The sequence below is a fragment of the Toxorhynchites rutilus genome, chromosome 1, assembly GCF_029784135.1.
Source record: "Toxorhynchites rutilus septentrionalis strain SRP chromosome 1, ASM2978413v1, whole genome shotgun sequence".
NCBI lineage: Eukaryota > Metazoa > Arthropoda > Insecta > Diptera > Culicidae > Toxorhynchites > Toxorhynchites rutilus.
In genome coordinates, this window is record NC_073744.1 from 12,556,651 (window position 1) to 12,676,868 (window position 120,218).

A 120,218-nucleotide genomic window follows, 5' to 3' on the forward strand; every position below is an offset into this window, starting at 1 on the left:
AGACCTGTTTTCTCATTTGGCACTCTTGATGTAAGACGTAGTCCTACGTCAGTGTTTTGCAAGTGGTGAAAAAATCCTAAATGAAAATTTTGTCTGAAAATGATTTTGTATTATAATGATAAGTTTTAGTGGGGATGACGAAACATTTAGAGAAAATTGGTTGAGTAAGCAAAAAATTTTCGGTCGATTTCAATATCAAACATAATTCGAGTTATGCACACTGATAGACATTAATAGTAGTTTCACTGACTTTCTCTGGTAAAATTTTGTTTAAAACACACATAAAATATAACAAAGCCAGAGTCACAAGAGCGTTTGTTTCTTTGATTTGATGTTTCTTTGAAAAAAGTTCCAAGAAAAACAGTCTCTGCTGGCAATCTCAAAGATCAAATTTCATATAAGCCTGATCTGAGAATCATCATCGTCTTCTGGTTCGAGTCTGAAATAATCTCTATGAATAATGTGAGATTGCATTGAATTATGAATTATGAATTAAAAACATATTTATTAATGGTAATTTGGTATTATATGCCGTCTGCAAAATAATTAATTTAAAAAACCGAAAGCTTACGAAAATGTCCACATTTGTCCACGGTGAGGGGGAGGGGATTTAGATAATGTCCATGTGGACACGTTAAATAAATATTTTAAGAAATCACTTATTGATTCGACAATACGTGAATTCTATTCTGCATCTCCAAGAGAAGCCATATTTATCAATAAAAGGGTTGAGCTGTCTGATAGTGGAACATCCATATTTTTTTCGTCGAACTTCTTTCCTAAATGTGTGTTCTGAGAGTATGGTACATGAACTGATAGCGATCGATTTATTTTCATTTGTTTTAGAGAATCACGAATGAAGATGAGACACGAAGACGCTACCAAAGTAAAAATTCCTTAGTTTTTTAAAACTCCCAAGTTTTTCGAAAATGGAACACAAACAACAAATTCTATCATGGGTGCACAGACCGTATATCTGGAGAAGTTTCCCTAGCAACGAAGACAATCTTCGTTGAAATGTAATATTTTCTGGCATACACTTTTATTGTGTTGTCCGGGAAGTGATGATAATCAAATCGAGACGCTGATCCTTAGTTACGAAAAACGCAGCAATATATGGGTTCTACACTATTTGACCGAGAAACATTTAATGGATCGTGTTTCCATCAGCGACTTGCTTTATAAACTCTACGAAAATTCGCAGTTTTCAAGCAAATCGTGATATGCGATGAAAAGTTTAATCATTTACAATAATGTTGATGGAAGAAAAATCTTAGGGCAAGCGAAATGAAACACCCAAAACGGATCGTCACTTGGAGAAAGTTGTTCTTTGTGTCTGGTGGGATTGGGAATTCTGTATTATGAATTCAGAAAGAACCGACAGCACGTGGATATGATAGCCCCGAATCTGGAGAAAATGTACAAACGAACCGAACCTGGATTCTACTAGTCCTGAAAACATTGACAGACTACAAGTTGTATACGGCAAATTGATGCACTTTGTGAAAAATCTCGCAACAAACCGCACCTTTGAGGTAAAAGTTGGGTGTACTAGTTAGCATCAAGCATCAAGATTTAGGCAGCTACCAATGCTATTTACAAATGATCTTTCGAACCAGGTTTCCGGCTTTAGGAGCAAAAGAGTGGTCACATGTTGTTCAAAATTACAACGGGGATGCGTTCGGGAGCCTAAATAACATGCCGGGGGTTCGGGTTCGATTCCCGTTCTGATCGGGCGAATTATTCGTGAGAGAAATATCCTGCGGCTTGCACTGTGGTCACGCGTATCCTAGAACTTGCCACTCAGGATGCATTCAAAACGTGTTTTTGGCAGAGAAATCTCAACTAAGTAATAATAAAAATGGTGCAAGTAAATTGTCGAAATTCTTCGAATATACTAAACTATTTAGGGTTGAAGCATAAAAATAATTTCCAGGTGGTGGAGGAGACTGGGAAGAATAAAGTGCGTTACACATACAGCGTCACTGTCTCCGTCCCGTCAACTATTCTCTTGGACTTATTTTGCCGACGTCAAAGTTGCCGGTGATTGTGTATGTGAATGCTACCATACGATTTCCATAGGAGAATATTTGACATTTCATTCCTACGTTAACTTCACGGTGACGGGACGTTGTATGTGTAGCGCACTTAATTCAGCATCTGCAGGAGTAAAAGACGGAATTGAATGATATGGTCTAAGCTCCCGTACGCAGTACGTAGTAGTGGTAGTATTCAAATTCAGAGTGTAAAGGAAAATATACCATACTAGTGGTCATTGATTCAATGAATATATTTCTTTTGAACTTGTAGTTATAGGAACCAAGCAAAAATTTTCAAACAAATCTGCTATTTCAACAACATTTGAAGAACAGGTATTCACAGGGACGAATGACCATCGGACTAAAGTCCCTTAAAACCAAAAACTGAACTGAACTGAAGAACAGGCAATTATGAACAGAAAAAATTGTATGTTGGTGCAATAAACATATTGTGCATCATTTTCATGATTTCAATCGTCCGCAGAAATAATGAAATGGTAAACTTATCAATACACTGAAATACCATTTTATCCAAAAACCATTATTCTGATCCATGTTATTTTAAAATTATATTTTATGTAACTTTTAAAATTATGACACCAAATCATAATCTTTTTTATTATAAATGTCTGTTCATTTTGATTACAAGAAATAAATAATCGCTCGATTAATCGAATACTGAAAGACAGTTATTCAAATGAATCGAATATTCAAAAATGGCTCCACGATTGATCGATAATCGAATAAAGGAAAATTTAGACATCTCTAGGTATGTGAACAGCCCCGTACACGACCTTACGGATGGATAATTTAATGGTTTCTTTGTTGATAAAACATTGTTCGGTACTTTAAGGTAATATCATATTAACAGGCACGTAGCGTAACCGACACGGCACGTTTCATGCAAGACAAATATTATTGCGTGTGTTTTTATATATCGGAACGGCTCCGGGCATACACAGTACATTTCAGACAAATGCATGAAGGAATTCTCGCAAAGAAAATGTTGCCGGTGCCGGGCACGAACTACACAGGCGAGTAGCACCATACATACAAAACGAACGTCGAAGTTCGTGGTATGGGTGCATTCGTCGCTCATCGGTACGACATCGGTTCAATCACCAGTAGCTACGCTTGGCTCAATTTCGGCAACGCGAATTTACTCTTTTACATCATGTATTTGTCTGCCCGTATTGGTAGTGATTCCCGACTTTTGAAATTAATCGTTCATCAGCTAATCGAATACTTTTTAGCAGTTTGTTATTCGATACGATCAAGGTGAAGGTGGAAGCTAGCCACAAATGGCTGCCACAATGGCGCTCATTTCTTTCATCTCCCTCCCTCTCCCCTCGCCCGAAAATCAATAATTTTGCGAAACAGTGTGAAGAAAATTTTTGTTTTCGCACACTTTCCATCAAGTAATATCAACCAAACTCTAATCGATTACTCACAAGATATTAAATTATCATCTGCTGTCGCACTGTATAGTGAAAAACGTCGGAAAACTCGAGCAAGTGCTCTGAAAGTTAAATTTTTGTTTTTCAATCTTTGGCAATGGTTTTGTTTGTATTGGTGAAAGCATCATTATTTTTTCGACACGGATGCCAGACAACATAATCGAAACAGCTATAAAAACCACTCAATAAAATGTTATTCCTGAGTCATAGCGTTTCATGTCATGAAAATCAATAGAATAAAATTGTGTTATATTGTGATATTAATACAATTATTATTTTTACGTTTAATGGGTCTACAATGTAAGTTTTAGCAACTTTAATATTGGGTAAGAAAATTGTATTGCAGAGTTCGGAATACTGCCACGGCTGCCTATGCTTTCAAAAACAGTAAACGGAAAAGTATTACATTCAATCAAAATGCCTCGGCAAACGAAAAGAAGGGTTAAGGCTCTCCAACGTTAATATGTGAAAACAATACGATCAACGAAGGAAAATATTAAGGAATTATCAACATCGAGTTACTATGCGGAAGAACTTGTTAATACCAAAAGAGCCCCAATTCGCATGTGTTATAAATTTGCTCATGTTACTCTCACGTATAATCAGAATTTTACTTCATATGCAAATGCACCTTCTATATATATTTATATTTGCAATTTTTCATCGGAACATATCGTTCATACAATTTACTTTAGTATTGATTTTTTTTTTCAAATGTATTCAAAGACTCGTGTCAATGAAGCGCCACACAGTCTGATAAGTGAATTGATCTATTTACGTGCGCTTTGCTCTTCTCTCACAAACACTATTACCCCATTTTTACTCGTGGGTTTACCTATACTACCACAATGGCTAGCTTCCACCTTCACCCTAATCGCTCCAAATATTCGATTAGTCGATTAATCGTCATACTGAGAGGAATAATTAGCTAGACTAATATTTCTCATTTGTTAAAAAGCCATCAGTAATCAAAAAAGTGTTCATTCCGCCTGAAATTGAATTATTATCGTTTACGCTCCCCTGAACTTGTAAACGAAGCTCAATTCGCGTTGACAGCATTGAGTTTCGTTTATGAGTTTAAGGGAGCGTCAAAGATAATGATTGAACTTCAGGATTAAACTGTAGCGGCCTAATGTTTTTTTTTTGTCTGGGTTTGAATCGATTAATCAACGTAAATTATTCGTTCGCTTCGATTATTAATTGCGCAGTATTCGTTCGATTAATAATCGATTTCTGTAGGAAGTATTCGATTAATCGATTAATCGAACGATTATCGGGGATCACTACTTGTCGGTACGTGCCGTTTCCGCTACGCGCTCTTCTTCTTTCTGAATGGCGTTAACGTTCCCTGTGGAACTATTGCCGTCTCAACATATGTATTAACTAGCGTCTTTTAGTAGTACTTAGTTGAGATTTCTTAAGCCAAATAACACGCCTTGAATGTATTCCGAGGGGCAAGCTCTAGAATACGCGTGACCAAAGTGCAAGTCGAAGGAAATTTCTCTGACGAAAAAACACCCGGCCAGAATGGGAATCGAACCCCAACACCCTGCATGATAATGTGAGACGCTAACCACTCGGCCACTGGTGCACGCTACGTGCTGGATAATATAAAACGCTCTTTAGCGTCACCGTAGCAGAAATTCAATAGATTGCAATAGCCTCTATTCCTTATCATTGTTAGATAAAGACCTCGTCACCATTATTTTTACCATAGAATAGATTTTATTACGAAAAAATAAATTCATAATGAAAATTGCACTCCGGAGGCGTTCATACATGAAGACCGCAACCCTCAAATACGCATTTTCGTGGCACTAAAAAATAATGAAACATTGCGAACGATAAGGGAACGGTAATACAAAAGATAGCTGAGTCCGCGCGCGAACAATAAAATTAGTATTTATTGAATTTCGGCTCCGGTGACGCGGAAAATCGGGGTACAACTGTATATGAAACAATAAAAGAAATCGATTCAGTAATATACAATGAGAAAAAAATCAGAGACAGTCGAGTTCAAAGACAAATCTTGCAGTTTTTTTTATTCTAATCGGAGCTGTTAGCTGTTAGCGCAGTAAATGCACATTAATAGCCATTGGGAGTCATTGTAGAACTTCTCAATGTATTATTCAAAAATGAATGACCTTTGCTTGTATTAAAATCTGATGAATAAAATGCTACAAAATATTTCATTCGAAACAGTCTTCCAACGGTCAAATTATAAATCCTTCCAACCAATCAGAAAGAGACAAACATATTCGTTTTTCCGTTACACGCTTTAAAGCTCTCCCGATGGGGCGAAAAATCGATCTCGGCCAAGCCAAGCGCTGCTAGCGCGTCTGGCGAAAAGCGCACAGTTGCTCATTCAAACAGTGACCGTGCCAGAGTGAAGACGCATTTCGCGCAGCGAGCAAAGTCTTGCCAAATTAAGCTCTGCAGCATAAAACAACTTTTCCAGTGAAGAACTGAACTAAAATAAGTGTAAAAGTGATTGAAAAGGTATGTACCACTGGTTAAACGCGGAAAAAAATGGATTCTGGGCGAAGTAAACAAGTTGGAAGCACTAGGGCTACGCCACCCGGACTCGAAAATTGGCCGCCATATTTTTCACCACATCAACTCGCTCCCCAGTGTGTTCGGTGCGGCTGCAATCGCGCAGCAGAGAGAGAGTAAAAATCGATGTCGAGCGCTGTGGTGAAGATAAAATGGCGACCAGTTTCTCGATGATGGATGGTTGTGGCTTTTTTGAGTGCTCGATTTGCTGAATTCAGGCGAAATAGTGAGGTGGGTTTTGTTCGAAAATGGCCACTGTTATTGTTCGAATATATGTTAATGAACAATTAGCTCGGTAAACAAAGTATTTTGTAACTTTTGAACTTCTAGAACTTACGAATAACGGTTCGAGTTGGAGTTTGCGTAATACGGATTTTGTTGCGTTGTGATATACGTGTAAAAAAGTGTTATTTCTCACGGACCCAAATTTTTATCGGATTTTCTGAAAGGTGCTTGATTTGTTTGTGACTAGTTATGACATAATTTTTAACAAGTCGTATATACTGACATTCAATGAAACAGATGCCTACCTCAGTACGCTTGGTGTATTAGTTTTTTTTTCTACAGCTTCAAGCGATGCTAACGGTCATTTCGTTATTCTCTTTTTCGCATCTTCGCTTCACAGCCAGAGCAAACGCCACAAGATGGCGGACGACGAACAGTTCTCGCTGTGTTGGAACAATTTTAACACAAACCTTTCGGCTGGATTCCATGAATCTCTGATACAAGGCGATCTTGTAGACGTCACCCTGGCCGCCGAGGGCCAACTAGTTAAGGCACACAGACTCATCCTATCAGTATGCTCACCTTACTTCCGGAAGATGTTCACCCAGATGCCAGCAAACCAGCACGCATTCAGTAAGTATATGTTTGCCACACCACTCCCGATTGTGAAAAATCGATTTTGCGCTTGCGCTGCTATGCTTATCCTTATTTGATTTTTTTTCTCCGGAACAGTTTTCCTGAAGGATGTCAGTCATTCGGCACTGAAGGATCTCATTCAGTTCATGTACTGTGGGGAGGTGAACGTGAAACAGGATGCTCTACCTGCGTTCATTAGCACGGCGGAAGCGTTACAAATCAAAGGATTGACTGAAACGGTATGTATCAGTAGCGTTTTGTTCTATTATAAAAAAACTGAGTTGGTCTGTTTTTTTTAAACTTATTCAAAGTTGAAAGGGGCAGTATAGACAACTAATTGAAATTGTAAAATAATGTATTTTGAAGCACAGATTTTAAATTTTGAATAGTATAAATTTCAAACGTTAAAAAGACCAATCTCTTCCGCATTATACCACAACACGAGACACGAGTACAATGTTTATTTTACTGTTCCAGGGAGAAAGCGCACCAGCGCAACAATCGCCCGCCAAAGACACCTCCCACCATTTGCCCTCGAGCGGGGTGACGACCATTCCATCGAGTGCGTCCTCTCCGCGGGCGAAACCTGTGCAACGGAGTCGAATCCAATCGTACAAGATCGATTCGGATAACGAGAGTGAACACGAGAAAGTAGTACAAATTCAAGCCACCTCCACATCAACTAACGCCAGCAGTAGCAGTACTGGCCCGAGTGCGACCATCGTTGCCACTCAAGTCAGCACAGCCCCGCAGCAGGTGCAAATTATTCAGCAGCAGCAGCAAGCCCAGAAACGGACCTTACAGCAGCGAGCCTCCATCACTCCGCAAACGACCCAGATTATGAAACGAGCCAAGTTATCCGATCCGCTAGAGGCGCCAGAACCGGCACAAATCCAAACAGTGCAAATTGTAAAGCAAATCACTCAGACCCCGCAGCCAACTATCTCCTCCGAACCGGAATACGTAGAAATGCCAATCGAAACCATAAACCCGAAAGCGGAACCGGACTACGTGGACGATCCATCGGAGGTAGAGGCGATAGAAACGGAACATGAACACGAGCACGAACACGAGCAAGCACTGACGGAACACGAAGCAGCTGAACATGAACAGGATGCGGACGATAATTACGTTGAGGACGAAACGTACGGAGAAATGGCAAAGTACGACGAATCATACTTCACGGAAGGCGAAGAGGTCAAGGCTGGTGCTTCAGGATTTGGCAGTGAATCATACACGGACTGTGGCACGGCAGCAGATCAGGCGGCACAAGGTAGGTGTAGAAACCGCTGTTAGCAGCTTGGCAGGAATCAGTGGCGTCTTGCGGTGGTTGTTGTCGTACTAGAGCTTGAGTGGTTTTTTGTTGTCATACGAAATCTGATCTTTGCTTCCCCTGAAGAATTACAATCATTTTATTTATCTAGTGAAGGGCCCTTATTTTCACACAACACTCAACTAACCACACCTACACAGCTTAGGAAAGGGGATAAAGAAGGGGAATTAACCTTTTATGATTTATCTACATCAGATTTTGGAAGGAGACGTGATAAGTGATTAATAATTGTGTAAACATCTTATATATTGAAGTAGTGTTTGTTCACAGTAGTGGTGCAATATTGACAAACATTTAAAGAACAACAGAGTTACAAGTGATTTAGACAGCTAGTTTCGCTAGTATGGTGATGTGTTTTTTTCCAACCAATGGAGATGGGGATTCCAAACGAAAAAAGGTACGTTACCATCACGACAAAAAAACCCCTTAGTAAATATCAGATGGATCAGGATAAGCTTCGCGTTCTAAGACTCATTCATTTTGCTAAAACTGGTTTCCGGTAGGGACAGGCCATGTACAGACAACCACTGCCAATACTCTCTCCTCCAGTCGCCCGGAAGGTTTCGATGTGCGTAACTGATAATTGCTGTCGCGACTCGGGACCTGTACCGGGTGGCAATTTACAAATTTTTAGTCTATAAGCGATCACATGTCCCTCTAGATGAATATTTTCTGTCTATATCAAATACGAAGTACAGTCCTCTAAGAGTCTGGTTGCAGGGTTTGAAGAAACCCACACTTAGATGGCTGAACGGGTGTGTCAACTCGGTTCCATTCTCGCGCTATGCGGTTTCCTGCATATTCGATACATTCGGAACGCGTCTAGTCGTATGTCACAGTGGATAAATTGTTCTTCGCGAGAGCAATTCATCAAACTTAATTTATATTGAAGCATCGAACAAACTGTTTTTTGATCGATGTGAGTGTTCAATTTGTTTTGCATATTCCTAAAATTCATGGGTAAGTATAGTACCATTACCAATGCTAACCAATTTTAGAAGGCCCATCATGAAATGCGTAACACGAAGATCATACAACGAGGAATGAATGAATTAATGAATGGAGAAGAATTAGCCCCTAGTTCCTGGTATATTATCTTCAAACGATCTTAACCAGGATCGCAACTTTATCCTTTAGCAGGTGGGTATGAACATTCCTTATTATTTAGCTCGTAAGGTTCTCCAACAAATCCTTTTCCCGCATTGGTTGAGTTTAAAAGAAAGTTCACTTCCGATCAGTCCACCTTGGTCTTCATGTTTGCGAGATGGAATTTGTATTTTCATTTGTTTTTGAAAGTACACATTTTCATACAATCGCACAAGAGTGTAGCATTTGCCAGAAGCGATCGAAAAAGGAAATTACAGCGTCATTGCGCAGTATTTTCTTCTTCGATTTACTCTGCAATAATGTTTTACATTCGAAACAAAAAGGGTTTCAGGTCTTCAGTGATGTCTAAAAAGATAATGAAAAACACGTAAGTACCCAATGTTTATTAGCATTCAATATGACAGGAAAATGAAGTACTAGGTTCCCTCTAAAAACGATTCTGTATATAGTCTAAAACTATACAAATTGATCTGAAAATATTCTGGCTTATTCAATGTTTGGGTTTTTAAGCGTACATATTTCCAATTCTATCGGAAACTAGTACAGCATTGTTCGTGTCTCACTTCTGCTGAGTTTCATATTTATGTTGTCGTTAGAACGATACATTTGGTAAACACTGCATCTCATGTCTATTTTAGGGCTTTTGAAAACACGATGGAAATTTTTCATGAGATGCTAAAACCCTGACAGATCATCCAGATGCAGGCCTAGAATCGAACTTCAGTTGGTTGAACTTTTTTTTGAATTATTTGGGATAATAAACGAATATTTTTTTTCGGATGTTTATTTTCTAAGGAAATAATTCCACCTTTTTTAAAGATTTCAATATGTAGCTAATTTGTTATTTTAAACCGGTGGAATTACAGTACAAATATGACACCTATTATTAATACAGAAATGAGTTGCAGCCCTGTCTGGAAAGTTGAAAAATAATTCTAGTGATTTTCTTTCGGGTGTTAAAACATCTTCAAATATACCTCAAACAATCAAAATACCCGAACACTTGACTTTCGGTTTTATTCCCGTTTCCACTTCACGGTGAAAATAAAATGAACGGCTGGTCAAAGATAATAATGGGGGTTTTCAGGCAGAATGAACTCCTTTCAAATAGAAAATATGAATGAAAATTAACTTCTCCGTATCAAATTAGTGTTCAATGTGAATGCAAAACTTTGTTTTCTTCATGTGGTGAAATAATCCCCCTTATTCCACGCGGCGAGTGACGTGAGATAGCAAAGTTTCTCGCTTCGTTGTGGAAGCTACCTTACTTTTCAACTTCTTTTCGATACCCGAGTCGATAAGATATGAGGACACGACTTCAAATCTCACCTAGTGACCAACTATAGTCACGCCTTTGGCCTACGGGAATGCAGTGGCTTGAGCCATCTCAACTCATTCGTCGCTTGGTATAAAGGAGAATCTTCTACAAAAATTATATCTGAAGATAATTTTTTATTATAGTGATAAGTTTTAGTGGAAAACTAATTTAGTATCCAGATGTCGACACAGTACCATTGTCATCGCGAATACACCTCATTTCGTTTTCAACGTGAAGTGGAAACGGGAATAAAGCCGAGAGTTAAGTGTTCGGGTATTTCGTTTATTGTTTGAGGTATATCTGAAGATGTGTTTTCCATTTTATGAGTGCACGAATAATGATTATTACGCTATTGACAGCTGGATGCGTAGATGTTGTCTTAGAATCGGTACCTTGCTGGTGGTATGTGGAGTGGGGTAATGGTGGTTGTGAAGTAACGGTCGAAGAACGAATTCCAATCAATATTTCGAAACTTAAGAACAATTCCTAAAGCGTTGCATAACCATTTTTTTTGTTAAAAATAAGTTATATAAGGTATTTCTTCGTGCTGATAATAAATTCAGCCAAATCGGTCGAGTAGATCGTAAGATACCACTACAGGCAAACCTGTTTTTGTGCGATTACTTCTTCTGTGATTTCACATTTATGTGACTGTTTAGGTGCGATTTTGTTATTTGTGTAATTAGTTTGCGTGATTCAAGACCCGATGTCATAATAAAATCGCACAAACGAGGAATCACGCCAAAAGGGACCGCACAAAAACAGGTTTACCTGTAGTTCCGAGAAAAACGCGTTTTAAAGTTACGTATAGCAATGCTACTTCCCTTGAGGTGATCCCACAGTTTTTGTTGTAACTTTTCAACGAGATAAAATTTCGAAAATTCAACATTTGAGGGCATAAGCTTCCCAAAAATGCAAAAAAAAAACAATTTTTCGACCTTCCAGATCAGGGTCCATCCTTAACCCTTTAACGGGCCATGAGAGTTAGACATGTTTACATTAGGATTGGGCGATCTTTAGAAAAAGATCAATCTTGACGAATCGATTTTCTAAACGGCGTAGGGATCGATTCAAAGGCTTTCGTTTTGATTCTTCAGTATAAAAGGCACAAAAAAAACTTGAAAACCCAAAAAATTTGTATTTTTCAGGGTATTCATCTTGTACCGTCATGAAATTTCTTAATTAAATTAATTGAGAATTTTTATTTGAAATTAAACAACTGATGTTTATACAAAAATCCACTGACAATAATCTCATAAAATTTAACCCTTCCATACGGTTGGAATTTAGTCGAAATCTTGGCAGAAGTTCCTGCTCAAGAAAAGAACGTTTCAGCTGGACCTGATGTCGCCATCCAATTTCGTCACAATTTCTACTGTTAGTCTAGTGAATGTGACGATGTAAATATAACATGTGACCACACGTTCTGTAATGAACAAACTTACAAACCTGCTTATCCTAAATTTACGGCCACTAATTAGAAAACCTTAAAAGGGATCTGTTTATGAAATTTGTAAGGTGGTTTATGAGATTAAAACAAATGTACAAAAAAAATTCTACGATCAATAAGATCGGAAAGATTGAAAAGAAGAAATCGTTTTTATCTATTTTTTTGGAGTGCAAAGAATCGATCCAAAAAGATCGGAGAGGAAAAGATTAATCTACTAAATATCGATCCAAGATCGTCAATTCCTGGTTTACATGCTAAAACACAAAAAAACTTTTTTTTTCATACGCGAAACAATTAAAAACATTGAAAAAATTGGTGACAATATAGCTGCCACTGCCCGCCTGGCGGTAAACATTTGAATGGTAAACATGATTTTTCTATATTTGAATTTTTGATGTTAGTTTCAACAAAAACATGATCAGACTCGACAGGTCCTAAGCAGTTCATATGTATTGAAAGCTTCAACAAATTGACAGTATTGCAATGATTTCTCGGGAAACTTGCGCTTGCTGCTCTAAATTGGGAGTTGTTAACCCGAAAGTAACTCCAAAATGAACAGTTTTTGATTTTTTCGCGCTCAAAAAAATTCAGGCATGTTGCTAGATATCAGAACTAGTTACCACATAAGGCTAGAAGTGATAATTTATGTAAATAAACACCCCTATTCTGTATTTCGAACGATTCGAAATATTTCGAACGACTTCATAAAATTCCATTCTGTATTTCGTACGAGTTGTTTTTGCATTTCATTCGATCTGTTTCTCTTCGAACAAAACGTTAGAAATAGGGAATGCGAAATCATAACTCGAACGTAATGGCAATCCGTCGGAATACAGAATAGGGCTGAAAATCGTTGGTGGCAATATAGTTGTTACTATCCGTAAAAGAATTAACGGGCCCTGAGAACCAGGCATGTAATCAACGCAAACTACAATACAACTACATGTTCACATGCTAAAATAGACGAAACATTTTTTTTCAATACGCAAAACAGTTTAAAACATTGAAAAAAATGGTGGCAATATAGTTGCCACTGCCGGTCTAGCGTAAAATGTTGGTGGCAATATACAGTCAACTCTCCCTAACTCGATGTTCTGTAACGCGATATTTTCCCTAACCCGATGGATTTCATGGAACCTTTGATTTATTTTACAAAGCATTCTTCTCTTCATAACTCGATGGTTCCTAGTATATCGAGTTAGGGAGGGGTTGACAACTAATAAAACTCATCAGACTCAGCAGGTCCTAAACAGTTCAATATGTATTGAAAACTTCAACACTAACGATTTAATTTTTTCTCTTTAACAATGAATTATCACTTCTTGCCATATGTGGTAACTAGTTCTGATATCTAACAACGTGCCTGATTTTTTGAAATTTGGTTTTGTTGAGAGTACGCAGAGCATTCTGTATTTCTGGTACAATTGGTGATGAAGTGCTCCGCTAATTTACTCCAAACTTAGAAAAAAAACTATGGATGGGTTATACCTATGATACAATTGCAAGGTTAACGTAGCACTGCCGATGGTTTAATAATCATTTGTGTTTCTTCAATTAGCAATAATCGCACCTCGGATGTTCCTCATTGGGTACGATATCTGCGCAGAGCTATCTTTTGTGTGTATTGTTTAAATTATTGATTAAACTAGTAAATGAATGAAACAATTTACGAATTAAATTACAATCCCAATTTCGCTCAATTCATGCATTATGGTAGTAGTTATCGCAGCAAATAGTTATCAACATTTTACCTAATCATCAAATGGATGGTATACGTAGAAGTTCAGGGAGCTAGCGACATGAAGATATCTTCCAATGCAGTCTTGAATAACTGAGCCAAAGCATTGCATTTATACCCGCTTTTGTAGATCGTGTTAGCAAAACGAATTCCGTAGTGTAAAAATGCATGGAAGTATAAAAGTACTGCCGACACATTCCGGATTGTAGAAATGAAAGCGAGTACAAAAGTACCCGCAACTTGCATCTATATTGCAATGCCAATTTCCCCAGGCTCCATGGTTTTGAAATCTGTCTTAGGGAAACATTCCGATTTGAAGAAACGCAAACGAGTACAAAAGTACAAGCAGCTTGCATCTATTTTTCAATACCGATTTCACCAGGTTTGCAAAAACGCAAACGAGTACAAACGCACTCGCTGCTTGCATCAATTTTTGAAATGCCAATTTCCATAGACTCCATGGTACAGAAATCTGTGTTGGGAAAACATTCTGATTTGCAGAAACGCAAGCGTTTACAAAAGTACCCGCTGCTTGAATCTATTTTACAATACCGATTTCACCAGGCTCCATGGTTTTGACATCTGTGTTAGGGAAACTTTTTTATTTGCAATGGATTTGTGAATTTCTTCTTCTTTTGAATTATAGAGACTTTAAACTCAGAGTTCATTCGTCTCTGCAGTGGATTTCCGAGCGGCACTCGCTTATATACCGATTGGGGTGATTTTAATAGCCTGTTTTGAAAGCAAACGAGTTTTTGAATCAAAAAGTTAAAAGTATATAACGCGTAGACATTTCATCTTTCGAATGAAGTGCTTATCATACCATTTCGTTCAGCTGTTTTAGGAGCTATTAACGCTCAAAATCTCGTTCTCCGGCATAACGCTTTCGTTTTCAAAACTTACACCCCAGTATAGAAATAAAAGACGTAGTCCTACGTCAAAAAAGGCTAAACGTATCAAAATGAAACGTTCACAGATGTTAGGGAATACACTAGGCTAAAAATTTGCCTGTAAACATTAGAACATACTGCGATATTTGCAGAATTGCAACAGATTTTGTAAAGCACTATAAAAATCCTGATTTGGAACTATTTTGAAATCGATGCAAAAAAATTAAATAATTTTTTTCGTCAATGTAACAAATTATCCTTGTGCAGAATTTATTGAAGTTTTCAAAACTGCCTTTCGATTTGCGGTGCGATGGTTGTTTATTGAATAATTCGTCATCATCAAAGACGAAGGAGTAAGTTTCATGCAAACTGAAATATTCATGTATGGAAAAGTCCTACGGTGGTTCTAGAAACCAAATGAAAGCTGATGGATGATCTTAATTGGATCTTCTGTTGAGTTGGTCAGCAAAAAATTTTGTTAGCCCACAAAATCTTCGAAAAATAAAATAATCGATTTCTTATTGCTTCCCGACACTGTTGCTGAACCGCTTAAGAAACAACACGCTCGATAGTTGCAGCGCGGTCGTTATTTTTCTTTCCTTCAGAGAGCATTGCGTGACTTATGCGCCACCCTTTATGTACGTAAAATATTCTAATACCTGAAAGTTGTAGTTATAAAATGATGCATACCAGCATGTCAAAATTCGCATAAAATTTCCGACTTTAGCTTGTTTTTCCCTTCACATTGAAGACACATTTATGCGAATTTTTGCGAACGTTTTTCGCCAACCAATCAGAACGAAGCGTGGGATCACTTGCGAAAGAGCGAAGAAAGACAGAACTATTGAAGTTTTTGCTGTGAAAAAAACGAATTCGTGTTGCTTTAACAGTTGCTTCTGCCCACATCAAAAAGTTAGAACAAGGCAATCAAGATGAGTGCAACAAGATACAAAAAAATTCGCTCAGCTTCACATCAATGGTAAGATTTAAGCAATTATCAAGCCTGCTGCAGGATAATAAATAATTTTCCGAATTTGTATTTATACTCTAATTATTTTCCAATATTGAATTATATCGAGTTCGAGATATACTTGAACTCACATTTGGTCGGGGTTCTGCCAAAACGAACCAAGCGCCATTTTTTTCAAAATTGAGTTACACCACTGGATGCAGAAAATAATTATCAACTGCAAAATGACCATGTTATTCGGATAATTGACAACATCTCCAAAACCAAAAATTCTGTGTAGCAGACTGTGAAAAAACGAAATTGCATTCTACCAAAGCGAACCATGTACCCACAATATGGCATCGGACGATAGTGATCGTTTTCTCCAAGAAGGCAGATCCGAATCTTTAACAGATTTTTCTGTTTCGCACAGCTCCTGGAATCAGAAGTCGTTTTGGATCTGGTAGGTAAGACAGCGTTTTTCAAAATTGCGTTCAACCAAGAACCAAGTGTAATCCATTCTTAAATCATTTTATTTTCATTTATTACGATAATATTTTGTCAAAAACAGCAAAAATGAGGCTATATATACCATTCATGAAATTAGTTCAGAGCCGTTACAAAATACTAATGTGTTGTATAATGATATTATGTTAATATATAGCATTTACTTTGTTCGCTCTGGCTGCAAAGAGAACGAAGTTTTGCGTGTCTAGCAGTAACGAAATTCAGTTCTTTTTTGACGTGGGACTACGTCTAACCGGAATATACGGGGGGTAAAATGAAAACCTAAACACAGAACATGCAGGAAAAATGCAAGATTTCGAATGCTTATAACTCGAATATTTCTTACTGGATCGGAGAGATGTTTGCATCAATTGATAAGGAATATTTCTACGCATCTATCGCAATTAATAAAATGTTATTTTTCATTAGATAAACAATTGAATAACTGTGAAATGATGAGCGTTATCTAAACGCCCTAACTGCCTCGTTTCGATTGGCCCGATTTACGGTTTCCCCAACACGACCATCAAAACTGAGCAGCCTTGTGGAAATCGACATTGCAAATATGTGTCCTAACAGAGATTTCAAAACTAATGTGCCTTGGGAAATTGGCATTGCAAATTCATGCAGGTCGGGATATTTTTGTTCTAATGAAGTTGAAGTTGTTGATTCATGCAAGTCGGGGGTACTTCTGTACCCGCATTTTTGTTTTGCATAGCGGGTACGAACACAACGTTTTTGCTCGGTTATTCAAGATTGCATTGAAGGATATGATATGTTCTGCTCACAGAATTTCTACGCACATCATTTGATGATTAGGCAAAATGTCGATAACGATTTGCTGCGATAACACCTATTGATCAAACAATATGCGTTTAAGGTACATGTCCGAAACAGAGTGCCTGAAGTTCATCAAATCAAGCGAATTCGCAGTTCGAGAAGTACATACACTTGAGAGACGCAAACTTCAGGGGTAAAAGTAAAATAAATAATCGTTTGATAATTCTTCCGTTCACATATTTTGTCCTAGGCATCACACCAAATGTAAAAGAACTGTCATTAAATTTACTTGAAACGTAGAACATAATCTATCACAATGCATGAATCGACCTTACATAGCCTTTGTTCAATCGTTTTACTCACATGCAATTGAATTGGGAAATTGTTTCATTCAATCAAAAATTTAATCAATACAAACAAATGATTGCTAAGCTAAGATAGTCCCACGTCAACCTTGCGGTTATATCATAGATATAACCCACCCTTTTTCATTTTCATGAGGCGTCGGTGACACTAGCTGCAGTAAAGTGGTCGTACGAATTGTATGCAATAGTGAAAGTAAACAATCACATTTAGTTGCATTGGTGTGGTTACATTGCTTCCCACTTACTTCGTTCGAATTCGTCAGCTTCTATCGAAAAACATAGTTTCTCTTCGTCAGTTATCGTACAATCAAATTTTCGTGCGTTCTCCGAGCCAATGTCACCTTAGCCTAAAGGTTCTGAATCAGAAATTGACGAAGATGTGTGCTTACAGCATGAAAGGGAGTATTATGTTTGACATCCTGTTTGTAACACGTGAGCGATAAAATGATACCTTTGATCAGACACAGTCAATTAGTGGGAACCCAAACTTCAAATTGAAATATTTCAAAATAATGTTTTAGGCGATGTCGTCTTTAAACGACACTCGTACACACAGGTTGTTACGCGGATGTCGCCTATAGACGACGCTCGTAGCGAAAGGGTTAAATAATATTGAACCTGCAAAAAAAAGGATTTAATTTTCTTAATTATTGATTGTAGTCGTTTTTTTATTGTTTCCATTTTTATATCAATTTTCATAGTTGGTCCGAAAATTTTTTTTTTCCTTTCATCCAAAAATGACTGCAAAAATTCATAACATGTTAACTACTGAACCGATTTAAATGGTCGACATATTGACTTATTAAGGACCGCAAAGAAATCTGTAAGACATACGCCTGGGACCGCACGTTTTGGGGCAAACTTGTACGCTACATTTGTTCTGATTCAACGAATGATATAGTTTCCTTCGGTGTGGATGAGACGAAGGCGACCCATCGGTAGGCCTTGTTAGATTCTTGGCCGTTTGTCTGCCATTTAACCATCAAGTGTAGAAAACACGGGTTATTTCGTAATCCATCCGTAACAGACGGAACGCGAAACACGAGAAAACTCGTGAACGGTCTTTAATGTGCTAAATTGAAGCCAATAAGCTAACCTTTGAAAAAATATCACACTTGCAGAACGATTCAATTCTAGACTAGTCACATAGAAATGTTGAACGAAAACTTGAAACATGTTAAATTTGCAAAATAATAACTCAAAAACGAAAAAAAAACACCTCTCTGACTTTCGAATATATTATGTTAAAAACAATGATTTCCAGAAAAAAAGATACAAAATATAGCGCCCTGTATCTTTAACCGAGCAAACTATGAAAAATAACTCCAGCAATAATCACAAAAAAAAATTCGCAAATGTAATACTTTTTCAAAAAAAACCAACAAAAACTTTAATTTGATATGTCGATCATCTGAATCGGTCCAGTAGTTCAAAAGTTATGAATTTTTGTAGTGGAAGAAAAGGGGTAAAATTTGTTTTTTCGAACCATCGGTTGAATTTGAAAAATTATATCTCTGAACAAAAAAAAATTTCAAGATTTTTTTCCGTTTTCCGGAAGATGACAAAAAATCGAGTAACTCGTTTCGAAATGCGCAATGCCACCCCAGTTTTACTTCGAACATTGAATGTGCAAAACGTTCGAAATAGGGAATGCGAAATTATAACTCGAACGAAATAACGGTTTGGAAATCCGTCGGAATACAGAATAGGGCTGATTGAGAAGCTGGGGAGATAATGAGGATTACTTGCCACGGCGTAAGGCAAACCTGATGAACTTGCACTGGACAGCCTCCACTCGTAAAATGCTGTTTTTGTAGTATATGGTGCCCAAACAACAGAAGCATACTCAAGTATTGAGCGGATCAGGACACCGTACATCTTTCTTGTTTTCATGCAGTAAATATTCTAAAAGGTCGCGTGAAACATTTAGCCAAGTGCTTCAGAAGTTTTCGAAGTTATGTATGGGAAATGCTCACGAAATGAATCGAGTATGGTCCTAGGTCCATAACGCAGTCGAGTGCATTCCGCCGGATTTGCATTTCGTTCGAGTTGTAATTTCGCTTTCTCTATTTCGAAGGTTTTGCCTATTTAATTTTCGAAGAGAAACAGATCGAATGAAATGCAAAAACATCTCGAATGGAATGCAGAATGGGATTTTTATTAAACCGTTCGAATCGATCGAAATATAGAATAGAGGTGATAATTTCGCAGTCCCTTTTCGAGCATTTTATCCATTTAATGTTCGAAGAGACACAAATCGAACGAAATGTAGACAACCAGAACGGAATACTGAATTCGCGATGACATGAATAGTGTCCATGTCTGGTGGCGACTTCCAATTAGGGGCCATAATTTGGGTCCCAAACTCGTTAGTGTAATCCCTATCTGATTAGAAGACACGAAGGCAATTTTAAAATGTTAAAATTTGAATGAAAATTTTTACATCATGTTAGGTAATTAGTTGAAAGACTTATTTCTGATTCTTTTTTAACCATTTATCTATACAACTTTGTAATGCGCCCATGTTTGATACGCACGCTCATCAGAATAATGAAACGACACGAAGCTTGAAACTTGACGATACTTTCCATTTATCTGGTACAAAAGGAACAGTGCGAACTGCTCATTGCGATTGTATGGCCGGATTAGGTGAATATGTTCCCATGTAGGCTTTGTGCTTTTTGCCCTGGAATGCTGGTCTCGTGAAGAAGTAGACTATAATGAACATTCGTGTGCAGATATCCTTATTCTGTGGTTAGTTCAGCCAAAAAAGCGATTGGTTATGTTGAAATTAAGGACATGTTCAGCCGGATAGGTCAACAAACCCTCAGTTGTGATTTCCGGAATTCAGGTACCCGGAAATCATAACTGAGGGAGCTCTGCGGAGAAGTGAAATATGTTTATAAGCAAATTGATTGGAAACGGAGAACATCCATCAGTTCGCCAATTCATGGAAAATGCAAGAAAGCATCTGTGCGTGCCTTTGATCTTGATCCGAACAAGTTGATAGTCCTTTTCTGCCAATTTTTCGATATGAATCGAGGGAAAGTCGCAATGAACATTGCGAAATAAGCGCTAGTAAATTGTGTAATATTCGTCACACAAAAACTCTAGGAAATAGCTTGCCTAACTGTTTCACAAGGTTCATGTTAGTTCTGTTAAAAAATCTCGCGTTAGTAGAAATACTGCATCGATATTTAAATCAAGAATAAGAACGCCGATTGATAATAACTCCGCTACTGCTGCAAATAAATTACGTAAACAAGCGATCTGTGCCCAACAGACGCATTGCATGTATGTGTAGCAAAAGTCCTATGACGACCATTACATCATTACCACCAAACGACGTGCAACAAAACCTAAGACAAGACTAGACAATAGGGGGTCGAATTCGGACCAGCTGCTGATTGCTCAATTCTAAAGGGTTACCAATAATATTTGAAAAAAAAATTACTAACACTTCCACGTAAAATACTCATGGTATGTACTCTCACACTAGTTTTCATGATAAAGCATAATAGAAAAATACAATTTGTTGTGAAATACGCAACAATGTAACCAAATTATTAATTATTCATAGAATATATGGTACGAAAACATGTGTTAGGGACGTGAAAAAATAATCTTCAAAAACTTTATCTCTTTTGGAAACTTGACATCTCGAGTGGTACGAACCACTCGAAGAGTAGAAGTAAGACTCTTCGATCAAGTGCGAGCAACAGGGATGCAAACCACTCGAGATGTCAAGTTTCCAAATGAGATAAAGTTTCTGAAACATGTTTTTTCACGTTCCCGTGGCCGTACACTGTTTGCCCGGAGGTCAAATATTTGATATTTTTTGACAGATAAGGTTTGATTTGATATTTGTACAAACACTATTTTGTTTGCCACTCTTCAATTTTCAACAGTAGTAAACAATATCAAATACCGAACATGGAAAAAATCAACTGAAATATTCAAGGTAACCTAACCATGTACCGACAGGTTCGAAGAACAGACTGAAAAAATATTTTAGGCATCCAATAATTGAATATTTGCTTGTCGTGTTTTGTGTAGAATATATTTGATCAGTACACGTCGACCAAATTTTATCTGTCAAAAAGAGTCAAATATTTGGCTTCGGTCAAACAGTGTATGAGCACCCTAACACATGTTTTTGTACCACATATTCTATGAATAATTACGTTTGGTTACATTGTTGCGCACTTCACAACAAATTGTAGCCAGTTGTTACATATTGTTTCGAGCTTCAGCTTGAGCTTGGGTGGATTGTACACTTTGTAGTTCGTAGTTCATGGCTGACATGAACAAGCGAAATTGCAGATTGAATTTAGAACTGTCTTTCGGGATGGTAGTCTGAGAGGAGGTACACTTACTTCACCACAAATCGAAATTGTTATGATCGGTAACACATTTACTAATTTGAAGATTCAATAACTGTTAGGCTTGGTGGAGAAATGCGCTGGGCTTTTATATATTCGAAGTATTGCCGCTTGTTGCTTCATCAAAAAAGTATTTGGATAAGAACGAGACTGCACGAAGAACACCTTATTTTTAATCAGGTGTGAGTGCTATTGTGTTATAATTTATCTAATCTTAATAAGGATTTTTTTCAAATATCCGGTATCCGGTCGGATAGTAAATATTGACCGGATATCCGTTTCATCTCTAATAGAGATCCGTCATTCGCAGGCGGAGTTCCATTTGTCATGTCTCTTAGAACAAAACATAAACCGACAAAACCAATTCTTCACTCTTTGATGTCAAATACAGTAAACATTCACTAACTGGGCGAAAAGAGAAGACCACTTATCGACATTCGCGTTTTAACTGGTCCGGCATGTTAAACGTCAAATAAAATCGAGGGAAACTTCAATGAATTGTTTGATTCGCTTAGTTCCTGTAATTGGATAAATAAAAGGATTCCAATGGAAGTTTCGCATTGAGTGCGACAACAGGTATGACATATGATTTGAGAAAATTATTTTTCTGTAGTTTAATCAATGTTTTTGTCGTGCGAAAATAATGTCAACTTTCATAACATTTAAAATTACATTCGAATGCCCCTCACAGCAAATCTTCCATTAGAATATGGCGTCGATTGTTTACGAAATTGTGCTTTTTAACTGGTCCAAGGACCAGTTAACGTTCGCCCAGTTAAATAGCAGACCAGTTAAACCAGGACCAGTTAGCGAACGATTACTGTAGTTTGTTAGAGTGTTTTGACGATCAAAGCATGTTGCAAGTCAGCGCACTATAATCGTCAAGACGAGAAGTACCATGTCACTTGGTGTAATGGATGTTAACACGTTTACCTGGACGAATTTATTTATATTGAGCTACCTGAATACCATTCTAATATAAAATACTAAAATTTCGAGAAGAGCAAAGAATATAAATAAGTCTAAACGGATTTCCAAATACAGTGAAACCCCGATTATCCACGAGCGGATCAATAACAGGAAAAAGTCAAATTTCGTTATTTGTGTTGGTGTATCAAAATTGCTCTTTTTTGAGGAGGCTGAATTAGATGACTATTAAAATTTAATGCAAACGGAGAAAACATATTTTTTGGAGTTTTTCCATTCAATCACACCCTTTTCTTCAAATAAATACCAATGAAGCCTAAAAAATACACAATAGCAATATTACCGAGAAGCTCAACTTTCGGTCTGTGACGCCGTGCGCGAGTATACGAGTTATGATTTCGCACGCGAGTACAGGAGCGTTAAGCATGCTTAACCCCTTCACGTATAACGTTGAACCACACTCGTTGCGATTAGACTTGCCAGAACGTAAAAAATCGAACCTCACTCGTGGTCTATCGATGTGAAATGGATACATGCTTCAGGCGTGTGATGATGCGGGACTACTACGATCGTAAGTAAGATGCACACACTCAACAGAGTATCGGGACGATTCAATGTGCTCGTGTTTGGGCCCTGTTGTTGGAAATCAAATCATACGGAAAGGGGTTAAAAACTAAAATGAAGCGACAAAAATTAAGACCGGTTTTAAAATTCATGATTAAAAAATTAAGTCTAGTTCCTGCACCACCAGCCGCCGGGAATTCACGGGCAAGCTCAATTCGTCCCGGATCTTTTTCGAAGCTTTGAAGGGATCTTTCTTGGAGACTCGCTTTATGGCAGAGTCATCCTTTCATCGATTTCCTTGGGCGTCCAGTCGTTTCGGATTTTTTGCGGTGGTGGAAGGCATTAAACACGAAGGTTTTGGATCGTCCCAAGTACTCTGCGATTTCGCGTTGGCTGCTGTCTGGACATTTTTCGGATGATCATACGCTGTGTTTCGGTGCAATTATGCGCGCGACCCATTTTTCGTGGACTGAATTCGAGAATTGAAACACCTCACATACTTCTTGTTTACATGATAAAAAAGTGGTTTAAAAAATCGATGCCTGTTTAATACAATATGAAATAACTGAAGAAAATAATATACCCTGTATTATAAATTCCGGCAACAATATATGCTCGGGTTCATCTTAATATAGTAAAGAAACAAACGACCTTATGGAATATCTAAGTATGTAACAAATGCCAATCGAATTAATAAAGCGAATTAAATAGCCGATCGAAAAGTTTTTATTGTTAATCAACTTGGACAATCCTTACTTTGATGCGTAATACTGTCTATTAAAGTCGTTCTTTATTTTTCCACCTCATTCTACTCCGTTCCCGTCCTCCCTTTATTATATTGCCCTTCGTAGATGTTGGTGACACATTGGAAGCGCAGACCACGTCTTGTCTTCACTCGCCGAAACATAGTACAATCCTGGAGTGTTCAACGACGGTGGCCACCCCCGTAAGCAGTCCGAATGCAATCAAATTTATACGGAGTCAAAAAAAGAAACCCCAACTCGTGTATCGGGGGTTCCTTTATAACAGGAAACTGACCCAGCAAAACGGCAATACAACTTGGCGTTGTATCGATGTCTCCAAGCTACGATGTAAGGCGATTTGTGTTACCAAGTTTAACAAATTGATACGCGCCAAACGACCACATATTCACGAAAATCACGAGAGTAGAATTCAGAATAAACCGTTATATGACTATCCTGAAGATTTAGAAGAGTATTTGGAAATTTACTCTCGAGATCCGATATCAGCCTCGCAGAAGATTGATGTGATAGACGATGGAACCGATTACAAGGTTGTTGTGCGGGATACGAACGAAGAAGATGATAACCATACAGAGGATATTGTAGCAAAGTCGCCCCTCCGCGACCAGTATCCTTTCTATGATGCACCAAAATGATGCAAAATCATGCTTTCGAATATAAGTACGAGGCAATAAATGAAAGATGTATGAAAAACGTTGGTCTTTTATTACTAATTATAGTGTTAATTAAGGTAAGAGGAATTGGAAACACCAAGATGATCAATTCGGTTTTCTCTCCGCAGACGATTTTTCGGTTTCCAGGAAACTTTTGTTCAAAGAAGACGAGAGCATTGCATCGCAGACAAACAGAATGTATGCCTTTCTAACCAGCAGGAAGGGTGGCATCCATTTGGTGCACAACAACTTTGTCTATCGATCGAACCTACGGCGAAGTGGTCGGAACAAAGATATCATCTACTGGGAATGTGTTCACAACCGGGCGAAAAAGTGTCGAGGAAGGGTGAAAAGTGTTGGCGATATACTGTACATCTCCAACTCGAACAGTACGTGGAGGATTACTACCTTTGAGAAGTTAAGATGCGAATATAGTTTTTTTTTATATTCATGTTTCAGTTCAACACAATCACGAGCCGGACACGGTAAAGGTAGCAAGTGCTATGGCCTCGGGACATTTGACCTACCGAACCTTTTCCTCCATCGGGACTGTGAACTTCAACGTATCGATGCATGACGTGGTTTTGGTTGAAAATAAAAACGATTTTTAAACAAGTGCATTATTTTCTTCTTACAATTTCATAATCATTAGAACAATTTATACGCATAAATGGTTTGAATTGAATGTCTGAAACACGTGTATTCCGTTTTAGATAATAGCGATAACATCAGTCTACAGTTTGTCCGCAGCCGAAAAGGCAAACAGTTGCTACTGTATGCTGGTCATCAGTACACCCTGAATCGAAGACGTAAGCATTTGGGCTATTGGGAATGTGTTCACAGACGGTCGAAGCAAAAAAGCTGCCCTTCGCGAATAACGACTGAGAATACGCAAATCAAACGAATCAAAGGAGTGCATGATCATGACGCTCCCAAACCGATCGAGTTTCTGGACGAATGCAGCAGCTTTATCAGCGTTAAAAATGAAGCACCGAGTGGAAGCGATTCCGTGTGAGTGAGTGAGCAGTTATATGAATAAATGATTGGATCACATCATGAGAGAGTGTGTTTCTGTGTATCAAAATAAGAATTCTTTTGTAGAAAACAAAAACATTTTTAATGAGTAAAGCTAAATTTGGAGTTTAATCAAAAAAATTTCTAATTTTAGTGTACAATAAAGGACAAGATGAATTTCCTGACAAACTGGAAGCGACTAAATTACTGTTTGTGCGAAGCCGCTGGGGACGTAAATGCCTTATCTACCAGAACTACGTTTTCTTTTCGAACAAGCGAGTCGAGACCACGAATACCACCTACTGGAGGTGCACCTTCTCTAGCAATCGTAAAGGGCCTAATCGTTGTTCGGTGCGGTGTACAACCCGAGATAATCAGGTGATTAGTTTACACGGTTCCCATAATCATCCCGAAGAGGTGACAAAATTTGCGGGCAAATATCTATACGATCAATATAGTGTTTATGATCCGTGAATGGTCGATTGAATGAATAAACAAAACGGAAACCATTGCGAATTTTGTTTTAATATATGTGATATACATGATTTTTTTCATAAAGTATTCTAGTTATAACTATTTTTTTTCTTCATGTTCTCTGCTTCAAGATTCTTATTCGCAGGAGTTGAAGTTCATCAAAAGCCCATGGTCAACTCCATGTCTGGTGATTAATGAGTACCTGTACAATTGCCACAGTACCAGAGGGACCAAAGTTTATTGGCGATGTCATAACTATTCTCGCAAGAAAAAGGAGGAACGTTGTCGAGCTCGTTGTGTGATCGTGAACGGTAGATTGAGTGCCTTGACTGGTTCACAGCACAATCACCCGCCTCATACTGAAAAAATCGCCAAAATTACCCGACGGAACAACATTGAGGAGGAAGTTTTAGATTACGGCGGAGCAGAAACTGCTTCGCCCACGTCTCCGGTCGAATTCTGCAGCTCAACGCTTCTGTCGGCCACTTCAACACTGGTAGATATAGGTTCTCCAGGCATTGGACTCATCAAAATTGATGTCCTGCCTAAGCTGGAAGATTACGAACTCCCAGTGGTTGAGCTGTAAACGTAAATACATATATTATTACCTCTGAACCGCAATAAAAATTTATGTGTCCGTAAAGCAATACAAACATAAGTGTGTTTCATTATTGAAGCGAACATAATTCGTATGTTGATGAATTCGCTGACCTTCTTCATCTAATTTTTTTCAAATTTCAGATTCCAACCAGAGCGTTTACCGAACATTCATTAGAAGTCAACGAGGAGCTCCGCTTCTGACGCTGGATAGTTTTATCTATCGCTGTGAGCGCGTGCGTAAAACTCGCTCCTATTGGTTGTGTATTCGGTACAAAAGCTCAAAGTGCAACGGTCGTGTAATCTGTCAGGGAAATAGTGTTATTAAGCGAACAACGCACTGTCACATGAACGACCAGCGTCGGATAGCTTCCTCGATACTGGAGCAAACGGATTTATCGGCCATTAACTTGGATGAGTGGTATAAGCAAACCATGGTGCACAATAAGCAGGGCTTACTTGTGAAACGAAAATAAAAGCCACAAAAACACACTGATTGTGTCGGTGTAGTATCTTGTACGTTTGATATCCAAAATCCTTTTGTGAATACACTTGAGAAACGCACTCAAACAAACAAAAAAGATTAATCAGTATTTCTATCTTCTGTCTTTTTCTTTTTTTAGCATTTTTCCGAGCGAACATCCCATTGATTGAAGGCCAACGAATTTATTACCGCAATGATCTACGTGATCAGTTGTTCCCGGAGGCGGTTCAGTATATCCGAAGTCGCCGGGGACATCCGCTGCTCATTTTTCGGGGCCATAAATTCCGCCGGAATGGAGGATGCAAGGAGAAGGGCTACTGGCGATGTGCTTCGTTTGCCAAGTGTCCAGGTCGGGTGACCACTGTGGAGGGTATTATTGTCAAGTATCACGTACACAACCACGATCCTCCTTTTACGACGAAACAGTCTGACGGAGGGGATCTTTAAGGTGATGTTTTCAGTTCATGGCGAATTATGTTAAATCATTGAAGAAAAAAAATCAAATAAAAATGATCGATTGATGGAAGCTAAGGATTTCGCTTGAAAAGGTTTTATTCATTTAATTTCACATTCTGGAAACTATGTATAATTTTGATTACATAAAACCAAGGCCATCATGCTGAACAATGGTATGTGGATGAGGGCGAAGGTCATTTCTAGTTGTGATAGTCGTGCACTACACAAATTACACATAATAGCCCATGAGTTAGCAAAAAAAAATGACAGTTCTATCAGTCGAACTCTAACCGTTATGGCGAAAACAGTGAAGCTACTCCGTTCAGAAGTGTGCGCATTCAAAGGAAGGTACCCCGCCGCGTCGAAAATGAACATCGTGCGGCACTTTGTGGACGCCGGATACGCCCGTTCCGGTATCTACAACATCTTGGCACTATTGGATAACAATCAGAGCATCGAAAGAAAGCTCGATTCCGGACGGCCGACGACCATGAGCGACAAGAACCTCCAAAGGATGCTGAAGAGGAAGATAGAGGGAAAAATGGCTACATCGCTGCGTGTGCTTGGTCGGGAGGTCGGTGCAACCGGCCAAACAGAGAAAAAGTACCTGGAGAACATGAACATGTACATGTCAGAAAGCGGAAGTCCCGTTCATTGCAGCGCAGCGACAGTGGCTGAATAAGATATTCAAGTCGATTTTCCCGGCGAATAGCGATGTGGCAGTGGTGTTGGACGCAGAGACCTATCTCATCCTGGATGGCAACGACTGGCAGGGCACTTCGTATATTTCCCCGTGAACGGGGAAATTTATAGTACGAAGTGTCTGCCGGAAGTTGCGTTGTTCATCAAGAAATACCATAAGGGCGAAGACGCGGTGTACTGGCCGGATATGGCGTCGGCCCACTGCTCGAAGCGATTGTTAGAGGAGATGGAGCGGCTGAATATCGAAGTGGTACCCAAGTCGGCGAACCCGCCCAACGTCCCCCAGCTGCGTCCAATCGAGAATTTCTGGGCAAACCTGCAGCGTAAGATCTACTCCAACAATTTTGTCGCAAAAACTGAGAAGGAATAGATAGATAAAACGAAGAAGGAACTCAAAACATGCCTACACGCATATTTTCTTCCCCATGGCAAATATTCCGGTTAACTGCAGGAAGCCCTTCTCGCAAGGGCGCAAAATTTTTTTGCAAGTAAGCTAAAATAGTTACCTTCCATCGGAAATTTATCAAACTCAATTATCTGTCCTAGTTTTTTATCACCATCCGAAAAAAGTAATCTTATTTTAATCCAAACGTTAGTAACATACTGTATTTGTTATCGTTTCAAGTTTCCGAATTGGATTTCATCTTCAGTCAACGTGGTCACCCTTTGTTGGTTGTCGAAAATTTCCTTTACCGGAAGAACAGAAGTAATTATTGGCGCTGCATTCGGTAAGTAATAATTTCATAAAATTAAGAATAGAAATTCTGATTTATCTTTCCGAAAGGTGCACAAAGTTCAAATGTCGCAGCCGATTAATAGTGAGACCTGGCTCGGGTCCGGTACGCATAGAGGATCACTCACATGGTCCCGAGACGGAGAAAATCAGCTGGGGCCGGACGGTACGGGAAAATGTTAAAACGCAAAATCAGCAACAGAAGGATTTGGTTTTTCGGATGCGTCAGCCACCCTGCAAAGTGGACTTTGTCACAAAATCATGAAAGGAATGGAATTAATGAGGGAAAAATAAAGGATTTACACCCGGTATTCGCGCGTAGAGTGTTATTTATTCGAACAAAATGATCGTTTTTTTTTGTTTCCGGTTGTGTTAATTAAAATGTCTCTTCATCTAGTTACAGCTATTCCTTTCTGCCCACCACCACTGGGGGAACACGATCCGGTACCGAAAATGTGGTATTCAGTGCCATTGTGTTACGAAATAAACCGACGAGGAACGATGAATCTTCACTTTCGGGGTTACGTGTACACCCAGAAGAAGCGCTACAATCGAACCATGAACTGGATTTGTAACAAACGCAACACGCAAACGAGCTGCAAAGCGCGTGTGTCGACGGAAGGAAACGATAAGATCCGCTTTGGAGTCATTTGGCACAATCATGGGCCGAGGCTGTAGAAACGTTTCGATGGAATAAAATTCTCCAATAACTATGAAGCGTGTTTGTGACAACCTACTGTTTTATGAAGCGTTGCAATGATACAGATTTTCCTCGCGTTTCTAATTTTTGATTACAGATTACCATTTTGCGGGTGTTTACGCTGGCGTTTGGTACGAAGTTGAACTGGAGTTCGTAGAGAACCGCCGGGGAAGGTTTAGTTTGCGTCACAAAGGATATCTATTCACGACCGAACGCCGCTACAATAACACAACCAACTGGGTGTGCAATAAGAGTAGCAATCCTTTGCTCCGCTGTCCGGCACGGTGCACTACGCAGGGAAACCGAATGATCAAATTTAGCAAACGAAAACATAATCACGATCCGGTTTATGAAAAGAAGGATGAAAATCTTAAGTAAATAAATTGCGTGAAGGAGCAAACAGTCGTTTCACTTAATTGCAACAAAAAAAGACACAAAACAATCATTGCGATCATATAGGTACTGACCAGTTTGTTATTTTACCGTTTCAAATCTTGTAGGTTCCTTACTCTTCAAGTACGGAGAAGGTTACGAGCTGATTAGCAATAGAAAAGGTGGTTTAAATCTCTGCTACGAAGGCTACATGTACCGGAAGAAGGCTGAATTTGCCAACACGGTAAATTGGGTGTGCGCGAACCCAAACTACAATCGATACCTCCGTGATTGGAATGTGTACGGATATAAGGGGATGTGTGGTGCCCGGTGTATAACGAACAGGGGCGGAGGCATCAAGCTGAGCAAGAAATACCACAACCATCCCCCTATGTTACAGCATGAAGACGACCCTGAAAGATCATATACTATCGAGAACTGTGAAGAATATGAGTGATAATGTTGAATAAAAACAGTGTTTGTAGCTATGAACGTGCGACATTTGATCATTGATAAACAAAAATTAAGAAAAAAAAAGTGATGTGTCATCGACTCCTAGATAAACCACTATTCTTTCAATTGTTTCAGATTCATTCGACCAGATTGCCACCGGTGTTTGGGTGAAGAAACCTTTCTCAATCGTTACAAACAAGACGACGGGTGGCAAGAATTTGCTGTTCCTTAATTTCGTTTATCGAAAAGAGGCTAGCTTCAAAACATCTACCAACTGGGTCTGCAGTGAGAACAGGACCACCCGATGTCAAGCTCGATTGGTGCAGCGAACCGAAACCGGGGATGTTAAGCTTGGTAGGCATGGTCACAATCATACCCCATCGATTGCTGGAAATCAAGAGCTGATGTGAAAAAAGAATAAAATTTTATGATTCATTCAATGTGTAAACTGTTTGGGAAAATTGAGAAAATCTAATCCGGAGTATCGTTGCATATACTGATAATCTATCTAATTAACTTTTTTCATTTTTTTCTATTACCAGGCACCGAACTGGACAGCGAGGTTGGCCTGGAAAGCATTGCCATCTTCACTACCACAATGCGGGGCAAGGAGCAACTGCTCTACCTGGGGCAGCCATTCGTGTTCGAAAAGCTCGTGATTACCTCGACGGCTCAATCGAAAAAAATCTGGCGCTGCAACCAGTGGTGGAATCAGAAGTGTAGGGCCCGTGTGTACACAATCGGAAACCTCATAACTCCCCTCAATCGATACCACACCCATTCGGACATCGTGAAACGGAAACGGCGGGTCACGAAAAAGAAAGTTGTTCCAAGCATGAACAATAGCAGTGGTAGTGGTGGGGCTGGCAGTGGCAGCATAATGAACGACGAGGAAGCTTCGAAATATGTGGTGAAATATGTTTCTGCCAGTGTAAATTATAGTGATCAGAAAAAACTAGAACTGACGGATTACTGAACCGAAATAAATTATTTTAAGTGACATGGATGGTTTTGCCTATTTATGATTGTGTTCGTCAGTATATCATCAAGGACTAACATTCTTTTCTCATATTTTTTTTCAGGTTTTCACAAAACAATTGGCCAACGACAGATTAAAACGGAACCGAAAGTGCAGATCCTTTCGTCCATCCAAATGCATCCGCCGAAGCCTGTGCCAATGACGATGACGACGAGGACGAAGCAGCCAAAGGTGAAGGTGAAAAAAGCACCTATTGATAAGGTTCCTCTGCACAGTGGCAGCGAAATCTACATCTCAACCAAAGACCTTATCCGCTTGTACACCCCGAAGCCTGCTTTGTACACCCAACGATTGGCGGAGCTTCTTTTCGGCAGAGATGCTCTTCTGAGGGCATGTGTCACAAGAACCGCAACTACTGGTGACTTGGAACCGCTGGATGAAAAGACGCTGCATTCGCTGATTGGTAAGAAACAAATGACGAATTTTATGCCGACTCGTCTCGGGTGTTGGCAAAACCATCTCAGATTGCAGTGAAACGTGGGTGGGTGACATCGGCCATTCGAGCAACTTTTCATACCCGAAACAAACAAAAAATAGCTTGTTCAAACTGTTCATAGGACAGGTAGACAATCTCAGAAAAAAATTAAAACCCTTTTTTATTTTTTTTTAAATTTGTAGCATGGATGAGGAATTATCGAAGGTAATTCATTCGTAAGTTCCATATCATCTCGAATATCCTTATTTTTGTAAACCTTTATGTAATCTTATGACTATACTTGACCACCACCACACAACCCGCACGCAACACAACGCAACACAACACTACGAAATAACAGTAATGACTACCGGGTTTAAACCTTTCATCTGAACTCGCTGTCATTCAAACACTTTTCTGTGCATCTTCAAGTGCGACAGGGCAAATGCAGTCAGCTATGTATGAAGCGATCACTACTACTGATGCACGAATTTTTTACCTTGCGTAAAAATGACATTTGTGGTTCAATGTTTTCTGCTGAACGAAGCCGATGGAAAACGATAAAAAATACACACACCATCAGGGTTGCCAAATATGATTTTCAAAAATCAGGATTAGTGAAAAAAATCAGAATAGGTCATGTTAGGTTGTCCGGTAAGTTCGTGACGATTTTTGGAAAAACAAAAGCATTTTATCGACAGGAAAATGCACAATTTAGTTCCACTATCATTTGTCATGTTACACGCAACATAAAAAAACTATTCTCCTAGAATATGTTCTCTTTTACATCGAAAACTGTTCACGGTATTTTCTATGTTGTCCATTAAGTCGAAGTTTCCGCCCTTGAGAGAATTTTTGCAGGAACCTGGACCTGAACTTAAATATAAAATAATCTCAAGCTGCAATAGCCGGTTAGTTCAGCTGGAGGGATAGCCCTTCCTAGCCAGATTGCAGAATAATTTGTAGAATTATCACAATTATCGCATATCATTAGACATGGAATTTACCGTTTCCCTGATGGAACACGCCTCCTATCACGTTGACTAATTATGGACTTTGGTTCTAGATCGCTGCGTTTAAGTTGTCCAACTGCGAGCAGTACTTATGGGAATGTATCGACTCGGTAGAAGCTCATAATACATAATTCCTTACCAATCCCACCAGACAGAAGGTATGTCTTTCTTCGAATGAAGAACAACTTCGGGGTTAGTCAATTATTTCGCTTACCCCAAGTTTACACCCACTTTACACTGTTGTAAATGATTAATTTTCACCACTCGTCACGATTTTCTTCAAAACGTTTTGAAGCGAGTCGCAAACGTAGATGCTACCTATTAAAGGTTCTTATGGCCAATTTGCGTGGGACCACACACATCGTAACGACATGCGTATCCAAGTTTTGCCAGATCAACATGAGCAGTGGTTTTAGGTACATGTAGAGAATCTGCTTATTCATTTATCGTCTCCTTAGGAATATTCTTGATGAACATTTCGATTTGGTCATCATCTGAGGTGACACGAACTTTCCAAACAACCTAATATAAATTATTCATCATTCTTACTCCTAAGCGATGTATTTGATGTATTCAGATGCCCTACATATTTGTAAGCGGCTGACATTCCTTTCAATGTTTCCGCTCCTAGTCTTTTCTTCTAATTCTCGTTCTATTAAGATTGAACTGAGGGAAAAGTTGTTCAACCGATGTTGAGGAATGTGGAAATTTTGATAAGCATGGTATAAACTCTCCCAGAAGCGGGAAAGCCAGTGTGTCGCCGGATCTTTTGATCGTGAATATGTTTTAATTACAGAAAAATGTTTATTCAGAATTTCTGTGCATTTTGCATGCATGTTTTGGACTGAATATTTACTCACCAAACGAGGAAAGCATATCAACAGAGGAGGAATTGAAGTTTGTTTTCAAATTTTGATGTTATTTGGTTCGATTATATAGACGTTATTATATTGACTTTTTTTTAATAATCCGTTTATTTTTACAGGCTCAGTTACAAAGGTTTCAAGGAGCCAAACTCTTAACTATATTTTTACTAGAATACATAAGCATGTTTCCTTAATTCTAAGGTTAATAAAATAGGGAACCGATTACTCACGGTCGAATCGAGTTCAGAAGGGTGACATATTTTCCTCAGAAAAAGAATGGGATATATGTAGATTGTAACTATGTTCACACTATATTGACTTTGAATTCAAAAATTTTCTCTTTGGTACTTTTAAACTCTGAAACGAATTCTTTGCGGCTACTCCTACATACACATCATCCCAACTAAGGTAGTGTTGTGCCTCAAACATAATCTCGTTATAATCCCTTCAATTCGTTGAATATTCTGGTTTCATGAAATTATCCAGCCCTGTTTAGAAAATCCGAGAACATTTTGAGTGTAGTGAATATAATTCGGAATTTTCATTCTGGAAAAGCCTATTCAGTTAATTTACAACTAGAAATATGTATGATAAAAAAGTTAGATACAGCTTTGCACCAGAAGAATTTTGATAGAGATCCAAATGTATTTATTATGGATATTTTTTTGATAAAATGAAAAATACAAAAATCAGGAAATTTTATAAGAATCAGGCAAAATTGAGTGTTTGTCAGGATATCAGGGAACGTGACAAAAAAATAATCAGGGGAATCTTGAAAAATCAGGAAAGTTGGCATCTCTGACGCCTTCGACAAAAATCCATATTTTAACCCTTTGCGGTCGTTTGTCTGCTCTCAGCCACCACAGCAAAAAAGTATGCCAATTTTGTACTTTATGCAATAACATGTCAGTTCACACTTTTTCCTAAAAGAATTTTAATGTCTAGATATAGCGAATAACCGCGAGTGCAGAGCGATAAATGATACATGAAAAATTACGTCATCATTCGGTCACCACTTGCGGAGAGCGGCGAATGGAAGAAGAGCTGAAACGAGAGAGTTTTGTTTCTCACTGGAGCGATGTTGCTAGTGAAACTTTGTGGTCTATATGAATATACACTGAATTCTTTTTTTATGCGACTGATTCGTGGGTGCAGGAAAAAATCGTGTACTTTAGAGCAAAGAGAAGCAGAGTTGTTTCGCTCTCTTTTGTGTCATGATTTGTAGCATGCAAAAGCAAAAGAATGCCATTGCGGCAATGAGCATTGCTCTGTGTGTTCAAACAGAAAGATAAAAGGCGGATGACGCCAAACTATTTAGGTGACACTTGCGAACTGCATTTTGGATACTGATACGAAAGATATCATACGAATAATAGCATATATTTTTATAGAAAAACACATTGAAACATATTGTTTAGTAAATACTTAATTGCAGTTTACAAAAAAATTCTTGTTCATCTTTCATTTTGTCACAAGTTTTATTTATTCTGCATACAATCTCACAAAGTTATACATCACTGCTTTTTCAAGTAAAAACAATTCCGACCACAAAGGGCGAATATTATCTAAAACTTTGCCGAATATATTATATTGCTATCTTACTTTAAAAAAAAAGAATTAGAATTAGGTTTCAAAAGAGGCATTAAAAAGTTGTTATTGGAAAAAATCTGTCGAAGTGCTCATCTTCCGATGCATGGATGCATTTTTTTAGAATAGAAAAACCAGTTTTGAGTCATTGTATGGGCTATTCATATATTTTTTTTAATTTAAAAAATGAACTTTAATTTTCATTTTTTTTTATTGAAAATTGAATCAATTTCCTACATTTAATTCTTTTAAATTTTGTATGTCTTATAGTTGGAATTTTTTGGAAAAAAGTAAAAAAGTCTGAGCCTAAGGGCACGGGCGGAAACTTGACGTAGGACTTTGAGGATAGTTGCTTTTGAGTTGAGTTTTTGCAACTGTTCAGAGATCCGTAAGTTCAACTCATTCAATAAACCAATGGCGACCCTTCAACGCTTCAACGTTCAACGTTCTATCTGCTTGCCACATGTTTTCAGTTCAGCTGCACATCATTTGTTCCCAAACAGTTCGCTCGCAATCAGTTTGTATGGCGATCTCTCCACTTTTTCGAAAAGAACGACCGTTCATTCCATCTTTTTGGCGAACTAGTTCCTTCGTATCGTTCGTGAATGGTTTGTGAATCTCTGTCATAGAGTCTAACGCGCGAATTGTTTGCAAACATCTTGTTCGTTTCTCTTCCCCCACAGCGCAAGCAGCGAGTGATATCTGAAAAACATGCATACTTTATTTGCTAAATTGATGACTTGTTTTACTATCCTCACTGTTAACATTATAATAAAAAAAAGCTGAATAAATTTCCTATCTAACGGTTTATAGCATAACATATATCGTAATAACGATTTTGCGTAATATGCATTTGAAATCTCTCAATTTTCGTTGCATTTTTTGTAAGGTAAATCCTAGGGTGGCAGCGAAAATGGTCATGTCCAATTACAAAAACTGACCATGTACATTTTGTTTATTGGCCCAAAAAAATGACCTGTGCAAAATTTCAGCTCAATCGGACATGATTTAGGGGTGCCTCAAAGCGCTTAAAGTTTAGATTTTCTAATCCTCGAAAATCTTCCAAGGAGGGAGGATTTTTAGGAAATTCAGAAAATCGATTTTTTTTCGATGCCAAATGAATTAAAAATGCATAAAACGTCGAGATCTGGTGTTTTCTCGAAAAAAAAATTTTGGCCGCAAGTCGACTTTTTGGGACTTAGCCTGATGGCCAAAAAAATCAAAAACCTTGGAAGATTTAAGTTATGAGTTCATGATCGTTCACTTAGTAGCGGACACGCAACCAATTAGGCTACGAAGACCCCCAAGACAAAAAAAACTTCGACCCTTTTCAAAAAGTAGTCTAATTTTTCTTGGAGATTAGCTCAATGACCAATGTTTTTATATCCGCAATGTTTCACCGCAGTCTGAGATGGTGCTGCCAATGGCCAGACGAGTGTTGGCATGGAATTCGTCGAATATTCGTGTATTTCATATGTTGAGATTGACTAGTTTCTGTTCGTTCACAGTGCACGTGGTAAACGTATTCAAGAAACAAAATATCGAAATATCGGAATCACTTGTGCTAGGGTACATCCGGAATCGTTTGTGTCATCTGCAGAGTTTGAAATAATGCTATCTCAGTTCTTATCAGGTGGAAATACTACTTTGTTTGTGTTGTCCAATGTTTAGTCTGTAAATAAACATATATTTGAAAGAAATTCGTTGACAAATCAGTAAAAATATCATTTGCGAAACTTTCTGTTCTGCATCCAATTAATGCTAAAAAAAACTCAATTTATTTTTCCAGGCGCCACGCAAAACAGCTATCATTTCGAAAGTTCCTCCAGTGGCGCGCGCCAACTGATCTACAACGAGCACGTGTTTCACAAGAACACATCCGCCAGAGGGCACACCTACTGGCGCTGTGCGTACGCGACTCGACTCAAGTGTAGAGCAACCGTTGTGACGGACGCCAATGGGGGCATCCGGGTAAAGAACTCAGCCCACAACCACGTTCCGATGCGTCGACTGCTATACGGAATGGGCGTGAATCGCAAACGGAAGCTCAAAAAAGAGACGATGTTTGAATTTTTTCGGAAGAGTGAATGAGCAAATGGAAACACGAGATAGTTTGTGCAAACATGGTTCCGAATCTGACAAATTTCGTCAAGGTTTTGCTTTTTTTCTTGAATTTTGAAACTGAAACAGCTTCAGAAGTGAAATAAAAATTATGGGCTTACCACATCCAATACAAAAGCGCTCCGTTTTATTGCCTCTTCACTTGAAGAAGTTCTAAAAGTTTATTTTGGCCTTTTGTCCTGTTTTCTAGCCATTTTTATCGCCATCAGTACACAGCAGCAGTTGCTGAAGCTGCGGGACAAGATCTATCGTAAAACCGTCGGCCGGGCTTACAGGAGTTACTTCAGCTGTATTGAGTACAACTGTCCGGGGGAGGTTATGTTCAGTGAGCTGAAAGGTGGTCAGATTAGGATAATGTCCGAACACTTCACGGACTGTACGTCGGATTACTACAAGAACAGACCGCCGCAGTTTATGAATCAGTTGACGGAAAGTGAACTAACGCGATTGGAGGAAACGTTAAAAGCGGAGAACTTCAGTGCATGCTTCAATGAGAAATAAACGCTGGACACGTGATGATCTTGACAATTTAGTAGTGAAATATTATAATTATACTAACCAACTTCCTCAAAATATGGCTGAAAGTTCCGGATCCAAATTCTTGTTTCTAGACGTCTTTTGGTTTCACATTCTTTATTTAAATTGCAGTCCAATGGTTGAAGCATTCTCACTCCCGCCGATTATATCATTTTTAAATAATGAACATTAATCACAATTTTTCAAAACAATTATTTCCATACAGCTACAAATGTGACAAAGATCGGAAGGCAGCAATGTATTTATAACATTCCACAATTGATTATCATATAATGTTATCAACCAATTCTTCCAACAGAACTTTCAAAAGTAATAGAAATAGGAATAGGAATAAGAATAGGAATAGGAATATGAAAAGGAATAGAAATAGAAATAGGAATAGGAATAGCAATATAATTATTAATTATTAGTAATAGCAAGCTATGCCAGTAACACCGGCTGAGTGTATTCTATGGCTTACCTTCCCTACTGACACAATCCTAAATTCCCGAGACATTTATGAGCGGTCGTAGAGTTCTCTCTATCTCTCTTAAGTTAATGTCGAATTAACATTTCTTAACTGTTGGAGAAAACATGCCTTCCTCTAAGAGATATTTCTAATCATCAGCAACGGATGGATGATAGTTTTTAACTTAACAGTTCTGAAGTCGTACCACCTCCGATATTGTGCAACTTGAGGGTTAGTTCCGATATTAACTTTTTTACACATTTGTTTTAGATAACAACACAATCCTTCAGCAGACGGAGAATGACGTTTTCACTGCAGTCGGACTGTCCACAAAAGTCAACGTTGATGCTCCGCACAAATGTGTCCATTAGTCAAATATAACTTTTGTTTTTGTTTTGTTGTTACATGGTTATGTTACCTAATAAAGTGCCTTTTCAATGGAGAAGTCTTGGGGAAAAAATCCTACTTGCCTCAGAAGTTTCAAACATGACTTTTGATTCTAACCTTGCGCTTTATCACTTCAGGTTGCGTGCTGAGTGCTGACAATCCGGAATGTGTAGTGAGCAACAGTGGCACTATCCAGTTACGCTACCAGGGACATCTGTTCAACAAACATATGACCCGTGGGAACAAAGTGTACTGGCGGTGCTCTCAGCATCAGGTGTACAAATGCAGAGCCCGAATCAAAACTAGCGGAACAGAAACGGCGATTTGCAACGATCAACACAACCATGCCGTTGTGGATACCCCACGAACCTATGGTTCGCTGAAACGCTTGAAAGAGAAGTTAGCTCAAACAAAATCACGTTCGCAATAAACTTTCTGATGTGTGACGGACTTGAAGGCTCGGGTGTTGTCTTTACTTTACCGTTATTACGATTGCTTCTTAGTGTGTAACGCGGTGTGAGTATAATGAATGTAATCGGGGGCTTCCCTTTCTCTGGTTGATTTTTTCGCAGATTATGTAAAATATGTGATCGGATTTCGGGGCAGCCGCAAGCTGAAGGTGGGCGATTACAGCTTCACCAAGAACAAGGAGTGTCAGAACAAGACGTACTGGTCTTGTGCTCGGGCTGGAATGCACAAGTGCAAAGCACGCGTTCTAACCTACACGCTGAACAGTGGAGAGCAGAATCTCGAAGTGCGATACCCGACACATAATCATGATCCGTTTTGAACTAGATTTAAGTGACATGTTATTCTGTAAAAGTTTATGGTCATGTTCTTGTAAAGGCGTGCATGTCGTGCAGGTAAGAGTATGTGGTCTGCTTTCTGAATTATCGAGCTTATTGTCGAGTATCGTTACCTGAAACAGAGCATGTATTTATGAATGATAAATTTTCGGTTTCAGCAAAGATGCAGCTAGACATCCTGTTGTGAATGCACTTGATACAGTCACGATTCGTAATAGCTTGCAGGCTACCGCAATATCGATTCTTTAGTACACAAACAGTGAGATTTTATCTTAGCAAAAAAAAATAAACAAATTTTATGAAAAAAGTAGATTTGGCTTTTCGCGTATCAATTTCTGTGACAAACAGTATCAACGTAGCTATTGTTACCGAGACGCATCTTAAACCGAATATTAACCTTCGAGTTCTGAATTATGGTCTATCGAGAAATGATCGTACTGGTTCTGGTGGAGGAGGTGTTGGCTTAGCCATCAGAAATAACATCAGATATCGACTTTTGCCGTGCCTGAAACTCAACATCATCGAAGCTATAGGGGTGGAAATCACAACATCGATTGGGCCTATTATCGTGATTGCGGTCTAGTATCCCAAACAGACGTCAATCAGAGATGGGTCGGCGTTGCTCCTTAAAAATGATATCATCAAGCTAACACGAAGGCAGTCGAATCCTATTGCCCGTAACGAGTTGAGTTCGGATTACTTTCCAATGCTGGTTGAATTGGGAGTGGATGTCGTAGTCAGCAGGCCACAATGTAGGCGGGACCATTATCATGCAGTTCAAATTGGGTGGAATTCCAGTCGACAACAACATCGATCTCGATCAGCCTCTCGAATCTCCCGAAGATACCGAAGCAACAGTCAGCTCTATTGAATCTGCAGTTATTGAGACTCGCCAGAACCTTATCCCAGAAACAATTCAGGTGAGTGACTCTGTTCAAATTGATTCCATTACTAAACATTTGATTAGACTTCGGAACCCCTATCGAAGGCAGTACCAACGTAAACCGATATTCGTACTGTACTGGTATTCGAGAGAGGAAACGACAGTATAATCAATTAACCAAGGTTATCCAGGCCAGAATGATTGATCTCCGTAACAAACAAAAAATGCAAAAGATATTAGTAGACTACCGAACAACTCCAAGACATCTGATAATTCAGAACGATTAATAACCTGCCGAAAAGGCTAATGCAATTGGCAACCATTTCGCTAGTTCACACAATTTTGACCGGAACATTACAGGTCCATTTGAAGCTTCGATGAATGATACTGTAAGGGCTATTGACAATATCCACTCTGCACCTCAAGAGAATGAAATCATCTCGACTGAAGAGGTTATCTCGGTTATACGCTCGTTGAAGAATATGAAGACCCCGGCTTCGATAGTATATTTAACATTGAGTTGAAACATCTCAGTAACAACTTATATGAAAGTATGGCTTCTGTTTTCAACAGATGTCTATCACTTGGCTACTTCCCCTCGAGTTGGAAGTTGTCAAAAGTGATCCCGATACTAAAACCCGGAAAAGATTCTTCTTCAAAAAGCTATCGACCAATTAGCCTCCTCCCAGCATGTTTCGAAGATATTCGAAGAAAAAAATATATTACCGCGCATTCTTGCTTCTGCAGATGAGCACAATATATTTTTGAATGAGCAGTTTGGATTCCGAAAAGGCCACTCTAACATTCACCAGCTTGTAGGGTATACAACAAAACCAGACGAAACAAGTCAGTTTCAGAATCATCTGCCATGGCACTTCTTGATGTTGAAAAAGCATTCGATAATGTTTGGCATAATGGTCTCATTTACAAGCTTAAGAACTTTGGTTTTCCTACGTACTTGATAAAAATTATCATAAATTATCTTTCTGATACAGCGTTCAATGTTTGTATAAACAATATTTCATCAGAGAAATTCATTGTGAATGCAGGTGTTCCTCAAGGATCCATCTTGAGACCAATTCTTTTTAATAATCTACACTTCAGATATTCCCGCACTCCCATCTGATGGGAAACTATCATTATTTACAGATGACACTGCCATCATTTACAAGGGCAGAACTAAGATCTAATCATCAAAGAGGATTAGACGCTTTGTCTGGATATTTCAATAATTGGAACATATGCGTAAATGCAGCAAAAACACAAGAACACTCCAAAGCTTGTTCCTCCTCAAAATATGACAGTCTCAATGGCAATAGTATTGAATGGTCTTCGGAAGTAGTATATGTGGGTCTAACTATCGATCGAAAGCTTATCTGCAGAGCACACATTGACAAAACAGACACAAGATGCAACGTTTTAATCAGATCATTGTATTCCCTGATCAATAGATACTCTCGATTATCTCTAACAAATAAACTTGCAGTATACAAAAAACAAGCAATATTTCCAGTTATCGCATATGCGATGCCCGTTTGGGAGTGCTGTGCTCCAACACACAAATTAAAACTTCAACGCATACAAAACAAAATTCTTCGTACGGTTCTAAACTCTCCTCCCTGAACACGAAATTCGGAGATTCATCAGCTGGTCGGGATTAAAACCTAGGATGAGACTGTCAATAATAATTTTATGAAACTTGAACAGAGTTGCGCTCTCTCAATACACGGAATAATACAAAATCTGTATGATTACGCTACCTGACTTTCTAGTCGTTACCATTCAAAGTAACGGCTTTGAATTAGGGTAGATATATTTATTTCCAGGTGAATAATAATTTAAGTTGGGACAATGTAAATAATTTGGGGAGGGTATTTTATAAGTTAGATTTAGGTATAGAAAAAATATAACAAAAAAACTAGAAAAGTTTAGGCATGATTTTACAATAGGAATATGAAACAATCGGATAACGTGTATGATAAACATCATTACAGAACTTGACAATGCAACTTAAAGATGTAGAACCCTAGGTTGATCACTTGAAATGTAGTATTATATTATAATGTAAACCAAATTAAGAAATAAAAAGAATTTAAGTCAAAAAAAGTATCAATTTCTCAAATTCGGTTCGAATATGTGAATCTTCCAACATTCATTTCCACTAACGACCTGTTCAACTTGTGTTTCAGAGATCTATTTCACCAAATCCAGCCGAGGCCGACCTGCCATCATTATCGACGGCATCAAATACCTGTTTATGTCGGAGAACCACAAGCGAATCGTGTGGCGTTGCTCGTCGATGGCGACCAGCAAGTTGAAGTGTCCGGCGCGAATACTCCAGTACAAAAATCCCGAGCGTTTCGTCATCCATCGGGAGAAACACGTGCATGCGCCCCTCAAGCGACACAAGGTGGCATTCATAGCTCAGGAGATGTTCTCGGTGATGTCACAGTGAATGTATTTCTGGAGAATAAATTCGTTGCAACTTGTACTCGGTTGAATTGTTTTACTCTAACTTATCTGCCGCGAGTCCCGGTCCACTACTCATCATCTTGTAACGTTTTGCCTCTCTTTTCTAGAATACTGTGTAACGAATAGCAACGGTAAGGTACTGAACTATCGCAGCAGTCAGAAAGGACGCTTGCAGCTGTCCTGTGATGGGTTTTTCTATGTGAAGGAGAAAACTGTTAAGATGAAGGAATACTGGCGCTGTATCTACTACACGACCAAGATAAAATGCCACGGCCGACTGCATACCCTGAAGGGCGAAATTCAGCACACAACCCCACACAACCATCACGCTGGTGTTTTCAAACGGGCCGACTATAGTCGATTATCGGAAATTCTCATCAAACCGGAACAGAAATCACAAAATTCACACAATATCGAGAATGTAGCCTAAGTTGTCTGATCGCTAAAATAAATTTTACACACTGGGAAAATTTTCTACTCTGCTAATTACGGAAGTTTTCTCAGCCAATGTTGAATCTTGCACCGAATAATGTTGTTGTTTTGTATTATTTTCCACTTTTTTTTAGACTCCCCAACTCCAGTGGCGATTGTCGAAATGATCCAAACGCCAATGATTCAATTCACCAAAACGCAGCGTGGTCGGATTATGCTCATCTACGAAGGCTACAAGTATGTGGAAAATCGACAGAGCAATAAAAATGTGTTCTGGCGGTGTTCGAAGTACGTGAAATTCGGTTGTCGGGCAACGTGTGTGACGTCGAAAAACCCCAACGAGTATCCTATCCGGGTGGCCGGTAGTGCCCACTCGCACGGTCCCGAGAAACTCAGCTCTATGCCGCCTCCGCTTTCGCTCGTTGGCGAAGATGTCAAATACCGGATCACACATATGAATTAGATTTTTTTTAGGTTAAAGACAAGTATTTCATGATTTAGAATCTCAGATTTCTATAATTGGAATCAATAAAATTAATTCTTTAAATGTAGATTCTATTTTCCGTGGAAAGCTGTTCGTTTGTTCTCCAAATCAATCCTCGATTCGATTACTAATATCGCTTTTTCTCTCCCCCTCCCCTTTAATTCAGCATCGATCAATCACGAAATACACCATTTTATGATACCACAGGCCAAGATGGAAGTGGCCATGTTTGGACGGTCACAGCGTGGCGCCAAGAAGCTAATGTACAACGGATTCGAGTACGTGAAAGATCGAGATTTCACCGACTCGACCAATTGGCGTTGCTCTCTGTTCAAGCGGAGAAAATGTCGAGCCCGTGCCATTACCAAGGAGTTCAAGGGAGTCACGTACGTGCGGCTTACGAACGATGGCCACTGCCACGACGTGTGGGAGTACAGAAAGTCCCACCAGACGAGTATCATGTGAGCACTCACGCGCACACACACACGCGCGAATTTGGCGCAAAAATTTATTTCCGTTGCTATTTTTCAATAAAACTGTTATTTACCAACAGATGTTTCGATTGTTCAAAATGTTCTAGCTGTGCATCCCGATTTCGATGCTTCATTTTATTTCATTTTATTGATAGCATTTTTATTTGCTTCCAGGTGAGAGTAAATACCGTGTTGCCAAATTTGGATGCACCCAGCGGGGTCATTTAATGTTACTATGGAACGGATATGGCTTCATCAAGGATCGTCAATCGGGAAAAAGTTGGAACTGGAAGTGCTCCCTGTTTCGTAGGTTGAAGTGTCGCGCTAGAGCCATCACCAGGAAAGTAGACGGCGTGATTATGGTCAAAATTACGCAAGCGCTTCATACACATGATCGTTCCGAGTATAGGTTCGATATGTAAGCCGTAGGGTAAAAACAACAATGACTTTTATTCTAAAATTATAACTTATACCAAAAAAGAGGACGCTTCAACGCATTCTGATCAATTCTATCAAAAATTGAATATGTCTAAATAGGTTTGTCAAGGCCTCAACCATGAATTCTTTCTGGATCCAGCTGGCCCTTCAGTGAGGTAAACTTCATCAAATCATTTAATAAAAAATGCAAGCTCAACTCAGTATATTCAGTATAGACTAATTTCATGCCAACTCGTTTTAAGAGTTGGCAGCACCAGTGAAACGTTGTGGTTGTAACGACATTTGTCATTTAAGCAAATTTGCATACTTGAATTCTTCAAAAAAAATTGACCACTTTTTGAAAAAAGCCAAAAAATTTTTTCTTGATTTAAAAAATAATTCTAACTAAAAAACTATAATGCCTACCAAATTTTGATCGAAGGATGAAACGTAGGAAATTGTTTGAATCTTCACAAAAAATACCAAAATGAAAAAAAAATATTCGCTGAAAAAAAATATTTTAAAAATTAAAATTTATTTTTCTCAAAAACGTTTTTTTAGATACTCATAAAAAATTAACGTTTTTTTAGATACTCTTAAAATTTTTTTAGATACTCTTAACATTTTCAACGAGTCGTCCATACCACGGAAGATGGGCACTTTTGCAGGGAAAAAGTTTTTCCAGCAGCAAATGTTTCATGTATTCGTTGAAAAAATTATGAAACAAAGCTACTAAACGACACCATAATATCGCAGCAGAGTGCGAATCCGACGGAGACGTGACAAAAAGTCCGAGAAACGAGTGCAACCTCGCACAGGTACTGGAACTATAGCTATCACTGCAACAACACTTCGGCCTCTGCTCACGGTCGCCATGAAACAAGCCCCAAAAAGGATGGTTCGTCGTCCGTGGATTCTTTCTTTCAATCAAATACACACGATTGCAGCTTGCGTGTGCACTCACACTACTTGCTGCTGTATAATATTTCTCTTAAATACTAGCCCTAAAACTCTAAACCGCTAGGCGTGGCTTATACATTGAAAAATGAACGTTAAAAGAGAGAGAGAGAGAGAGAGAGAGAGAGAGAGAGAGAGAAAGAGAAAGCGTGGTTCTGATTGCTTACTGGGGCATGTTAAAAATACTTTTCCGCTCTGCTTTGCGCCAAGCAGGGAAAGTAATAAAGAGACATTCGAGCTGGGTGACTAATATTGTATATTATGGTTGTTTATCCGTGTTTTATTATTTTAGGTCAGTGAAGTGCACTTGGAGGAATGGAAATTTATGATGTAGAACAATAATGTGTGGGAAGGGGAAATTGTGCTAAGGGATAATGACTTTTCCCGTTACAATTACAACTAATCCTAATTTTGTTTAATGTCAGGATAACGATATAGTGTATTCGACAAAGTTTTAGATATTATTAAAATATGAACTTTCGTCGAAGACCAACATGTGAATCACGATAATTTTTACATAAAATGTTACGAGTTATACATTAATAGTATTTTTCAAGGAAAACATGAGAGTGTTGTCAGAAAAACCTTTTCCCTGTAAAGGTGCTCATCTTCCGATGTATTGGTAATTTGTTGGAAATCGTAAGGGTTATTTATATCTATTTTTCAGAATTTTAAAAACAAATGTTTTCGAAAAAAATAAATATCATTTTAAAAAAAAATTTTTTTTTCAATGAAATTTGATGAAATGAATTCAAAAAAAAGAATTCAATGAAAGAATTCAAAATTCAATGAAAACCTAAATAAGTTCCTACATTTTATCCTTTGACCAACATTTTATAGATTACAGTTCTTAAATTGAGATTTTTCGAAAAAAAATTGAAAAAATCTCAAAATTAAAAATAAAACTCACAAAATCTATCAGACCTAATTTTAGTCAAAGAATGAAATGTAGGAAATTATTTATGTATGCACTGAAAATATCAAACAAATTTTTGGAAAAAAAAATCATTGAAAAAAAATATATGAAAATTAAGATTCATTTTTCTCCAAAACATATTTTCTAAAAATTCTCAAAAAATTTATATGAATAGCCCTTACAATTTTCATCAAGTTGTCCATATATCGGGAGATAGGCACTTTTACAGGGAAAATTTTGAGATTTTTTAGAGAATACGTTTTGGAGAAAAATGAATTTTAATGTTTTAAATATTTTTTTGATAATGTTGGTGCTTTTTTTTACGAAAATTTAAACAATTTCCTATATTTCATTCTCTGACCAAAATTTTGTAGGTATTATAGTTTTTGTTGTAATTTGTTGGCTTTTTTCGAAAAGTAGTCTCACAACGTTTCACTGATATCTGAGATGGTGCTGCCAAACGGCCAGTCGAGTTGGCATGAAACTCGTCTATACTGACATAAAAAACGACAGAAGACTACACCTAAGTCTAAATAGTGATGCGCAAATAGTCATTGGATAAGATTACTAGGGAGACGAATGAAACTTACAACGTATGCATTAAAAAATTGACTAATTTCCAATGGCGATGGAAAAACACTACAAAATATAAATCAAGGAAACAATTTTTTCCTAACTCCTACTTTCATTAAGCTTTCCACATAAATGCCTTAGTCATGGCCGACTAAAGGATGGATGTCGGCGTGTTCTTTAGTTCTTTCGTAGCTTCGGACACGAAACTATTGAAGGAGATCCTCCGTACGAGGCTCGTCCAAAAATTTTCCATCGGTCACAGCTGGGAAACATCTCCTTCACAGGGTGGCAACTCAACCAGAAAAACCGGAAAGAACAGGAAATAGCCAGGAATTTTTTCACCAGGAAATAACCAGGAATGTTCATTCAAAACCAGGAAAAATCAGATGGATTAATATTTTTATTTATTTAAAAACCTTCAAACCTATGTAGCCGCAGTTGAAGCACAAAAGGAACCTAAGTACAAAGATACACATCCCGACTTCTGTAGAAGCTTTGCTGCTGTTTTCACGGACAGTAACTTTAGAGTAGTTACAGTGGCTGTTGAGGAAACTGGCAGATCTGACCTGTGCAGGAAATGCGGTGAGAAAGGGGTATGTTGCGAGAAACTGCACGAAGCAACCGAGATGCCTGCTCTGCAAAACGGAGAACGATAGCGACCATGCGACAGGAGGCTTCAAGTGTCCCTCGTACAACAAGGCGTTGGCAGATCCGCGCTGATGGAGGTAATCCAAATAAACCCCAACCATTGCAACACAGCCCAGCGACAGTTGTGGCAGTCAACAATAGAAACAAAATGCGATGTTGCAATTATAGCTGAACCGTATCGAGTACCTCGCGATAACGGCAACTGGGTGTCGGATAGATCAGAGATGGCTGCAATACAGGTGATGGGCAGATATTTTATCCAGGAAGTGGTTGGAGGCTCATATGAAGGTTTCATAATCGCCAAATCAATGGAATCTTCATGTGCAGTTGCTATGCACCACCGAGATGGACAATCGAGCAGTTCCACCAGATGCTAGACACAATGACCACGTAATTGATCGATAGAAAACCGATCGTCATTGGAGGCGACTTCAACGTTTGGGCGGTGGAGTGGGGGAGTAGATGTACCAACGTAAGAGGGTACAGTCTACTGGAAGCTCTCGTAAAGTTGGACGAGACGTTACTGAACGAAGGTACCACCAGCACTTTCCGGAAAGATGGTCACGAATTTATTATCGACGTCACCTTTTGCAGTCCGTCGTTGGTGGCGAACATGGGGTGGAGAGTGTGCGAATCGTATACGCATAGTCATCATCAGACGATCCGGTATAAAATCGGTCAACAGAATCACGTGATAGTACGGAGGACAACAAGCTGCGAGCGGAAGTGGAACTTCTTCGAGAACTTTTGACTGGAACGCGGATAATTTAACGGATTTACTGCCGCCTGAAATCGAACCGAAGAATAAACGACGCCCAGCTTACTGGTGGAACGAATCTTTCCGCAACTTCTGGGCTAGTTGTCTTCGAGCTAGATCACGCGTCCAGAGAGCACGAAACAGCGCTGATAGAGACGAACGTAGTACGGTGTACCGAGCAGCCAGAGCCGCCTTGAAACGGGAGGTTAAACTGAGCAAATCGAACAGTGTTAAGGAGCTGTACCGAGACGTGGATGCTAATCCATGGGGCAATGCACCGTCGAATCATGTGGCTGAAGAGGCTGAATGTCATTGTAAAAGGACTATTCCCGAGGCATGATCCAACGACTTGGCCACCTACACCGCACGAAGAGAGTGCTGCCGAACGCTCACGTGTCTCCAACGAGGAACTGATAGCAGCGGCAAAAAGACTACAGATGAAGAAAAGCGGAGGGGTGACCGATACTGCGCAGTAGTAACGATCGACGTGAGAAATGAGTTCAATAGCGTTAACTGGGGCGCCATTGCCGAGTCCCTGCACCGTACGAAGATTCCTGGGTACCTATGCAATCCTAGGAAGCTATTTTCAGAACCGCGTTCTAGTCAACGAGATGAGCAGAGGGCAGGTACCAATAACGAAAATGGTCGGAGTACCACAAGGCTTTACCCTGGGTCCAACCCTCTGAAACATTATGTACAACGGAGTCCTAACCTTGAAGCTTCCCAAAGGCGTGGAGATCGTGGGCTTCGTGGACGACGTCGCGCTGACAGTCACAGGAGAATCGCTTGAAGAGGTGAAGATGCTAGCAACCGAATCCATCGTCACAGTAGAGAACTGGATGCAAGCAGCGAAACTGCGGATTGCTCATAACAAAACGGAAGTGCTGTTGGTGAGCAACTGCGAAGTCATACAGCAAACGGAAAGGGAATCTGAAGTCCCTCATAAATGTCGATCTTTCTAATGGCACGTTTACATTAGGGAGATCTATATCTATAGATGGATTCATGCGGATGCTCAGAAAGAGTTACCATTAATCGACGAGCAGACGAAGTTGATAAAGCAGTAATCAATGAACCAACAAATTAACGTTTTTTAAAGATAGTTTTGTTCTTATTTTGTTCTATGACCAGATTTCTTGTTCTATGACAATTTTCAAATGAGAAAAAAATGAAATCATCTCGTTTTGAAAACTTGTAGAAAGTTTGCATGTATTTTGAAAACCACGAATATTGAAAAACAATCTACCAGGAAAATTAGGAATTTTGAAAGACAAATCAAGTTGCCACCCTGCTTTCAGTGATTTCTTGGCATAATGATCCGAAACCAGGGGTGGCATTGCGCATTCCGAAACGAGTTATTTGTTTCGAGAAAATTCGAACTCAAATCGAAATGGTTTTAGTATTATGTATATTTTTCAAGTTCATATTTTCGGTGTAATAGATTTAGAGCAAAATTTGTCTCGTAGAGAAATGTAAAATTTTTGGGTTCGTAAACAAAGCTGGTCAAAGGCATGTCAAAATGGTCGAAACGAACAAAAATCACTCGTTTCAAAATGCGCAATGTCGCCCCAGGTCCGGCCGAAAGACCACTGCCAGCGAAACAGCCAAAGGCATAAAATCTACAGTTTTTTTTAAATTTTCACATTTGTATCCAGTCTTTTAAATTTTTTCGGCGTTTTCAAGTTTTGTTACTCCCCAAAATTATATTCTGTTCTTCCAGTTGTGAGAACCCTACTCCGGTTCATTCACATCGAAGACCTTCATGATGTTTATCATCTTTCTCTATCAATATCTATCTGCAATAAGCACTCAGAAGTACGGTATGGTGTTTTCTCATTAATCCATCAGGAATATTATGTCAGTTTGGATAATGTTTATGGAGGTGCTTCTATCGATATGCTGATCTATGAATATTTATCAGTATGTAAAATTTCACACCGTGGCTGATTTCAAGACCAATTCAAAAAAATTATACGAAATGAATATCCAGGAAATCGATGCTGAATTTATGGAGATCCGAAACCTGGATTTTACTGACTTCACAATAAACGAACACTACGATGGTTCATTTGGGGTAACATATTATCCCAGGGCAGATGTGTAAGGACATCTACTCCTATCTAAGCTGTAGTTCTTTACGAAACAGAAGAAATCCAAACTCTCTCAGAGTTGAAACCCTTGAAAATGCTGCCTCCGTCAACCACGCGGGAACTTCCATTAGAAAGTGTTGTCAAACGTATATTGGAACGTTAAGAACCGCTCCGATTTTTTTTAATTTATTTTGAATGGTGATCATATAGAGTAGATCCTATTGAGATCGATCAATGACGGTTTAAATGACCCTTCGACGATTATTTATTGATTCGTCTTGTCTTACACTCCGAAAGTCAGGAACTATTTACTTTATTTTCGTGCATTCCAAGATTATTCAGGACGCTTTTGGATAACTTTTTGAAGGCAGACTATATGAAAAATATAATCAATCTGAACAACAGAGTTCGGTCAGGAAAATTATGTCAGTTTATCCAAATTGTTTATGTAAGTGCAGTGACTGAAATGTTGATCAATGAATGTTTGTCCGTATGTAATATTTGAGACAACGATGCATTCAAGATCGATTCGATTTTTTTTCATATAACAGTTTCTAAAATGATTTAATTTCAATGATCTTCAGATCATCAACTTGACGGTAATTGATCCAATTTATATCATAACGAGGAAGTATGTGTGAAGGATATCAATAATGAAGATTCGAACCTGAATTTTACTGACTTGTGTAAACGACCGCACTTTGGGGTAAAATTCTGTCACTAAAAATAAACATGCCACGGTACTTATGTATTCACGCCACCGAAGCCCTCTTTTTCGCAATTTTACAAAAATCAATTCTTTCAGTTTTTCTCAGCTTTTTTTTTATTGCAATTTTTTCTAGCACTTTTTTTTAATTTCCAGTTTTTTCTAAAATTTGGTTGGCATCTCTGCTCTTGACAAGCGTCAGTCAAGAGCATAAAAATGTACCTATTAACCTTTTGGACGGTTGCTCCGACCCAAGGGATTGGGCTATGAGATCACCTTGCTCTCGGTATTTCCCTTCAGCTTCCGCAAATCAACTGATAATGCTGTCGTTTTTTTCTGTACACAATAGGGTTGTTACAATTGGGGATAATCGAACAAAAAATCGCTAAGATTAGTCCATTTTTCAATGCATATGTTATGGATAAAACATTATATGATTCAATCAATAATCACGTTGTTCTGATATATTCCAGTTCTCTGCAACAAATACTCAGCCAATCTGTTATATTACCAATAATGCGTACGATGTCAGCATGCTAAAGGATGTAAATACGTTTTAGAAAAAATAAAAAATGATAACAGAAAAAAACGAAACGTTTTGTTTGCAATCGATTTCCTTTCTGTATCAAGTTGGGCACGTTCTAATCCATCATCTTCCCTCGTTTTTCAGAGCGCTACTCGTCGGCATACTTCGGGACAACTCGTCGTGGATTTCAGATGCTGCTGCACGAGGGCTACGCGTATGTACGCGAGAAGCAAAAGCTAAACACCACCAACTGGAAGTGTTCACTGCATTCCAAGTTTCGCTGCAAAGCCCGGGCCGTTACGAAAGAACTCGATGGACAGCACTTCGTGCGGATCACTTGCAGCATCCATTCACACGCGCCGCATGCACTCGGACACACCAAGAACAGTCGCACCTTGGAGAAGACGTGAATTAGAGTATATTATTATTCAGACATAGATTTTTAATAGAGGTTGAAAAAGACTACTGTCTTCACAGACTATCCCGAAATGTCCCGAATTTATCCCGTCAAAAATAAAACTATGTGCCTTCCTTCGCCCTCTAATACATTTTTTTATGTTCCAGATGACAAAAATGGTTTCACCGAGCGAGCTTACTACGAATTCAGCTCCCGAGGCACGCAGTGTCTTGTGTACGACGGGTACTTTTTCAGCAAGAACAAAACCAACGACGGTGGCAGCCGGGTGAACTGGAAATGTCGTTACTACCAGCGGCTAAAGTGCAAAGCACGTGCCGTAACCAAAATAATCAGCGGATATGATTACGTTAGGGTGTCCAACCCGGCGCACACCCACCTGCGGGACGTTGAAGGGAAGCGCGGCCGCCGGAAGCGAAAGAAACAGGACAATCACCCGTAATTGTTGTAGTGCAGTCCAGCGCGCCGCGGGGGTGCCGAAATTCGATCTTTGTACAAGCTTTTAGTGTTACGATTGTTTGTTGTGAATAAATTAAAGTGCTTCATAGCTTTGTCCAAAACTTTAACGATCAACGCATGACATAATACAAAAGAAGGAACTATCCCTCACTAATATACTGTTGTGTAATTTCCAGAAAACGATGAAAAACTACTGGATTTGGAGCTGGCTCAGTTTGGATCGACACAGCGGGGGCGCCCTCTGCTCGTATACAAAGGTTACCGATACATCCGGAATGGAGAGTTCTGCGGAACGATTAACTGGCGCTGTTCGGCATACCGAAATAAAAAGTGCAAAGCGAAGGCCATTACAGTTAAGCACAATGGCGAGGAGTACGTGAAGCTATCATATCCTGTGCACAGCCATACGCCAAAGGAGAGCTGCCACGGTGAAGGCCATAGTAGGAAGAAGGTCCTCGCTAGATCAAGTATTCTGCGGTGTGAGGAAGCGGAAGACGATGACACGTGTTTCGGTTGATTAAAACTCCCTTGCTAACGATGAGCTGCAGTTTCATTCAATTTCCGTTCTATTATAGTGTTTTTTTTGTGTTGTGTACTCTTTGGGAATCGGGTTTTCTGACACATATCTTTTTCCTCAGGCAGTATCATCTACGTCCTGTCGAAGCGTGGCACCAAACATCTTTTCCACGACGGCAATACGTACACACCGAACGAACGCCCGTATCCGGGGCAGCGAACTAGAACCTGGAAATGCACGCTGTACTACCGTCTCAAGTGTCGAGCCCGGATAGTGACCAGTGAAACGTACGGTCGGCCAAAGTTGCGGGTCGTTGTCGCAGAGCATACCCACGAGAAGTTGTTCCCTCATCTGAGTGAAAAGTTTCGCAGTCTGTTCTAATTCAATGTTTGGTGGTGTTGACAGTGTCTAGTCAAAGAATCGATCTCAATCTTGTCATGTGTGTCATTAGTATTAATTTGATATATAAGAATAAATTCTCGACAACGAATGCCTCTATCTGCATGCATTCATGTGCACGAATTTGCCTGTTACCCTATCAAAAGCGAGTCCGGAAAATGTGTGAAAAATACAGGGTGCGTGACGAATTTTTGCAGTAAATTTAAAATAGCAATTTCTCATGCTTGCGGAAAACAATTTTCAGATATATCTGGCAGCACTGGATAGATAATTCTGATAGGTATCAGATGTAGGCAAACAGTGTTGAGTAAACGTGAAGATGTGAAGCGTAAAGGAGATAGTTTGGCCGGTAAAAGTGTCGGAAAAAAACAGTGTATTATATAAAGAAGGCTTGGAAAAGTGAAAAACTATCATACGCACCTACCCGGTAGAAATATAAGTGCCGTTCTAATACTGCTGAACGTAGCAGGGTGAAAAAAAGTGATAAAAATAATCAAAAAGAATCCAGCGAGATCAATGAGGTCCATGGTTTGGGAAATCGGGTGCTTGGATTCCTCAATCCGGCGAGTAATGGCGAAAAACCTTGGCCATAAGTCGTATGCGCTACGCAGAGGTCAATTCACCAAAATCAAATCACGGCGAATGCGAGTCCGCAAAATGTGTGAAAAATACAGAGTGTGTGAAGAATTTTTGCATTAAATTTCAAATAGCAATTTCTCATGCTTGCGGAACAAGATTCAGACATATCTGGCGGCACTGGATAGCTAATTCTGTTAGGTGTCCGATGTAGGCAAACAGTGTCGAGTAAACGTGAAGATGTCGAAACAAGAGAGTAATCGGTCAGCCGTCCTCGTTTAATCACGTGCCGGAGCAAGCGTAAAGGAGATAGTTCGGTCGGTAAAAGTGGTGGAAAAGACAGAGTATTATATAAAGAAGGCTTAGAAGCAATACAAGTGCCGTTCCGATACCGCTGAACGCAGCAGGATAAAAAAATGAGAAAAGTAATCAAAAAGAATCCAGCGAGGTTAACGAGATCCATGGTTAGGGAAATCGGGTGTTTGGACCTCTAAATCCGGTGAGTAATGGCCACAAAAAATAATGTCGGAAAAAGCAGTGTATTATATAAAAAATGCTTGGAAAAGTGAAAAAATGTCATACGCATCTACCCGGAAGAAATACAAGTGCCGAACGCAGCAGGATCAAAAAAGTGAGAAAAATAATCAAAAAGAATCCAGCGAGGTCAATGAGATCCATGGTTAGGGAAATCGGGTGTTTGGACCTCTCAATCCGGCAAATAATGGTCACAAAAAATAATAATGTCGGAAAAAGCAGTGTGTCATATAAAGAAGGCTTGGAAAAGTGAAAAGCTATCACACGCATCTACCCGGAAGAAATACAAGTGCCGTTCCGATACCGCTGAATGCGGCACGGTAAAAAAAGTGGGATAAATATTCAAAAAGAATCCAGCGAGGTCAATGAGGTCCATGTATCGGGAAATCGGGTGTTTGTACTTCTCAATCCGACGAGTAATGGCCTAAAACCTTGGCCATAAGTCGTATGCGCTACGCAGAAGTCAATTCAAGAACGCTGCGACCAAATCACGGCGATTGGAGAAAACTAAAAACTCCTGAGTCGGCCGAAACATCCTCATCATATTAATTCTGTAAAAAATGTGAAAAATTAACGCATATCGATGGGATCTACATCATTTTGAAGACACAACTTTTAGGTATTTAAACATTTTACGTACATATTTTTATCTTGGTGTGTGTAGGTTAGGGTGCCAATGAAAATGGTCATCTCGAATTTAAAAAAGTTACCCCATAAAAAATGTTCAGCACCTTGAAAAAAATACCCTGTGCAAAATATCAGCTCAATCGGATATATGGGAAGGAGGCGCAAAGTGGACAAAGTTTGAGTTTTTTGGAAACCGAAAAATCACCGAAAATTGGGGTTTTCAAAACACGTCCCAGAGTGTCGATGTTTGACAAAAAAAGTCCGATTGAGCTAAAATTTTGCATAGGGTGTTTTTTCGAGGTGGTGAACCTTTGTATTAGGTAACTTTTTGAAAGTTTAGGGTTGAATTATTCCTATGCATTCATTGGCACCCTAGTGTAGGTGTAGTGGACAACAATACTAACTAACACAATTTTTTTCTAACCAACTCAACAGCAAATCCAATTAACCTCATGAAGCAGCTTTCATTTGGTTCCTAGATCGTTCCTTTAGGACCTTTCTATACAGAGATATTTCAGTTTGAATGAAAAATTACCCCTTCATCTTTGATGATGAATAATTAAATAAACAACCATTGCACTGCAAATCGAAATGCACGAGGATAATTTGTTACTTCGACGAAAAAATAATTTAATTTTTTTCAAAAAAGTACCTAAAACTGGATTTTTATGGCACTTTACAAAATCTGCTGTAATTCTACAAATATTGCAGTAAGTGCTAATGTTTGCAGGTAATTTTTTAGCCTAGTGTATTCCCTAAACATCTGTGAACATTTCATGTTGATACGTTTAGCCATTTTTCCTAGCCGATTTTTCAAAGTTTGGAGTAAATTAGAGGAGCACTTCATCGCAAATTGTACCCAGAAATACAGAATGCTCTGCGTACTTCCAGAATGAACGATTCATAACTTTCGTCTTTATGAGTGTGTGGATGAGGAGTGCGTGTATGTGTGGAAATGCGTATGTACAGCGGCGTAATGAGGGTAGACAGTGCCCCTGGCAAACTATGAAAATGAAGTCCCAAAAATGACTTTTTTGATTTTCCCACTAGTTTTGAAATTGTGATATTCTGAGAAAACTGATCACCCACCTACCAATGTTCACTTTGAGCAGTTTATTCGTATTCAAAAAACTAGAAGTATCATTGCTAGCTTCGCATATTCTCTAGTCAAATCTTTGCCTTGCGTGCTTTAGCTGAAGCAAAATGATCCACAATTGCATCTTAAACAAGGTCTGCTAGCGATTCTCTCTGGATCGAGAGAATCGCCAAGGTTTAGGTTCATTTTAGAACGCAGATAAGTTTTAATCAATTTAAGCTTGTTGAAACTGCGTTCGCCCTAGGTCCCGAGACCATGGAAACTGTAAAAAACAAATACAATAAATAATGGCAAAATCAAAACCTGAAGTTTGCAACATTTTTCCAAGAAGCTAGCTAATAAGCTTTAATTTGATATGTCGACCATCTAAATCGGTTCAGTAGTTCACAAGTTATGAGTATTTGTAAGTATAATGTACGTATATTACAGTGTCAATGGATGTATGGGAAAAAAATGGCTTTCGGGTTTTGACGTAGGACTACGGCTTACATTAAGGGTGCCAAATCAGAAAACAGGTCACGTTTTTATGAAATAAAGTTAACGTTAATAACTATTTTTGCTGCGAACGGATTTTAACGATTTGCATACCAATCGAATCGGAAATTTTCTAAGATTTATTTGATATGCTATACATTACAATCCCATAGTCGGTATATGGTTGAAATTGATGAAAATTGAAAGCATTCCCATTTCCCAATACATTTGTTCTGTCCGTTTGTGTGCTTTCCCGAACAGAGCCTTGCATAGTGAGTGAACTGTAAAAATTCTCAGAATCTTTTGGTGCCCGAAACAACAAAGGTCGCTTATTCTGCTCGTTTTGTGTTTTTATTTTCCCTCGAGCTGTGAACACTAGCGAATATTTCACCTGAAGTTTGTTTGGATGTTTCATTTTTATCGCTACAACTGTGTGCATCTGTTAGACGCGTGTTTGATGCTTGTTAAATGGCGATGCATGGAAGATGTATCTCGTTAAATACTCAGTGCAATGTGTTCATTGATATAAAGAAACAAATTGAGACATGTGACCAATTAGTGTATTGTTCTCGCAAAGGCAAGAAAGAATCGTTGCTTCTCGAAATGATTCTACAAAACCACGCAAGCCATTTAAACTTTTCAGGAAAAGATCGCGTAGTTCTCCGTCCTAAGTGGTCGTGTCTGGGATACAACCCCTCGTATTTTTAAAAGAAACTTTATTAAAAGTGTCGATTCCCACGAAAAACTACCCTATGCAAAAATATCAGCTCAATCGGACTTCATTTAATAGTGTCGCACAGTCGTCTAAATTTTTAGTTTTTTGAATACCGAAAAATCACCCAAGGAGAGAGTAAAGGAAATCGTGGTTTTCGAATTTTTTTTTGATGCCAAATGTCTTCAAATTTCATAAAAGATCTACTGTTATCTCGAAACATTTTTTTTTGTGAACTCCGAGCTGATATTTTGCATAGGGTAGTTTTTCGTGGGAATCAACATTTTTAATCAGGTCCCCTTTGAAAATTCGAGATGGCCATTTTCATTGGCACTATAACGTACATCTAATACATTTTATATCACATTGTCGCGCATTAGTGTAACAAATATCGTAATATCGTTATAAACCGCTTTGTATACGTATATAATATAGCATATGCGTAAATCGGTTTCACTTTTGCATGAATATGCAAGTTATACGCATCGTATACCTTACGAATGTGTCTTGGGTGTATGTATATCGCCTACAAATTTGGCATTTTATACGATTTAATATTTGCTGGGACGTTAAAGTGGCTATGGAGTTTACAGTTTTTTTTCATTTCTGTGATCGAGTAGTTTTAAAACTTTTCTTTTGCGTAATGAATGACATGATGAAATGCTTACTTCTTCATTTCCTTGAATGATGCACGCAAGGCTTCAACTCGTGGAAACTAGGCAATTAGGCAAGGAATCGACTCAAACTTGATGTTTAGCTTTGATAAAAATAAACTGTTAAAACAGTTGAAAAAAGTTTTTGTAATTGCGCTTGGTTACGTAAAAATTAAAACAATATTTCTAGTGTAGCGAAAACAAAAATTTTGTTATATAGACTTGCAAATTTAAAATTTAAAATTTGAATTTTTCCCCAAATATGCCATTTATTTTTTTTTAGAAAACTGCATGATCTTACACAGTAGATCCTGTTATAGTGAAAAGCTTATCAACTTGTTGCATTGCAACAAATTTCAACAGAATTTTTACATAAAAATGTCTCCCAAATTAATATCGTACATTTTTAGCAGCCAAAAAAAAGGAATATTGTATAAAAATCCTGTCCACATTTTTGAAATCAGCACAAACAATTTAAATAATTTTTTTTCGTCAAAGTAACAAATTATCCTTGTGCAGAATTTATTGAAGTTTTCGGAATTGTCAAAGACGAAGGGGTATTTTTTCATTCAAACTGAAATATCTCTATATGGAAAGGTCCTACAGGAGCATTCTAGGAACCAAATGAAAGCGGGTTGATAAGGCTTATTGGATTTGCTGTTGAGTTGGTTAGCAAAAAATCTTTGAAAAAACAGAAAAAAATATTTTTCATTTCTTCTCGGTATTGTTGACTACTACACCTACACACGCCATGATAAAAAAAATATATACGTAAAATATTCTAATACCTCAAAGTTGTAGCTTCAAAATGATGTACATCCCATCGATATGCGTTGATTGTTCACGAAGTTACAGCATGTCAAAAATCACTTAAAATTTCCGATTTGGCACTCTGTTCCTCTAACTTTTTTTTGTCGAGTGCGTGTTCTGCAGGATCTTGTTGTCCCGTGAATGACGAATGATTGCTGCTGGTCGTAATTTCATCTTCCAACAAGACGGATCACCTGCTCATAAGGCCAAGAAAATACAGAAATGGCATGCTGAAAATGTTCCGGAGTTTTGGGCGGAGGAAATTCGGCCCCCTAAGTAGTCTCACAAAACATTAAATAATGTACTAGAAAATATTTATCGCATCGCTAACTGGCGTTAATTTTCTAATACATGTCGTTTACTGCAATAAATTGTCACGCACCCTGTATTGACAGCCGGTACTATAGTTTCAGACTTTGCAAAGGCTACACGTAGAATAAAATTTTGTTAAGCATTCAAAAGCATTCAAAGCATTCAGAAGAGTTAAGAAATCTGAAAACTTCAGGCGATCGAAACGTTGAAGAACCTATGGCGGCGAGGATTCTCCCCCATTTCAGTCCAGCACATCTGAACGTATTATTCCACTTCTAGAACTGATCGACAACAAAAACAAGATGGTCATTAAAATTTTCCATCGAGACCAGAGGTTAGCTGACAATTGCGATATGCAATATGTTCGATACCTTGATTCAAAATAAAACGGCTGCAAATTAAATTTGAATAGAGTTTCGATGAATTCATGGATTATAATGACGAACGCGTGCTCAAAAATATCTATTAATTGATATCATCTTTCCAGATGTTGTTCCCTACGAGATTGTTCCTCGGACGAGCATTCCCTTCATCGGAAGTGAAGCCAGCATTGCTGCCTTCGAAGCCGTATCCGAGCAGTTCCTGGTGAAGGTCGAGCAACAGATACAGGTTGCAACGGTGCGAGGACAGCGAGGCAAAACGAAGCTGCTGATCGAGGGTTACACCTACATTGTGAACAAGAAGAGCAATGGGAAACTATACTGGGGTTGCTCGAAAGCGGTGCCTTTCCGCTGCCGGGCACGGCTCATCACCGATATGTGTAACTTTTACGACGTAACGTTTAAGAATCTCACCCACAACCACAGTCCGGACGAAACTAAGTCTCACTGGAATTAGTAGTGTGATACTGTATGAACCGATACTATTGCAAAATAAACACTGTGTTTCAAGCGTACGCAAACGCGCTCTGGTCTCTGATTTCGAAGCATGTAGATTCCCCCTGGATTGATAGATAAAATTTTATTAATATGTTTGTGGTTGTGATATTTCAGAGAAAAAAACACGCACCACGGGAGTTCTCATTCTGGCCCAGTGGACTTTCACCCCCGGACAGCGTGGCAAGCCGAAATTGGTGGTCGAGAATAATTCCTTCTTCCGAACCAAGGGCGATGCGCAGCGATCCTACTGGTCCTGCTCGGCGTACAAGTCTAAAAAGTGCAAATGCAAGATCGTCACCCATCGGGACAGCATGGTGGTCAAATACACGCACAAAATGCACTCACATCAGGACGAATTCAACGAGCAACTCAAGTTCAACCTTATCGAGGCGGATATAAACGAGTTCTACGAAAAACCCGTTGGCGGGGCGGCGTTTGTTATTAAGCGAGAAGAAATGGCTATGTAAAATAAAGCGATTTGTAGTGTATGTTTGGATTTTGCTAGAGTTGTGAAATCAGACTTTGCGACGTTTCGTATTAAAGTGTTGACTTCTTATTATATACTTTACTTTGTTTTGTTTGGTTCAATCCATTAACTGTTCCAATGTCTCAACAAACATTTTTCACATTTTATTTTTCAGACCTGCGAACAATTCTAGAGGGAGTTCATCAGTACAAGCAAATTCTATCGTGGATTGATCGGCAGCGAATTCACCACCAGATAGGCCTTCGGATGACTGTCGACCCGAAAGGGCGGCCATCGTTGCAGTTGGGCGAATACACCTTCTCCCGGAACAATAGCCACCAGAACAAAACATACTGGCTGTGCACTCAGAGTCGTTCGCTGAAGTGTCGGGCACGTATCATCACACTGGATGACACCGGGGGAGTTGTGCTCAAGAACCAGCAGCACAATCATCCGCCCTGGCAGCGTGGCTGTGTTGGAAATAAACGATATGAACATAGATTTTGATTTATTTGCTCGACCATGACATATGTACTTCAGCTTGCGAGTTTACGTAACGACGTGATTTCTACTCATATCTTATTTTTTGTTTCTTTTTTCAGGATCGTCGAAAAAGTATAAAGAGCTAGTTTTTGTGAGTGGCCAGCGCGGGACTCCCAAACTGATCATCGATGGTTATTCATTTGTGCGTAATAAAGGTAACTTTCGGACAACCTATTGGCGCTGTTCAAAACTCCGCTCAATGGGTTGCAAAGCTAAGGTTGTCACGAGCCGAGATGACAACAAAATTTCCATCACCACGCCTGGTCATTGCCATATGCCTGACTACGAACAGTATGCATAAATGTTGTTGAATAAAACGTCTTTTAGAAGAATCTGCATTGATAATGTTCTCTCTCTCTTATTATTTTGTTTCTTTCCCCTTCTTTACATCCTAATAATCCCACCCTAATAATATTGCATTTCTCGTAGGGAACACCATCTGGATGGACACGCAGTACGAGACATACTCATACGTTCCCTTCACATACGTTACGGGACAGCGCGGAGCGCCTAAAATCGTTTTCGGCGAGTTCTCATACGTTTGCGCTAAGCATCTGAAGAACCGCAAGTATTGGATCTGCGCAAAACAGCGAAGTCGAAACTGCAAAGCGCGCTTGATTACAGACTCGGAGGATAAAATGTTCATCGCTCGCAACATCAATCATAATCATCCGCCAGACGCAACTAATCTTAAAAAAATAAAGGAGTCATTTTCATAAGAGAGAGAAAAAAAATAGTAAAGCAACATTTCTAGTGAAATGATGTCCACTTTAAATAACCTATTCCTTGACAGTTCGTGTTCTGCTCTTGTAGGATACGGACGTATCTCTCTCGTGCGCTACCATTGTTGGGAAGTATCTGTTTTTTTATAGATTGTTACCTGGGACACTTCACTAATCTTTTTTAATTTTGTTTTGTAGGTACTTCTTGGGTGCCGAACGGTGTCGGAAACAACTACCATAATGGGCTGTGCGAGCCCTTTATCGGGGGTATTTCCGACAAGCAAAATTCCATCTAGAGGTCGGTCGAGTGCAGTTGGAATTGCACTTTTGTGTAAACTCGAAGCAGCATCATCAATTATCTGGGACTCGATAAAGTATAAGGACACAATAGGGTCAAGTAGGTTGAAATAGTTTTAATTTTTAAACAATGGACGGGGACGAGGATATTCCTCTTGATCCGTTTATTGAAATGATAAATATTAACCCATCCCTTGCTCCTTTTCATGCTGAATCCCTTTCCCTTTCTATTCCTCAAGGAAATTCCCCATGTTTAGCTTCTGATGTAAATGCTCCACCAATTTCTTCTACTTCAAAAGTCCCTCGATCCAAGGCTTACCCTGAAGGCAAGACAGGACCATATATCGTTTATTTAAGACCTAAGTCTAAGCCGATTGACGCTTTTAAAATGGCAAAAATCTTGGAAAAAAATTCAGCAGTTTCCGAGATTACTAAGGTTAATCGAGACAAACTGCGAGTAGTTGTTGTGAGGTTTGCCCAATCAAATGATATTGTTAGGTATGAAGGCTTTAAAAATGACTATCGTGTCTGCATTCTCTGTCGAGAAGTTGAGATCGACGGAGTGATCACTGGACCGGGTCTCACGGAAGAATGCACAATGCAAGGAGAAGGTCGCTTCAAAGACTCGTTTATCAAGTCGGTGCAGATTCTGGAAAGCAAGAAATTTCATTCCGTAACTATCAAAGACTCGAAGAAAGTGTATACTCCGTCGGACTCGTTTCAGGTCACTTTTGTCGGCTCAGCTCTTCCCGATATTCTAGCCATTGATAAAATTCGTTTACAAGTGCGCCTTTTCATCCCGCGCTCCATGAACTGCCTTAAATGTAAGCAATTTTGACACACCTTTTGCTGTGATAAATTACGTTGTGATAACTGCGGACAGGAACATGCCGAAGATGAATGCCCGAAACTGAAAATTAAATGTATTCATTGCGGTGCAGCTCCACATGACCCATCCGGATGCCCAGCATACAAACAGCGTGCGGAACATATCAAGCGTTCTTTGAAAGAACGCTCTAAGCAGTCCTACACTGATATTTTGAAAAAGTATCTACCTAAGACACGGGGAAATTATTTTGCTATTTTGCGCAATGACGAACCTGTTGCAAATACTCATAATGCAGAAAGCTTTTGGGCTTCACAAGGAAACCCTGGGAAAAGACAAAGACAATCCATCCCATCTGAGTCTTGAAATACATTAGTGACTCCCCAAACTAGAACGCCAATTTCGAAGAAACGCGTGGCAATTGAGCAGAGGCCAGTACCTTCTGGACTACGCTTTCTCTTTTAACCAGAGACCCTCAGGTCCCCCTACTACCCAAAGTCCTGAATTGAACCAACCTCCCAAAAATAATTCCAACAATAAAGCCCAATTTTCGTAATCTGAACAACAGGTTCAAACTGGGATGTTAGCGTTTTCAGTTCTTGTGGGTGGCATTTTAAATTAGACACATTCAAATTTTTAATTCTTAGTTTCAAGTAAGATGCATTCGCCCTTTGTGAGTTGTGGCTTTCTCCAGAGAACGAATTGAACTACCACGATTTCAACCTAATTCGCCTAGATCGTAATGACACGTATGGTGGTGTATTATTGTGGATCCGGAAATGCCACTTCTTTTCTAGAGTACATTTCCCTCCGACGACAGTAATTGAGGTTGTTGTTGGCCAGACAAAAACCAATGATAGAGATTCCTGTATTGCTTCAATTTATATTCCTCCTAGAAATACCGTCATCCGTCATCAGCTCAGATATATTGTCGAAGCATTGCCAGGTCCTTGTTTGATTTTGGGTGATTTCAATTCGCATGGAATGGGTTGGGGATCAATGTATGATGATACCCGTGCCTCATTGATCTATGATCTGTGCGATAATTTCAACATGACGACTCTAAACACTGGGGAGGCTACTAGGATAACAAAACAGCCCGCACGAGATAGCGTTCTAGAACTATCAATTTGCTCGCTTTCTTCATTATTAGATTGCGTATGGAAGGTAATCCAAGACCCCCATAGTAGTGATCATCTTCCTATACATTTATCTATTGCCAATGATCCATATCCTCGTTATACAGTTGATATTCCGTATGACATAACGAAAAATATCGACGGGATGAAATTTCGAAAAATAATTTCTGAATTTATTGACTCGGTTCTTGAATTACCTTCTCTCGAAGAATATAATTTCATTTCTGGCTTGATTTATGAGGGCGCTCTACAAGCCCAAACAACGTGTTCCCACCACTCAATTACGACGCCGTCTTCCATCACCGTGGTGGGATGGTGGGAAGAGTGCTTAAATGTTTATCATGAAAAATCGACTGCGTTTAAGGAATTCAGGAAACACGGGACGATGGACTGTTTCCGAACCTATATTGCTCTGGAACACAAACTTAAGAATTCGACTAGAGCAAAGAAACGTAGGTACTGGCGAGAGAGTACGTCAATGGCCAATCGAAACAGACCGCTATGAGCACTCTTTGGGAAACGACTAGGAGAATGCGGGGTCGGAGTATTCTGATCGTCGGATCTACAATTTTGCAAGGAAGGTTTACCCAGATTCCGTTCCAGAACAAAATATCGTACGTGACGTTCCGCTTCAAAGCGAATATGAAAAATTTTCAATGGTAGAATTCTCATTTCCCCTTCTTTCGTGTAATAACTCTGCTCCTGAAGTGGATTAATTAAGTTTAATATATTGGAGAGTCTTCCCGATTCTGTCAAAAGACGTATGCTGAACATGTTCAACAAATTTCTAGAGCTAAACATTGTTCTACGCGACTGGAGACAAGTTATGGTTATAGCCATACGAATACACAACAAGCCAGCCTGCAACCACAGTTCATATAGGCCGATCGCAATGCTATCTTGCATTCGTGAATTGCTGGAGAAAATGATTCTTTTTCGTTTAGACAAATGCGTTGAAACAAACAATTTACTTTCAGATACGCAATTTGGGTTTAGGAGAGATAAAGGAACGAATGATTGTCTAGCGTTGCTTTCGTGTGAAATTCAAATAGCATTCGCTCGTAAAGAACAAATGGCTTCGATCTTCCTTGGTATCAAAGGGGCTTTCGATTTTGTCCCTATTGATATATTATCAGATAAACTTCATAGTTGTGGACTCTCACCAACTTTAAATAATTATTTGTATAATTTGCTGTCAGAAAAACACATGAGTTTTGCTCATGGAAATTCGGCAGTCTCTCGATTGAGCTATACGGGCCTACCACAAGGTTCATGTTTGAGTCCCCTATTATACAAATTTTATGTAAATGATATCGACAATTGCCTTTCGGGACATTGCACGCTACGACAAATTGCAGATGACGGAATGGTTTCCATTAGGGTATTCTCCTCCGTCAATCTGCAAAGGCTATTACAGGATAGTTTGGACAATTTGTCCACATGTGCTATTAAGCTGGATATCGAATTCTCTACGCAGAAAACAGAGATGGTAGTTTTTTTTTCTAAAAAGCACAACCTCGCAAAATTTTACGCTTCATTTATCCGGCAAAACAATAGCCCACTCTAGGAATTTCAAATATCTTGGCAGCTATTTCGGATCTACATGTACCTGAGGGAGACATTGCGTAACTGAAAACAGAAATATGTATAGAGAATCAACCTGCTCAAGACAATAACTGGAACATGGTGGGGTGCCCATCCAGGAGACCTCATAAGTTCTACTAAACAACGATATTATCGGTCCTCGAGTACGGTAGTTTTTGCTTCCGAACGGCAGCTAAGACTCATATTCTAACGATGGAGCGAATACAATATCGTTGCTTGCGTATTGCTCTGAGTTGCATGCAATCGACTCATCCGATGGGTCTTGAGGTTGTGGGCCTCTTCGATTTATAGAATTATCATACAGATATCTCATCCGTTGTAAGATTATGAATCCATTGGTAATTGATAATTTCGAAGAACTTCTTCAATTGAATCCAGAGTCAAGATTCACCACCTTATATGTTGAGTTCCGTTCACAAGGATTGCAACCTTCGCCAAGCAGAATAAACCAAGACTGTCTATCCTGCCCATGATTGCATAGGAGACGTAATCACCAACACCATTAGTGTTGGGAAAACGCATTTTTGTTTTTTTTTGTTTACAAGCGTGAAATAATCTGCCCAATTGAAGGATATTATCGAAAAAAGGGGGGCCTAGGAGATTTTGCGGATTAAAACATATTTTTCCATTTGGAAAATGCTTGCGTCTATTTATGCGGACCTTCAATCGTTTCAATGAACATTTGTTCGCATAGGTAGACGTAATCATCTAGTTGCTCTGTCTGTAGCGTTACAAACTAACATTTCCGATAACAGTCAAGAAGTTTCTGTCGATAGTTTCAGTTGTTGTCGGATAGAATCAAATAGGTTTGGAAGAAATTTAGTGAAATGTCTGGAAAAGGTGCTCTGGATTTGTTGCGAGTCTATGATAGTACTTTTTTCGAACTTCTGTGATTTCGCTGTAAATTTCAATTTAACCATGCATCAAGAAATACGTGATATTCCAGAACATACACGTTTTGTGGTTATCCCACGGATGTTTCGTTAGTTAAGCTCGGGGCCTTGAAAGGCGTCATTTTTAAGCGACAAATAACCTATCATTAATTTTTTTGTACTCCTCGTAGTTACGTACTCTCCGATTGGCAACACAATTGGAGTGAAAATAATATGGGTCGCTGGTTACATACAATTATTCCCAACCTAACGATGAGCGCATGGTTCAAAGGATTGAATGTAGGTCGGAACTTCATTCGCGTGATGTCCCGTCTCATGCCTAATCATTACTTGTTAGATGCACATCTGTTGGCACATCTCTGGTTGGGATCGTTGATAGTAATATTTGCGTTTGTGGTGATGGTTACCATGACATCGAGCCTGGTTCTGTATAAACTTTCATTCTGCCAGGGCTCATCCATCGGATTCACGCAGGGCACTAGGAAGGCAATCTGACTTACCGGTTAGAGACATCTTAGCTAGTCGCGACCTCAACCTTATGCTTTCTCTTTACCAATTGATATCACTGTTTGATTCCTTCCCTCCTCACTCGCTCCATCCTAGTCATAAATCCTAATCCTGTCCGATCAATCTAGTGTTAGATTTAGTTATTATTAAATTGTTAGTCTTAATTATATAGAAAATAAGTTATATTTGAACCCTCTACAACCTAACCCCGCCTTTAAAAGGGTTTCACGGATTTTCTTTTTTAAATTATTAAGACATTATTTCCCATGTTCACCCACACTAACACGTCTTCAAAATACTATCATCTATCATACAAACAAATTGGTTTTATGTTGGCTGGTTTATACTAGGCAGTGCCACAAATTATCAAAATCTGTTCACGAATGAAGACATTAGCTTTTTCCCAGTGTCGGATGAATTTTCTTCTGTTGAAACTCAACGCCATATCTGTCATAATGAGTATAAGACAAGAGTCGAGACGCGTGAACTTTGTCTGATATATTGAACGAATAGAGCATGAACGAATTTCGGAAAGCCTGCATTTAGGCACTTTCATTACTGTCAATAATTTCAGGTGATTATCACGAACGTTTAGTTGATCCTCATCGCTTGCAGTGAATTTTTATTGAAAACGTGTTTGATTTCCATATTTAGAAACAAAGGAATCCGGAGAAGACAACATTAGCTTTCGTTGAGCGGTGACCGTTGTGCGGTGTTGAGCGGTTGAGCGACATCTTGCGTTGAACGGCGTTGAGCGTTCCGTTTCCGCTTCCGTTTCTTTTTCTTTTTTATACTGTATTATAATGACTTTCAACACCTTTTTGGCTGGCTTGTCACTTCCATTTTTGGAAGAATGTCGGGAGTGAGATTTCAACTCGCGATCTTTACCGTGAAGGGTACGGTCCGTTCCCGTTTTCGTTTCCGCTTTATTTGATCTTTTACTATCGCCATTTCGCTCTAACACGATCTTAGTTTCTAACACTTTCTTTATCTAACACCATTTTCGGTCTCCTAGGGCGGTTTTCAATGCACCGGAAGCCACCGGAATACGATATTCGACTTCCGCTGTTTAAGCCCTTCCATCCAATACCCATATCGTAGGGGTTTTATATGACAGCTAGTCATTTATAGCCAGTATCATTAAACCGGAAATCAAAACAAGATTATGTTCGTTTTTCGCTCGTCTGTTATTGTCACTCATTGCCCATATAATTGGGGTGTACGCCATTTCTGGCCAATCGGGAGTAGATTCATAAAATATAGCTAGAGTTATACCATACATTTCATTGCCAATGTCGCCAAAAACAAGAATTTTGTATAATAAATGGCTATCCTTTACCATTAATCGATTTTACTCTCAATTAGTTGACTTTGAATTTTATGCTTTGATTTTCACTAACACGCAATGATATTCAATTTCGACGTTACGAATATCATGGCGAAAATGAATATACAAGTGAAAAATGAACTTTATGGCAAGCTGATGTTGATGTTCATTGCACTGGTGTTCATTGATAGTGTTGTTCCATATTTATCGACTCTCGCTTGAGCAGTAGGTTGTCAATACAAGGCAGGCTGAAATTCGCCGTATTTGAATGCCGTGAACGTGAATATTTTCGGCACTGATGCTAGGAGTATTTTATGTCGAATGTCGGGAATGCGACATAAAAGAGAAAAAAAAAATTATTTCGATTTCGGTCGCGCACTCCAAACGAAAAACAAACACACTTTTTGAACATTTCATTGGTGGAAAAATTATTCGGTAAGTTTATTTTGATTAGTATTTTACGTTCGACATCACGTTTTGTTGTTATGGTAACAAAGAATTGCAGTTTTTCGGTAAAAACCCCAAACCGCCTTGAGGCGATGTTGGGTAGTGTAACCTACTGGAAATTAACATCGGATACAGCTATTTTGCAGAAATTAAGTCTATTTTTGTGTTTTTTATAGGTTTGTGTTCCAGCACGGTATGGGGACATGACGAAGTAGATCCTGAAGACGACTTCGGGAGCGATTTTGAATACTACAATGACAAGAAAATTGAAGAACAAAAAAAAGATGCCACTAAAAAGCTGAGATCGGAGAACAGTCAAATGTGTCAGGCCTACTTGTAGAACCCGGAAAGTTCACTGGAACCACTGACAAAACTAATCCGAAGTCTACTGAATTTAAAAACATAAAAAATCGGATTTTTCTTGGAATCCTCATTTAAATATTCATTTACCGAACTTTCGGACTGAGGTTACGAAATCCTATGAAGCCCAGATATTTTGTAAAACTCCCGGTCGCCCATGTATGATCAACACAAAGAAACCATCCACTTCAAAGCGACGGTATGTTCCACCCTCTGATGTCAAGCTAATAGGATGGATCATTTACCAGATACTCCGGAAAGAGGACTTGCAAAAATCCGAGATGCACAGCGGAAACGCAAGTCATATATCTTCAATGCGACATCAATTTGTACCTGCAACCGAATCAGAATTGTTTTCAAGCTTTCCATCATAAGGAATAACTACTATGAGCAGTTCAATAAAAACATGATTTTTTTCGACGAGATACCTAACCCCGCCTTTTGGCGGATTACTGGTTTTTTGGTATAAATAAAAAATCCGTGATTTAAAAAAATGTCGTTATGTTTTTTTCGATTTTCTCATCAATAATATGATCTACTATAGTTTTTTTCACGCAAATAAAAAAATTTGGTTTTGAGGGTTAAATAAGCATACATCTCATACTAACCGGTATAATGTTTAGTTTCAGATTTTGAATCATATCTGGGCTCTCTGGAGCCTCTGTTGATGAAAAGAACTGTGATCACGATGGAGAACCAGGTGTTGGATTTTGTACCAGGCCAACGGGGAACCCAGCTGTTGCGGATCGATGGCCACTGCTATGCCAAAAACAACAAACAGAACAACACAACCTATTGGGTGTGCCGGACGCGAGTGCATCATCGGGCCTGCAACGCTCGGGCTGTGACTACGTTACAAAGCAACGGATTGCACCGGATTCTCATCACCAATCCAGTTCACATTCACGAGCCCATCCAACGGAACCGCTCAAGCTCGAAAGCTCGCACTAGAAACGTGGTGCCCAAAACGACGTTGGTGGAGGAAATTTATGCGTTGCCATTTGAAGCAGATTGAAATAAATTGAAACCCTTTTCGGAATGCGGCAATTTTCAACTTAATCATAGCACCTGCGCACCTGCTTTCACAGCAGTGAATTGAAGCTACAAAGTTCTGTTTTTTTTTGTTTCAGATCTACACCCACTGATTGAATTCGCGCTGTCGGCAACACCATCGCCTATTCCCCAAACCCGCCGATCACACAAGTCGGCAAAGCGAGCTCCTCCCAAAACGAAACCTTTTGTGCTAGACGACCAACCGCTAGTGCTGTACGAATCGCAACGCGGAAAGTACCTTTTAGTGCTCGAAAATTTCACGTTCTCTAAAAACAACACCGTCGGTGATACGACCTACTGGGCATGTCGTGTTGTCACTAACCATGTCCAGTGCAAGGCACGTGCTAATACCACCCAGAAAACAAACGGTCTCTTCAGGATCATGCTCAGCAACGCTGAGCACAATCACTTGCCCAAAGTGTCTAGCAAAACGCTCGTGCAGTCGAGTAGCGATCCAAATGTGTTTTATATGAAAAGTTAACGCATAATAAAACTCGCGATAGCGTTGTGCATCTCTCGAACACAAATGCGTTGTTTTCGTTCATTCTCCATCTACAGAGTACCAAACAAAACTGACCAGATTCTTTTTCTTCCAGTTCCAGCAAAACCAACATCGAATTTAGCCGCCAATTGGAGAAAAACGACGACTAACAAAAAGCAGCGCTCCAAACCGCTGAACGTCGGGGCGATTATGATGCAACCCTGTGAGCAGCTGTATCTGGTGCCATGCGTCCTGGGCGGAATGAAGGCCAATTACCGTGGGCACTACTTTGATTATCATTACACCAACAAAGGGTGCAAAATATATCGTTGCGTGGAATGCATCACACAACAGTGCGAGGCCCGAATTCTGGTGTACTGCTCCAAAGCATTCCCAATTTGTGATGTGCACACGCATTGAACGAGATCCGCACCACTTTTGTAGATTAAAATAAACGACGATTTTTGATTTTTTTTTATGTATCATTGTTTTGTTTCCGTTAATGAAATTTGTTGAAGTCTTTCTTCGGTAATCGTTTATGACTAATGGGTGTTATTTTTTTTTGCAGACAAACCCATAACCGATGACTATCGTAATCATCCGGCTGACTTTGAGCTACCTGATCCGATCCGGCCGGGGGTCTCTACAATCAACAGTCATCGACCGATTGAAAAAATTAATGCAGTTGATGGTGAGTGTTTCAAATCCAAAGTTTTATATTCATAAAATCCATTCAACAATGGTCGTTTGAGACTGTATGACATATGCGGCGGTTTTGAACGGAATGTTTCCCGAGAGAAAAATGAATCATCGAGCGCAGATATGAACGTTGAACGACTAGCCTTTAAAAAATATTATTTTTAACAAAAGTCGTTGGTGTAATTTTGATTATTGGAGTTACAGAAACTCCAATCTTCAAGAATTATTTTTTCCGTTCTTCCGTTTTCCAGAAAATAACAAAAAAAAAAAATATAAATCGCCAAATAAAAACATTAGTTGAAACCTTCATTTTTATTCTTGTAGGAGGTTCGATCCATTGGATTTTTTTTGGCAGACTTATCTCACTTCTTAACTAGGCGAACCTAGCCAGAATTTTCACCTGCCCCCGGGCTTCTGAATGCCAAAGGGGGACTAGGCTCTGCGGAATGCACGTATCTGCATGCTCGTGCTGTTTTAGTCCTGACCGAGGAATTGTCGGACAATCGCGCAGGTGCTAAGGATGACCGACTTTTGGATGCCGGCCAATTCCTTCTCGATGTTCAACACCTTTAGCGCTTCCAGAAGTGTCTTCGGGATAATTCCAGTTCCAGAGAGAACGACTGGAACAATTCTTGGGACCTCCCTTAGCCCCCACAGTTCCTTGAGCTCCACGGCCAATGGTCGGTACTTGCAGATTTTGCGACCGTGGGTCTCCTCCAGATTCTGGTTCAGTGGAATAGCGACATCGATGATGGTGACTTTGCGGTCGCTCTTGTCGTAAACCATTATATCTGGGCGGTTGTGGTGGATCGAGAGGTCGGTCAGAACAGTGCGATCCCAGTACAGCTTGAAACGGTCATTTTCCAGGACAGGTGCAGGCAGGTACCGGTAGTTTGGTACGTTGTCTTCCAGTAGAGCACATTGGAGCGCCAGTTGTCGATGAACAATACGGGCCACGTTGTTGTGGCGCTCGGTGTAGGCTGCGTTGGCCAAAACGGGACAGCCTCCCATAATGTGCTCTATGTTTTCACCTGGTTGATGGCACATCCGGCAAATGTCATCAACGTCTTGATGCCAGACGAACCGCCTGCAGTTTCTCGTCGGCATTATCCTGTCCTGGATGGCTATCATGTCGGCTTCTACTACTGAAGAGAGTTCACCACGCGTTAGCCACAGATTAGATGCGGCCTTGTCGACGTGTGGCCGGTCCAGTTGATGGGGGTGGGCACCATGCACTGCCTTCTGCTTCCAAGCTGCAATCTTCTCCTCCACTGTCTGCAGATTGCAGTTGAGTTGGTACTCCGCTTGCGCCAAGTGCAGAGCGCTGTATCCTCTGTCGGCGGCGCAGACAGCCCGGTATAGCGCGTTTTGGTTGGCGCGTTCTGCGAAGTACTCGCGCAGTTGTCGTACCTGGGCAACACACAGTGCAGAAATGTCGACGATTCCAAGTCCCCCTTCTTTGCGTGGTAGTGAAACTCTCTCCAGTGCCGATTGAGGATGGTGCATTCCGGCCTCTTTGAATGCTTTCCTCATCCTCCTCTCAAGGTCCTCTAGGTTAGTTTTGCTCCATTTGACTACACCAAAACTGAAGGTCAGCAGGGGAACCGCGAATGTGTTGATCGCGCGTACCTTGTTCCCCGCGTTGAGGAAAGTCCTCAGGACACAGTTCACTCGACTCAAGAACTTGTCTCGCAGCTCCGTCTTGATGTCGGAGTGGCGAATCCCGGTGAGCTGTCGGAATCCAAGATATTTATAGGATTCGCCACGAACCATGTCTCTTATAAACTCGCCGTCATAGACCTCGTAGCCTCCGGATTCGGTAAGTTGTCCTTTCAGCAGGTGGACACAGCGACACTTGTCGAGGCCGAACTCCATACAGATGTCCCTGCTTATGTCTTCGACAACCCGGATAGCTACACCTAGACGCTGACGTGAATCAGCGTAGACCTTGAGATCGTCCATGTAAAAGGTATGGGTCACTTCTTCGTGGGCGCCGTCGCCATACCTTATTTTATAGCCATGACCGTTTCTATTGAGCGTCCTACTGAGGGGGTTCAGTGCCAGACAAAACCAAAGCGGGCTGAAAGAGTCGCCTTGGAATATCCCCCTCTTTATCTGCAGCGTTCTAGACTGCAACACATTTTCCCCATCACTGAGGTGCAGAGACGTACTCCACTGCCTCATCGCATGCTGCAGGAACCTAACGACGACGGGATCAATTTTGTAGAGCTCCAATACCCGGACGAGAAACGAGTGAGGTATGGAGTCATAAGCCTTCCTGTAATCGATGTAGGCCATACTTAGGTTCCGCTGGTTATATACCGCCTGGCCGACTATGGCTGCGTCGATGATGGCCTGGTCTTTGCAGCCATGCGTATTTTTCCTGCATCCTTTCTGCTCTTCTGCGATGATGTGATGCTGTTCGCAGTGAGCAGAAACTTTGGCGGTAATTATGCTGCTCAGTATTTTGTACAGACTCGATAGGCACGTTATCGGTCTGTACTTTGATGGGTTCAATGTGTTGCTGTCTTTCGGGAGGAGGAAGGTGACGCCACGGGTGGCGAATTCAGGAAGGTTGTGTGGGTCACGTAGCACCTTGTTGAAGCACTCAGCTATCTTTGGATGTGCGACGGTCAGCTTCTTGTGCCAAAAGTTCTGGACACCATCGGGGCCCGGTGCTGCCCAGTTCCTCAGGTACCGCGAGGCTTCGCGGACATCGTTCTCTCCGACGATGATAGCTGGCATCTCTCCAATTTCACCACAACTCTCCTCCTCCCGTCTTAACCACATTTGCCCGTCGCGATGTTCTACTGGGGTCTCCCAAATACCAGCCCAGAAGTTCGTCACATCGCTAATATCTGGCAAACCTTCGCGGTAGTCGGGCTTCTCGTCGCTAATGTGGTCGTAGAACGCTTTTTCGTTATCTCTGAACATCCGATTTTGTTCCTGGCGCTTTGCAGAGTCAGAGTAACGTTTCAGCCGTTTAGTTAGGACGCTCAATTGCTGTACCAGTGTGTCGAGTTTTTCCGTCAGCTGGTGAGCTCCCAGCTGGCGAAGTTCAGTAGGCCGCACGATCACAGCAACTTGGCGACATAATTTCGCCGATCTGCTGCCTCTTTTGTACGCCATCAGTCTTCCAATTGCGGCGCGCTTGTTTAGGATCCGTTGCTCCAATCTCCTTCGCCATGGAGGCTCACGCCTTTCACGGAGATGTTGGAGCAGTCCGCCTCTTGGCCTAATACGGTATCCTAAACTTTTGGCGGTCGCCACAGCAGCACAGTAAACTTTCAGTTGCAGCTCCTCCATGTTCTCAGCATCAACCAAGTGCAGCGGAAGAACGTGCTCGTTCATGAGCTTTACTGCACTTGTCAGCCTGCGGGAATGCTGCAACTTCGGGATCCTGGGGCGCGACAAAGGGTCCGTGTCGCGGAACTGTGAGATCGCCTCGTCGTAATGGAAGACCAGATCGCGTAGTAGTTGTTGATCTGGCTGTGGATCTTCCGGCTCAGGGGGTTGTTGTACTGTGGCCTCCACTGGTGCTGATTCGCGTGCCCCACTCGCGAATGAATTGCTCAGCCGTACTGAACTTCGTCTCGACACATCGCTTGCTCTGCTTGTTCTGGAGCTTAGTTCTCTCTGCACCTGCTGCTTGATCTCGTCGACTTGCGTTTGGGAGAGCATATTGTTGCGTACAATCGCTCTACGCCTCGCGTTCATCGCGTTTTGGTCAAGCCTCCCGACGAACTCTGGATACGCTTCCTCGAACATTGCGAGTATTCGAGGGCGACCGCTCATGTCCGTCTCCAAAGCAGTGCAGATGTAATAGGCGCGGATCACGAATTCATTCATTTCATGTGTCCACATGATCCGTCGCCTAGTAGTACCCACAAGTGTGGACGACTGTCGTCTGACAGTCGCAACACGCCTCGTAGGCGCAGCGTTTCGTTGGTGATGTCGATGGCTGCTGTTTCCGTGTGGCGGTAGCTCTTCGGGTTGAACCCGGCTGGTGGCCCGCTCTTGCACATCGCCCTCCAGCCGCTGGCCGCTCGCTCTTACGCCCGTTCCAGGACCAGCTCCAGTTCGGGGACCCTCCTCGGGCGATCGCATTCTGAGTATTCTTCGTGAACGTAGCTCCATTTTCTGGGTGTATCTCCTTTGCCCGGGAGACAGCGGGTTGGCAAGGCCTCCATGACCCGGGAGGCCTTCCCCGGGAGAGATATAGCGCTCTGACTCGCTCGCACCCCCTCACTTAGCCACTTTCGACACCCGTTCTCGGAGCCAAGACCAGGTGTGTGTTTCCAGTTCACGCCCGATCTAAAAATGTCGTCATATGATCTTCGTGGAGGCGTGAGATAGGAACATTTGAGACCAACAGGTAGGCTCCTACCCTAGTGTTGATCCCCATTTGAGAACCAAATTTTTCCTATATTTTTGAGTTTTATAAGGTTTGTTTTTTTTTGTTAGGTCATGTGAGGTTATGTACTTTCCTCATATAGTTGTTTAAACCGAATTTATTGCCCAATGAAGTCATATAAAATTGAATTAAATTGATAGTACGTAGTAACTAATAGACTAAGCTATCATCATACCATATGATGAAACAACTAACTGTGGATAATGGAAATCCGACGTGCTTCACGATTTTATTTTTGTCTCATCATTGCCCTAGATTAATGGAAGAAGGGATGTTATAACTACTAACTGCTACTTGCCTAATTATTTTCTAGCTTATAGTACATTAAACCGTTTAACTTAAATAGTTATTTTTTACTTTTTTTATTTTCTAGTTTTTAGTACATGATCTGTATGATTAGTATACTTCTCTACAATTGAAACATTCAACTTTTTTTTTATTTTTATTTCTTACCTAATTTTCTTCGGAATATTTCAATGATGTAGTGTGTTATATTAGTCAAATAATTCTATTCGATACCGGTATTGAGGGGATTACAAAAAAATACATACACCTTCTTGAATTCATGTTGTTCATAATCTAGTGCGAAATGACTGTGTTCTACTAGTCAAGCCTTTTCATTTTATACCCATATCGATGGGGTTTTGAGAAAATATGTAATCCGCCATTTTGTGGTGGCGGCCATTTTGGATTTGCATTCCTCATGAATAACTGTGTTCTACTAGTCAAGCCCTTTCATTTGATACCCATATTGATGGGGTTTTGGAAAAACCCATATTGATGAGGTTTTGAGAAATGATGTAGTCCGCCGTTTTGTAGCGGCCGTCATCTTGTGGATTTTTAAAATTATGAAATACGCAGTTTTATAATGACTTCAGAGATAAAGGTGTATTCCAAATTTCAGATCAATCGGTCAACAGTAAGGGGTTCAAATTTCTATTTATATCGTAAAAGGCTACAGACAAACATGTTACAAACATTCAAACATACAAACATACAAATTACAGGGCAAACTAAATAAAACCGTTTAAAAAGGGTTGAAGTGCAATTGAATCAACAGATTTCATAAAGAAATGAAATTTGACGACCAAAATAGTTGGGAACAGGGTGCTATATATTTTTTATATTTTATTCTGGAAAGCTGAGGTTTTTACATAATATATCCGAAAATCAGAGAGGTGTTATTTTTCGTTTTTGAGTTATTATTTTGCAAATTTAACATTTTTTGAGTCTTCGTTCAATATTACTGTCTGACAAGACTAGACCTATGCGACTAGAATGCAATCTTCCCGCAAGTGTGATATCAAAGAAGGTGGCTTCAATTTGATATGTCGACTATCTAAATCGGTTCACTGGTTCAAAAGCTATGAATTTATGAAAAAAGTCATGTTTGGAAAAAGTGGAAAACATTGTTTTTTCGGACCACCCCAAAAATGGAAAAGGCGACCCTAATAAAAAAAATATTTAAAAAACGGGTCTAGTAGTGCGATAAAGAAAATTACCATTTTTGACCACTCTGATTACCCTTCACCGAGCATCTAGAATGCTAAATACTCAGATAGTTTGCACTCTGACACCTTTGGGTCAGGGTCTATTGCTGTAACTGAATATGAATCATTCGCCTTGCGTAGTCCGTATGATTCTGCTGCTTATTGATTTATGGTGCATGGAGATGTTCGACATATAATTAGTTAGAAGCAGAATATATAAGAAGATAAACTTTCTGCAACATAACCGTTCATGACGATTTTGGTTCGCTTGCTCGTGTATCATGAAGTGCGAACCGAAGCAGAGTTGCCTCGTTCTCTTTTATGTCATGATTAGCTGACCCGGCAAACTTCGTCCCGCCCAAAATTTGTATTTTGTTATCAATACCTTCAAACATCAACGTTTTCTTACTATGAGGAACTTCATGGGTCCAATCGTAGAAATGTTCATTGATTGATCTTCTAATCGACTCCGTTGAATTCACCTTCTACTATAAAATTCCTAGTATTTCTAACAGAACTCATCGTCAAACATCAACGTTTTTTTACTATGAGGAAGTTCATGGGTCCAATCGCAGAAATGTTCATTGATTGATCTTCTAATCGACTCCGTTGAATTTACCTTTTACTATAAAATTCCTAGTATTTCTAACAGAACTCATCGTTATAATATCAGATTATTTTCAGACACAATTCTCGTTCAAGATTTTTCAACCATTTGCAAATAACATGTTTCTCCGTTACATGGAATAAATGTTTTATACAGAAAATATGATAGAATAAAGACAGCCCTAAATCGTTAAATTCCTTCCTCGAGTTCTGCTCTTATCAACGCATCCAGCTATCCTTTTTTCCTTGGTATAGATAGAAGAAGGTATAGGAGTGCGTTCCATCACATTAAAATCCATTTCCAGTTTCGAACAAAGATCAATTTCGCTAGCGCAAACATCAAATGCACTAACAGCCCTTGTCACTATGTAATTGTAGAACATATTGGAATTTAATTTTCACAATTTTCCCTTTTTCCTTCAGAGTTTTCCGAAAATTTTCAATTGTCATGTTTGGTTGGAATATTTTTGGTTGAAATATGTGTAATAGTTTTATGGGACCCCCTCTCCATTCCAGAGGAGGGAGGGGTGTCATACCATTATACAAACATTTATTGCATTCTAAAACCAACCTCCACATGCCAAATTTGGTTTCATTTGCTTGATTAATTTTCGAGTAATGCAGATATTTGTGTTTCATTTGTACGGCAGCCCCTCACCCCCCCTTCCCTTTCTGATAGAGGGGGGAGGGGTCTCAAACTATCACGAAAACCTTCCCCGGCCCCAAAAACCCCTACATACCAATTTTCATGTTGATCGGTTCAGTAGTTTCCGAGTCCATGAGAATCAGACAGACAGACAAATCCATTTTTGTATATATATATATATATATATATATATATATATATATATATATATATATATATATATATATATATATATATATATATATATATATATATATATATATATATATATATATATAAATATATATATATATATATATATATATATATATATATATATATATATATATATATATATATATATATATATATATATATATATATATATATATATATATATATATATATATATATATATATATATATATATATATATATATATATATATATATATATATATATATATATATATATATATATATATATATATATATATATATATATAGAAGATAGAAGATAGAAGATAGAAGAAGAAGAATTTGTAGCACGTAAAAGCAGGAGATCATGGGCCTGATTCCGAATACACTTCACGGTGGAAACGAAATAAACGGCACGCCATTGAACTACGTTTTACGAGTCAGTGAAGTGTCGAAGATAATGATGAGTTTTCAGGCAGAATGAGCACTTTTCAAATAAAAAATCATTAATGAAAATTAACTTCTTCGTATCAAACTGGTATTCAATGTGCGTGGAAAACTTTGTTTTCTTCATGTGATATAATAATCTCATACAAAAATTTAATCTGAAGACAATTTGATATTGTAATGATAAATTTAGTGGGAAACTAATCTCGCATCCAGATGTCGACACCGTACCGTTGTCATCGCGAATGCGTTTCATACCGTTTCCACCGTGAAGTGTATTCGTAGTGTATTCGAGAATCAGGCCCCATGTTTGAACAAAAGAAAACGAATTACTCAATGAAACGGCCGATCGGCAAACACTGGTTAGAAGGAAGATTGCAACAATGGTTTTACAATGGTTTTACAATAAGTAGTAGTAGTAACTACTACTACTACTACAAGGAAGTATCGAAAAACAGAGTTTTCGTATTCGAATTTTTACCTGTTGAACCTTTATGGTGCGATTCGTTCTTTCTGGCGAACCTGGAAGTTAGTGCTGAAGCGTGTTTTGAAATAAAAAGATAACGGAAAACTTATCAAGACTCGAGGAATCGATAACACGAAGCCGTGACAACAGGACGTCTTTAATCGCTACGTGTGTTGGTGGTCTCAGTTCTTTAGGTCAGTTTTAACACAACTTTTCGTTTATTTTTCATCAGGTAAAACGGCAGTGGTCGGACTGATCGCTCGTACCTACGGGAAAAAGGCACGCCCTGTTACGGACATCGAAACAGTTATAGCCACCCGAAGTCCCCAACCGATGGTGGTCGTTCCAACCAGAAAAGGGGGCGTCGGAATAAATCACGGTGGGCATCACTTCGAGTATCACTTTGCGCGCAAAAGCCGCAAATCGTTCAGGTGTGTCTGGCATCTGTCACATCGCTGCACGGCTCAAATTGTCACCTTCCAGGGACGGGTGTATGTTATCTCCGATCAGCATAGCCACGACAAACCGTCCCGGATGAGCGATGATGTTCTGGGGAAGATTACTTTGAAGGGCGAACCTTGACAGTCGCAGATCCTTATTTTATTTGTGTTTTCTATACTCAGAGAAATTGTGGAATCAATAAAAAAATGTTTTGACTCATATGGATTTTTTCATGTGCTTATTGTGTGCAATCACAAAGACGCACAGTAAAATTTTCTACTAACAGTTTCCATTTTCCTAGGGGTTATGCCGGGAGTGCAGTATGTAATGAGTACGAAGGGTTCTGCTCAATTGTGTATAAATGGATTCACGTTCACCAGACACATCGTCAAAAATGATACAATATATTGGAGATGTACTCAATTCCGCGCCCTACGGTAAATGTAATAGTTTAGTAAGAGATTCAATGCTAACGGTTACTGTTGTTTCAGTTGTCCAGCTCGTCACCGACAACGCCGTTCTGCTGGTACACTGGAGGTAGTCTTCGCGAAGCACAACCATGGAATTCTCGAGCGAAGGAAGCGTGGAACGCTTCGTCCATTTCTGGAAAACCGAAAGCTACTCAAGAAGCAACAACAGGAGCAACAATTGGCCACGATGAAGCCCCATGACAGCGAGGAAACCTATGCGGCTGAATATCTTCTCACAGAACTTGAGGATTTTGCGTTGAAAACTGAATAAACTATTTTGTTAGGCAATTCTGTTGAGTTACTACCTAGATCCATAAATTTCACGTGCACTAATCAAGCTAAATAACATGCGCTTTTTTCTTTCTCACCTTACAGAGCATTCGGCCGTCATCAACTATGCTGTCAGTCGTAAGGGTGCTCCTCAGTTGGAGATTGACGGTTATCGATTTACAAGACAAAAAATCTGTAAATCCACTATCCGCTGGGAGTGTTTACAGACGAAGGCTCTGGCTTGCAAGGCTCGTGCCACAACGAATAACAACGTGAAAGGGCTCGTACAGTGCTACAACAATACCCATAACCATCCCTCGCAGATGCAACGGCGGAAGGCCGGAGATTTGCGAAAACTGAAAGAACAGAGAGCGGAAATGTTAAAACATGACATGAATTATAATCGATAAAATAAACAAATACCAGGGTTTTTTTCTCATTTGTGCGAACAGCTTATTCTACAATCGATTGGGACGAAAGTACTTTCTCTGTTTTCACTCCGGTTTCAATTTTTTGTTTCCAGATTCAGAAAGTTTCCTGGAGGTTAGTTTCCACGAAGGTCGTAAAGGCTCGACCCAGTTGGAAGTCGATGGTTATCGTTTTACGAGAATGAAAGTCTTGAAAAAGACCGTCCATTGGGAGTGTCTCCAGGCGAGAGCCCTTCGCTGTAAGGCTCGAGCAGTGACAAGTAACACAGTGCCAGGAGTGCTAAGGAAGTACAGCAGTTCGCACAATCATCTGCCAAAAATGAAACGTCGCAAATGTGGTGATCTGAGAATGCAAAGAGAAGCGGAGCGATTGTTGGCACGAAGCAGCGAATAAACGAAAACATATTAGCTAAAATTCGTTTAATTCTGTGATTTCGTTGACTATGTTAAGGATCGCATCATGTGATGAATTTCCTAACGGATACATTTTTTTCCTGTTTTTACCAGATTTAAACCAACTGGAGGCGGTCTATGTGGCAAGCAATAAGGGTACTCCACAGCTGATGATTGATGGACACTGCTACAGTCGCCAGCGAGTTCGAGATCGGACAATCCGATGGCGATGTGTTCAATCAAAAGCGCTGAAGTAAGATAATCAACACGTGCTTGATGAATATTGATGTAATATCTGCATTTTTTTTTTTGCCAGTTGTATGGCACGAGCCACAACGAATCGCCAAAACGGTGACAAAATAATTTCAATCACAGGTGTGCACAATCATCGTTTGATCAGAGAACGACGCAAGAACGGCGAACTTCGAGAGCTACTGGCGATGCGTCAAGCGGAACGCACCCAACGAAATACATTATTACAGCATTATGTGTTGAGTGATGTACAATAAAATTTATGAGTAAAACCCATCGCCATATGTGGCGTTTTGTTGTTGTTAATATAAGCAAATTTAGCCGTTTATCATCGTTACTGACAAAGATGTTTTGCTTCACAGCTTACGATCTGGATGAACCACAAGTTCACGCCGTCCTGAGCAACCGAGGAAAGGTTCAGTTGATGATCGATGGATTTCCTTTTTCGCGGGAAAAAGTTAGACCCAAAACCATCCGATGGATATGCAACCAAGCTTGGGTGCTCAAGTAAGGTTTCTGTTCGGAATGATTACTTATTCTAAAGCACTTTTTTCTGCCTTTCAGCTGTAAAGTGCGTGCCACTAGTCAGAGATTAAGTGGAAAGGTAGTATCCGTTCGAGGAATGCACAATCACGATGTTGTCGTTAATCGTCGTCAAAAGGGGGAATGTAAAATACTTAAGGAACAACGTTTGCGGGATTCTGAGTTGCTGCTAGAGCCGCGCCGGAAGGGTGGCCGTCCAAGGAAGAGAGTCATCAGGGAGGAGATCATTTTCAAATACACTTAGAAAATAAAACGTGAAAATGTTAAATGGCTGTTAGATTATTCTTAGCGGAAAAAAACATAAGTCATTCTGCGTGTATTTTTCTTATAATAATGTTTATTACTTGCAGGCAATGTAACATATATTATGAGCCAGCAGGGAAGATTGCAGCTTAAAATCAATGGTCACACTTTTACCCGATCGCAGGTTCGGAGTCGGATAATAATTTGGGTGTGCAAACAGCGACGATCCCACAGGTAACGTAGCGTGTTGATGTTCTGATCATTTTATTCACTCGATAATTTTTTTTGCAGCTGCAAAGCGAGAGCAACAACGTCGAGAAACGCTGGTGGCACAATAATTTCTCTTCGAGATGATCACTCGCATGAAGTAATCACCGGACGATATCGCCGGTGCAAGAAATTCACAGCCGAACCCGATTCTTACTTGAGTTTCGAGGTTTTATAATTGATTGTTTTCAGGTAGGTGTGATTCATGGAATGACATACAGTGACCCCCAACGAATAAATCCACCCGAAGTAATAAACTTTTTCATAGCTGAATGATTAGAAATATGTGGATGATAATTAAGGTAAACCTCAAATGGAAGTTTATATCAAACGTTATTGAACACCATTGAGTAATTCCAATTTAATGCACTTTTTTTTTAATTTCTGTGCAAATTTGGTAATTTTTGGTTAGAACAGATATGACATGGAGTAAAATCCACTGGAAAATTGCACAATATCTTGTAACAAAACATTGACGCACACTTTCTTATTGGTGTTACCTTATGTCAACCTTACATTTCATAATAACCTTGTAAAGCTGGAGATCCTAGACAGGACACTGTGCCCTTTAGTCATCGCTGTTCAAGAAATAAACCGAGTGTCTCCAACGAATGTCCAGAAAATCCTCGACAGTAAGTACCACTGGTACACAAAGCTGGGCTCCGTACTACAATATTCCATGGCTTTTGGTGACAAGAGGAGCATCCCCCTTAAGCACAAGCAAAACAACACCGACCTACCGACCACCGGTAGGTGGTCATTGTCTCCGTTTACTTACCATGTGGCAAGCTGCTAGAGGAGTTTGAGAGCTTGAACGATCCCAAAATCATTCTGGAGCAACGGACGTTAGGGTGAACATCATCGCTGAATTTTTCGACACCGACACCTTTTGTGGAAGTCGCCGCAGTTCAGCCATTGACATTTCCGCAGCCAGCATTGACTTGGTAGGTAAACTCAACCGCCTCAACCCACCAGAAGCGTCTGTTCCCCATATCAGAGACGGCTGGGTTGGTGCAGGTCCTGCAAGCCATCCGTAAAAATGAAACGTACAGGAAAATTCACAGTGAAATTCGAGGCAGGACAGTCGGACTAGACCCACGAAAAAACTCGGAACTTTGAACTGCAAGTCTCTCAATTTTCTTGTGAGCACCCAAATTCTTTCGGAAATATTGAGAGCCCGTAATTTCAACATCGTAGCGCTGTAGGAGGTGTGTTGGAAAGGTTCGATGGTGCACCTTCTTCCAGCACAGCCTCCATAACCGTTACACCTGGAAATCCCCACAGCAAACTGAAACACAAATTGACCACTTTTTGATCGACGGTCGGATATCATCGACGTCAGAGCCTATCGTGGCGCTAACATCGATTCAGACCACTACCACCTACGACGCCTACAGGAGCCTAACGTTGCTGCAACATACTCGCAGCGCCTTGAAGCTGCGTTACCGGGGGTAGACGAGCTGGATGCTGCTCGCCTCGATGAATGCTGGAACACTTTGAAAGCAGCAATTAGCAGCACAGCAGAGATCGTCATCGGGTATGAAAAACGAGGACAACGGAAAGAATGGTTTGACGACGAGTGCCGAGCGCTTCTGAACGAGAAGGATGCAGCACATGCAGCCATGCTGCAACGAGCGACTCGACAAAACGTGGATACACACTGAAGCGAATGCAGTGAACACATCTCTTTCGGGAAAAAAGCGCCGCCTGGTAGAGAAAGAGTGTGAGGAGATGGAGCTACTTTATCGTTCTCGAGAATCGCGGAAGTTCTTCAAGAAGCTAAACGCCTCGCACAAAGGCTTTGTGCCGCGGGCCGAAATGTGCAGGAATGAAGATGGAATCTTGACGAGCGAACGCGAAGTGATCGAAGGGTGGAGGCAGCACTACGATGAACAACTGAACAGCGCGCAAACAGGAGACCAAGACGGTGTTGAGGAGAACTACACCGACGTACCACCTTCGACGATGGGTGAAGTAAAGGAGGTCATCAATCAGCTAAAGAACCACAAAGCAGCTGGTAAGGATGGCCTCGTAGCGGAGCTCTTCAAGGGAGGTCCGGGAAAACTTGTAGAGTGTATACACCGGTCGATAGTCAGGATCTGGGACACAGGACAGCTACCGGAGGAGTGGAAAGCCGGGGTAATCTGCTCCATCTATGAAAAAGGTGACAAGCTGGATTGTGGGAATTATCGTGCCATCGCAATTCTGAATGGTGCCTACAAAATTTCGTCTCAGATCCTCTTTCGCCGTCTATCGCCAATAGTAAGTAGATTTGTGGAAGTTATCAGGCCGGATTCATGCCCCTTTGCTCGACGATGGACTACGGATATTTACACTGGGGCCGATCCTTCAAAGGTGCCGCAAGTATCAGGTCCCTACGCACTATATCTTCGTTGACTTCAAGGCCGTATATGATACAATCGACCGATGACAGCTATGGATGATCATGGGCAAACACGGCTTTCCTCGAAAGCTGACAAAACTGATTCAGGTAACGATGAACGGAGTGCGGATCTCAGGTGAGCTATCGGAATCTTTTGAGACTCACAGGGGAGTTCGACAGGGCGATGGACTCTCCTGTCTGCTCTTTAACGTGGCGGTGGAAGGTGTTATGCGGAGAGCGAGCTTCAACATGCGAGGCACGATTTTCAACAAGTCAGCTTATCTGCTTCGCCGGCGACGTGGACATAATCGGAAGAACACGCGCGATGGTAGCCGACTTGTATACCCGACTGAAACACGAAGCAGGGCTGATTGTGCTTGGGATCAATGCGTCTAAAACTAATACATGCTAGCAGGAGGGACTGATCGCAACAGAGTTCTTCTTGGTAGTAGTGTTGTGATCGACGACGACGGACTCGAGGTGGTAGAGGAATTTGTCTACCTTGGCTCGTTGATAAGAACTGACAACCACAACAGCCGTGAAATTCGAAGACGCATAGTCAATGAAAGTCGTGACTCTACGGCTGGACGAGTGCGATGGACAGGGCATGCTTTGGCTGGGCCGGAATAGGAAGCTTGGTTGTGGCATAATGATAGCTAACATTGACACCATTAATGGAAATCTTCGTAAATCCGTTGCAAAAACTGGCGTAGGCAGAGACTTCATTTCATTTCACGAAGGCTTTTTTCAAGTCTAAGCGGATGAGAAAGTTCTGTAATGGCCTACTTAAAGACCATATTTGAACCCTATTGAAAATCTGGGGGCTATTCTGGACATGGTGGACAAAACTGGCGTAACGAACAAGGACAAGCTTTATTTTAAGAATAAAACGACTTCTTTGACTAAATTCAATCTCTGTGTACATAGATTAACTGTTATAATACAAAAACATACCCTCATCTCACAAACATTGTCCATTTAAGTCTCATGATATGATGATTGTACAAGAGGATTTGTTTCGTTGCGGGTCAGTATAGATGGTGCTGCATGTAACCCGTTTTTGTTTTTAGGAAAAAATAACCTCAAATGATACGTGTCAAAATTGTATGGCAATCTGTTACGGCACTTCAAGTACTGCTGCTTTTAAATTCTTGGTGAAGGATGGAGAACGAATTGATACGTGAGAGGATTTCGCACAAATCTTTTGCGTAACGAGCAACTATCAGATGACAAGAACAAGCTTTTATTGTGAGAAATATTGTGTTTATTTAAGATTCTGCATGACCCTTTGCAAATCTATCCCATGTTCTCTTTCGTTGTCTTTCGAAAATAATGGGCCTGATCACGAACGTCACTTCACGGTGAAAACGAAATGAATTGGAAGCAATTTGTATGCGTTTCATTCCGTTTTCACCGTGAAGTGACGTTCGTGATCAGCCCCAATATGTGAAGTTAGAAGTTATGCAGTCTTAATCTTCGAGGGGATTCACCATATCTTTGTCGATTTCGTCACCAGATATGGTGGATAATGGAGGATAATGAACGAATACAACTAGAAGGTGTTATAATCCAAAAGTGTACCAAGAACGTGGATACTATCGGAAATTTCCAACGTTAGGTAATTCGTGAAATCGAAGGTGGAAATCTCTAAAGTAACGTTGTAAATAAAATAATCTACATCGCCAATTTGATGTAAAATTTTAACAGAGTAGTGTCATTGAGCAAAATATAATGTGATATTGTGATGTGATGAGTTAAGCATTTTATCCCTCCTTCATAAGTTTTTTTTTAATTTCAGATGAACCGAACATCTCCTATGTCATGTCTAAGCGAGGTAAATTGCAATTATCGGTCGACGGATTCCTTTACACCCGAGATAAGGTTCGTGGGTGCTCTCAATTCTGGGCTTGCAATCAATCCAAGGTGTTGACGTAAGTGCTAATGATAGAGTAACACCAGAGAGAATGATTCCTTAATCGATTTGATTGTTTTCAGTTGTACAGCACGTGCTATCACACATCGGTTATCTTTGGGGGATCCTCCCAAGCTATATCTTCGCGGTGAACACAACCACATGCTCATAACCGAGCGGCGAAAGGCAGGTGCCCGTGCAAAGTTGATCGAGATGCGCCAAAAGCAACGTGTTCGGGACAAAAATTTACGCAAATAAAATGCTTTGATCTACAAAATATGCGTGTTGACTTCCATATTCTATCATGCGCAAACTTATCGAGTGAAAATGATTCGAATGACTTCAATTTTTTTTATACTTCCAGTTGTCAGCCCCGAGGAAATTTCTTTCATGTTGAACCACCGAGGAACTCAATGCATGGTAATACGAAACCACTTCTTCACGAGAAATAAAATAACCGAAAGATATCTTTTCTGGAGTTGCGCACAAAAAAAGTCATTTAGGTAACAAGTTTGGTTTTCGTTGCTTGTGTTGTGAAAGCTGAAACATTTTTCATTTATTTCCAACAGTTGCAAAGTTCGTGTTACGATGCCCCGTCCCCCCTTGCAGGGACCTGTAATATCCCACGGAGAGCACAATCATGATGTGGTCTCCGAACGACGCCAATGTGGTGCCCTTCGTGAGCTACTGAATCAGCGAAAGCGAGAAAAAGTATTGCGAAGCTAATTGTGTTGAATAAATTTGTTGAGAACGAGTACTCTCTATCTCTATTGCTAGCTTATTTTGAACTGCTCCCTCAGTCGAAAACATCATCCCCGCTAATCATGGGTTTTTTTTGTTGTATTCCAGAAATCAACCCAGCAACGGACATATCGTACTTCCTGACGGCCCGTGGAACCACGCAGCTGATGGTAAAGGGCCATCCGTTCACCAAACAGAACGTTCGAGCTCATATGATTTTCTGGGCCTGCTGTCAGGCCAAGCCGCTGAGGTATGTTTCTGCCATATTTAAGAAGCTACGAACATTTCTGACAGATCCATTCACATGTGGCCTGGCGTGGTTCTTATGCTGTCAAATTATGTTTTTCTTTATCCGATCTGTTTATTTTATTAGGCTCATTAAGCGATTCAGCTGTAGCAGAGCCGAATTTATTCGTGTACATTTTTATTTTCAATAATTTTATTGTATATTACACATGCTGTAAATTACACAATGTCTCCCTCTTTTCGGCGTAAGAATATCCCTATTGTTCGAAAGTTCACAGTTGAACCATACACAGCGGAACTGTTGATATGAGGCTTTCATGCCATTTTCTTTAAAAATCATTGCTCTTGAATCGTTTAAATCGCTTTTCACAAATGCTTATCGACGGAGCATATTTTCCCTAAGATTCAAACAAGCAAACGAAGAACATCAGCTGCAATTTTCTTTTAAAAAAAATAATGTTTTTTTCGGTAAAACTTCCTGAAATGACGTTTTTCAGGTGCCAGATTCGACATTTTCAATGCGATAACAATAATTATTTCATTTTTCATTAACTAGCTGACCTAACCTTAACTAGCTATTTATTCATTAACTAGCTATTTATTCATTAACTAGCTGACCCGGCAAACTTCGTCCCGCCCAAAAGTTGGTTTTTGTTTTCAATACCTTCAAACATTCACGTTTTCTTACTATACACAAGTTCATGGGTCCAATCGCAGAACTGTTCATTGATTGATCTTCTTAATCGACCCCATTGAATTTACCTTTTATTATAAAATTCCTAATACTTCTACCAAAACGCATCATGATGATATCAGATTATTTTCAGACACAATTCTCGTTCAAGATTTTTCAACCACTTGCAAATAACATGTTTCTCCGTTACATGAATAAATGTTTGATGCATAAAATATGATAGAATTAAGAAAGCCCGAAATCGAACAATTCCTCCCTCGAGTTCTGCTCTTATCAACACATTCGGCGACACATTTTTATTGGTATAGATAGAAGAAGATATAGCAGTGCGTTTCATCACCAGAAAATCCATTTCCACTTTCGAACAAGGATCAATTTCGTTAGCACAAACATCAAATGGACTAACAACGCTTGTCACTATGTAATTGTAGAACATATGGGAATTTAATTTTTCGAATGTTCCCTTTTTCCTTCAGAGTTTTCCGTAAATTTTCAATTGTCATGTTTGGTTGGAATATTTTTGGTTGAAATATATGTAATATTTTTATGGGACCCTCTCTCAATTCCAGAGGAGGGAGGGGTGTTATACCATCATAGAAACATTTCTCGTACCCAAAAACCCTCACATCCCAAATTTGGCTCGATTTGCTTAATTAGTTCTCGAATTATGCAGAAATTTGTGTTTCATTTCATTGACATCCCCTCCCCCCTCTTGAAAGGTGGGAGGTGTGTTGAACCACCTTAGAATTGTTTCTTGCCCCCTAAAATCTCCACATGTCAAATATGGATCAGTTTGCTTGATTAGTTCTTGAATTATGCAGAAATGTATGCTTCATTTGTATGGCACTCTGCCCCCCCCCCCCCTTTTTCAGAGAGAGGGGAGGAGTGTCTATTCACCATAGAAACGTTTCGCGTCCTCTAAAACCTTCGCATGCCAAATTGGGCTCCATTTGCTTGATTAGTTTTCGAATTATGCAGAAATTTGTCTTTCATTTGTATGGCAGCTCCCCCTTCGAGAGGGAAGTGAAGTGTCTAACCACCGTAGAAACATTTATTGTACCCTAAAACCTCATGTCGATCGGTTCAGTAGTTTCCGAGTCCATAAGAATCAGACAGACAGACAGAAATCCATTTTTATATATATAATAGACACTTCAGTAACATAATACTGTCTTTTTTGATTACAAACGAATTTTTGAGACAAATGAAAAATCAAAACTAGTACAAAAATAACAAACTAATACCTAAAACTGAGAATTCCACGAAGTTTTTTGATGAATGCTGCCTTATTAAATATATTGTAAACATCTTAGGGATGTTCATTCCAGAAAACAAGAAGAGCTGTTTTCTGGAATGAACATCCCTAAGATGTTTCCAATATATTCAATAAGGCAGCATTCATCAAAAATCATGAAAAATGATCTATCATATTGTGCAGTTTCGTATCGGGGTGTAATGAATTTATTTTTATTTATATGGCTGCCCTGGCTTCAGGGAAATTGTAAAAACAGTATCCCAACAATTTTTTCTGCAGATGAGTGACACGAGAAAATCTGTAAAGCTTGTATACAAAACGCACACAAGAGTTCAAAGCAACTCTGATTTTATAAATTGCAGCTGCTGATACATTAGTCAACATATAATCTACAGAATCTACAGGAAGTATCAGAGACTTAACACGTTAAGCCCCAATTTTTTTGCTGCGCTTTCCGTCTAGCGCTTATCAAGAGCGTTTGCACCATATCAGTGTCGGTCCCAGTGCCCAAAAATATTTATTGTATAAATAGAAAAAATAGCAACTCGACCAGAAAGTAGTCACATTTTATAAAACATCCGAAAACAAACCGTATATATTTTTATTTTGTTATTTTGTAACTGTCAGTCCCAGTCAGTCAATACTTTCCTACCAAAAAGCTCAATGTCGGCCCCTAGGGACCGACGCTTTACATAAATATATAAATATATTATTTCATTTGATTTTTGTTCTATACAAAGTTTTTACAAGTTAAGTAAACAGCTTATGCTTTGCATCTTAATTATAGATAAAGATATTGCATTATGAACTGCATGTTTTATATGATGTGATTTTTTTTTCAATGTTGAATGTTGGGCATTTCAAATTATTTTTAAATTATGAAAACAAACTACCTACTAACCTAACCTAAACCTAAACCTATGAAATTACTTTACAAATTCCGAACAGCCAAATGTTCGGAATAGGAGCACCTCTCTCAAAATTTCTGAAAATATTTGTGGAATTTCATTTCCAGGGTATTGGCCCTTTCGTGAACCTTCGTTGTTCTCGCCCAGGGGGGCAGGTTCAAAATTATGGAAACAAATATTACAGAAAACGAGACGAGCAATTCGCAAATCGGTAAAAAAATCAATTTGGTATTATATTAGAATTGTGATTAGAAAGAAAAGATTTCGAAAAGTTTTTGAATGACAGCGATAGTGAACACGAGAGCACGCTTGTTCCACAGGCGGAAGCTGAGGGATAAAAGTAGGGATGGCAAGTGATTTTTTCAAATGTCTCCACATGGTACGGAAAAATGTCAGAAAGTTTGATAACTTGTTCAATGTTTATTCTAATTGGTATTGGTCTATAGCGCATTTTATTGAACTTACCTTGAGTTTTTAAAAGTTATTTAAATAAATGTGAACAAAGAATACATTGCGCAACTGCTATCTATATTTTATGAGTTAGGAAATGATAATTGGCTTGATAAACCGTTGATTGAGTGCATATCGCCCCAGTTCTTCCACAAACACGGAACAAAATATTGAAAACACAAAATATTGAAACTACAATCATTCGAATTCTCGAGCGCAAATAAACTAATGTCCTCACAGTAAGTAAAATGTCTTCAAAATGAAGATATGTCTTGATGTTGGGCATATCTGGATAAAACTAACCCTCTAACGCTAAGTGAAAATGTCTTGTGAGTATGTCTTGTTTTCGTTTTCAATTTGAAAATATTCCAATTTTGGGCCAATAAACAAAATGTACATGGTCGGTTTTTGAAATTCGATGATGAATTTTTTTCCCATTCATCCATTGCCACCCTATTATACTCACATACTGGTACAAATAGACGTCAAAACCAAAGGAAATGCAATCAAAAATTTGTTTAATGTAAGGTTTAGTATTAAAATCAATGTTTCACCCGCATTTTCCCATACGACGATCAGCCATTTCTTTTCGAGACATTTCGTCTCGTTTCGAGCTAAGAAACGCTGTTACGCAATGCCAAACTTTGCTCGAAACACTACTACTGCCTCATTCGTTTCACTCGTTTCGAGGTCGCTTCGAGATCCATAATGGCAAAAGTGGTCGAAACGAGTGATTTTTGTTCATTCGTTCGTTCGAAACGAAAAAAAACCTCTCAATTCGAAATGCGGAATGCCATCCCAGTACACAAGTTTTATTGAAGTTTTCATTCTGTCATTTTTTCTCGGTATCACTGATTGTCAGATGTGAAGACAAGTTGGTATTTTGAGAAAAACAACAAACATTTTTAAAATTGATCAATCGAAACTCTTTTCTCAGTGCCAAAATACAAAAATCACGAGAGAGTAGAATAAGTTTCATACAACTTTTGGTTTCACTGATATTTTTTTTACCAGCATATGGTTTCATCACTCAGACGTTTTGTTATTATGAATTTATTGGGTCAATGTTTGTCTACCTAATCGTCGTTTTATCAAGAAAAGTTGATATATGCATATAGCATGTATTTACTGTATGCATATATCTATATGCATGTCTTCCATCAATTAAAGGGTGTGTCACATCAAATTGCATCACGGAAAAAACGCTGTAGAAATTCGCCCAGTAGACCGATCCTTTTGAAAATTTTAGACAGTAAAATAAAAACTATTAAACAACTTTTGGCATTTTCTTTTTATTCATACTTCGAGCCCAAGCCCGTATGCTCGCACCTTCCTCTTTACCCCGTCCATAAGGTTCTGTACAACGTCAGGTTGTAGTTTTTTTTAACAGAAATCCATTTTCTCTTGAAGTCCGCCTCCGATTTGACAACCTTGGGTTCTTCCGTAGGGCCTGCTTCATAATCGCCCAATATTTCTCTTTTGGGCGAATCTCCGGCGCGTTGGGCGGGTTCATTTCCTTTGGCACGAAGGTGACCCCGTTGGCTTCGTACCACTCCAACACGTCCTTTGAATAGTGGCACGAAGCGAGATCCGGCCAGAAGATGGTCGGGCCCTCGTGCTGCTTCAATAGTGGTAGTAAGCGCTTCTGTAGGCACTCCTTAAGGTAAACCTGCCCGTTTACCGTGCCGGTCATCACGAAGGGGGCGCTCCGCTTTCCGCAAGAGCAGATCGCTTGCCACACCATGTACTTTTTGGCAAACTTGGATAGTTTCTGCTTGCGAAACTCCTCCGGAACGCTGAATTTGTCCTCTGCGGAGAAGAACAACAGGCCCGGCAGCTGACGAAAGTCCGCTTTGACGTAGGTTTCGTCGTCCATTACCAGGCAATGCGGCTTCGTCAGCATTTCGGTGTACAGCTTCCGGGCTCGCGTCTTCCCCACCATGTTTTGCCTTTCGTCGCGGTTAGGAGCCTTCTGAACCTTGTATGTACGCAGGCCCTCCCGCTGCTTGGTCCGCTGGACGAATGAACTTGACAAATTCAGCTTATTGCCGACATCCCGGACCGAACTTCTCGGATCACGTCTAAACTGCTTAACTACGCGCTTGTGATTTTTTTCACTGACGGTGCATCCATTTTTGCCGTTCTTCACCTTCCGGTCGATGGTTAGGTTCTCGAAGTATCGTTTTAGTACTCTGCTGACCGTGAATTGGACGATTCCCAGCATCTTACCGATGTCCCGATGTGACAACTCCGGATTCTCGAAATGAGTGCACAGGATTAATTCACGACGCTCTTTTTCGTTCGACGACATTTTTCCAAATTTACGAAAAATTGACAGTGAAGCATGGCCAACGTGATCTATACACTCTTATCTGATTATTAGCGAAAGCTGAAGATATAATTCCTAAAAATTGAATTTCTACAGCGTTTTTTCCGTGATGCAATTTGATGTGACACACCCTGTATACAACAAAGTAGTCTAGTTTTTTTCACATTCATAGCAGTAAATTTCGAAACATTCAGGTACGACGAATGAAACGCATTTATGTCAAATGTAAATCAGTAAAAAAACATAGGCTTATCAAAAATGCTCAAAACTGAATTTTGAATTATTCATTTTCGTTCAATATGATGTGAAGACACTCTTCGAGCCGTGTTCATGAGGGTGCCAATGAAAATGGTCATCTCTAATTTCAAAAAGTTACCCCATAAAAAATGTTCACCTTCTCGAAAAAACATCGTATGCCAAATATTAGCTCAATCGGGCTCAATGAAGAGTGGCGCAAAGCAGCCAAAGTTTAAGTTTTCAGAAAATCGAAGAATCATCCAAGGGGGGGGGGGAACAAAAAAAAATCGGGGTTTTCGAAAAAAAACTTTGGATGCCAAATGTCTTAAAATTGCATGAAACGTCGATACCTAGTGTCATCTCGAAAAATTTTTTTTTGTCAAAAATCAACACTCTGGGACTTGGTTTTTTTTCGGAATACGAGACGAAACGCATGGTTTTAAGTGCCAATACAAATAGTTATCTGGATTTTTCATTCGGAACTTGTTACTTTGCACGATAATACACCATATGCAAAATATTAGCTCATTCGAACTGCGAACTACAGTCGTTAATTATAAAAAAAAGCAAAGATCACCGAAAGTCGGGGTTTTCAAAAAAATGGTTGATGCTAAATGTCTTAAAATTGCATTACTAGTCAAGATTTAATGTCATCTCGAAAAAAATTTTTTTTTGGCACTTGGTCGTTTTTACGTCTGAATAGTCGATTTTTGTAAATTTTTTTTCGAAATAACTGTAAATCTCGACGTGTCATGGAATTCTAAGATTTTTGGCATCAAAAAAAAAGTTTGAAAACTCCGATTTCCGGTGATTTTTCGGTTTTCAGAAAACTCAAATTTTAACGACTGCAACACAAAAAAATTAAGTTCAAATGAGCTAATATTTTGCATGTGGTGTATTATCGTGCAAATCAACATTTCGCAACAAGTTCCGAATGAAAAATCGAGATAACTATTTTTATTGGCACTGAAAACCATATGTTTCATCTCGTATTCCGGAAAAAAAGTCTCAGAGTGTCGATTTTTGACAACAACAAAAATTTTCGAGATAACACTAGATCTCGACGTTTTGTACAATTTTAAGACATTTGGCAACAATTTTTTTTTTCGAAAACCCCGATTTCCTTTACTCCTTGGGTGATTTTTCGATTTTCAAAAAACTTAAACTTTGACCACTTTGCTCTCCCTTAAGTCCGATCAAGCTGATATTTGGCATAGGATGTTTTTTCGAGGTTGAGATCATTTTGTATAGGGTAACTTTCTGAAATTTAAGGGTCGATTTTTCCCATACATTCATTGGCACCCTAGTGTTCATGTATCAACAGTCATCCGGCATCCCTGGATATGATTTTAATGTTTACATTTGATTCGCGACTACGAAGCTGAATTTGACTTGACAGCTTGTGTGCGTGAAGCGAATGTCAACAAAGAATTGCAAAAAAAAATGTGATTTTTAAACGCACCGTTTTTAACGTTTTTGCAGAAATTTTCGTAATGGTGAGTATGTATCGAAAGAACTATCCTCTAGGATGCTAATTTAGTTAAATCACATAAATTTACTGCAGGGGAAAACGTTTTCTTACCGCATCCAAAGGACACTGTCTTTACTTGTGAAAAAGTAAACAAACTTTCAGGATACTAAATTTTAATGAAAATTAATAATTGTGTGCAAAATTTATCTTCCAAACGGTTGGAAAATGAGTTTTCCTTATGCAGTGAAAAAAACTTTGCCGTAGCTTAAGCTGAATTTAACTTATAAGTGTTTTTCTGTGACCTTGTTTCATGCATTATCAGGAGACATCAGTCGGAGAAAATGAAACCTGCTACGTGGCTGTGGAGTTTGCGAATGTGTTCGATTACGCTGCGGGTGGAAGCCGTTTAGTCGTCGAAGGCGAAAGAGTATTCAAAGCTGGACATATTTTAATAGTTGGTGTTGAAGAAGTTCACGATGAAGGCTTCAGTATTTTCTCGTCCTGCCTCCAGTCATCATCTCCAAGCTCGGAACCCCATACAATAAAAATTCGTACGAAAATCTCTTTTTCCAAATAGTTGTTTTCGTGTTCCTGTAAAGCTGGCATAGGGAAGTGCAAACACGTCATGGCTGTTTTGTGTCATTTGCTTAAGTATGTTTTATTTTATTTCTTTATTATTGCACATTTTGCACCAAGTTGGACTGCTTCACACTTTTTCAAAAGTGCGAAAATGTGAATGTGAATACTTGGAGAGTAGAAGTTCGACACGGTGAAATGGAGGCTACAAATACGGGAGGTTTTTGTAGGTTCTATCTTTAGCCGTAGTCGTTGGATCCAGTCTAGATACCGCGATTTGTCCCTTTTCGGAGGGAAGGCATGAAAAGAAATTCCGGGGCGATATCTCTGCTTACATCCGGGGACGACACAAACAATACGGCTTTTGAATTTTGCAGATTGTTCGGAGTCAGCTTCAAGCTAATTTCGCCCGACTTGCATGTTCTCCGGGCAATTTGCGCATCTTTTGACGTCCATATTTCACACGTTCTAAGGAAAATATTTTGAAAAATATTAGAGCACTGATTGAATAGAAGCCAGATCTTTGTATTTTAGGTATTTTATGAACACTAAGCGGATATTTTTATATCAAATTTCATTAATTCGGTTTACCTCTCTCGCAGGTAGATTGACAGAGGGTGTACTTCAACGGCTTTTTTTCACTACTAAATGACAATAAATTTTGGTTCGGAGCATCGAAACAGCTAAGGAAAACTATTTTTCAACAATTTCCACTAATTGTAAGATAAACACGGTACAAGTTTTCGAGAAATCAGTATATTAATTACAGAGAAAATATGCAACGGTTTGTTTACATATTTTTCACTCACACGCGAAACTTTCATAGGTGGCGACACCGTACCTTCGATGACGCGAATTGTGTTGTTTGCAAAAGGCCCATTTGAAAATCTGTAAAAATTTCCAATTACTGGAATGAATTTGATGGTTGCAGTTGAGAACATACTTTGCTTATGCAATTCTGGTTTAGCCGTGAAGCAATTTAAAACAATTTACATCAACAATGTGTGTAAGGTGATATAAAAAAAACCTGATAACGACTGGACTGATTCTTCAGCGAGCGCGGCCGAATGGTCGAGTCAGACAAGCTACTCTTCTGTTTTTAGTCGAGCTCGGCTTCTGGAATATGAAAACAAACGAGACGAGCGCTCGTATTCTCGTCTCGTCTTCTGGAATAGGGCCCTATCTTCAGAAATTTAATCTAAACGCGTTGGAGTCTCAGCCTGTGTGTTTGGGCACAGCCCTTCCAGACGGGAACCGCACCCTACATAATGCCAACAGGGCGACATCTGCCTCATACGATAAATCCGTAGTCAGACTCGTGTAAACCTAATAAATAGAAGCGTATTTTCATTTCGAACCATTACCCCTCTTTCAGCTGCACCGCTCGAATAACCACTTATCGTGGCACGAATCGCGGCAAAATTGTGTTCCGGGGTGAACACAACCACGAGATCATCAAGGAACGCCGGAAAGCCGGTGTGCGGAAGAAATTACTAGAGGAACGGGATAAGGAGAAAATGAGGCGTAAAATAATGAAGCAGTTGGACATTGAGTACCTTGAATAAATCAGTTGCGAAACGATGTTGATTTGTTTTCATTTGATTTTCAGCTCGACTGTGGATTTGCATTTAATTGTTTTACTGACGATGTTTTCTCTTCCACTTTTTTTTTTGTAGAGAACAACAGTCAAGATGTCGAGATTATGATTGTTGGTAAATCGCATAAGCTATTCATTAGTGGATACAGTTTCACGAGAAAGGTTCTGAGGGAGAAATATACGATTTGGGAATGCTGTCAAGCCAAGCCCCTCGGCTGCAAAGCTGGCGCTACAACATTTCTGGATGGAGGCAAAGTTAGTGTAAGAGGGTGTCACAATCACCCGATAGTGTCGGAACGTCGAAAGCTTGGTCAGAGAAAAATTCTCATGGAACAGAGACGGTTGGAGCGGTTGAATCGAAAGCTCGGGAAAAAGAAATAGAGGCTTTTAATAAACCTGGTTTTTTGATAAAAGTGCATATTTGTTTCGTAGTGTTCAAACATCAGTTTTAGGTATATGGCGTTGTTTTCAAAATTCGTACTAACAGAATTCTTTTCCGTATTTCAGACTCGTTTGGCGAAACGATTGATCCAAAGAATGACATTCAGTTCATTGTGGAAGGGCGCTGCCGGAAGCTGTACGTCAAGGGTCATTCGTACTTTCGTAAGCACGTTCTCAAAGGGTACACTCAGTGGCGCTGCAATGAGTACAATGCGTACGGATGTTTGGCCAAAGTGAAAATTTTCCGCGACGGTACGCAGGTTATCCTCCAAGGCGTACACAATCATCCGGTGAAGACCAAGATGCGCCGGGATGGTCAATTGCGGCGTTTGGTTACGGAGCGTAAGAAAATTGCCACCGAGAAGCGTCAACGGAGAGAACAGCAACGACGACAACGGTTGGAGCAAAAGTTAACCCAGAGTTGGGCAATGATTGACTGAGAATAAAAGCAGAATAAAAACAACAAATGCGGTGCTTTTTTCTAGCAAAATTACAAGTTGTTACCTCAAGTATTCCTTCTCTGATTAACATTGTTTTGCCATTCCAGATCTCCCCAAACCATTGCTGGTACTGAGTAACAAAGGAACACTACAACTGTCGATTGGAGGACACGTTTTCGTCAAAAAATCAGTGAAAGACAAAAAGACTGAATGGATCTGTGCATTGTCAAAAACTTTGAAGTAAGTATTATAGAAAAACAACGATTAGATACCGAAAATAATTTATCATACCTCGGCTAGGTGCAACGTTCGGGCTATGACGGCGCGCACCGGCGACCGCCAAGGACTTTCGGTCCGAGGGGTACACAACCATGAGAGCACTGCGGGGCCACGTAAAAGTGAGGCGTTACGAACGATGATTGAGCAGCGCAAGCAAGATCGAGAAAAATTGAGACGTCGCTTGCCTACCGCCCGCGATTAGATAATAAAACTTTTGGAAACGGATTCGACAAGGATTTTTCAATATGATTCCGGGATCAACTCTTATTCCAAACCATAAATTCATTTGTTTGCGGGCACTAATTTCTCTCTGTCGTATCGTGTGTTTCTCTATCGCATGCCTTGACACCATCGGATGCTAAAGTGAATTGTAGAGAGCCGCGGGTGGAGTACACAATCAGTAGCAGAGGGAGCCCGCTGCTATTGCTGGATGGGTTCATTTTCACCAGAGATAAAGTACGAAACAGTGTTACCTCATGGCGCTGCTCTCAGCATCGTGCGTTGAGGTATGTGATCTACAATCTACTGTTAAAATTATTAACATTAACAACATTTCACAACTTATTCCGTTTCAGTTGCAAAGCGCGTGCCAATGCCGTTCGTGATCGTAGCGGCCAGAAAAAAATTATTATAAAATATTCACACAATCATCCGCTCGTGATCGAGCGTAGAAAGAAAAGCTTACAATAAACAACATCGCTACCTCTGATACCTCAATGTAGCCTAGCTAAACCGATGCGATTACGTTATTTTTGAACAAAAACTAGAGGATTTTCAGGCACACATGCGCGCACTTAATCATACTACTTCTTTTGCATTCGCACAGGTACCGTAACGTATACCGTGAGCCGCCGGGGAAGACGGCAAATTTGCTATCTGGGACACGTTTTCGAGATGGAGAAAGAGCGCCGAGGATCGACCAGTTGGCGATGCTGCCAGGCAAAGCCTCTCAAGTAAGTTTTGTTTTGCTAGAGGAGCAATTCCACCTCAAATCAGCCGAAAAACAGCAAATTTTGACGGGGCCCTCTTCGACTTTGTTGAAACTTGGTACAGGTATGCTGGAAGCTACCTAAAATCATAATTTTCATTATCATATGACCAAACTACTTATTTTTACTTAGAATTTAATTTTTATCTATCATCTTTGTTTATTTTTTTTTCATGATCAAATTTATCCTAATCTGTTCGTTTCTATTGCCATATAGAAATTCAATTTAAGGGTTTTTGTGCAAGCTAGAGAATTTAACTAAAACTAGAACTAATACTAACATCAACAATTTACATCTTATAGCTTCTATGACAAAAAAAATTAGAATAACTCTTTTATAAAAGGGAATTCAGTGTTCCTACATCTGCTAGCAAGACTATTCCTAAACATTTTATATTTCAGCTAACTCATAAGAACCAGCTACTCTTGTCCCATATGATATATTTAACGGATCTCGCGCCAACTCGACCAGATGTTGGTATGACCCTCTCAAAATTGAATGAAACTTTCTGGGCGTGAAGACCTTACCTAATTAAGCAACTTGTTTTCCGAAATTTTATCTAGACTAACATATGGGAAGAGCTAAATAAGTTTGACCATTTTTTTTATAAATTTTTTACGGCAAAAATCTTTTTTCAAATCCTACAATGAAAAAATCGATTTCAAAGACTAAAAGTCGACTTTCTCAAAATGGTCATCTCAGATTTTGATGAAATGGTAGATTATTGTTAGATAAAGATGAGTGCTACAACTCTTTCATACATCGCAACTTGTGCATATTTAAGGCAAAAAAGTTTTTCTAACAAAAAATTTTTCATGAAATTCAAAATGAAATGGATTTTTGGTGGTCCTTGGGTGCTAAGGTACAGTTTTCAGCTTGTTTTTTTTAGTCAAATACAATATGTTTCAGCAACAACAGCTCTCAAACAATAACCATCTGCAAAAATCTCTTGATCGGTCGGATTTAGGTATCTCTTGAGAGTCACTGTAACTATGTTCATAAGAAATGGATTGTATAGATACCTAAAGGATAGCTCTGCAGTTGTTTGAAAATTACCAGTCGTGACCGGCAGCAAAAGTGGTGGAAAAGAAATATCATTATTTTGTTTCTGCGTAAACATCAGAATTCAACAATGAACAGTGTGACATCGTTTAGCAACATGAGTCAAGCCGTGATCTTCAGGATTTGTAAGGATTACTGGGATTTGCACTATAAAATACCCTATGCAAAATATTAGCTCATTCCGACTATATTTGCTTTTGTCGCAGATATCAACATTCAAGTTTTCTGAAAATCGAAATATCATCCATGGGGGCGTAAAGTAAATTGGGGCTTTCAAAAAAAATCGATGCCAAATTTCTTAAAATCGCATGAAACGTCGAGATTTATTGATATCTTAAAAAAAATCGTCAAAAATCACCTTTTCAGACGAAAAAAATGTGTGCCAAAGCCAAAAAGTCAATTTTTGACCAAAACATTTATTTCGAGATGACAGTAAATCTCGACGCTTCATGCAATTCTAAGACATTTTGACTTTTTTTTCTGAAAACTCCGACTCTGGGAGAGTCCCTTGGGCGATTTTTCGATTTTCAGAAAACTTAAATTTTGACATCTGAGACTGGTGGATCACACCATTGAGGAAATTGGCGGATTCCTTCGGTTGAAGGAGGCACTTTACACTTTACACTTTAGGATTTCATTTCGATGCTTCTCTTACAAAGGTTGGATTTGGAATGGTGTATATGAGCAGGAATCGGTTTGTATGCACATGTATATTTGTGTAGTATGATTTCAAACCCCGTTCCAAAGTCCATCTTAAAACTCCCAATATACAAATTATCCTTCTCCTCATAAGCAGTTGATTGTTTCAAAATAAATGACTCATGCGTGGTCACTTCAATTTACGATTCCCACGAAACATTCCTCAAGCGCAACTGCATTATTTCGTTAATTGTTTTTCTCCCACATTCGTCCATGCCAACATGCGCGGGCGATATGAATGCACCCTTACATCATGTCGCGCGCAGCTAAAGGCAATAAACCAGAAACCAAAACAAACCCAGTTCTATTCTGATTAAATACGCGACCGTACACAAAGTCGTCGTGACACTTTACGATTTCCCATGAAATCGATATGCGCGCTTATGAGCGCAGTAAGCAATTTTATTTCTTGACACCATTCACATCGAACACTGCATTCGATTGATTGGCTATTCCCCTTTGAAATCGACTTGGCTCCTCCCAATGAAACTCTCCACAAACTGTTGGCTAAGTTAGCTTAAGACACATGTAACTAGCATTAAGACACTTCTGGTATGACACTCGACGCGGATGCACGCGTGGAGTGACGAGAAATGAATAAAACCTTTTTTGAATAAAAGTATAAAGCAAATATAAGACATGGCGACCGTGAAATTAAACCTGCAATCTTCGGAAGTGATTTATGTGAAGAATATTGAAAATAAGTACAAGGCCGCGTGTGATGAACAATATTGGTGATGTGAACAATATTATTGGCATTACAATATAAACTATATAATTACATGGCGAGTGGTAAACTTGAGTGCAATTACCGCCACAGCTCAATGGAAAAGCCAAAATAAAAGTATGAGAAGAAAAGTTAAGGAAAGGGAGAAAAATCCCCGAAGTTTGTGTAATCAACTTTAGCGCAGACTGAAAAAAAAAAAAATATATATGAAATATATATTTATTATGGACAACTGGACAAGCTTAAATAGTGAATATTAAGTGTCGTGCCAACAGGCGAGTGATAATTCGAACAGCAAACATTGGAACAATAGCGAAATCTAAACAAATAGTGCTGGGAGAAATTCAAAAAGTGTTACAAACAATGTGATCGGAAAAGTGCCAGAAAAGCGGTGTAATATAAATACTGACACTGAATAGGATGGAAACAAAATAAAAAAAAAACTCCTTACGAAAATAATTTCAATGAAGATCAAACCAAAAGTGCTGGGAGAAAATCAACAGAGACAACTTATTTTCCCATGTGAATAAAATGAAAAGTTAACCTTAATAAGGAGAAACAGCAAGAGCAGCAGCGGAAAGTGTAACGCGAAGATAAATGAACAGAAGCAGGAACATCGGAAGGCGAGACCATTGTCAGCAATAAAGAACTGACAGGCGGGACCAACAGAGAGCAGAAGGAGCTAAATCTGGAATGAAACCGACGATATGAAGTAAGCAATTGAAACTGATGTATATCAAAATAAAACGTACAGCACTTATCGAACTGAACGCATAGGCTAGAATGATTATAAGTTTCTTTATGAAGTGTTCGAATTACATACCCTCGGTTACAAAGTATTTATAAAAATTATTTCCAAATAATGAGTTTTGATAATAATATATTCGGAATAGAAACAATAAATTTCGATACATTTACCAATGACTATAATGTATAATGCATAATGAAAAACAATGCATGTAATTAATTGAATATGCTTCGAGAAAGTAGAAATGGGCCTGTTTGACAAGAAAACTATTCAAAATACAGGAGACCCACAAGTAAATATCCTAAACCACGTGGAACAACACACTTTATTCCACGAAACGCAAGAGTTATTATTATGGATTATACTTGCGATTTTATTAATATTTGCTTTCATTAAACTATACAAGAATTATAAGCAGTGTGTACGTAAAGAAGCACTGAAAGCTGCACAGTCGGCACAAACTATGGCATCAATTGCCTAAAGCTTTAGACTATATATGAATGGCCGCTAATAGAATAACTTAATATACAAAAATTACAGCAAAGAAATAATATCATAAGAAAATAATATAACGAAAATTATATATTATTTTTTTTTACCTCTACTTCAAAAATCTTATAAAAATGATTAAAGACGATTTTGAAGATTTTCTGAAATTATTAGCCGATGTAAGCAAAGGAAAGGGCGAAGGAGCTTTCGCACCTGATATAGTAGTATTTGGAGAAAATACTAAACTCGAATCGTATGAAGAATTACTAGACAGAATAGATGAATTACCCGGATGTGATCCGATTACGTGGCTAAAACTTCCCGGCCAGAAAGAGAGAAGACGACAAAGATTGGCCGAAGCAAAAAGGAATAGAAGGCAAATGAAAAATAATCAATAAAATAATATATATATTTTTTCGCAAATTTGTTCTTATCATTAGTCCGAAAAGATAAAATTCTGAGAATTTATGAATAAAAATGAGTCTTCCTAAATGGAACAACTCAAAGAAATTGAATCATATCTGAAAAAGGGATATCAGAATTTGAACAAAAATAAAAACAGACCAAGAACTTTACATAATATTGAAGTCAAAAGGCAACAGTTACAAGAAAACTTAGCCAAATATCGAACAATACTAAAATCTTTCGAGTATAGACTTGGAGCTTCAGTCTGGAATGACGAAGTTGAAACTTATGGTGCACTGAAACAAATATATCAGAAGGCCATCAAAATTTTAGATGAATCAGAAGTAATACAAAGGGAATACGATAGTGAACCAGAGACACTTGGTAAATCAAGTGGTTTACTAAAACCCTATAAATTAAGCACTGACGATTCACTATTGAGAGTGAAAAGTGAAATTAATTTAAAACAAAGAAAAATTAAATTTAAAATATTGACAAAAATTTTAATTTGGTATATTAAAATACACAAAGTATCCAACATGGCTCTTAATATTAAAACAGCCGCTGAATTAGCAACGCTGATACCCACTTATGACGGAAACGCAAGTGGTGTTAAATCATTTATAGACGCGGTGAACTTGGCAAAGACCATAGTTCCAATCGAAAGCAAAGCAGCCGCAATTCAAATTATACTAACAAAATTAACTGGAAAAGCGAGAAATTTATTCTCAATATCTCCAACGGATTATGACGAAATAGTCGCAAAAATCCAAACAAATTGCGAAGAGAAATCAAATTCAGACATAGCCTTAGCTAATCTGATGAATTTGAGACTCAAATCGACAAATGAAATCGAGAAATTCACTAAACAACTCGATGAATTGACAGATAAGCTCAAAGATACCTATATAAGAGAACAAATTCCCGACACAGTCGCAAGGAAAATGTCTCAAAAGGTAGCGATCAAAACACTTATCAAAGAAACACCCAACAGAGAGACCAAAATGATGCTGAAAATTGGCAAATTCGACAATTTACAAGAGGCCATCAACGTAATGGTAGAAAATGAAAAGGACAATACTGATTCAAACGCAGTCGTACTGCAGTCGATTAAGGCTAGACAACCAAATCATTATAACACAAACCGAAATTTCAATTACAGAAACCCTATGGTTTATGAAAGAAATAATCAAAGAAATTATTTCCATGGAAGATATCAAGCAAGATATCCAAATAACCTCAATAGAAACCTCAACCGACAATATCCCATTAACCATCAGTATCCTACTAATAGAAATTCAATCCAAAATTCCCGACAACAACCAAATTTCAATCAAAATTTACAACAATACCCTTTTCAACGAAATTTCAATCAAAATCAAAACAGAAACGTTAACAGAAATTTCAATAGAAATAATGTACCAGCGAGAATGTACGTAGTAAATCAGCAAGACATTCCTCGACTGAATAATCATGCAAACAATAATGGATTTCACCCACAAAACGAATCAGATAATACTTGCCAAGCTATGGTACCGTTCAACAACAATATTGCAAATAATGGGAACAATCAAGCAAATACCGATTATTTTTTTAGCCAACCAGTAACAATTGCTAACAGATGTCGACTAACTGAACAATTGTTACGGACAGGCATACCGATTTTGACATTAAATTTAAATGCATCAAATTTTATCCAAGTCAAAGTGCACATGACTGGAAATAAAATATGCAACTTGATCATTGACACCGGTGCAGATATTTCGTTGTTCAAAGCACGAAATATTCTCCCAAATCAACATGTAAATACTAACAATAAGATTAAATTAATCGGCATTACGGAAAATAGTGTAGAAACATTAGGTTTAACAAATACATCTTTATGCTTTAATAATACATTAACTTTAAATCACGATTTTCACCTAGTTACCGCAGACTTACCAATTACGGCTGATGGTATTCTAGGTCGAGATTTTTTAATAAATTATAAATGTTTAATAGATTATGAACATTGGCTACTTACATTTAATATAGCCAATATACAAATTTCAGTACCAATAGAAGACAACTTAAATGAAGGCTTCATGCTACCAAGTCGTAGTGAAGTTATCAGAAGGATACCATATTTAAACATTAGAGAGGATATGGTAGTCCATTCAGAAGAAATTTACCCAGGAGTTTTCTGTGGTAACACTATAATTTCACCTTTAAAGCCTTATGTAAAATTTGTAAATACTACGAATAAACCTTTGTACATACATTATTCTAAATTTAAGCCTACATTAAGTATTTTAAACGATTATTCTATTCTTAATGTAAATACCAAAAATATTAATAATAAGAGATCCGAAGAGATTTTTAAAAGCATAAACACGGACAAAATTCCTCCATATGCTAAAGATAAATTTAAAAAATTAATTAATGATTATCAAGACATATTTTGTCTTCCAGAGGAGGATGTTACTCAAAACAATTTCTATTCACAGAACATTGTTCTAAGTGATAAAGTTCCTGTATATATTCCTAATTACAAGACGATTCATGCGCAACAAACCGAAATTAATCAACAGGTAAACAAAATGTTAGAGAGTAATATAGTGGAACCTTCAGTTTCACCATACAACTCTCCTATACTTCTAGTACCGAAAAAATCCCAAAATAATGACAAAAAATGGCGTTTAGTCGTTGATTTTAGACAACTAAATAAAAAAATTTTAGCAGACAAATTTCCTCTACCAAGAATTGACGATATTTTAGATCAACTTGGCAGAGCAAAATATTTTTCAACATTAGATCTCATGTCAGGTTTTCATCAAATACCTTTGGACAATGAGTCTAGAAAATTTACGGCATTTTCAACACAAAACGGACATTATCAATATACAAGATTACCGTTTGGATTGAATATAAGTCCAAACAGTTTTCAACGTATGATGACAATTGCAATGGCTGGTTTAACCCCAGAATTAGCTTTCATTTACATCGACGATATTATAGTCGTAGGATGTTCTGTAAACCATCATATTTCAAATCTAAATCAAGTTTTTGAAAGATTAAGATATTACAATTTGAAGCTAAATGCGCAGAAATGCAAATTTTTTAGCACTGAAGTTACCTTTCTAGGTCATAAAATAACAGAATATGGCATGTTACCAGATGATTCCAAATTTTCAACTATTCAAAATTATCCAGTTCCTAAAAATGCAGACGAAGTTAGAAGATTCGTTGCATTTTGTAATTATTATCGTAAATTCGTACCAAATTTTGCATTAATAGCAAATCCCCTTAATCAACTATTGAAGAAAAATTCACAATTTATATGGACCAATAGTTGTCAAAATGCATTCAACACCCTAAGAAATTCATTAATGTCACCAAGATTATTACAATATCCAGATTTTACGAAGCAATTTATATTAACAACAGATGCTTCAGATATAGGTTGTGGAGCTGTATTGTCTCAACAAACACAACATGGAAATTTACCAATAGCTTTTGCAAGCAAAACTTTTACACCTGGTGAAAAGAATAAACCAGTGATTCTAAAAGAATTAACAGCCATACATTGGGCTATTAATTACTTCAAACCTTACCTGTACGGTAGAAAATTTTTAGTACAAACGGATCATAGACCGTTAGTTTTCTTATTCGGTATGAAAAATCCAACTTCAAAATTAACTAGAATGCGTCTTGATTTAGAAGAATATGACTTTACAATTGAATACATAGCAGGAAAATCAAATGTAGGAGCAGATGCTTTATCAAGAATAGTAACCTCCTCTGATGAATTAAAAAATTTAAATATATTAGGAGTAAGCACAAGAGCGATGACTCGTAATTCGAAAAATAATTCAAATATGAAAACATCTGATAATCAAATTTCTGTACCACGAGAAACTGATCACTTCTCTACGTACATGACAAATAATCCATCAGAAACGAAGAAATTAATTAAACTCGAAACACGCGTCGACAAATATGGAATGATATTTTATTTAAAGAAAAACAATAAAATTATTGCCCAAGTGCATCAACAAATTTTACATGGAAGTCAGACATTAGAATCTGCACTTCTGAAAATAGAAGAAACAATGATTAAAATGAACCAAAAGAAATTAGCGCTGTCGACAAAAGACGAAATATTTAAAATGATATCAATTGAAAACTTTAAAATATTAGCGAATACTCAAGTGTATTCAATAGAAATTATTATTTACAATCCACCAATGTTTTTAACAAAAATAAAAGACATCCAAAAAGTATTGAATGATTACCATAACACCCCTACAGGAGGTCACATTGGTCAACATAAGTTGTACCTTCAAATTAGAGAAGTGTATAATTGGAGCAATATGAAAAGATCGATTGCAGAATTCATCAAGGCCTGTGAATTATGCAAACGAAACAAAGTCATAAAGCATACAAAAGAAAAACAAGTAGTTACTACAACACCAAATCACCCATTCGAAAGTATTTCAATAGATACAGTTGGACCATTACCAAAAAGTAACAACAACAATAGATATGTAGTTAGTATTCAATGCGATTTAACGAAATATGTCGTATTAATTCCAGTACCTACTAAAGAAGCAAACGTAATTGCTAAAGCATTAGTAGACAATTTTATTTTAATTTTATTTTTAACTTTACGTTCTGATCAAGGAACTGAGTATAATAACGAAGTCTTTGAACAGATCTGTGAAATGCTTAAAATTGAACAAAAATTTAGTACAGCCTATCACCCTCAGACGATTGGTTCTTTGGAGAGAAATCACAGATGTTTAAATGAATACCTGAGATCTTTCGTTAACGAACATCAAACGGATTGGGATGAATGGTTAAAATTCTATGCTTTCAATTATAACACAACCCCACATTCACACCATGAATTTACCCCTCATGAATTAATTTTTGGAACTAAAGCTAAATTACCACAAGAATTATTTGAAAAAGGAACTGAACCAATATATAATTTTGAACAATATAGTAAAGAACTAAAATTTAAATTACAACGATCTAATGAAATAGCAAGAACCAAATTAATTGAGCAGAAAATTCAAAGAGCAAAAAACTCAGAAAATGTCATTAATCCAATTCATTTAACAGTAAACGACAAAGTTTATCTAAAAATAGAAAACAGAAGAAAACTTGATCCATTCTATGACGGACCATATATAGTTCAAGAAATACTAGATACAAACTGCAGGATTCAGAACCCCAAAACAGAACATACACAGACAGTACACAAAAACAGATTGATAAAAATATAAAATCAAACAACATTCATTTTTAGAGAAGTTACTTCATTCGCAAAAACCAATTATATTACAATTATTTATAGAAATCTTTAGAAATATATCAAATTACCAATATTATACAAAACCACATACCATTGTTTACAATATACCAACAGCTTTGGAAAATAAAAGTTTAGAAACCTATAAAAAGTCTATAAAATATTTGTAACATTGAGAGAAGCCAAGGAATAATTAATCCATAATCTGAATACTAAGAATGATTCCATTGCATTACATCATTCTCTTAAAGAGGGATGGTGTAGTATGATTTCAAACCCCGTTCCAAAGTCCATCTTAAAACTCCCAATATACAAATTATCCTTCTCCTCATAAGCAGTTGATTGTTTCAAAATAAATGACTCATGCGTGGTCACTTCAATTTACGATTCCCACGAAACATTCCTCAAGCGCAACTGCATTATTTCGTTAATTGTTTTTCTCCCACATTCGTCCATGCCAACATGCGCGGGCGATATGAATGCACCCTTACATCATGTCGCGCGCAGCTAAAGGCAATAAACCAGAAACCAAAACAAACCCAGTTCTATTCTGATTAAATACGCGACCGTACACAAAGTCGTCGTGACACTTTACGATTTCCCATGAAATCGATATGCGCGCTTATGAGCGCAGTAAGCAATTTTATTTCTTGACACCATTCACATCGAACACTGCATTCGATTGATTGGCTATTCCCCTTTGAAATCGACTTGGCTCCTCCCAATGAAACTCTCCACAAACTGTTGGCTAAGTTAGCTTAAGACACATGTAACTAGCATTAAGACACTTCTTGTATGACACTCGACGCGGATGCACGCGTGGAGTGACGAGAAATGAATAAAACCTTTTTTGAATAAAAGTATAAAGCAAATATAAGACATTTGTGTGCGTTCGGCTTGTATTATGCTGTGTATCGAATTACTGTGCTGGTTGTGGATGTGTCATACATTGCATTTTGAATGGGAGGAAAGGATTTGGATGGGGATAAGGATAGGGTTAAATAAAGGGAATCTATTTTCACATTTGCTCAACATTCGCGTTGTTGGTCGCCAACAGAGACAATAGTAAATGAAGTCCGAATGAACTAATATTTTGCATAGTGTATTTCATCGCGCAAGTCCCAGATTGTCGATTTTTGTCAAAAAAATTCTCAAGATTACAGTAGATCTCGACGTTTCATGCAAATTGAAATCATTTGCATCAAATTGTTTTTTTTTTCGATTTCCTTTACTCCCCCCTTGGGCAATTTTTCGGTTTTCAAAAAACTTGAACTTTAACGGCTGTGCGACACTAGTAAATGAAGTCAGATTGAGCTGATATTTTGCATAGGGAAGTTTTTCGTGGGAATCAATACTTTTAATGATGTTCCCTTTGAAAATTCGATGGTTACGTTTTTCCCATACATCCATTGGCACTCTACTGTACACTTTTGACTATTAAAAGCTCGAATCACCAAAACTTGCACAATGAGAATGATTTGCTACTCCCAAGCGTCATTCAGAGAGTTCTTTGTGCAATTTCGCTGATTCAGGTCAATCACGGAGATCAACTACGAAATGTACAGTGACTGCGTAGGAAACAAAGATATCAAGGCAATTTTGAAGTTTATTTGTCAGTTCCCACGGGGTTATTCTCTTGACTGTGATTGCAGTATCATCCGCAAAGTAGAAATAATTGCAACTAACTGGAAGATATGGAAAGTCTGACATGAAAATATTATAAAGCAATGGTCCCAGAAGGCTAACTTGAGGAACACCAGCATTGATGAGACAGTAGGATGGCAGCGAAAATGGTCATGTCAAACTTCAAAAACAGACCATATACATTTTGTTTATTGGCCCAATAAAATGACCTGTGCAAAATTTCAGATCAATCGGACATGATTTAGGGATTCCTCAAAACACTCAAAGTTTTGATTTATTATTAAATTGATTAAAGGTAATATTAGCTTACTTGCAAAAAAATTCTACACCCTTTCGAGTGGCCATCTGGCAGTTAACCGAAACATACGCCATAACGGACGAAAACAAGCGTGTAGGCATGTTTTTGAGTTCTTTCTTTGTTTTATTTATCAATTCCTTCCCAGTTTTCGCGACAAAATTGTTGGAGTAGATCTTACCCTTCAGGTTTGCCCAGAAATTCTCGATGGGAGGCAGGGCGGGTTCGCCGACTTGGCTACCACATCGACATTCAGCCACTCCATTTCCTCTAACGATCGTTTCGAGTAGTGGACCGACGCCAGATCCGGCCAGAACTTCCGACAGACACTTCGTACTACAAATTTCCCCATTCCCGGCCAGTCCGGAGTTAAAGAAGAGCGGCTTTGGTATTCCCTTTTCGTTGATTGTCATCCACAGCAACACTTTCTTGAGGAACTTGATGTGTGAAATAAACTTCACTTCGGAGCTCACTTCCTTCGTCGGGGAAGTGTAATACGAAGTCCCCTGCCAGTCGTTGCCATCCAGGGTGAGATAGGTCTCGTCGTCCATCACCACCGCCACGTCGCAATTCGCCGGGAAAAATATTAAATTCAATTCTAGAGTTCATACAAAATGTTAATTTTCCTAAATGGTTCATTTATTTTCCAACAGCTCCGTCAAACATCATATTTTGATCGTATGGATTTAGAGTTACGATTTTTGAGAGAATGATCAACGATTTTGAATACGCCCTTTGTAAAAATTAGTCGTTATTTAAATTGGTCATATGATAATGAAAATTGTGATTTTAGGTAGTTTCCATCATAAATACCAAGTTTCGAAAAAATCCGAGAGGATCGGGGGTAGAATTATTCAGATTATCGCCATCGTCTGATGTATTGTTATTTCTGTGTTACTTCTCAGATGTAAGGCCCGCATAATCGAACGGCGTGCGATAGAGGGGGATCCAACGTATGAAGTTGTTCGCTACCTGCATAACCATGAAATTTTAACCGAGCGTAGACCGCGTGGTACACTGAAAAGTGCCGGCAAACTGAGGGAAACGGAGAATGTTTGAAGACTATTGTAGGCGAAATAAATCAGTTGAATTAAAGAGGATGAAGTTTTGCGTTTTATCTTTGATTGATTTGGGGTTTGTTGACGTTCGTTGTATTAATAATCTTGTTTTGTTTCATTATAGAGGAACATCAGGTAGAGTACGTGGTGAGCGCACGAGGTGGTTTGCAGCTCTGTATTGATGGCTACCGTTATACTCGAGACCGGATAAGAGATAATGGAATGTTTTATCGATGCGTACATTATAAACCATTGGGGTAAGTCTACGACTAAGCGGTGCGCTGTGTCTTATTACACTCCATTTTTCTGAGTTTCCAAATATATGTAAGAATTCGGTTGAATTGAAGTATATAGTGTAGAATACAATAACTATCTTCATTTATAAGACTGGCCATTTGAATTCTATTGTTGTGTTCAGACGCGAAACATTCAAAAAACTAAAATTCCTGTGTTTCATAACTATAGAACCAGATGGAAAAACTCTTACTCCAGTATCTGAAGCCCCTATTCATTAAATCATGCCATGACATTCCGGATTTTATGAATTGATGCCAATTTACCAGTAGTGAATGACTCTGAAGAACCTCGTTGCACTTCTGACTGTTCATTCGTGTTGATGGTGAACTATCTAAACCAGATCTTTTTCAAGAACCAATCAAGAACTTATGAGGAGTGATCGTACGAATAGTACGAATAGATGTAGTTTACAAGCAGTACGAGTGATTTGAAGAGCTTAAACGAGCAGTATCCTCTACGTAGAACGAGATACACCTTACAACATGGCGCAGCTTGGTCGAAATGTTGCTATGTTGGAAACAAGTGGTTTGTCGAAGAATGTGTGGGGCGAGCCTGTATATACAGCGGTTTACCTCCTTAATCGAAGCCCAAGCGTTGGGGTGGAGGGTGACATTGCACCGTATGAAGCGTGAAACGGTCGTAAACCTGATGTCGCGAAACCACGTGTTTCAATCGACCATCGAGAGCATGTATACTGGCCAATAAGCTAGATAATCTGCAACAAGTTGATAACGAATCGAATTATACTGATGCTGTAGAATCGAGCTCGGATAACATGCATTCCCTGGATGCTGAAAAAGATTCGCCAGCTATGGACAGTGGTGCCCGAAGAAGTGAACGTGTGGTTGCTCCACCGACGTGATATAAAGACTACGAAGTGGAAATTACGGCGTTTGCGCAAAATGCTGAAGAGTTAACGACAGCCTCTGCTTCAAATCGCAAATCGCCTTCTTGGAATTCCCGATGATAAGAATGTCATCGACATGGATTATGACAAACATCACCATACCTGCAAAAGGTAAGTAGTTTCCTCGGTCTGAACATTCAACGTGATTGGAAGACGAGTGTGATGATCATCTTGCAGAAGGCGTACTTGAGGAGTGTTCTAGAGCTGTTTGGTATGATAAATTGTAAACCATCTTTTATTCCGATGAAACCACATTTGAAACTCGAAAGAGGACAGGACACTTAGTAGAGCACTAACAAACCGTACAGGTAACTGATTGGCTGCCTTAAGTGCCTGATGGTGACGTCAAGGCCGGACATATGTGCTGCGGTGAACTATTTAGCAGGGCTCCAGTGTTGTGCGACAGAATGGGGCAATGACCCCAATGATCGTCGTTCTGTTTCGGGACTCGTTATCAAATTGAATGGATCAACGGTTGTTTGGGCAACGAAGAAACAATCGTCGGTAGCTCTGTCGACTACAGAAGGGGAATTAATGGCACTTTGCTTGACTAGCTGTGAGTTGATCAAAGAGTCTTTGACAGTCTACGAAGACAATCAGCCGTGCATCGCGTTTAATACGGAACCTCGCAAGCAGAGACGGATGAAACATGTAGAGATTCAGCATTTCTTCGTGAGGGAGCTCATCGAAAGAGGAAAATTACGTCTCGAATATTTGCCAACTGAACAAAAACTGGCTGACGTGATGACAAAGGGACTGGCTGCACAAAGGTTTCGCGTACTTCGCGATTTATTGGGATTATTGAATTGAAGGGGGATGTTGAGAGTGTAGTTTAGTCCAATCAAATAATCAGTTTGTCATTACAGTGTATAAAAAGAAACGTCAATGAAGATCACATTTTCATTCCTGTAACTTAATAAAATTGACGTTGATTTTGTAAAGGAGTTAGAGTTTTTCCTTCTGGTTCTATAGTTATAAAACACTGGAGTTTTAGTTTTTTTTAATGTTTCGCGTCTGAACACAACAATAAAGTTCAAATTGCCAGTCTTATAACCGACTTATCTCTGGAAATTCAGAAAAATCGAGTGATTCTATAGTTCTGAAATGAAACGCAGAGTATAACTTAAATTTTGATACCTAGGTGCAAAGCTCGTGCCAAAACCGAGAAGAACAAATCGCAGGTGCGTGTGATCGATGATGTGCACAATCACCCGAAGCACATGGATCGTCGCAAAAGTGGAGTACTGCGAAAGTTGCTAGAAGAAAGAAAGCGAGACAATCAGGATAGCGGGAGTCCTCAAAAATCAATGAAAGTAACCCGTTAAAACACCAGAAATAAAGAAAAACTGAAAAGAAACCTAAGATTTTTTTTTTACATTTTAGTTAACTAGTTTTGCTTGGTGATCAAACATTGTTCTAGTATAGCTTCTTGTTCAATTATTTCTACCTCTAGGAGTGGAATACGGCCCAACATTCTACGCTTTGAGCCCTAGGGGGGCATTTCAGCTTGTCGTTCGTAGTTTCCCTTACACGCAACAATTCAAGAAAACGAAGTCAGGAAAGGTTCACTGGCGATGTGTTCGGTCTCAAACTACAGGTTGCCCTTCCAGAGTACGTACACATCTCGAGAAAATCGAGAAGATATCGTATGAACACAACCATGAGATGTCACAAGAACGTCGTATTGCCCTCAAGCAGCTTTTTTGGAACGACAAGTAGGGCAATCATCGTCATCATTCGAAAAAAAAAATAACCAGGGTAGCCAAAACCAAAAATAAAGAAAAACTGAAAAGAAACCTAAGATTTTCTATAAAATCGTAATCATTCAGTTTAGTTTTTTTTTTGTTTAATTATTCCCACCTCTAGGAATTGAATACGGCCCAACATGCTACGCTTTGAGCCCCAGGGGGGCATTTCAGCTTGTCGTTCGTGGTTTCCCTTACATGCAATTCATGATACAAAAGTCAGGAAAGGTTTTATGGCGATGTATTCGGTTTCAATGCCCTTCCATGGTATGTACATACTTCGAGAGAATCGAGAAGATGTGGAATGAACATAACCATGAGGTGGTACAAGAACATCGAATCACCCTCAAACTGCTCTTTTGGAACGACAAGTAGGACAACCATCGTCATCATTGGATCAATGCTAATATCTGCTCGAATAAACGATTCTTTGAATATAGTAATGGGTTTTCAAAAATTATTTTCCCGATTAAAAATGACGTATCGTCGTGAATTGTTCTAATGAATGCTTATCCTTCTAGGAAGCGCAAAAGTGCCGCCAAGGAGGGCCTACAAACGAGCCGAATTGGAGAAATCCGACCGTCCTTATAACTACAATCGACGAGGGAATCTCGTCTACGATGATTACACCTTTTCCAAGACAAGTACAAACGGAGTGGAAAATGTTGTCTACTGGAGATGTACCGGGTATCGTAAGCACAAATGTAGAGCTTCGTTGAAAACCCAGCGTAAAGATTTGTTTGTCGTCAATGTGGTGCACAATCATGAACCAAATGCAGTTGGTGGCCGCATTATATCATCGTCCGCCCTGCCCGTTTGGAGTGTAAGCATCACACGATGTTCGCATGTGAAAGAATGATTTTCATTTTCTCCTATTTTGTTTCAGGTCTCTGCTGAAACTAGCTAATATCATCAAACCGCCCGATCATTGTGAAATAAAAATGGAACGAACTAAAATCCTGTTTTCTTATATATGGCTTATGATATTTGTAGTGTTCTTCTTTTAACAAATGCACTAACATTTCTTCTTTTCTTTTCACAGGCAAGCTAAAAGTAGCATCTTTACCGATTATTTTGAAGAAAATCAAAATTAAACGGCCTAAGAAAATGTTCCCATCCACAAAACTACCCACACCGACAACGCCCTCGAAACAAGCTGCATCTGTTGTCCGAGCAAACCCCGATATGGTTCTAACCCACGACGGCAGTAAGGTAATGCCCGAATCGATCGTGAAGCAACTCTCGAATGGCCACACGCTGATGATTTTCAAGAAAGCGCGCGTCCGGGGTTTTTGCGTTGACTGTATTCGCAAGACACAGGACCCCCAGTACAAGAAGCGGCTGAGCAAAATATTCACTTACTGCTCGGCATGTCCCGGTGGACAATGGATATGTGAGACGTGCTTCGATGAAAAACATCATGTAGAGAACCATTGAATCGAATCGAATAAAGTCGTGCTGCCGTGCGTTAAACAGTCATTTTCGTATCGAATCAATTGTCGCATTTTCTGATCTGTTTTCCTCAGTCAGACTATTTATTAATAACCAATGTTTTAATACAGTTGTAGGCAAAGCACTCTTCAAAATTGGGAACCGTAACTCTCTGAAGCTGTACTACGATGGCAATTTCTATAACCGCTCCTACACAACGGAGAGCACGAGTAAGTGGGTGTGCGACCGGAAGAACTCGCTGAAATGCCGTGGCCGCATCCGTCTGAACAGGGATAAAACGTGTGTGGTGCTCAACTCCAATCATAACCATCCGCAGAGAGAGAAAAATTCAATTGGAATGTTAATCGATTTCACCGATCAAGATTTGAGCACAATGTTGCAAAAAGATGCATCCAAAAATGATTATGAAGCAAACAAAAACAAATAAACGCAAATGCAGTGATCAAAGAATACACACTTTCAGCGCCTATTCTATTCCACCACAGGCTGGCCATTCTAGTAACGCTTCATTAATACGCTTCTCTTTTCCTTTTTTCAGTAAACAAAATTCACAAGCTGCAGAAACGAATTTATTACCTCAAAAAAGTTGCCGGCGAGTTCGAACTGCACGACCGAAATCCGGTCAAACCTCAGTTAGAACATCTGCAGCGCGATCTGAAAGCGTTGAAGGGAACGCTGCCGACTCAGCCGTCATCGAACACGGTGGCGCCGGATAAACTTTCGTCCGTCGACGGTTTCCGCTTTCCGCTGACTGAGAAGGACGAGATAGAGCGACTGGAGGTCGAGGTTCAGAATGATCCCGAAATCCGGGAGCAATATGTTAGTATATATGAATGTTTGATTTATTCGCAGTCATATTATCGCTCGGATTTCTATTTGTAGGTAGAATATTTGGCACGCAGGAAACCCAAGTCGATGAATTTGGTTCAGTTTCTACCGATGATTTTCTCGGATGAAGCGTTAGTTGGTTATAACTACCACGGATCGCATACCTCCGGCCAAACTAAACGACCCATGAAGGGATACTCGATTTTCTCTTCCTGCTTCTTAGGTTTGTATTGAATTTCTCGTCGATCTAAAGTTCCCGGAAATCAGTCATGTGTGTTGTCCCCGTCAAACCAGTGCGCGCAATCCAGGAAAGATGAGCTTATTTGTCCTCTCTTCAAGAAAAGCGACAAACATGACTATGAAAACTTTCGTGCAGTCACCGCTCTCTGAATGCTCCTATAAAATGCGTTCTCGGTTTATCTTCCTTCGTTAATCACCACTAGCGAACATGGAAGTGTGTCAGTGGCTATAAACCCATAACGTTACTCAGCTGCGTGGGGAGAGTAATGGAAAAGATGGTTAACAGAAGATTGACTGAGATGCTGGAAAGAGAGATGCTCTTGGACGAACGGCATTTTGGATTCCGCTCTGGTAGAGGAGTCGAAACCCCAGTGGAACATGAAGTATGCCTCCCTAAGCATTTCAAGTCCTCAAATGTTAGCACCTGTGCTCTCTCAGACATTAGTAAAGCTTATGATCAGGTGTGGCGGCGCCATATTCTGACAACGTACGTACCTAGCAGCTAGCTTTCTAACCGAAAGAACTTCCAAAGTAGCAGTTAGGGATTGCCTCTCCAGCTGAAAACGGATATCCCAAAGGTGCAATTCTATCGGTCACTCTTTTCCTGGTAGCGATGAATTCGATTTCATCCCTGATGGAATGAAGGTCATCCTCTATGCGGATGACATACTTCTAATATCATCAGGCTTATGGCAGAAATCCAGGAATCGATTGCAAAGCGCAGTTAAGAGAGTATCGATGTGGGCAGACGAAGTTGGGCTCACGATTTCTAGTGAGAAATCAAGTATTTTAGCAATAGGACTACGGGCCATGGTAGAGCTATCCCAGAGGGATACAGCCATAAACTCCTCGGAGTGTTGATTGATAGAAACTGTGATTTCCGAGGCTACTACAATCCGAATTGTAGCCTCGGAAATCATGTTTTTGGTGATGTCAACGTATTCTCGTTCAGGGACCAAGTTTTGGCTAGAGTGCTAGAGTTTGAGTTGGGATATCGGCAAGACTATGAAAAGCATCAAAACCGATAAGAACACCACACCGTGATGGTTCTGGGAACTTTATGAGATAAAAAATATACCCAGAAAATCATTCGCCTAATCTACAATTCCATCCATTTCAGATGCCTTTGAGACAGATGGCCTAACTGTGAATGAACTCACCAATCAACTCACTACGGCTATCAAACAGAGCCGAAACAGGATGCGCCAAAGGACTTTCAGAGCGAAAAAATCCATCAAACGCATAGCCGATAAAAGCACTTAAACTTATTTTTTACAAATAAACTTTAGTATCATTTCGAATACCTCTGTATTGGTTAATTAATGTAATTGAAATAAGTGAATTGTTTAAGTTTAAAGCCGATAAACCATTCATTCATTTTAATTCTATCTATCTATCAGAGTTCGTTAGTTAAACAGCAACAGAATTCATTGGACCCAACAGAAATAATTTGATCACACTAAAATAAGTATATTTTTAAATTGCTTCGCTCAATTCCACAGTGGAGGACAAAAGTAACAAATTAGCGTATACCAAGCTAGAGATGGAACGACTGAGTCGTCGAATCGAGCAATACCGTGTGCCGCAGGACGAGCAAGACCTGAACAAAATACGTATGCTACGGAAAGAACTCAAAATTTTGGACGAAGAATTTAAAAGCTTATCGAGGGCAGCTTCGAAACAGCGTGTATGTGGCTTCCAGTTCCCAATCACGTGCGAGCAAGACATCGAACGGCTGGAGGCAACCGTCCAGATCGATTCGGACATTCGTAGTCAATATGTGAGTATTGTTTGTTCGAAGCATTTGTTTTGAAACTTCGGTTT

At 39.3% G+C, this 120,218-nt stretch overlaps 1 protein-coding gene across 50 annotated transcripts; it reads left to right on the forward strand.

Annotated features, from left to right (window-relative positions):
• The first annotated feature begins 5,836 nt into the window (after positions 1–5,836).
• On the forward strand, positions 5,837–117,347 carry LOC129762523 (modifier of mdg4-like). Of its 50 annotated transcripts, XR_008740649.1 has the most exons (9): positions 5,837–5,995; positions 6,675–6,907; positions 7,007–7,149; positions 7,388–8,183; positions 99,878–100,019; positions 100,089–100,466; positions 112,773–113,182; positions 115,271–116,697; positions 116,761–117,347. XR_008740649.1 is itself a non-coding variant. In XM_055760884.1 (7 exons), exons 2-7 carry the CDS (start codon positions 6,694–6,696, stop codon positions 88,732–88,734), a joined length of 1,470 nt encoding a protein of 489 aa, XP_055616859.1. In that variant the 5' UTR covers positions 5,837–5,995; positions 6,675–6,693; the 3' UTR covers positions 88,735–88,834. The 50 variants fall into 50 exon arrangements, 49 of the variants coding, with proteins under 49 accessions (XP_055616859.1, XP_055616876.1, XP_055616881.1 ...); XM_055760884.1 differs by lacking the exons at positions 99,878–100,019; positions 100,089–100,466; positions 112,773–113,182; positions 115,271–116,697; positions 116,761–117,347 and adding exons at positions 88,214–88,352; positions 88,419–88,560; positions 88,699–88,834; XM_055760901.1 differs by lacking the exons at positions 99,878–100,019; positions 100,089–100,466; positions 112,773–113,182; positions 115,271–116,697; positions 116,761–117,347 and adding exons at positions 83,395–83,521; positions 83,579–83,746; positions 87,008–87,641.
• Positions 117,348–120,218: the final 2,871 nt, after the last annotated feature.

Coding starts and splice junctions, on each gene's coding strand:
- LOC129762523 (XM_055760857.1), top strand. CDS start 6,694: ATGGCGGACGACGAACAGTTCTCGCTGTGTTGGAACAATTTTAACACA. Junction 6,908..7,006: donor AGCAAACCAGCACGCATTCA/GTAAGTATATGT, acceptor TCTCCGGAACAG/TTTTCCTGAAGGATGTCAGT. Junction 8,184..31,704: donor AGCAGATCAGGCGGCACAAG/GTAGGTGTAGAA, acceptor ATTTTTTTTCAG/GTTTTCACAAAACAATTGGC.